This window comes from Microtus pennsylvanicus, chromosome 5, assembly GCF_037038515.1.
Source record: "Microtus pennsylvanicus isolate mMicPen1 chromosome 5, mMicPen1.hap1, whole genome shotgun sequence".
Taxonomy (NCBI): domain Eukaryota; kingdom Metazoa; phylum Chordata; class Mammalia; order Rodentia; family Cricetidae; genus Microtus; species Microtus pennsylvanicus.
In genome coordinates this window covers 73,807,759-73,951,937 of record NC_134583.1, presented here as the reverse complement: position 1 = coordinate 73,951,937, position 144,179 = coordinate 73,807,759, and positions in this window count along the sequence as shown.

The following is a 144,179-nucleotide window of genomic DNA, read 5'->3' as shown; positions in this document are numbered from 1 at the left end:
GAAGTCTCATAGCATAGACTAGAGGTGGGTCACATGAAAGAGAGGTCAGTTCAGGGGCTAAACTGAAATTCAGAAAGAGAAACCATCCTGGGGTCTGTCAGTTTACTGTGTAGGATGACTGCCAGTTCAAGCAGGGGCTAGTATGGGGATATTCACACCAGAAGTGCAAAACACAGAGCTGTTAACACCATATCAGAGAGTGACATCTTCATATCCGAGATGAGTTTGGAGGGCTTCAAGCCAGATGGGGAAAATGTGGTTTAGATACCCATAGATGTGGGTGTAGACATTTTCATGCCAGCTGAGGAAGTATAAAAGTCTTTACCCTAGCAGAGGAGAGCATGTTTTTCACACGCAAAGGTAAGTGTCTTAGTCACTGTTTTTTGTTTTGTTTTGTTTTGTTTTTTTGAGACAGGGTTTTTCTGTAGCTTTGGAGCCTGTCCTGGAACTAGCTCTTGTAGATCAGGCTGGCCTCAAACTCACAGAGATCCACCTGCCTCTGCCTCTCGAGTGCTGGGATTAAAGGCGTGTGCTTCCAGCACCCGGCTAATTAGTCACTGTTCTTTTGCTGTGAAGAAACACCAGGGCCAAGGCAACTCTTATAAAGGGAAAGATTTAAATGCGGCTGGCTTATAGTTTCAGAGATACAGTTCATCGTTAAGGCAGGGAGCATGGTAGCACACAGGCAGACATGGTGCTGGAGAAGGAACTGAGAGTTCTACATCTGGATCCACAGGCAGCAAGAGGAGAGAGAGAGACACTGGGCCTGACTTGGGCTTTTGAAACCTCAAAGCCCAGCTTCAGTGACACACTTCCTCCAACAAGGTCACACTTACTCCAACAAGGCCACACCTACCTCAACCAGGCCATACCTACTCCAACAAGGCCACACCTACTCCAACAAGACCACACCTACTCCAACAAGGCCACACCTCCTAACTCCTCCCAAGTGATGCCACTCCCTGATGACTAAGCACTTGAGCCTATGGGGGCTGTTCTTATTTAAACCACCACAGTAAGATAGAGCAGTCTTCACAGTAGATGGGCAGACTACAGAAGTCTTTTTACTATGTGGGGAGTACATGATGTGGGGTGTCCTTCTGTATATGTGTTACTTTTATTGGTTGATGAATAAAGCTATTTTGGCTAATGGCTTATCAGAGTAGAGTCAGGCAGGAAATCTGAACAGAGACAGAGGCAGAGAGTAGGAGGAGTCAGGCAGATGCCATGTGGTTGTCAAAGGAGACAGATGATAGAACCTTACCGGCAGGCCACAACCTCATGGTGATACACAGAATATTAGAAATAGGTTAATTTAAGATGTAAGAGCTAGTTAGGAATACACTTATGCTATTGGCCAAACAGTATTTAACTAATATAGTTTCTTTCTGATTATCTGGGTCCGGGCAGCCAGGAAATGAAATTGCAGTATCTGTTTACAAGAACAGGTCCTCAGAAGAGACCCTTGAATCCGGATCTGAGAGTAGAACCCTGATTTGAGTCTACTAGTTCTTGACACCTTGAAACGGGTGAGTAGGGCATGAGGCCTTAGCTGGGCCCGGGAAGTGGCAGCAGCTCAGTCACTGGGGGCAGTCTAGACCGTAATGCCTGGAGGCTCAGAATTCAGCCCAGGTGGGTCTCACTTACCAGTAATGCAGATCCTTGGGAAGAGTCAATAAAGCCAACCTTCTTTCTTTCTTCCTCTCTCCTTCCCTCCTTTTCTCCCTCCCTCTCTCTCTCCCTCCCTCTTTTCCCCCTTCCTTCCTACCTCCTTTCTTCCCTCCCTCTCTCCCTTAATCCATCCATTTGTATCTTTGAGTCTTCTGTGAAATGGGATGTCAGAGGCTATTGAGGGCAGATGAAGTTTCTGCTTGTTGCTGTGAAACTCTCAGCCTGGAGAGGGGAGCAGATAAGCTCTGCCTTTAAAGAGAAATTGGGAAGCATGGAGCACACTGGGCTCTGAGAGGTGGGGGCATCCCTCCCTGACTAGAATGGCCAGAGAGGGCTGCCTGGAGGAGGTAACACCTAGGCAGGGATCTGACATGATAGGCCAATTGGAAGGGCCATGGTGAAGGGGTTGGGGAGGGATGTCTGCAGTATGGGGGAACAGCCACACCAGGCCCTATTGATGGGAGAGAAGTTCAAGGTCAGACTGTCCTCTGGGTCCCCAAGGCCACTGCATGTTTATCCTTTTGCTGGTGCTGAAGGCTTAGGGACTGAGGGTGATATCTGGGAGGACTCCCAAAGGAGCCCCAATTCTGGTATTGATGTCTCAGGGTGTTCTGGAGATCACTCTGGCTAGAGCATCTGCCTGGGCCTAAGGAGTCTTGGAAAAACACAAGTCTAGAATAGGAGCACAGCCGCGAGTTCCATTAGGGCCAGGCTGCTGTGGTTTACTTTCGAGAACCTGAAGATGATAAATGTTCTGGTGGGATCTAGGAAGACCCCAGCCAGGTGGGCATGGAGGCCCCTCCCCCTTGGCTGGGCAGCATCTGCCAGGGCTGTAGTAAAAATGAAGAGAAAGGAGGGTTCTGTCTGAGTCCACCCCCATCCCACCAACGCTTAGCAGTGGAGGCTCTGGTGATTGAACCTGCCTCAATCCCACTGGACACATCTGTATGACTGACAGTTGACCATATATCAAACATTAGATGCAGGGCCAGGAGGTAAGAGGTAAGCAATAGGTCCTGGGTCCAGCCTGTCCTCTTCCCATGGCTCACAGTTTCTGTGTAGGTTCATGCCTCCCTGGCTGATGATCAAACACAGTTACAGACATAACCTGGGAAGCAAGACTGTGTGAGAGGATCTTCTCCACAGCTCCTCTCCCCAGGCGTGGGGTGCTGGAAAATGTCTGCAAATCAATACATCAATGTGATAAGCTGTCACGTGCTGGTGACGTAAGGATGTTCCGGTGAGCCTAGCTCGTCTCCAAGCAGGAAGGAATGCCTTTTACATCTTCACACTTTCCTTTATCCTTAGGGTGAAAACCTGTAATAGGCCTGGTACAGAGGAGGGGGCATAAATGTCTCTTGTGATATGCATGAGGCAGCTGCCAGCTGGAAGGGAGGGTGGCGCTTGACTGCCCTTAGACCTTCTCTGGCAGGCTTTCTCCTGGGTCAGGTCTGAATGTCTGTACCCCATCAAGAGAGCAGTCAAGCCTGTCCTTCTAGGAGACAGGTAGAAGCCTCCAGGGCCAGGTGTGTGACTAGCTGTTGGTAATCTAGAGTCTGATTCCCTTTCTTTTGCTCTTGTAAGTCTGAGTGCTTCTTTAGGAGTTGGTGTGTGTGTGTGGGGGGGCTCATCTGCTGTGTGAGCCCAGAGAGGGAGGATTTGAAAGGGGAGATGGGCATTGGTCTGCAGTCTTGGCTCTGGGAGGACCGGGCATGTGGAGGGCGACCAGTGGTGAATACATTTGGACAGGTCAATGATGGGAGGTGGTGGGGGACACAGACAGGGAGGGTGGGGTGTAAACAGGAAGGCTGGCATGGGAGCTTGAGGGAGGGGAGACAGCAGGTCTTGCCCAGCTTTGCAGCAGTGTTAGTAATTCAATCGCGGTTTAAGCTGCAAGGTTGTCTGGTTATGTTTGGGAAGACCTGAGGAGCAAGCTTGGTGACAGTGGAGTTCCCAGGTAGGTTCTGGCCTGGCCACTCAGTAAGTGGGCAGTGGCCCAAGTGGCTTGAGTTTCAGGCTCCCTAGGGTAGCGTTATGGAGGATAAATACCAGTACTTCCTTGCTCTTGAATATCTCTCTGTGCTGGGCCCTTTGTACCTCACTTTATATCCTAGAGGTGGAGAGGCCATCTCATTTATGGAAGCGTTAGACCAGGTTTTGGGCTAGCCATGAACTTTTCAGGCTTTTGTACTGGAACAGAGGCTTGGTCTGTCTGCCTTCAGGTCAGGGATCCCTATTCACTGTGTAGGTCCAAAGTCCATGTCTTTCTGTAGCCATAGTAGGGACTTAGTGCGATCCTTCCATGTTGCAGTTCTTTAAGCTTCCAGATTCCACACACATCTCCTGAGGCCTTGTCTGCACGTGCATGAACCTGGAGAAGACCTGTGTCTCCCTTTCATAGGCCCACCCGTTATCAACAGGCAGCAATTCCCACCGCATGGTCATATCCTCACTGCCTGGTCTGAGGCCACATGGGGAGTCCTTGCCAACTGATACAGGTGAAAGATACATGTCACAGGCCACAGAATTAAAAACTTGGTGTGCCCATTTCTTAGCGATCGCCTCAAGAGTCACAGGGGAGGGGTTGGGTGCCTGAATGAGTCTGCAGAAGGCTGCTTGGCCAGAAACATGGACAGAACACATGGTATGAGATACTAGTGATCATTGTGCAGGGGTCCTGAGATTCTGAGTTGTTCTATTGGAGCAGTTCGCATGGGCCTTAACTGGCTCTGGGGACCTTGAAGATGGAGATTGATGACTGCTCCCTCCTTTGGGGGTTTCACAAGGGTGGGAAGAAAGATAAACAGAAGAGAACTGGAATCCAAAGTGGGCCCTCAGAGCAGCAGGAAAGGGCATGGGGGGCAATTTCATGGAGGGTCAAAGAAGAATCTAGAGTTGTGGCCAGGAGGAGGCATTTCCGATACATTAAAGGAGAGGAGAGGAAGGAAGGGAAGCCCCATCAGAAGAAACAACTAGAGCTGAGACATGTGTGTATGCATGCGTGTGTGTGTGTGTGTGTGTGTGTGTGTGTGTGTGTGTGTGCGCACCCAGGGATGTAATGAAGCCAGGCCCTGTGTCACTAAAGAGGTTGATCTTGATGTTGTAATCAGTAGGAGCCATAGAAGGTTCATAAGACAGCATGGCAGACCCTGTGCTGTATGGACATTTCCAGTGGTCCTGGAGCAGGAAACGCTGGATATGGGAGCCCAGAGAGTGGTGAGGGATGGAGAGGAGAATCCATCAAAGGGAAGAAGCCAAGGCAAGGGTCTTCTTTCCCTCTCTTAGGCTACACAAAGAGGGAGCCCAGGGAAGGGGCGGCAGGATGTAGAAGCCAACGAGATGGGGTCTGTTGATACCCAGGAGACAGTGACTCTCCCTTTGGTCTCTGTAGATCCCGAGAGCCAGTCTCAGGGTTCTGCCTGTCTCTGGGATGGCCTGGAGCCTGTCACTGTCAGGGCAGATTCTCGGGGTACACCGGAGCCTGATGCTGTGCAGTGTGAACACACTGTCCAGCAGAGTACTGAGCACAGCCTGTGCTTTCTTGCAAACATCTGCAGAATGTATTGTGTCTATGAGAAACATGCCTTGTACACAGGCTTCAGAAATCAGCCCTCTCACAGATCTGGTCCTGCTCACCATCTGCCAGGGCAGGGTGTGGATGGGCTTGTGGGTCTACCCTGGAATAGAATAGGAGAGGGCAGGCTTTGGTCATTGAGGGAGAGACCAGACGGTCAGGCATGAGGGCAGTGACTCACAACCGATGGTCATACCAAGGGGCTGAGTTCTGGAGGGCAGAAGCCTAGGCCATTGGGAGTTGGGCATACCATGCCTGACTCATGAGGCTCTAGAGGCTTCCACCCCCCCGCCAACAGGGCCCACATGGGTTGGGGGTATTAAAGTCTATACTTCTAGGCCGCAGTCTATCTTTGGGAGAAGTCAGGCAGGGTTCCAAGGCAGGAACTATGGAGGAACGCTGCTTACTTCCTGTTCCCAGGCTCCCATTCAGCTACCTACCCTTCTCACACAACCCCTCATCACCTACTGTAGATGAACTTTCTACAGTCACCAGCTCCCAAATAAAAGACATGGAGACTTATTTTTAATTATTAAAACTAGGCCTATAGGTTAAGTTTGTTTCTAACTACTTCTTACAACTTAAATTAACCCGGATCTTTTAATCTACGCTCTTTTATGTGGCTCGGTTATCTTTACTCTGTACTCCCAATCTTGCTTCCTATCCGTCTGGCTGGTGACTCCTGGTGTCTCCACCCTTCTCTGCAGCATCGTTGTTGCCTGGAAATCCTGTCTAGCTATTGACCATTCAGCTTTTTATTAAACCAGTCACAGCGACACATCTTCATACAGTGTAAAGTAATATTCCACAACAACCTGCCTGAAAGGTGGTGCTCCCCACAGTGGGCCAGGTCCTCCTACATCAATCAGCAATCAAGAAAATGTCCCATAGACACACCTCCATGCCCATCTGATAGAGGCAAGTCTCAGCTGAGCTTCTCTTTTCTCGATGTGCCACACTGACAAGCAAGCCTCGCTATTGGTGTCCCACAGGTGACTTGAACTTAGGTCCTAAGACGTGGCAACAGGGATCTTTTCTGGACCTTTGAGGTTTTGATTCTCCAAGTCACAAAACCATGACTATGTATTTGCAGTCTCCCTGACTTCCCCCCACAGCCCACTGAAAACCCTGGCTTCACCCCTGACCTTCCTTCCTTCATAGGCAGGAGAACCTGCCAGGGAGTGCTGTGTGAGGAGTTTTTATAACTCTCTGTGGACAAGTGAAAAGCACTGTGACGTGTGTTGAGAAGTTTGTTTGTTCGTTAATCCTTTTAGACAGTCTATGTAGCTTAAATGTCCCGTGAACTCACTAGTCTTGACCTTGTGATCATCCTGCCTCTGTTGCCCAAGTGCTGGGATCCCTCTGGTTTTGTTAGGTGTTGATGAGTAAAACGCCCATTCACAGGAGAATGGACAAAGTGTTGTCAAGACAGCTCGGGGAGGCCCAATTATGTTCAAACTTCAGGTATACAAAGTTGCATTTTAGGATAAGTGCTTTCAGTGACTAGAAAGTGCATGTTGCAAGTATTCAGCCTGATGGTTCCCAGAAGGTGAGGATGTCTTGTAAAGAGACCCAGATCTAGAGACAGACTTGACCCGTTCAGGAACTTCCTATCCACCTTCTTCTTGACCCCTAACAGCACGGTTGAGTTTTGTCTGATTGTGACTGTGACTCTCATATATGGTAACTGGAGTCGCTCAGCCTTGTTCTTTTCTGTCTGGTATCTCTCATGATTATATCTGTGATATTCGTTTTAGTGTGTTTGTGTGTGTGTGGGGGGTGTGGGTGTGTGTTTGGGGGGGCAGGGGTCAGCATCAAACATCTTCCTCTTTCATTCTTCATCTTAGTTTTTGAGAACAATCTCTCACTGAACCTAGAACTTCCTGATTTTGCTAGATTGGCTGGCCAGTAAGTCCCAGGGACCCCCGTGTTGTCTCTCCGTCTGTCTTCCCGTGTTGTCTCTCCGTCTGTCTTCCTGTGTTGGGATTACAGGTATGTACATGCTGCCACACACAGCCTTTGTCTCATGGATAAGGAATCAGGTGTCCTCCGAAGTCCTTTGAGAAGGGTGGAGGAGGCTGCTTCTTTGGATGCTGTCGTCATTATTAGATTGGGCTGCTTTGGACCCTGGGACAAGCTCAGGTCTTGTCATAAGGCCACAGCCAGGTCACCTTTGTACCAAGCTTTTCGTGTATCCTGGGACGTTTAAGCTGGGAAGCGTGTCTAAGGATCACAATATCATGCTAAGGATCACAAAATCAAGCTTCATGTTGTTGAGATGAACGACTAGGAGCAACTAGCTTACAGAAAAAAAAAAGGGATCAAATATAAGATCAGGTGGTCTCACGGGTCCGTCATCTCGTAAGGGCAGCAGATTGTGACCATGAGAATATGTACTGGAGCATGTGGCTTACATAGACAGAGGGAGACTGGACCACGGTCTCCCATGAGGGCAGCTCTTCCGGTGCTCTTACATGATTTCCCTGAGGACCAAGCCGTTACCTGAGGACCACGTTGAAACCTTAACAACACCCCTGCTCATATCCTGGGGCAGAGGGCAGCCCCAAGAGGCGGAGGGACTTATTTTTCATACAGGGAGAAGTACCTCCAGCATGTACTTAATCAGAATTAAATGTTCAACATTTAAATATTAGTGACACCTGGAAGTTAGGCTTAATCCATAAATCAAGACTTTATGGCAGGTGATATTTATGGCAATTCTTGCTGGGAGAAATATTAAAATTTGTAAGAATTGCAAATGGCGTAGCACAAAATGCTACAGTCCCCGCTCATAATTGATGACTTCCTCTCAGATGTATGGAATAAATTAATTTCATTGCTGTATGGATGACATTAATATGATTTTATAATTAATTTAGTTCCGAGATCTGCTTGGGGCGCCAGATTTCACTGGAGGGAGGAAATGGCTCAAGGAAAAAGGTGATGTATGAAGAATAATTGGGAAAACAAATAAAGAGTAATGTTGTAATAAGAGATGGCAGGCATGACGTGACCTTGTTGTGAAAGAAACACGCCAGCATCTTGCACAGAGGTGGCTTTGGAGGGTATGGCTGTGTGTGTTTCCAGCTCTCCTGAATTTGCGTTGGGTTTTCTTATGCCCCAACCTGCTGCTTAAGGCTGAGGTACGGTAAGTATCACTCCTCGGCTGCTTCATGGAGGAGTCCTGGAAGGTGAGCCTTGTCACTGATTCTGACAAATGGAACTCAGGGAGTGCGGGCATGCTAGGATGCCAGCCTTTAGAAAACACACAGAAGCCAACCCAGTCTGCCATGGAGCCCCTTCTGCTCCAGCAGGCCTAGTATTCAGTTCTCCATTCCCGTTGTGTCAATGGAGACTTCTTTTCCCTTTCAATGCAGTTCATTGGCTATCCCTTCCATACTTGGTTCAGCAAATCCACCTAGCGTTTCCTCCCCAGAGATCACCGTTCTCCACCAGCTGTTCAATGGGGGTGGAAACTGCTGGCCATTGACTGAGAGGTGCGCAGTATTTTCCCTGAAGCTTGTCTTTTTCTCAAGAGGACTCGCCAAAAATGAGCAGGTGGTTTGCTCTGGGGTGCTCCCTTGGCATCGTTGGAAGCTGTCATTCACCCTCACCTCCCAGCTGGGGCAATTCAGGAACAGCCACGGAAGAGAATGTCTCTCCAGTCCCGAGAAGCCTCACTGGGAGCATTGCACCAGGAGCCGGTGGTGAGCAACTGGAGGGACTAGTTAGAAAGAAGGATTCCCAGACATGCCAGCCCTCAGATTAATGTTTCGTCCCTGGAGTCATCCCTGACTGAGCACCCACTGTATACACGTCAGGCACAGGGAGGATGCTAGAGGAGACTGTGCGGTGTGAATGGATGTGTGGTATGTGATGGGATGAGAGTGTATAGAAGCATGCGTATACATGAGATGGTGTGAACGTGTGTGCCTGTTCGCTAACACGAGTCAAGGAAAAGTGTGGGAGGGTGTAACTATGTGTGCATGCATAGTGGTGTGTTTGATTGCTTGTTGACGTGTGTACACAGGTGGGCGAGAAGAGGGATGTAGGGGTGAATGGGTGCTGCTATCCTGTCCCCAGGGAGCCCATGGACTTTCAGGGAGAGGAGCGAGATCAGCATCCGACACTCTCTTCCTTTATTTCCCCAATCCCACCTTTGACCTTCTTCCTCTCATCTCCCCACTGCTTTGCCTTGAGAAAGGCAATGGGAAGGCTTGGGATTGCCCACACAAACTCTCACAGTTCTGCTTGTCCAGTGGAGGACACAATGCTTTCCAGGCCAGTGCCTTCCCTCAGTCTAGGTGCAGGGTGTGCTGGGTAGTCTCTGACAGTTCCTGTGAGCCTGGCTCTGTGCACCTCCTCCCTCAGTCTAGGTGCAGGGTGTGCCGGGTAGTCTCTGACTGCCCCTGTGAGCCTGGCTCTGTGTGCCTCCTCCCTCAGTCTAGGTGCAGGGTGTGCCGGGTAGTCTCTGACAGTTCCTGTGAGCCTGGCTCTGTGTGCCTCCTCCCTCAGTCTAGGTGCAGGGTGTGCTGGGTAGCCTCTGACAGTCCCTGTGAGCCTGGCTGTGTGCCTCCTCCCTCAGTCTAGGTGCAGGGTGTGCTGGGTAGTCTCTGACAGTCCCTTTGAGCCTGGCTCTGTGTGCCTCCCCCCTCAGTCTAGGTGCAGGGTGTTCCAGGTAGTCTCCGACAGTCCCTGTGGGCCTGGCTCTGTGTGCCTTCTCCCTCAGTCTAGGTGCAGGGTGTGCCGGGTAGTCTCTGACAGTCCCTGTGGGCCTGGCTCTGTGTGCCTCCTCCCTCAGTCTAGGTGCAGGGTGTGCCGGGTAGCTTCTGACAGTTCCTGTGAGCCTGGCTCTGTGTGCCTCCTCCCTCAGTCTAGGTGCAGGGTGTGCTGGGTAGTCTCTGACAGTTCCTGTGGGCCTGGCTCTGTGTGCCTCCTCCCTCAGTCTAGGTGCAGGGTGTTCCAGGTAGTCTCTGACAGTCCCTGTGAGCCTGGCTCTGTGTGCCTCCTCCCTCAGTCTAGGTGCAGGGTGTGCCGGGTAGCCTCTGACAGTCCCTGTGAGCCTGGCTCTGTGTGCCTCCTCCCTCAGTCTAGGTGCAGGGTGTGCTGGGTAGCCTCTGACAGTCCCTGTGAGCCTGGCTCTGTGTGCCTCCTCCCTCAGTCTAGGTGCAGGGTGTGCCGGGTAGTCTCTGACAGTTCCTGTGAGCCTGGCTCTGTGTGCCTCCTCCCTCAGTCTAGGTGCAGGGTGTGCTGGGTAGCCTCTGACAGTCCCTGTGGGCCTGGCTCTGTGTGGCCCCTTCCTAAAAGTCTCTAGGAGCACCATCTCTCACCCCAGAATCTTGGGGGAAAAAAAAGACTTGTGACATTGCCCATGATGTAAAACAATAAAATGTTTCTGTCTTAGTTCATTGTCTGTCTGTGTCTTAAAAATATTTATTTTAACTATCTGTATATGTGTGTTTCTGTGTAAGTATATGCATGTGTGTGCAGATACCCACAGAGTCCAGAAGAGGGCACAAGATCCCTTGGAACTGGAGTTACAGGTGCTGGGGACTAAATAGTCCTCTGTAAGAGTAGCAAGTAGGCTTAAAAGATGAGCCATTCTCCAGCCCCAGCCTGTGTCTCTCTACTCCAATGCTGAGTCATGCTCTAGCCTGTTCCTAGGTCTCTCAGGTAGAGACTCTGAGGTGAGCTATTTGTTTGGGGTATCAGTCTCCAGGATCTCAGAGTGTGAGTATATTTGGAATAAGGTATTTTTTTCTTTTCTTCTCTTCTCTCTCTCTTTCTTTCTTTCCTCTCTCTCTTTCTTTGTTTTTTGAGTCAGAGACTCATTATATAGTCCTGACCGCCCCTGAACTTGCTTTTTAGACCAGGCTGTGTCCTTAAACTCACAGAGATCCACCTCCCTCTACCCTAAGAATGCTAGGATCAAAGGTGTGTGCCACCTTGCTCAGCTGGAACCAAATTTTAACAGAGATAATTAAACTATTATGAGATCATTAGGGTGAACCTGGCAAGGACAGAGGCAGCACAGAAGGAAGACTGTGAGAGGCCATAAGGACACGTGAGGCAGCCATCTGCGAAAACAAAAACAACAGTCCTTAAACACCCTGGTCTCCACCCCTATCCTCTAGCATGGCGAGACCACGCATGTCCGTTGCTTCAGATGCCAGCCTGTGATACTTGTTACGGGGCTCCAACAGATATATATAGGATGGGAAGTATGTGTGTTAGTGTGAAGCCTGACAGTAGCCTCACGAGAGAGTTTAGCAGTGATTTCCAGCCCAGTGGAGCCTTGAGATACCGCAGCTCTGGTTGACAGCTTTCCCACTGTCTCGGGTGTGTGTGGGGGGGGAGTCAAAGGCATCCAGCTAAGCCACATCTGGAATCTTGATCCACATGGCATCTCATCGGTATGTTAGGATAACAAATATTGGTTGTTTTAAGCTGCTGTTGGGGTAATTTGTTACACAACAATGGGAAACTAATCTGTCTCCTTTGCTCTAGGGTAACTTGTATTCTATTGACAACGATGACACATTGGAGGCTAAAAAGAGATTCTAAAGTAGTTAATGCATATATATTGGAAATAATTACTTTTAAAAGCTTACTTTCAATTTTCTTTCTACCATGTAGAATCAAACACAGGACATCTGGCTTGGGAGGAAGTACCTGTAGCTACTGAGGCATCTTGCTGTGTCTTCCTTTCTGTTTTCATCATGCTATATTAATTGTACATATTAGAGGATTCGTCGTGATGGTTCCACAGTGCAAACTGTAGCATGGATCATATCTAAGCATCCTTTTTATGCCCCTCACCTTCTCCTCTGATTTTTTTTTCTAGATTGGCAAGTTGGTTTTATAATGGTTCTGTTAAGATACATTTTCAGCTGATCATGGTAGAATCTGCAGTCCCAGCATTTGGGAGGCCGAGGCAGGAGGATTGTATTTGAAGCCAGACTGGGTTATATGGCCAGTACTGTTTTTTAGGGGACAGCCAGGGGTGGGGGTGGGGGTGAGACACAGTTTCTCTACATAGCCCTGGGTGTCTTGAAACTCACTCTGTGGACCAGGCTGGCCTCAGATTTAGAGATCTGCTTGCCTCTGCTTCTCAAATTCTGGGATTAAAGACATGTCACCACAGCCAGTTCAGTTCTGCTAATTCTAAAATAAAAACTTCCATAATCTTCTTCTAAGAAATACTTTGCAGTTAATGAATTAGAAATTGGTACTTTCAGTTCATTCTTCATTATAAGCCATTATATTTATTAATTTTTAGTTGGCATAAAAGGTAAAGGGTTTTATTTATTTATTTATTTTTAAAAAATGTATTTATTTATTTTTTACATACCAATCCCAGTTACCCCCCCTCCTCTCCTCTTGCTCTCCCCTTCTCCCCACCCCACCCCCATTGACTCTTCAGAGAGGTTAAGGCCTCCCTTGGGAAGTCAACTAAGTCTGTCCTATCACTTCATTGAGGCAGAACCAAGGCCCTCCCTCTATGCCTAGGCTGAGCAAAGTGTTCCTTCATAGAGAATGGGCTCCACAAAGTCAGTTCATGCATTAGAGTTAGCTCCTGGTCCTACTGCCAGTGGCCCCATATACTGCCCAAGCCACACCATTGTCACCTGTATTTAGGGGGCCTAGTTCAGTCTTATGCAGGTTCCCTAGTTGTCAGTGCTGAGCCAGTGATCTTTCACTAGCTCAGGTCAGCTGCTTTTGTGGGTGTCCCCATCATGGCCTTGACCCCTTTGTTCATATTATCACTCCTCCCTCTCTTTGCTTGGAGCTTGGCCCTGTGCTTAGTTGTGGATCTCTGTATCTGCTTACATCTGTTTCTGGAAAAGGGTTCTAGCTTCTCTCGGTTGTGGACTGTAGGCTGGTTATCCTTTGCTTTATGTCTGGTATCCAATAATGAGTGAGTACATATTATATTTGTCTTTCTGGGTCTGGGGTGCCTCACTCAGGATGGTTTTTTTTTCTAGTTTCGTCCTGCAAATTTAAAGATTTATTTATTTATTTTACCACCAAATTGTTCTGCTGTTATTCGGTTGAGTGGCATCTGGCTATTACGAATAATGCTACTATGAACATAGTTGAGCAAATATTCTTGTGGTGTGATTGTGCCTCTTTTGGGTATATGCCCAAAAGTGATATTGCTGGATCTTGAGGTAGACTGATTCTTAATTTTCTGAGAATTCATCATACTGCTTTCCACAGCAGTTGTACCGGCTTGCACTCCCACCAGCAATGCAGGAGTGTTCCCCTTACCCCACATTCTCTCCAGGATAAACTGTCATCAGTGTTTTTGATCTTAGCCATTCTGATCAGTATAAGATGGTATCTCAGAGTTGTTTTGATTTGCATTTCCCTGATGACTAAGGATATTGAGAATTTCCTGAAGTATCTTTTGGCCATTTGAGGTTTTTCTGTTGAGAATTCTCTGTTTAGATCTGTACCCCATTTTTAAAGTGGATTATTTGACAGTTTGATGTCTAATTTCTTGAGTTCTTTGTATATTTTGGAGATCAACCCTCTGTCAGATGTGGGGTTGGTGAAGATCTTTTCCCATTCTGTAGGCTGTAGTTTTGTCTTGTTGACCATGTCCTTTGCTTTACAGAAGCTTTTCAGTTTTCAGGAGGTCCCATGTTGCTCTCAGTATCTGTGCTACTGGGGTTCTATTTAGGAAGTGGTCTCCTGTGCCAGTGCATTGAAGGCTACTTCCCACTTTCTCTTCTCTGAGGTTCAGTGTGACTGGATTTATGTTGAGGTCTTTGATCCACTTGGACTTGAGTTTTGTGCACGGGGATAGATATGGATGTATTTGCATTCTTCTACATGTCGACATCCAGTTATGCCAGCACCATTTGTTAAGATGCTTTCTTTTTTTCCATGTTGTATTTTTAGTTTCTTTGTCAAAAGTCAGGTGTTGATATGTGTGTGGGTTAATATCAGGGTCTTTGATTCTGTGCCATTGGTCAACCTGTCTGTTTTTATGTCAATACCAAGCTGTTTTCATTACTGTAGCTCTATAATAGGGCTTGAAGTCAGGAATGGTTATACCTCCAGATGTTCCTTTATTTTTCAGGGCTGTTTTGGTTATGCTGCGTTTTTTATTTTTCCATATGAAATTTAGTATTGTTATTTAGAGATCTGTGAAGAATTGTGCTGGTATTTTAATGGGTATTACATTGAATCTGTTAACGGCTTTTGGAAAGATTGCTATTTTTGCTATGTTGATCTTATCTATCCACGAGCATGGGAGATCTTTCCATTTTCCAATGCCTTCTGTGGTGAGCCCGCAAGACTATACAGTGGATGCACAGCTGATAGACCAATAGGCAGATCCACAGGAGGTATGTATGTACACATCCACATGGAGAAATCCAGTTAGCAGAGCTTAGGGAACACTTGTCTTCTGGAAAAGTCGCTGTCAAATCTGTAAAAGCCATGATTCTTCCCTTCAAAATGGGATTTATTCCCCAAATACCTCAGTGGTGTAACTTCTCCTGTAACGGAATGACCTTCCATGAGGCCTTAGAGCAATAACATTCACTCTTTGTTGTAAAATATTCTTTCTCTGCCTTTTGGTTAGTTTGGATAAAGTTTTGTCAATCTTGTTGATTTTCCCAAAGAATTAACTCTTCATCTCATTGATTTTTTTGTATTGTTTTCTTTGTTTCTATTTTATTGATTTCAGCCCTTAATTTGGTTATTTCCTGCCATCTACTCCTTCTTTTCATTCTAGATCTTTCACGTGTCTGTTAAATTGCTAGTGTCACTTTAGTGCTATGAACTTTCCTCTTAGGACTGCTTTCCTTGTGTCCCGCAAGTCTGGGTATGTCGTGCGATCATTTTCATTAAATTTTAGAAATTCTTTAATTTTCTTTATTTCTTCCTTGATCCATTGGTGATTCAGTTGAGCATTGTTTAATTTCCATGTATTTGTGCATTTTCTGAAATTAGTGTTGCTGTTAAATTCTAAATTTAAGCTGTGGCGATCTGATATGATACATGGGGTTATTCCAATTTTTTTTGTGTCTGTTGAGGTTTGCTTTGTTACTGAGTATGTGTCAATTTTTGAGAAGGTTCCATGAGGTGCTGAGAAGGTATATTCTTTTGTGTTTGAGCGAAATATTTTATAGATGTCTGTTAAGTCCATTTGAGTCATGACATATGTTAATTCCCTTATTTCTCTGTTAAGTTTCTGTCTGGCAGACTTGTCCAGTGGTGAGAGTGGGATATTGAAGTCTCACAATATTAGTGTGTGTGACATAGGGAGTCATTTAAGCTTTAGCAATGTTTCTTTTACAAATGTAGATGTCCTTGTATTTGGGGCATAGATGTTCAGAATTGAGACTTCCTCCTGATGGATCTTTTTCCTATGATGAATATGAAATGTCCTTCTTTTGACTGATTTTAGTTTGAAGTTTACTTTGTTAGATATTAGGATAGTTATACCAGCTTGTTTCTTAGGTCTATTTGATTAGAAAATTTTTTTCCAACCCTTTACTCTGAGGTGATGTCTGTCTTTGAGGTTGAGGTGTGTTTCTTGTATGCAGCAAAAGACAGATACTGTTTTCATATCCAATCTGTTACAACATCCTGTAGCACGTGTGAGCTCATCCGTGTCCATCACTTGTGTCCAGGTTGGAAAGTAGACTTGGGCATTACCCAGACTTGGGTGTGATCCTTGCCTCTGTTGGGTGAGCGGGAACACTTCGGTTTGACCCCTAAGCCTCAATTTCATCATGTGTACAGTTGAGGCAACAGCTGCTTTTGTCATTTAACTTACTCAGCCTCAGAGGAGTGATGCTCAGCAGGATTCTGACAGCGAGTATCACAGTGACTATGAGGATCAAAGGCACTAATAGAGTGAAGGCCTTTGTGAGGCCCTGGCAGTGGTTGCTGCTTGCTCAGTACTGGAGGAAGCTCACCCCAAGTAGGACATCTTCTTGTATATCACTAAGCAGCCCAACTTTCCTAGAAGTAAGTGGAGACTTAGTCCTCCCCCTCCCCTGCCTTCCCTTCTCCCCTTCTTCTTCTTTTGGATAGGGTCTCAGATATCCAAGGCTGGCCCTGCATTGCTAATCCTCCTGCCTGTGCCAAAATGCCCAGATTATGTAGCACTGGAGATCAAACCACAGGATATCCCACATGCTCGGCCAGTACTTTATTGACTTAGCTGCATCCCTAGTCCCTGCACTGAAGAGAGCCTTGGAATAACCCAGACTCTTTGTGACCTGTAGCCTAAACCCATGTTCCGTGCCCACGAGGCTACCTGCTTCCAGGCTAAGAAAAGATAAGGGCAGAAAATTACTTCCAAAAGTGGGAATACGTAATGGTTTGGCCCCTAACACTTAGCAGACACAGACTTTCTGAGTGACTCGTTCCCAACCCAGATGGTGACACCGTTTCTGTGGGTGGAAGTTCTGAGTAGGGAGAGGGGCAGTTGGAGCGTATGCAGGTGGTGTGGACTGCAAACAGGCATCTTGCACCATTGATTTGTAGCCCAGTGTCTGCTCAGGGCAGAGTTCTGGTTTGAGCTTGCTGGTTACCAAGCACAGTTCCGATTTTTGCAAGTAAAATGTATTTCATGTCATTCAAGTTCATCGGGAATCACAATCAGCTTGCCTTTGCCCAGCTTCCTGCCGATGAAGCCCGCTCCTCTGGTTTGCTGCGCTGGGGGCAGCCCAGCTTACTTTTCAGGCTTGGAAGAGCATGAAGGCCTCATGGGTTCCAGAGGTTGGGATTTCAAAGCATTTCCAGCACCTGCCTTGCATGTTGGACAACCATTGCCCAGGGAGACAGGCCACGCATAAATATGTCATGTCCGTTTCCTGGCAGAGGCAGGGCTGGTATCCTGGGTATTCCATGCATGCAATCAATCACAAAGGACTCTCTGCCCAGGATGGCCTCCTCCTCCTGCCATCAGCTTGCAATTTTAATAATCTTATCTTTGAACCTGTGCTTTGTAAATGGCCTGATGGGACCATGGAGTAGGCACATGAGTGCAGCCGATTCGTGCAACTTAGCTGTACTGCTTCTTCCTGATTTATCTGCATAAAAACCTTCTCATTTGTATATCCTCTCTTCATTGCCAGTACCACGAGCATAGAGTTCTGGTGGACTCATGATGTTTGGAAGCTCAGCCACACTCAGCAAATACAAGGATGCTTGTTGCATATAATTGAATGGACACTGGGAGCTCCAGGAGGCCACCTTGCCGCCTAGATCTGAATTCGCTTCTATTGCAGAAGGAAGGCAGAAAATAACCTTCAAAGCAACTCCGAGGAGCAGAGAGCTCCTCATGTCCTTCTGAATCTGTTTCTCTGAGTGCACAGGGATCATGGCACAGAAGAGAAGGGCAAGATGAGTCAACCACACTTTCCTTTAAAAAACTGGCAGCCCTTCCACCTGCCTCAGTAATCAAAGGCAGCATGTTGGTAGAATATGATTTTATCAAGGAGAGACAGCAGTAAGCAAATGAGCTGCTCGTTCCAATGTTCTGGTAAATACATTTGCGTGTACGAACCATAAAATACAAGCTGTGGTTTTGATGATTCCATATACGAGGTAAATGTTCTCATATTTGCATGTAAAGCTGCATGGCATAGTATAACAATGATGAATGGCAATATTTGTTCTACTAATGCAAGTTTTTCATTTTTCTTTACTTAAAATGATATCAGATGCAAAAAAGTATAATAAGGGGAGAGAGTGGGGAGGGAGAGGAAGAAAGGAGAAAGCTTTATATTATAGTGACTCTGATGATAAAATCCCCCTGCTCTTTGAACAGAGTCTTCAAAATGTTTAATTTTTGAAGAAAAAACCTCACAGGTGAGAAGGTGGCTCGGGAGAAGGGCTGAAGGCTGAGAGGAGAGGTGGTCCACCCACTCAGGTGCCAGAACTGTTCTGAGATAGACCAAGGTAGAGTGGACTCTGATAGAGCCCAGGAGCAGGGTTGATGATGATAATGGTAGTGGTGATGATGGTGCTCCTGCCGCTGGTGACAGTGATAATGGTGATGATGATGATGATGGTTGTGTTGATTATGATGGTGGTAATAATAGTGGTAATGGTAGTGATGGTGGTGGTGGTGGTGATGATGGAAGAAACACTTGGAGAAAGAAGCCATGACTTTGAAAGGCTGAGCCTGCTATGACAATCATCCAAAAGGCAAGCAGTGTAGGTAGAAGATCTGGACCCTCCAACATCAGTAGCCAACATCTACTTTTCTGTCTGTGTTTCCATCTCTGTATTACTGGGAGCTCAAATTCCTCCTGGAAAGAAATGTGACTATTCATTTTATTAGTTTTTCTTTTTAAAAGATGAGTAATATTCCAGACATGGTGGCACATGCATGCGATTCCAGCACTGGGAATGCTGAGCTAGGAGGATTATAAATTGGAGGCTAGTCTGGGTTATATAGTGTCTTAGGGGTTACTCTTGCTGTGATAAACCACAATAACAAACATAACTTGGGGAAGAAGGAGTTTATTTTGCTCACGGTTCCATATAATAGTTCATTGTCAAAAGCAGTGAGGGCAGGAACTCAGGCAAGGACAGGAACCTGGAGGCAGAATCTAATGCAGAGGCCCTTGAGGAGCACTGCTTACAATCTTGCTCAGCCTGCCTTCTTATAGAACCCAGGACCACCAGCCCAGGGGTGACCTCATCCACAATGGGCTGGCCATCCCCCATCAATAAATTAAGAAAGTGCCCAACAGCCTTGCCTGCAGCCTGATCTTATGGTGTCATTTTTCTCAATTGAGAAAAATAGAGTCATCTCTTAGATGACTCTAGCTTGTGTCAAGCTGGCATAAAACTATCTAGTACATATGCCTCAAAAGAACAAATAACAATAATAAAGTAAAAATGTAAAAATTTGCCTGCCTGCTCGCCCCATTTATACTTCCTGCCTGGCTACTGGCCAATCAGCGTTTTATTAAAAATAATACAAGTGACAGGATAAAAAACCATTGTCCCATAGCACTCCCAGGACCCCTCACCTGGATGGGTACCATAGCACCCTCTCACCGATAGCGGCCCTTCTCTTGCCTTGTCCACAGCCAGAAGCCAATGTGACCTATGAAAAACACACCTATGGCGCTGCTGCTTTCTATGATCAACACACTTAAAATGAGCCACACTCACAGGACGCAGCCAGCTCCTGGATGATGGCCACAGGGCTTTTCCACTCCTTTCTCATCACTTCTATCTGTCACTCTGTCTTGGCTGTACCATGTTCACTCCTTTAGCCTGTTACCCTTCCTCATCTCAGAACGATCTGGGCATCTGGGGCATTCATTCACTCTCACTAACTCTCCTCTTCCCCTCACGTGTCCTTTCTGTCCTTATGAGGAAGTCATGACAGACAGAGATGTGGGGTGTTAGACTCTGTCAGTCACATGCAGCTGAAGCACATCCCCACGTGACCTCCAAGTGTAAGCTGTGCGGTTGAAAACTCTGCCCTCCAGAAGGGTCCATGCTCTTAACTATGAAGGGTATAGCAGGTGGTGGGAGCCAACATGTGTCTCCCTGGGGTTGGGTCTACCATGGCAGCGGAATGGAAATTCATCTGTAGTGCTGACCAGTGGGCAGCATCCCACCTCATGTATATAAGTGCAAGTGGCTGTCTGTAAAGACTTTGTCGCTTGGAGTTTTCCTGCTGCCCCAGATGGCTGCCGCTTGGCTGGCACAAGCTGGAAGGTTCATGCTTTCCTGAATCCTCGGTCACAGATGAGGGGCCCGGAGGGCCCATGATCAATCTCAGGCTGGAGGGAGGCACCTGTGCTCTTTCTGTTTTACCTGGACCCCACCACCAACACCAGGAAGGCCTGCTATGTTATTTATATTGTTTTTCATTTCCATACCCTTCCCTTCTTCCTCCTGCTTCCTGACTTCACCCCTCCATCTGTCAATTGATCCCTGGCACCACATCTATGTCTCAGGCTCTACTTCTAGATAACCCATTTTTTTTGTTTTGTTTTTCAAGACAGGATTTTCTCTGTGTAGCTTTGGAGCCTGTCCTGGAACTCCTGGAGCTTGCTCTATAGACCAGGCTGGCCTTGAATTCACAAAGATCCACTTGCCTCTGTGTCTTGAGTGCTGGGATTAAAGACATGCACCACCACTGCCCAGCCCAAATCGATTTCTTAACCCCACGGAGATGAGTTGAGATCCCTGATTATGACACAGGCAGCCTTTCATCCTCACGATAGAAAGCTGTTAGAAGCTCCACGTCACCCCGCAATAAGGAATCATGTTGGGGTTGGAGGGGGGGTAGAGATAGGGGCACAGAGCCATAGGGTCAGGTCCGCTCTTTGGAGCATCCAGATGCATTGATAAGCCAGCTAATTAGAAATGTCATTTTACTGAAGCAAGCCAATGTTGTGAATTAAGCATCAAGTCTGCATAGACTTGGGAGATGAAACAGAAGGTCCCGCAGAGACTGGGCATGCTCAAAGAGCCTAGTAAGTTCAATTTCATTCCTTCCCCATGGCCCAAAGGAAGAGCTGTTAGTGATGGTTCATTCCTGCCTAGAACACTGGGGTTTGCGAAGAATACTGACATTTTGTTTCATGGCACCTTTGTACCCAGGATACCCAGTGAGGTGGGGAAATGGCTCCAGATCCTTTTATCCTACACATCAGGCACAGAGAGCTTGGACAATGGTCCTGGCTCAACCAAGTGGAACCCTCATCTCCAGTCCCCAGACATCTTGAACTACCAACTTTCTTCCCTGAATGCCTATAAACTTGGTTAAGACTGAGTTGACTCCCCACCGACCCGTGTGTGTCTAGGTCAAAAGTTGTCTTAATTAGTGTTTCTATTGATGTGAGGAGACACTAAGACCATGACAACTCTTTTTTTTTTAAAGATTTATTTATTTATTATGTATGCTTGAACACCAGAAGAAGGCACCAGATCTCATTATAGATGGTTGTGAGCCATGTGGTTGCTGGAAATTGAACTCAGGACCTCTGGAAGAGCAGCCAGTGCTCTTAGCCTCTGAGCCATCTCTCCAGCCCCCAAAACTCTTATAAAGGAAAACGTTTAATTGAGTGGCTTACAGTTCAGAGGTTTAGTCCATTATCATCATGGCAGGACATGCGGAGTGCAGGCAGACATGGTGCTGGAGAAGGAGCTGAGAGGTCTACATCATGATCTGTAGGCAACAGGAAGTGAACTGTGACACTGGGCATAGCTTGAAGGAGACCTCAAAGCCCACCTCCTTAGTGACATACTTCCTCCAACAAGGCTCCTAATAGTGTCACCTCCCTTTGGGGGCCATTTGCTTCCAAACCACCACAGAAGTTGACTTTAGCTGTCTTCCTTTATTGATATCTACCTTTTTGTTGTTGTGAGACAGGGTCTCTTAGTGAACCCTGAAGCTCAAGGATTCAGTGAGATGAGTTGGCTCGCTGGCCCTAGGGATTCTCCCATCTCTCTATTCGCTAGCTCTGGTATTACAAACCTGTGTGGCTGTACCTGGCCTTTACGTGGGTTCTGGGGATCATGCTTTCACAGGAAACACTTTACCCATTGAACCCTCTCACCAGTCTCTCAGTTGGCTGCCTAGTAAGTTCCCGAGTCACCGGATGTCTGCTTTGCTCAAGGTCCTAATTGAGGATGAAGGCTCCCACTGACTACCTTGGCTGGCTGGCACAAGGGTGCCCGTCCTCTGGCCCGTGTTTAAATACCTGTCTCCAAGAGCATAGGAGCAGGTGGCGAAGCACAGGAGTTCTCTCTGTTGAAGGACTGTCCCCTCTTCTGGCTTATCTGCACCAGGACCTCTGTGTGACGGTGGGGAAGGGTCTTATCTCCAGTTTGAACCGGAACTGTCCTACTCCGACTCACCTTGGACCCACAGGTGGCTTTGTGGACTGGGAGGGGAAACAGGGAGGAAAATGGTGGTTGTGATGCTTCTGGAAAACAAATTTGTGTTGGACAGAGTCCCTTGTTGGGGAGCAAAGTGTTTGAGTGTTGAGATGGGTTCAGGTTGTTAGTGGAGAAAGGTCACCTCACATGCTAAATGGGAATTTGTTTTTTTTTTAATTTATTTATTTATTAAAGATTTCTGTCTCTTCCCCCCTACCGCCTCCCATTTCCGTCCCCCTCCCCCAATTATGTTCCCCCCCCCCATCAGCCCGAAGAGCAATCAGGGTTCCCTGCCCTGTGGGAAGTCCAAGGACCGCCCACCTCCATCCAGGTCTAGTAAGTTGAGCATCCAAACTGCCTAGGCTCCCACAAAGCCAGTGTGTGCAGTAGGATCAGAAACCCATTGCCATTGTTCTTGAGTTCTCAGTAGTCCTCATTGTCCGCTATATTCAGATATGAATCTGTCTTTCCTTCCAGCCCCAGTGAAGGCAAAACCCAAGATGGGCTGTGCAGCTCCGCCTTGGCGGATACAGGGCTGCCACACACTTGTTCCCACACCTGGCTTCCTCCGGACCACATGTTTTTCCATTGCCTAGGAAAACAGTTGGTACAGAGCTCTGTGGGGCCTGTGTGGAGAGAGCTGTTTCTAAATCTCTGTAAGCACCCAAGCATGGTCACACCCTTGCCAGAGGGAACATTGCTCCTGGCTGCTGTAATAAGGACTTGTTACCAGCTGGAATCCTGGTGGGGGGGCAGGACGGTGGAGACAGCCATACTGACTGCATAGTGTAAGCCAGTCACCATGCTTGATCCCGCTAGGGACAGTCACGTGACCATGATCTTAGGATGAGGTCTTTAGCTGCTGTTACTTTCCAGATGCAAAAACCTGGGGCCTGGCATGACAAGCAACTCCCTCTGCTGTTTCATCTTGATTGTCAGTTTGATGGGATTTAACGTCACCATGGAAACAAATTTCTTGATTGGTTTGTGAGCGAGTTTCTAGATTGAGTTAATTGAGGTATGAAGATTCGCCCTGAATGTGAGCATCACCGGTCTGTGAACTGGAGTCCGGGACTGAATTAAAGAAGGATAAAGCCAGCTGAGCACCAGTTCCCGTCGCTGTTGTCTGACTACAGATGCGCAGTGACCAGCTGCTGCCTGCTCCTGCTCCCATATTCTCACCACGGTGGGCTGTATCCTTGAGATACACGTGGGAAACAAGCCCTTCCCTCCTCATGCTGCTTCTGTCATTCATTTTGTCACAGCAATGAGAAAAGTAGCTAAGACGTTTATTCTGAGCGGCACAGACAGCAAGACAGACCTGGGCCCACGGGCTTGGCCTGAGTTATCGCCTGTCAAATTCTAAACCTTTTCTCTAAGCGAGGTCTGGCATTAGACTCCATAGCCGTCATTTCATTCTCACAGAGTAATGGCCTTTGGGGGCAGCCACTGCTGTTCCTGTCATCTGAGCTGGGGCTCACAGCTTGATTGGTTCTTGTTACATAGCTAATAAGAGGTACGCTGGGTCCAAAGTTCTGCCCTTTCTGACTTCAGTACCCTCAGTCTCGCAATGTGGGGTTACTTCCCCTGGGCTTCAGCTGCAGGAAAAGGGGTGGGGATGAGGCAGGATGAATCTTGCAATCAGAGCTCCAGATCAGTTGCAATCACAGTGGGAGCAAAACAAGGTTCCAGTGGCCATGTCAGAGGAACGAGAACTATGGTTCTTTCTTTCTGGTCTCAGAGCAGAGGCCACATCCTTCTAGGAATCCTTGGGGAAACTGAGTCTGGGTATTACAGTGTCACTGGACAGGGCCTGAAATTCCAGTAAATATGCAGCTAGGGACCTCTGAATCCCTGTGAATGAAAAAGCCCCCAAAAATGCATAACTACGTAGGGGAGCTGATTAATGAATTACATAATAAAATTGTAACATCATCTTCCTTCTAGCAGAAGTGATGTGTGAGATTTTTTTTCTCTTTTCTTGGAAACCCATTGCATATCTAGAGGCTGAAGAGAGAGCCAGGAGGGACTTTGCAGGTTGTTCATAGATCCATTGATTTGTCTTTGCTTCGGGCTGGGTCCCCAATCTGCCTTCAAGGAAGCATTCTCCCGAGGGAAGGGAGTATTTTGTGTCATGTGGAATTAGAGGTCTATGGATCAATTAGTTAATTCATTCAGTGAGTACTTACTGAGCAACTATTATGTGCATGGAACCAATCTTTAAATTACTCATCTTTTGCATTTAATAGCTTTAGAAGCAAGAGACTCTCTTGCGACATTCTCAGGAAACGCAAAGGCTTGTGACCTGGTTCACCCTGGGATAAAGGTCATTTACAGTGTGAAGATTAGATGGAGGTCTGAGTTATGTCCACATGGCACGCTTTTTTTTCTTTTAAACACTGCCTGGCCCATTAGTTCCAGCCTCTTATTGGCTAGCTCTTACATATCGATCTAACCCATTTCTAATATCCCTGTAACACCACGAGGTGTCTTACCAGGGAAGATCTTAACTTGCGTCTGTCTGGAGTGGGAGAATCATGACGACTGTCTGACTCAGCTTCTTTCTCCCAGCATTCTGTTCTGTTTACTCCGCCTACCTAACTTTATGTCCTATTAAAGGGCCAAGGCAGTCTCTTTATTTAACCAATGAAATTAACACAAGCCAGAAGACTCTCCCCCATCATTTCCCCTTCAACGGTACAGAGAAACTTTGGGTGACTGTACAGGCAGCGAGATGTCTCTGTCATTTCTAGAGCTTTGGATTTCTTGTTTGCTTAGGTAATATTACATCCTTCTGGAGTCTTTGATGGAGTTGAAGAATGGTTAGTTATAGTTATAGTTTTCCTTAGTTATGATAAAAGATAAAATAGATATAAATATTGTAACTGTAATCCTTGCTTGATAACTGTTTTGTTATATGTAATCTTACTATGTTAAAATGAAAGCCTTTCTTTTTTGTTTAAATGGCACGCTTTTGTGTGGGAGCTGGGATTCCATCCAGTTTTCCCTGCCCTGGCAGCATGCTGGGACACCTGGGCAGGTTTAGAAGGCATCCATGCTGTGAGCTGGGCCTCCCCCCTATAAGTTCCGATCTGACAGACTTGAGTTGGGGATCCTGGGGAAAGGTGTGTATACCTTGGGAATTCCGTAGGTGGTTGCTTTGTGTGACACTGTGAGCCACTGGCCTATGTCAGTGCCTCTCAGCCTCAGCTACATAGGCTCTTCCAAGGGAGCTCTGAGGGTCGCCAAGTCTGAGGCAGTCCCTATGTCACAAATCAGAGTGTCACAGATTGGCACTTTGTCACCAGCATGTGTTACATCTTGCTGAGACTGGAGAGATGGCTCACTAAGAGAGCTTATTGCTTTTGTAGGGGACCTGGGTTTGGTTCCCAGCATCTACATGGCAGCTCACAACCACCTATAACTCCAGTTCCAGGAGGAGGTCCAATGCCATCTTATGGCCTCTGTGGGCACTTAAGGTACACACACACACACACACACACAGACACACACATATACACATACATATACATATATATATATACATATATATGCAGGCAAACAATCATACATATGTATAAAAATTTAAAAAAAATAAAAAACCTTTCTTACCAAATTTTTAGAGCAAAACTCCTGCCCCCTGCAGCCCTAACAGAATGGATTCTGCTGCCTATCACAGTATGCCAACTACAGAGCTCATGACGGTGACAAGCAGAGAGATTTAATCAACGTGGCCACGTGGGGAATAATATTAAAGGAACCAACTGACCCCCCGATGTGCCCTGCCCTGCAGGCTCACCATTGCTTGAGGTCACATCAGATCTACATTGTGGATGTGTTTATCGATGAGTCCTTCTGTCCCTGGAAACCAAGGTGACTCAAGAGGAAAGGTGAAAGAAGCAAACACAGAGCCAGCCAGAGTCAAGATGGAGTTATTTAGGACAGTGACCAGTGCCTTCCTTGAGCTTTATATGCAGCCAAGATTAAGAACCCTTAGCCTACACCTGTATTATGCTCATACACGCACTGAGGCTGGCATCACAGAGGCTGTGATATTGCAGTGCAGTGGGGTTTTGAAGGGTGAATATGACTTGAGTTTTCTAAGGTTTCTTCAGGAAGGGGAGAGAAAAGAAGGAGGAGGAGGAACTTCAGGTTGGAAAACTAGCAGACACAAAGATAGCAGAATGGGAGAGAGTGGAGGATTTGGAGCGCAATGTGGCTGGGGCAGAGGCAGAGGGCGCTGCAGGCACAGTAACCAATGCTGCCCCTCGGGTAGTTAAACCCTGCTTTCTGCTTTATGGTAGGTTATTGTGAGTCCCAGAGCAACTGGATTTGCTGCTGTTGTGAACCACTCTATTGGTGATGGATGCTTGGAAGGGCAGGGCTGGAGGCACAAAGCCGGACATGGGTTTGCTTTCCCAGCCTTTGGGCTAGGACCAAGTCTTGTAGAAGGCAAGCAGCTGAGCTGAGGAGTTAGGTGGACCAGGACTGCATAGATCACTCAGAATATGACTGCATATTCTTTGACACTTCCTACCTATTTGGTGTTGATGTCTGCTCCCCTTGGATTGGGCAAACTCTCTCAAGACAGACCATAGCAGAAGCAATAACCCTCAGAGGCTAGGCCCTGGCTTGCGGAGGACATGCCCTTTGGAAGCCCCGAGTGTCCATTCTAAAGAAAGCTGGCTGTGCCCACGTGACTGCGTGCTAGAGGAAGCAGGCTGCAGGGAGGTCTCATATCCACGTCAGTGGTCCACTGAGGTCCTCACCGACAGAAGTCGATTAGATGACGCTTGATGCCGGTTTTAGGGTCCCACCAGCAGGGGCCCCTACACTGTGGGGTAGCGACAAGCTGCCCAGCTTTGTCTCGCCTGCATTCCTGGCCAGCAAGATAGGATCAATAACTCACAGAGCGTCTGGTTCAGCCCAGGAGCTTCTGGTGAGAAGTGAATGTATATGAGGAAAGCACCTGGCTCCAGTGGTCCAGGGCACTTGATGGCCGCTTAGACACAAGGATGGGGAGCAACGGGAGATGTCCCCATGTGATGAGGTTCTCAGTGGATGCTGACTGGATGGCAGGGATAGAGGAGGTAGATGGTGGCAGCTAAGTCAGGTAGGTACCCTGCTGGCTGCTCCTTGGAGATCCCTGACTGGAGCTGCCATTTTTAGTCTGTGGCAGTTCCTGCTGAGTGGGGTCCTCACCCTGGTTCTGCTTAGCCCCACTGGATCCTGGGTCTCAGGCCTGCCTGCCTTGCCACAAACACCTAGACCTTCGGAGACTAACACAGGCCATGAAACCCTGTGTTCCTTCTCATCTTACGGTGCTTCTGAATGATTAGACCTCCCCCGCCCCACTTCCTACACTAGCCTCCATATGCCAGGGTTCAGTTCCTCTGGCTGGGAGCCCTAGGGGCTACAGGTCTGATTTTAGGGAACAGTGAAGGTTCAGACTACAGAGGTTGTTTGGAGCTGCCTGCTGTGCTGTGGCCCAGGACCACCTTATAGGGTGAAGTCTAGGGAGGGCATGTCTGGGCAGGGAGGAACCGCTGAGGAGCCAAGGGCAGCCTCTGCTTCTGTCATTGATCCCCGCCCTTCTGGTTCCTAGGGCTTGAGGCCCACAGCTATAGGGCTGATGGGCTTCTGACAGCTGACATTTAAATGCTAGCTTCAAAGTTTTTCCAGATGGAGAGTGGCTCAGGGCAATGAGCGAGGCCTGGGATGTGTTCTGTTTCACAACACAGGGTGGTTCCTTCACAGCCCTTTGACACTGGGACATTTTGAGAAGGTCGTGAGCCCAAGCCATGGTGTCCCCAGTGTTGCTAGTGTTATAAGTGTGTAAGGCTACGTACTTCTCAGATCCTGCGCTCAGCTTGGGATGCTGACTAGATGGAGTGGGTTCAGGGATGTGGTAAGTGTCCACGCGTGTAAACTCTGAACATCCAATCACTCATGGCAAAGTCCCCTCTTAGGCCATAGGGTATGGAAGTCTCTATGTGTGGAAGTGAGGTGTCTGAACCTCAGTGGTGCGTGCGTGTGTGTGTGTGTGTGTGTGTGTGTGTGTACATCTCTGTGTTCCTGAGTCTGTGGGTATCAATGTATCTGTGTTAGAAGTGACATGTACATTCAGTGTGTCTGAATATCAGTGAGTCTTCTGTGTCTATATATTTTACTGTGCATGTGGCATGTGTTTGTGAATCCATGGGAATCTGAGTTTGTATGTCAGCAAGGCTAAATATCTGTGTATGTCAGCGAGACCATGAGTGTTATTACACATGTATGGGAGTGTATATATGAGTCGCTGGGTACTCGTATGCTTGTATGTGAGTCTGTGGTTGTATGTGTATATGTCAGTATACCTATAGATGTGGTGTGTGTGTGTGCGTGTGTGTGCGCGTGTGTGCTGTGTGTGTGTGTGTTAACTTTCTAAGAATGCCTGCACCTGGGAAGGAAATATTTCTTGCTGTACTGATCAGCCTGGGATCCTAGAAGGGAGATGACATAAGATCATCCTGCTGACAAGTTCCAGCTCTATCATTTCATTGAGGTTTGGCTGCCTTCATCCTTACTATTCAAATGAGGCACAGGGCCCCCTAAGGGCTCAGAAACTTGCTGAGGACTCCTTGTTTGGAAAGTGGCCAATCTGGGCTCTAAATCTGATGGCTTAGTCTCAGAGCTTTGGGCGTAGCCATATTTCAAACCCCAGCAACTCCAGGATCTGGGAAGCATCCTGAGCAGACTCTCCAAGTCAGAGGCAGGCTTGCTCTAGATTTGAGCCTCACCATGCTTCCCTTTCCCTTATCATGACCCAATAAGATGCTCCGTTTCGAGTCAGAAATGCAGCGTTGAGGGCTATTCTAGGGATCTGCACCCCCATAGATGCTCAGACTGATATAGGACTGCCACCCAACTGACAAAGAGCCTGACCGAGGCTGGCTCATGAGCTGGTGGCAGGTCTTCTATGAGCCTGAGGAGCAGTTGTTGTTACCTGTGTGGGTCTGGACCTCTGGGCACCTCCACTGTGCATATACTTGTGCTAACCTAGCAGGATAGAGGTGACTGGTCATCCAATGATGTCACAGTCACTGAAATGGACTTCAGGGAGAAGTTCATTGTCAAGTAATTTTAAATGGGATTAGGTGTCTAAACCAAATTTGCTACTGCTTTTCTCTCTCCTCTCTCCTCTCCCCCCCCTGTCTCTCTCTGTCTGTCTGTCTCTCCCACCACCAGAGCACCAGACCTAGAAAGAATATTGACCAGCCTTGGGTCACAAAGACAATTCAACCTCTCTCTTATTACTACTCAGTTGGTATTGGTAGGTACTGCATGGCAACACTGGCAATGCTTCTGTCTGTCCTGTAGAGCTGATCATCCCAAGAATCCGAGAGAAGCTGTGGTGGGTGTAGAAGAGGTATTCTGCCAGGGTCACATGCCAGAGACAGGGCAGAGTCATCCACCAGGGCTCCAATCTGTACCCCCATTCTCTTATCTGGTGGTACCAGGAGTCGCCCCTTTGAAATGTTTCTGCATTCCCACTTGGCTCTTGGGTGAGAAGAAGAATACATTTGAGTACCAAGCTCACCCTAAGCTTGTAACAGCATGATGGGAGGGAGGCTGTGAGGTAAAGCAGAAGCCAGCTGGTGAGATCTGCATTTTTGTAGACTACAATGCTTGTGGTCTACACATACCCCCAAATGTTTGAGACAGAGTCTATGTAGCTCTTCCCTGTGTGTCTGGTGTGCAGGTACACCTGGGTACCCTGAGTTCCTTCCTGGTGGCTTTGGCACCCTGAGGTGGGTGCTCTTCCCTTATTAGTGCTTTCTCCTCTTAGTCCTGGACCCTCTCACTGCCAGGATTGTAGGTACCATTTTTCCAGGCCAACCCATCTTTGATTCCAGCTCCTGAGGGAGGCTCAGACAGACAAACTCTGTCCCATTAGGTGCTCCACAGGTAGATATGTACTTGGCCTTGCAGGTCCCAGTTTGGCCTATCTCCTCTTTATCATCTACCAGCCACTTGTTTGAGGGAAACACGACCAAGCAAAGTCTGTATGGGGGAGCCATTTCACGTCTCAATTCCTTAATTTCCTTGTCTGAAAAAAAGAGGGTGTCCCGCTTCCCTCACTTCCCTCTAGTAGAAGCAAATGCTAAATACTAGAAAATTCCTTACTCACGGCAGGCACCCAGCCACCAGAGGGCACCAATGAAGAATGAATCCCGCAGCTAGGAGACCTCCCATAGGGTCAAGGAGAGAGTGGTCCAGCTGGCCCTGTGGGATGTCTGGGGATGGGGCTGTCTCTCTTAGGGAACATTATTAATTCTTGAGGAAAGATGGTGTCTATCTGTACCTTAGGTTCTGTCTTAGAGGAGAATTACCACTTTTAGAAACAAATCTCTGAGACGTAGAAGGCCACTTAATGTCCTTCCTCACTACAGCCACTGGGCCCTTGCTTATCTTCAGTGCATCCGTTGTTACTATATGTGACTTATTGTAGACTCTCAGGCAAAGTGTCCCTGGAGAAGATGGGGTGGAGGAATGTGTCCTAAGTTATTCCCATGCTGTATAATCCTCTCCTCCCAAGCATTTTGGGACACGGAACCAGATGGTATTGAAGTTTCTATGACAGGAATGTTGGCAGGTATGGCAGAAGGTAAGAGGGCATAGTGGCTCTTATACCAACAACTGCACCACGCATAAACAGCAGTGCCTTCTGGCCACTATGACCATTTGCTCAATCTCACTATGCTTTGCAGAACTGAACACAGCTGTAAGTCACCTTAAGAGCCAAGAAAGCTGAGACTCTCAGAGGCCAAGTCCTGCCCCAAGCTCCTACAGCTGGCAGTGTAGTCAGAATGCGGGCCAAGCCCATTTTGCTCTTGGGTGTATGCCCCTATAGAGACCATCTCGAAGCCAACGAAGACATGGGTCTTCTAGCTTTGCTTTCAAGGTTTCCTCCCAGACCAATGCTAAGCCTACTTACAGCTTTCTCTTCCTACTCTCTCCATGCCACGCCTGGGATGGACAGAGGGTACTGTCCCTAGTGAAGATATATAGCCTAGGGATCAATTTGCAACCAAGTCAAATTGATGGTCACCCCAGAGAGGTGGCAACTAGACATCTAGCTATGTATCTGCTTCTGGCCTAATGTTCACACCCCACACTACCTAAGCTTCTCTCAGACCCAAAATCCTGGGGAGTCTACTCACTTGAGGACCTATATTTCACAATCATCTTCCTGTCCCCAACTCCTATCATCCCTGCAGCTGGACTCAATGCTGTCTAGAGGGGCTGGCTATAGGGCCCTGTTGACACATGTCCTTTTGATTTCGGATGCAAAACTCACCCATGAGCCCATCTCCAGGGACAGGAACAGTACTGTGGTGGTAGGCTTTCTGTCTGTCTCCGTCCCCCTCCCCACTTCGTGTGTGTGTGTGTGTGTGTGTGTGTGTGTGTGTGTGTGTGTATGAAGGGTCATGTATGCGTCTATGCATCTGGAGGCCAGAAATCAACCTAAGGTGCTTTCTATTTTGCTTTTGAGACAAGGTCTCTCACTGTCCTGAGTTGTCTGATTATGTTAGGCTGGCTAGATGTTAATACCTGTCTCTGCCTGTCCCTCAGAGATTACAAGTTTATGCCACCTTGCCCCTTCTTTTTAAGCTTGGTTCCAGGGATTGAACTCAGATCCTCTTGCTTGCATGGCAAGCACTTTACCTACTAAGCCATCTCTCCAGCCCATGATTTGGGCTTGAGTAAGTAGACTCATACCCTGGGTATCAGAACATCAATAGTCATGAGATTTATTAAGTCCATTCCCAGGTTAATGAACAGAATGACAGGCCCAGTGGCTGGCACCGCGCAGGAGCTCTCCCAGCACGCAGGAGGGGCATGGCTCTAACTGAGGCCTCATTCTAGGGAGGGTAAGCTGTCTGGCTCAGCGACTATCTTTTCAAGCACCCAGGGATACCTTTCATTTTCACTGTCAGCATCTGACATGTTCTGTCTTGAAGCTAAAGACTTTAAAAATGTGACACCTTTGAAACCAGACACAGTAGGTAATTTGGGGAAACACATCTCAGTTTCAAGATGGATTACAATCATGCAAATATTTAGAGAGTCTCATTTTGTCTTTCAATGTGGCTGGAAGGGAAAAGCTGGACGCTGTGGAGCTGTATGTTAGAAAAAACCACGTGACCATGTGTTCACCCACAACCAATCGCTGAACACCTACTATGTGCCAGAGAGGCTGTTGGGGGTGGGATAGGGACTGACTGATTTCTGGATACCTCTGCAGTCCTAGATTGGCCAAGACTCCCTCAGCCAGGCGCAGCTGGACCCTTTCTGTAAAGCTAATGTTGCCTGCATTGGGGCTGGTGGGAGGGGATGATTCAGCAACTGTCTTCCAGCCAGCTCACATCCCTTCTGTCGGAATCCTCTTGTTTCTCTAGGAAGGCTCTAAAAGAGAATGGTTAAGAATCTGGATTCACTGGCCCAGAGAGATGGCTCAAGGGCTTAGAGTGTTTGCTGCCCTTGTGGAGGGCTTGAGTTAAATTCCTAGCAGTCACATTGGTCAACGCACAACCACCTGTAACTCCTGCTTCAGGGGATCAAAGGCCCATGGACTCAGTGGGCAGCTGCACTCGCATATGCCCATACCCCTCACAGACATGCACATATACTTAGAAATAAAAAGATAATAAATCTTACAAAAAAATGGAATCTAGATTCAAGCCACAGCCCCTGCCATATCCTGGCTGTTTGGTCTGGGACAAGTTCCTCAATCTCGCTGAACTTCAGTTTAGAAGAGGTTATAGTCACCTCATAAAGGAGCATGTATCAGGCACACAGGATGCACACGGTGTACACACAATAAAGGAGCAGGGTCATTCATCCCGCTGCACTGAATGCTAGGCTCCCTAGAGTCCCCAGTTCTGATCCTGCTGGGGCCTGTCATGGAGGGCCCACTGGTACTTACTGTGTGCAGGCTACTCTCCCCATCGAGGGCCTTTTGTTGCTCCATGACCCCGACAAGGCTGCCCATCCAGGCTATCCCTACAGACCAACATCCAATGAAGCCTTCACTGTGCTCTGGTTTCTTCTTCGCAAGGCTGGGGGTGGGAATAAGCTGTCTCTCTTCACAATGCATCACTGCTGAGTCAGGTGCCTTGGAACAGACTCCAGAAAGCCCTGGCATTGGCTTCAATTTCCTTTCTTTTTGTTGATCTTCCCATTGCTAAAGCAAGCAGGCATTGTTTTCCTAAAGGGCCTCTGGTCCTCAGTTCTGATGCCCAAAGAGCTATCTAGGAGGGGGGGTACCTGCTGGAAGGTGTCCTCTTGAAAACTTTGGTGGGAAATGCCAGCTCCCCACTAGTCTCTTCTGTTACTGTGTTGCAAAGATACTGGTGAGGCCTTTTCCTTCCATTTTCCAGAAGAGCAGACCGGAGCTGAACATAGCAGTTCCATTTCCTAGTCTGGCGAGGGAGTGCAGACCCTAGGGTCACAAACCTATGCTCCTGGCTTCTTTTGAGAGCAGGAAGAATGTATGGTGTAGAACTAAGATGGCTTCTTGTGAACTGGGAGGCACTGTCCCAGGGTTGTCACCTGCCATTGTCCCATTCATTGTGCAAGAAGTCCCAGGCCCCAGAAGTACCTCCTGCTCACTAGGTCTCCTCATAGTCCCTCCACCACCTCCTCTCAAGCCCCCCATAATAACAGGGGAACCCCCTCCCTTCCTTCAGACCCAAATCAGGGGCATGCTGTCCACAGCCAGTGTGAACTGTTAGGGCTGGTGGTGGTTCGCTGCCCCAGGGGTTACAGTTTGGCATTTTTGAAAAGTCCCCCTTTTTTTGACTATCAAATTCATGAATAAGCACAGCTTTATTCTGCTGTAAACAGCCTAAAACACATAAAAATAGAAAACACAGGTTTCCCAAATCTCAACTATGCCAGTTTGTCCCATTTCTCCTCTGCCCCTGCTCAGTTCCCAGAGAATTTCTTTCTGTGCAGCCCTGTGGTTGGCAGTGCCTGTACTTACACATGTAATTTCACATTCTAGAAGTGGAGGCAGGCGGTATCAGAAGTTCAAGGACAACCTTGTTCAATACCAGGAGCAGAAGAGAGCCTCCAGCCACCCCTTCACAGTGGGTTTAAATACAAATGATAAGAATCTGCCCACGGGAAGAGGCTGGAATTCTATTTGAAGTTCAAATCCATTTTGTTCCATGGGCTGGTGCCATTTCCTCCTGTCTTGATCTGCTGCTGGCTCCTTGGTAATTCTGTAAGTGGTTGTTGTGGAGGGTGACAGGCGGATGGGAACCCGGTCTGGAGGAGTGGTGCCAGAGGGGCACGGCCATTGTCTGTAATTGATTTCTCCTAACTAATTGGGTTCAGAGCCAACATCCTTTCAGACTGAAAAGAGGATCATAGCTGCTGAGACCTAGCTCCCCTCCACCAGCATGCAGATGGAGAAATAAAGACAGAGAGCATGGGAGGTACCTGAGAAGAGGAGTCACGACCTGTTGGGGGAGGGGCAAAGAGGGACAGGCTGAGCAGGGCCCCCAGGAAGCTGGTCTGGCCAGTGGGCTGTATCTTAATCCTCCACATGTTGGATGTGCTGAAATAGATTCAGCTTCTTCGTGTCTGTGCAAGGAAGGGGTGGAGAAAGAGGGCTCCAGGTGGCTTTCAGCACCTTTTGTCCCCTGAAGTTAAGCTGGTTGCCCCTTCTTCCTGGAAGCTGTCACTGTATGTATGTCCTAAGCCAAGGTTTGCTGGCTTAGCTTCCCTCAGAGAGAGGGCAATGAACACAAACAATGGGATCCCACGGCATTGCCCAAGTTTGAGTGACTGGTGCCTTTATACACTTTGATCTCTCTTTATATCTCTTAGACCTTTATCCTGAGGAGAACAAGGATCCAAGCTGCCTGAGGAATACTGGCAGCAGGATCTTCCTGAACCTCTCTGGGCAGTTCTCTGGGCAGCAGAAAAAACAACACTCCTCAACTACCCGATCATTAAGAGGTTAACCGTATATAAACCCATCCAGCCACCTTAGGGAATCTTGCTTCTCCAAGAGTGTGGAACAGGGGGTGTTGGGCTCTGGAAGCCACAGAAGCATCCTTCCTGGCTCACTAAGGGTAGATGTGTAAGCGTAGATCTCACAGAAGGACCTTGCCTCCCTGGAGCAGGTCAGGTACAGGAGATACGACGTTCAGGTTCACCTCCATGTAGACACTGTTTGCAGGGTCCTTAGAGACACAGTTGTTGTGGATGGTGAACAGCCTCCCTCCTAAAACACAGACTAAGTTGTCTTTCAGCTTTCAGAGGCACGAGATGAGAGCAGTTACAGGGGCAGCCCAGGGTTTGTGCAGAAGTACGGGCCCCGAAGGGGTTCAGAAGCCAAGACATTGCTGCCAGGGCGAGGACCTGGACAGACTCTGGGACTAATGTTTCCTGTTTTGGTTCCTTTAAGCTGTGTTTGGCTACCCAGTGGGCCTCAGTCTGTAGGGTACCAGATGGGCCATGGACTACTGGGTAGTGAACTTCATAGCAGATCTGTGTATTTGAGGTCATTTCTGAAGGCATTAGGAAGCTTCCCTTTTGATGGGGTGACATGGCCCTTGTCTTAGAGATATAATCTCCTCTTTGAGAAATAGGGAGACCCTGCTTGCATACTTCCCAGGGCCGTAGGAAGGTAAAGAGGGTAACATTAACCAGCACACCGAACAAAGTATGTGCCTTAAACATCTCTCCCCTTCATCATCTCTCAATGAGCTTAGGCTGGGCTGATTTCCTGACCCAGGGCATTCTGGGAAGTCAAGATGGCTGCTCTGGGTGGTCTGTTGTCTCTAAGGGCGGTATGAAGCAGCAGCTTTTCCTTCTCTTGCCACATCGGATCATCAAGCATTTCTCATAATGTTTCTTTCAAGCCCTTACCAGCTCCCACCTGCCCACTGACTGTCCACAAGGAAGGATGGCGCGTCTGCTCAATCCAAGCCATGAACCCTGAGTCTGTGCCCTGAAGGTTTGGAACACGGACACAGGTCTGGAACGGCTGGGTGAGTGCTCCGGCAATACAAGGCTGCTGTGTGTTGCAGGAGCCACAGCCTTCACTGCGGTGATCCTTCGTCTCTCTGAGGAATCAGGTAAGTGGACTTGCAGTCAACAGGGGATTTTTGCCAGGGGATTTTGCTGGTGGATGCTGGATCAACCTCAGGTGTCCCTCTGCTTTCTGTTGGTTGGATCATTTCCCAGTTTCTCCCTAGAGACACACCCAGCTGGGATTTTCCATCTACTCTGTTAGCCATACACACACACACACACACACACACACACACACACACACACACACACAAAGTTGTGTGGGTGCTCTAATGTTTATCCGTGTTTCTGTTTTCCCTCTTCTATCTGGGGAATGTGAAGAGGTACCATGGACTAATCAGACACGGTTTGAATCTCATGGGCAAATCTGATGCGTTTGGAATCCCAGTCTGCTGCGCTTTTCTTTTGGCCGTGAGGCCTAAGACAATTCACTCCTGCTATGTGACTCGTGCCTTTTATTGGAAAATCAAGGCTAGATGAGTTGCTACATCGGGCATAAGGTAAACATCCAGGGCACGACACCCCACAGGATAGCTAGCAGTCCCTGCCCCCAAGTCCTATTTACGACTTGTCCTCTGGTTGGAGGAGGTAAAAGAAGCAGAGGCTCAGGCCAGACGCAGAGTCCAGGAAGCCCTGCAGAGGAAGGTGAGGCTGTGTGGAATAAGCCTAGTCCAGTATGAGGGACAGGACATGGGATGTGGGGATTGCCATCCTAAGCCAGGCTTGCACAGCAAGGCAGGCACCCTGGAGAAGACTTGGGAACCTTATCCTCAAACCCTTGGTCTTAGACTGGGAACACATGTAACAGGTGTGTCATTTTCTATGAAGATGGTATTTCTAATGGTTTTCTCCTTGGGTAGGGACGGGCACAGCGTGATAATGCCGGAGCCCAGTGCAAAGAAATTATATCTTTGCCAACTTGCCTCTCATAGTGGGAATCAGATGCTTTTCTGCCTGGGGTGGCTTTTGGAGGCAAGTGAAAACATACAGGACACGACAAGGACAAGGGCCCATGTCCTTGGGGCTGACATCCAGCACGTACGCTGGCCACGCTGTGCATCCTGAGTTGGCGCCGTGCCTGTCTAGAGAGAGGCTCAGCCTTTTCTAAGTTTCTCTAACCCAAGAATGTCTGCCTGCTAAGCTGCATATTCACGGAACTGCATCGTCGGTGTGCACATTGTCAGTGTGCCCAGTGGCACTGTGCTATGGCCAGAGGTGTGTTTCTCTTTTATTCCTTAGCGGCAGAGCACCACGGCTTAGCTGCTCTTCACTTGAGGTGCTGGCTCGTGTTCCAGCTTTCCAGTTAGGCTTGTAGAAGAAAGCACAGTACTTTCTTCTGTAAATCCCCTTAAGGAAATGGGAACCTTTAAAAAAAAAGTATTTTTCTTTTCTTACAGTAAAAGGAGTACATGATTATTGTACAAATTTTGAAGACAGGAAATAAAAAAAGAAATGAAAATCATATGGAGTCCTGTTCCTCAACCTTACCTCCCAAATGTTTAAAAGTAAATGCTTCTTTTATATTTTTCTATATTTGAATATTAGATTCATATTGCAATGATTTGATATGTGTGTGTGTGTATTTTCGGCTGTGCTTTATTAGGGTCTGCTGTCCAGGGAAGTTCACTGTGCACTGGGAGACATGGTGGATGAAGCTTAGGGTTCTACATTCCTCACGTTGCAGACATTATGGTTGAACTGAACATCTGACCCTAGCCTCATCCATAGGAGCCAGAATTTGGTCATGGGAAACAAATTAGTATTGTTTGGCTTCTTCATTAATCACTGCATTTGAAAAGCCTCAAGGAAGTAATACTTAATTTTTTTTTCTGGGTGATGAACTCCATGGAGAACTGATTAATTGCACATCCCCATATCCCAGCACATTCCCATAGAACTTGCTTAGTACTTAGGATGAGTATTGTGTCTCTTTGAGATTGTTCATGGCTGCTTGGCAAGCTCAGATTCCTTCCTTCCCTAGCACGACACCAATCTTTTGTTTGTGTGTGTGCATGTGTGCATATTTGTGTGTATACACAGGTATGGGTACATGTTTGTACATGTGTGGATATGCATCATGTATAACACACACATATATAAACACACACAGATACCCCCGCCCCCCCAGGTTCTCTTACCAGTTTGGAGTTTGCCAAGAAGGCTTGGCTATCTGGCCAGTGATTCTCAGGAAGTCTCCTGTCTATACCTGTCTGGTGCTGGGATCACAAACATACAACACCACACTGGCTGTTTAAAGTGGGTTCTGAGAACAGAAGAAACTCTGTTCCTCAGGCTTATGTGACAAGCATTTTACTGACTGTGTCGTCTTCCCGGCCCCACCACAGGACATCTTTAATGTAGTATCTTTTGTTCATATAGTCATTTATTTACTCTCAAACTTATTTAAGGAACATTTATTGGGCACCTATTGTGCCTGGGAGATATGTGTGTGTGTGTGTTTGTGTCATTTCTTTTTCTTGAGATGGAGTCTTGGTAAGTAGTCCTGGCTAACCTGAAACTCACTATGTAGACCAGGTGGCAATGAACTCACAGTGATCTGCCTGCCTCTGCCTCCTCTATGCTGGGAGCTGTGCACCATCATGCTCATGATTAGCTAATTTTTTTACATGTATTTATTTGTGTGTATGATTCTCTTTGTGTACACACACATATGCACATCATGGCATGCACAGAGAGGTCAGAGGACCACTTTTGGGGTAGGTTCTCTCCTTCTATCATGTGGGCTCCAGGGCAGGAGGGTGATGGAAGGAGGGCACATGCAAGGAGGTAGGTCTGGGGCCAGGAGGATAAGGCTCCAAAGATGGGCAGGCCCTGCTACTCCATGTTCATCTGCTTGGGCACGTGATTTGGTTAACAGTCTTTCAGAGCTTGGTAGCCTCTGGATTCCTTCCTTGGATACCCAGCTTCATCGCTGGTTAATCCGTGGCCTGGAGAGAGAAGCAAAGCTCTGACTGAGGCCTGCTGGGCCAGTGCCACTTCCTTCTGAGCACCTGCAGGGAAGCCACAGATGGAAACCAACAGCTGGCGAAGGCTTTCGTGCTTCCTTCCTTTGCCCCTGGGATATCGTCCTGGACCAGTGTCTGAACACACCCGTTGCTCTGTGTGGGATTTTGGTTTTATAAGACTGATTCTTCCTGTCCTGTATCCTAGGGAAATTTAGAAATAACAGGTATCCTTGGAAACAAGACTCTGGGGATCACATAGTTAGGGAAACTGGGTTTCACGTATTAAACGTATCTCTCTGCTACAGGAAGTTTAGTGGAGCCAAGTCATTCTCTAAGAGGGCCCTCTGTGTACATGGCCTACCTCAGGTACCAGAACAATGAATATCCTTTCTGTGGAATGTCTTCTGTCTTCTAAACAATTGTTAGAGTAGGGTTGTCCCCTGGATGTCTTGCTGAACGTCTTCCTTTCATTTTGGGGTAAACTGAGGCCTGGGGAATGGAGAGGGATGGCTTGACTAAGCTGAAAGGAGATCTCAGGGACTAGAGCCCCTGCTGAGATCCTTATGGCCTCTGCCTCCTACTCACGTACTCCTTTGGTCCAAACTCTGAGGCTGGAGATGTCACTTCTCCGTTATAGGGACTTTTCTGAAAAGAGTTGGGGAAAGGGATGCCAGGGGTTGCCTGCACACCTGTGTGAGTCTAGTGTTTTGGGGATGCAAGAACAACTTTTCCCCTTTTTCCAATCTCAAAAGAGCTGCACTGAGGATCCTATTGGATTCTGACTGAAAGTTGGCCCTGCTTCTGACGTTCCCAGGGAAGGCATTTGTGGGCTGGCAGGAACATGTCTGTCTGGTAGTAGTCAGTGTGATAGGAGTTTCACGGGTCCAGAGGCAGGTACCAACCCTGGCCTTCTGACCCTGTGTGGTTGACTTAGTTGCCTGTGCTCCACTGAGAGGCAGGTTGTGTAGGGACGCCTCAGGCAGGCAAACTGAGTTACAAAACCAATTTGTAACTGTTTCCTATGGCTCCCTACAGGGACCTCCACTCGCCATACAAAGCCCTCTCTTTCTCAACATTCCTGCAACAATTTATGGAGAACCTTATGGGACCAGGGCTCCTTTAAGGCCCTTGGGTGGGCAGAAGACCAAAGTTTCAGTTGAGATTCTTCGGGAGGCAAGGCTTGAGACTTAAATATGTAGGGCCTGGCCATAACAATCTCAATAGAGGCCTGAGTCTCAGTAGTTTACCCCAAGGCAATACCTGGTTCCAAGAAAGACCACAAACTGAGACCACCCATGCACCACCCAGGAAAAGATCATCCAAAGGAAATTCCTGATGTTCCAACCATTGTAGATAGGATCACCTGCCAGCACACACCCATTGCTTTTCACCAGGACACCCCTAGACAAATGTCAGCCAATCAGAGGTTCTGAACCTTAGAAATCCCATACCCCAGCCTTTGCTATTATAAAAAAATGTTAGCAAAGACTGTTTTATAGTGACCCAAACAATCACGCAGAGACAGTATTAATTCCAACACTGTTTGGTCTATTAGCTCAGGCTTCTTAGTAACTAACTCTTACATCTTAAATTAACCCATTTCTATTAATCTGTGTATCACCACGAGGCTGTGGCCTACCGGTAAGTTTCCCGCATCCTTCTCCTTCAGTAGCTAATGGCATCTCTTAGACTCCACCTACTCCATCTCAATATCTCTGTTCAGATTTTCTTCCTGGCTTTACTCTGCTAAGTCATTGGCCGAAACAAATTTATTCATAGACAAATAAAAGCAACACACATACAGAAGGACCTCCTACGTCAAAAAACCCTACCCCCAATGAGCTCTGGGCTTTCCAGTCACACCAAGCATTGACACACTGGAGAGTCCAAGTTCAAACTTGAATAAAGGTTCTTTGTTTTTACATACAGGACTTGGTCTCCTAGTTGGTTTTGGGGGGACACTGTGATCTGGGCATAAGAGTGTATAGGGAGATGAACTGGAGATGATTGCAGGAAGCAAGTAAGAAGTAGGGAGAGTAGACATTAGCGAAGGAAGGAAAACCAAGACAAGGGTAGCCAAAGGTGCTGTGGTGGTCATCACACTTGATGTCACTGGCCTCTGGGACAAGAACAGAATTGCCAGCACACTTTTGGCTTCTATCCTGCCACCTGCACGTTTGCCTCTGGGCTTAACTTCTGTACTATGGCTATGGTGTTTGGTCAGAGGGGGCTCCATATTTTGGGGAGCACAGATGCAGGTGTAAGGCTAACAATGCCTGGTCAGGTGAGAGTGAAGTCATCTGTCATTGGCCACTGAGCTTGCTCCTGAGTTAGAGGCAGGCCTAGGGTACAATGAGGAGAACTTAGGGCTATCTGCCATAGGCTGTGTCTCCAAAGTAGAAGGCTGGAGAAACTGGACAGCTTCAGGCCAGGGCAAATGGGACATATAGTAGGTTCCACCCTCAGCCTGGCATATGGCCTTCACATGTCTTCCTTGGTTCACTGACTGTTGTCTAACAGTGGTAGCATTATAGCTTCCTGGAACAGATAGTTGGAAATCTGACACTCCCATTCCCTGTCCTGGGCAGGGAGTTTTGGTCCTAGAACATTCCTAAGAAGGGCCTTTGGATTCCGGAAGCCATATTGCTTCTTGAGAAACTGTCTAAAAAGCAAGCTGGACTTTCTCCCACAGAGGCGGAATTATGAATGGTTTTCATAACCGTGGCCCTGAAAGTGTTATTTTATGCCTTGGCAGTGAGCCTGCTCAGCCTCTGAAGTGATTCTTGTCACCTGGGGCTTCCCCATGGGTGGGTAGCTGACTGATATGGAGTTTAGGAGATACCTCCAGTTCTGAGAAGCTGTGCTATGGGGGATGAGCAGCCTCACTATCCAGCAAATTTTTTGTTTCTTTCCAGGGTCAGCAGAACACGGTCAGCCAGAGTCCCTGCAGGGGTGATGCTGATTCTCTTTGTATCATACAAGACTATTTCTTGACTGAGGGACCCAGCTCCCTGCTCAGCAGGATTGGGTGTCTTAATAGCCTAAGTGGAAATGCATGTCCTTATCTCTGTCTAGGGTGGTTCCTCAGGTGTCTGGGGGCAGTGACAGGTCTGGTTTTGTTGGAAGTTAGAGCATGTTCACTTTCTTTGACTTGGAGCTGAGAGAAGGTGCACAAGAGATTCCAGATGTCCTAGCGCCTGTGTTAGGGCTGGGGGTTCTGGTAGGGGCCTATGGCTATTAAAAGGGACAGTTACAGACTGGAAGGGTTTGGCAGGGTTGAAGGCAACAGTACATTGCAAGTGTAGGGTCAGGTATTTGTTACTTTTCTTGTGATTATGACAAAATATCCGAAAAATAATCTTAAATTATTTTGGCTCAGTTTAAAAAGGGTTGCAATGCATGCCGGCAGGAACGTGAGGCAGTTGGTTACAGCATCCCCATCAGGAAGCAGAGTGTGAGGATGTGATGAACGCTGGTGCTCAGCTGGTTTCTCATTTCATTAGTCCCTAGTTCTAGCCGTGGGATGGTACCACCCACATTCAGGGTGGGTTTCCCTCTTCAGTTAAACCTTTCTAGAAATACCCCTGAGGACACATCCAGAGGTGTGTTTCCATGGTGATTCTAAACACTGTCAAGTTGGCTGTTAATATCAATCATAACAGGTTGCAGTGCAGTTGGTGAAATTCCAGGCACCAGATTGCTGGGCAGGAGCTCAAGGTTGGCTCTGACACTTCACCCCATCTGGATCAGGCCCGTCGTTAGAGGCTCAGGTTCGACCCAGCAGATATGAGTATCAGTCTCATCGCAAGGATGGGGAAGAACATTTGTATAGAAAGTCAGATTGAGATGAGAATATGATGTCATTGGTTGAGGGGACCACTACTGGGAAAGAAGAAAAGGATTGAGGAAGAAGGGTCAAGGCCAGGATTAGGTCCATTGTGAAAGTACTAGGTGGCCTGAAGAGATGGGAGAGTCTGGTCAGCATTAGGGGGAGCTCCTACCTTGGAGGGGGATTGCTCACCCACAAATACCCTGTGGGAGGGTCCAAAGTCAGGTGAAGTCTTGGACCCACCATTGTTGGGCCACAGATATTAAATGAGAGAGAAAAGAAGGCTTGATCCAGGGGCATCAATCAGATCTCTCTCCAAGGAATCTGGGATTGGTTCCTTGGAGGAAGGTACTGGAATGGAGGCAGCCAGGTTTGCATGTCTGAACAAAGAGATTGGCAGGTGAAGAGGGATGGAGGGGACTGAAGGCAAAAGGAAGCAGCAGTGAGAGAGGCCTTGGGCTGGAGCAGGGGAGGGGAAGGCAGCTCATCCTGCCAGTGTCAGGTCCCTGTTCCCATACCTGCCTTTCTTCCATACTTCTTTGTTTTCTTGAAATACTCCCATGCTGCCAGGATGAAGCCTTGGCTTCCCAGAGAGAAAGTTCAACAGTACGACAACTACAGCAGTGGCCTCTGGAGATTGTCTGACCACCAGAGCCTCAGCCTCAACCCCGACTGCAACTAGAGGAGTGATCATCAGAGCAATAGGCACACCAGCACCAGGCGGAGCCACCACCTGAGCCCTGACTGTGGGCACCTGCAAGAACGATTACAGAAGGCTCTGCCCTGCTTACACCTGACGGAATGTTCAAGGAAGCCATAGCTCCCAACCACACCAATTGAAGGAAAAGAGACACCCCTGAAACACAGGCCCCACCTGTTCCAATTAGAGGAAGAGTTGGGTAGACAACAGGGTAAGAATACACTCAATAACATCAAGAGCAATACACCAGCATCAGAAGCTAATGGTTCTATGACAGCAAGACCAGAGCATCCTAACACAGAAGCAGAAGAAAATGACCTTAAAAATAACTATGAAGATGATTGAGGCCCTTTAAGAGGAAATGAAAAATTCCCTTAAAGAAGTAGAAGAAAAGAAAAACAAAAAAATTGGAAGAAATAAAAAAAAATTCCTTATAGAAAACCAAGAAAAAAACAATCAACAGGTAAAAGAAATGTTTAAAGACTTGAAAAGGGGAAATAGAAGCAATAAAGAAAACACAAACTGAGGGAAATCTGGAAATGGAAAATCTGGGTCAATGATCAGGAACTACAGAAGCCAGTATAAACAACAGAATACAAGAGATGTAAGAGAGAATGTCCTACTTCTTGTTGAAGATATGATAGAGGAAATAGATATATCAGTCAAAGAAAATGTTAAATCTAACAAAAGCTTAACACAGAATATCTACAAAATATGGGATACCATGAAAGAAACTGAACCGGAGAATAACAGGAGTTAAAGAAGAAGAAGTCCAGCTCAAAGACACAGAGAATATAGTCAACAAAATCAGAGAATACTTTCTCAACATAAAGAAGGACATGCCTATGAAAATACGAGAAGTTTACAGAACACCAAATAGACCGGATCAAAAAAAATCCCCTCACCACATAATAATCAAAACACTGAACATACAGAATAAAGGAAGATTATTAAAAACTACAAAGAAAAAAGGTCAAGCAACATATAAAGGCAGACATATCAGAATTACACCCAATTTCTCAGTAGAAACAATGTAAGTCAGACAGTCCTGGTCAGGTGTCACACAAAGAGACCACAGATGCCAACTCAGACTACTATCTCCAGCAAAGTTTTCAATCAATATTGATGGAGAAAAGAAGATATTCCATGACAACACCAGGTTAAATCAATACCTATCCACAAATCCAGCACTACAGAAAGTACTAGAAGGAAAACTCCAACCCAAGGAAATTAGCCACTTGCACAAAACCACAGGAAATAGATAATCCCACATCAGCAAAACCCAAAGAAGAGAAACACACACAACATACCACCATCACCACCACCAACAAAAAAAAAATCCCAAAATAACAGAAACTAGCAATCACTGGTCATTAATATCCATTAATATAAATGGACTCAAATCACCTATAAAAAAACACAGGATAGTAGATTGGATACAAAAACAGAATCTGTCCTTTTGCTACATATGAGAAATATAAGTCAACCTCAAAGACAGACATAACCTCAGAGTAAAGGATTGGGAAAATTTTTTCAATCAAATGGGCCTAAGAAACAAGTTAGTACAGTTATCCTAATATCAAAAAAAAAAAAAAAAGAAACAAAACACCACACATACACAGAAACCAAAAAAAAAAAAAAACCAAAAAAGCAAAACAGACTTCAAATTAAGATTAATCAAAAGAAATGAAGAAAGTAATTTCATATTCATCACAGGAAAAATCCATCAAGAGGAAATCTCAATTCTGAACATCTATGTCCTGAATACAAGGGCACCTTCATTCAAAAAAAATTACTAAAACTTAAACCACACATCAAACCCCATAAATTAATAGTGGGAGGCTTCATTGCCTCACTTTCACCATGGGACAGGTCTGCTAGACAGAAGCTTAACAGAGAGATAAAGGAACTAATAGATGTTATGACTCAAATGGACTTAACAGACATCTATAGAACATTTCACCCAAACTCAAAAAATATACCTTCTTTTTAGCACCTCATGGATCTTTCTACAAAATTGATCACATATTCAGTAACAAAAGAAAATCTCAATATAAACAAAAACAAATGTACTAACACCTGCGTCTTATCAGATCATCAAGACTTAAAGTTAGAATTCAACAACAATACTAATTGTAGAAAGTCCACAAATACATGGAAACTGAACAATGCTCAACTGAATCACCACTGGGTCAGGAAGAAATAAGAAAGAAATTAAAGACTTCCTAAAGTTCAATGAAAATGACTGCATAACATACCCAAACCTATGGGACACAATAAAAGTAGTGCTGAGAGAAAAGTTCATAGCATTAAATGCCTACATAAAGAAATTGGAACCCCCCCATACTAGCAAATTAACAGAACACCTGAAAACTCTAGAACAAAAAGAACTAGACTCACCCAGGAGGACTAGAAGACAGGAAATAATCAAATTTTGAGCTGAAATAAAAAAAAATAGAAACAAAGAAAACAATACAAAGAATCAATGAGACAAAGAGTTGGTTCTTTGAGAAAATTAACAAAATAAACAAACCTTTATCCAAACTAACCAAAGGCAGAGAGAGAATATTCAAATTAACAAAATCAGAAATGAAAAGGGGGACATAATAACAGACACAAAGGAAATCCAGATAACCATCAGGTCATACTTCAAAAATCTATATTTTACAAAATTGGAAAACTTAAAGGAAACAGACAAATTTCTGAATAAAATATCAAAATTGCATATCAAAATTAAATCAAAATAAAATAAGCCACTTAAATATACCTATAACTACTAAGGAAATAGAGATGGTTATCAAAAGTCTCCCAAACAAACAAACAAAGTCCAAGGCTTGGATGGTTTCAGCGCAGAATTCTACAAAAACTTCAAAGAAGAACTAATACCAATACTCCTCAAATAGTTCCAGACAAGGGAAACAGAAGGAACATTGCCAAACACTTTTTTTTTTTGTTTTTTGAGACAGGGTTTCTCTGTAGCTTTGGTGTCTGTCCCGGAACTAGCTCTTGTAGACCAGGCTGGTCTTGAACTCCCAGAGATCCGCCTGCCTCTGCCTCCCGAGTGCTGGGATTAAAGGTGTGTGCCACCACCGCCCGGCTGCCAAACACTTTTTATGAGACTATAGTTACCTCGATACCCAAACCACACAAAGATGCAACAAATAAAGAGAATTACAGACCAATCTCCTTCATGAACATTACTCAATAAAATATCGGCAAAGTGAATCTAAGAATACATCATCCACCATGACCAAGTAGTCTTTATCCCAGAGATGCAGGGATGGAAAAAAGAAAATATCTTCAGCAAATAAATGGTGCTGGCATAGCTGGATGTCAACATGTAACAGAAAGTAAATAGATCCATACCTATTTCCATGCACAAAACTCAAGTCCAAATGGATCAAAGACATCAACATAAATTCACACTAAACTTCATAGAAGAGAAAGTGAGAAGTACCCTTAAACACATTGGTGCAGGAGATCACTTCTTAAATATAATGCCAGTAGCACAGACACTGAGAGCAACGATTAATAAATGGGACCTCCTAAAACTGCTTCTATAAAGCAAAGGACACGGTCAACAAGACAAAACAGCAGCCAACTGAATAGGAAAATATCTTCACCAACGCCACATCTGACAGAGAATTGCTCTCCAAAATATTCAAAGAACTGAAGAAACTGGACACCAAAATAGCAAATAATCCAATGAAAAATGGGTTGCATATCTAAACAGAGAACTCTCAACAGATGAGTCTCTGTTCAACTTCCTTAGCCATCAGAGAAATGCAAATGAAAACAATTCTGAGATACCATCTCACATGTGTCAGAATGGCCAAGATCAAAAACACTAATGACAATTTATCCTGGAGAGGATGTGGAGCAAGGGGAACACTCCTCCATTGCTAGTGGGAGTGCAAACTTGTATAGCTGCTTTGGAAATCAGTATGGTGGTATCTTAGAAAATTAGGAATCAATCTACTTCAAGACCCAGCAATACCACTTTTGGTCATATACCCAAATGCTACTCAATCAAATCAAGTACATTTGCTCAATTATGTTCATAGCAGCATTATTTGTAATAGCCAGAACCTGTAGACAACCTGGATTCCTCTTAATGGAAGAATGGAGAAAGTAAATGTGGTACATTTACATAATGGAGTATTACTCAGCAGTAAAAATAATGACATCTTGAAATTTTCAGGGAAATGGACAGAACTAGAAAAAGCCACACCGAGTGGGGTAACCCAGACCCAGAAAGACAAATATAGCATGTGGTCACTCATAAGTAGATATTAGACTTAAAGCAAAGGGCAATCAGCCTACAGTTCACAATCCCAGAGAACCTAGACAACAATGAGGACTCTAAGAGAGACATACATGGATCTTATCTGCATGGGAAGTAGAAAAAGATAAGATCTTCTGGGTAAATTGGGAGCACAGAGACCATGGGAGAGGGTTGAAGGGGAGGAAAGAGAAGAGAGGGGAGCAGAGAAAAAATGTATAGCTCAATAAAATCAATAAAAAAAGAGGAGGGAACCTCAACTGAGAAAATGCCTCCATAAGATCTAGCTGTAGATAAGCCAGTAGGGCATTTTCTCAATTAGTGATTGATAGAGGAGGGCCCAGCTCATTGTGGGTGATATCTTCCATGGCTGGTGGTCCTGGATGCTATAAGAAAGCACGTTGTACCTGAGGATGGGGGCACATGCCTTTAATCCCAGCACTCGGGAGGCAGAGGCAGGCAGATCTCTTGTCTTGAAAAACCAAACAAAACGAAACGAAAACAAAACAAGAAAGCAGGCTGAGCAACCCATGATAAGCCAGTAAGCAGCATCCCTCCACGGTGTCTGCATCTGCTCGTGCCTCCAGGTTCCAGTCCTGTTTGAATTCCTGACCCGAATTCGCTCAGTGATGAGTTCTTCCCTGGAAGACTAAGAGACTCTTTCCTCCCCAAGTTCCTTTTGGTCACTGTGTTTCATTATAGTAAACAATCTCCTAGGACAGCCGCTAACGCTTCGCAGTGGCACGGGCCTGCTTTGCAAGCTCTGGCTCTTGGTTGGCATTCTAAAGTTAATTCATCCTGTTTAAAGTTATTACTCCTCAGTTGGCAATCAAGTCCCTGCTGTCTGTACTCGTCACAGTCTGCTCACTCCGTTATTAGGGTATCATGGGACAGGAACCTGTGTGAGGACAGGAGATGGTCTCCATCAGCCACCCCATCTGGTGTGAGCAGAGTCAGTCCCTTGCATCTGAACACTCCTGGGAGAGCAGTGTCTTCAGTGCCATGACAGAGCAGAAGCCTGTGAAAGGAGGAGGGGTCTTGCTGCGTTTTGAGTGGTTAGAATGTGTCCATCAGCCCTCCGTTACCATCTTCCTGGAGAAAAGTAGACCGAGGGGCTGCCTGCACAGTCCAGAGCAACAGCGTTGAGGGTGTCTGGACTCCTGGCCTGTGAAAGAAGGACCAAAGATTCCATTCTCAGCCTAGAGAGAATCAGTTATCCAAGAACCCTGGTCGGTTCGGTCACTGTGAAGAGGAGACAGCCTTCTGTGGTGTTAGCGTCTCTCTCAAAGTTAAGGGTCCATTTTGGACTCAGTGTAGGAGATACCTCCTGGGACTGCCTGTCCCATTGGCGGCCTTAGGAATAGGAAACTCCGTATTTCTGCAGTGGAAGAACCCCTTGAACGGGCATACAAGTATGAAGTCAATGTCAAGCACTGTGGGCATCAAAAAGAACATCTTTCTGTACGGATGGATCCCAGCCTTAGGACACAACGAGGAGTAATGAATCTCCCTGGCTGGAGGACAGGCAGGTGAAGCCCCAGAGCCCTAGAAACCAATGGGCAACACAAGTCGAGGAGGAGGGAGAGAGACATGTCTCAGGGATGGAGAGGCTATGGTGGCAGAGAAACATGGGGAATCAAAAGAGTCATTGACAAGGGACATAAAAGGCTGGGGCTATAGCTCAGATGATAGAGCGCTTGCCTAGCATGCACGAAGCCCTGGGTTCCACCCCCAGCATCACACATACGGAACATAGTGGCACTGATTGCGATGTAGTTGGATCTTGAGAGGTAGAACAAGAGGACCAGGACTTCAAGATGGTTCTCAGCCACATAGAGAGGCCAGCCTGGCGTACGTCAGATCCCCACTCCAAAACAAAACCAGAGGAAAGAAATGTGACTAGACGAAGGTTTGCATGGAGATGCGCAGTGCAACCTCCTCCCTCTGCTTCCTTCAGTTCTGGGGAGATGGGCAAGGACTGGGGGGACCTTGGAGTTGGGCTTCTCCCTAAGGGTGGGGTGCGTTTGGAGCAGAGGGACCATCCGTTAGAGATACAGAAGAGGCCTAAACACTATGAATTCCATGCCTTAATCCTTTCTTGTCTTAGGCTCTGGGACTAACTTCCTGGTCAGGTACCCAGTGTTCTGGAAGGCCTGTCTCCCTGCCTGTCTCCCTGCCAGGCTCAGGATGCTTGGTATTTACTCTCCCACCCCCGAGCCTTTCCATCAAAACCTGACCCAGAACATGCTTCTGTAATAGACACTCGAGTGCCCCAGCTCTGCTAATTTTAGAGCCGCGGGGGCAATAGGCTCTTGGAGGAACTAGGTTAAAGTGACTGAGGTACTTTTCTGGAAGGCAGGTGACACACTGGAGGCCGCCCAGCTGCTCGGGAAACAGCCTCTGCGAGGGAAAGGAACAAGAACACACAGTACAGGTTTCTGCCTGCTGGCTTTCCCTGAAAATGGCTCAAGTGGAACTTCTTGGTGGGAACCAACTCATTTACTTAGCTTGGCAAAGCGGATGTGGGGCCCCGGCCATTTCTGGGGCGGCTGCGTTCTGGCAGCTTTTCCTAATTATCTGTTGGTGATTATCTGCTAAGGCGTTGGTAAACAGCAGCCTGTTTAGCCGTCTTTGGAGAATTAAATCATTACTTTTATTGCCCCATCTACTCACTATTGACCTCCGGAGAGGCGTTTCCACCTCAGAACGGGAGCTTCCATTTGATAAACTCTAAGGAAAGTGTAAAGCCCAGCGGCCTGGCGGCTTGGCATGGCAGGGGAAAGCAGCTGTCCTGGGGTGGTTGGCAGGAGGTAAATCTTGTTGATTAAGGCATTCCATCAGCCAGTCTGTGTCGGGCATCCTCTTGTGGCTGGATCCCTGACAACGGCAAAAGCTTTTCAGGAAAGCAGAAACTTTGCTCGGGGAACAGACCGCTAAGTAGCACAGGGTTCAGCTGGGAAGCGCCTAGATCAGTGGCTCTCAACCTTCCCAATGCTGCAGCCCTTTAATACAGTTCCTCATGTGTGGTGACCCCAACTGTAAAATTATCTTCATTGTTACTTCATAACTGTAATTTTGCTACTATTATGAACTGTAACATAAATATCTATGCTTTCTCACGGTCTTAGGCAACTCCTGTGAAAGGATCATTTGACCTTACAGGGGGCATAACCCATAGGCTGAGGACTACTGGCCTACAGGGTTCTGTGGTGGGTCAGTGGCAAGTGGACAGGCTGGTATTCAGTGTTCATTTGCTGGGATGGATGGATAGATGGATGGATGGATGGATGGATGGATGGATGGACGGACGGACGGATGGGAGTATTTGGTGCTGTATTGGGCTGTGAGCTCAAGGATGGAGGGGAATGAGGAAATCCTTGGCTTCTTTGGAGTTTAGCTACTTTGATGAAGGTCAGATAGAGATCAAGTTGTGAGTTCGATTGGTGTTTGCCCTGCCATTCACTTTGCCATTGAACTTTCTTTTTTTCTGGATGACCACAAGCTTTAACTTATGAAGAAGAGCCCATTGTAGGATCTAATGACCCCAGACTCATACATCTCTGATCTAGAGACTGCTGTCTCCTCCCTGGGACAAGCTCATGTATGTAAATATAACATTGACTGATAATCTTAGTCATCATCCTGTTGGGCGGCATCTTCTAGCTGAGGGGATTTGCAAGTGATGCTGGGGTACAAGTGATCTTTGCTCCAAGCTGTGTCCAGGAGAACAGGGGTAGAGAACGCCAACCTAGGCCAGCTCCAAGAGACTTCCAGTCTCTTGCATTGCATTGGTGGGAGTGAAGCAGTGCCCTGCAACATGGGGTGATGGTCAGCTTTGACAGCATCTGGAATCAGTGAAGAGACTAGTCTCTGCGCATGTCTGTGCGGACAACTCCTAGAGTACATTTGGCTGTGGGTGGCTCTGTCCTGTGAGCTGAGATCTGTATGAAAAGGAGAAAGTGAGCTGAGCCCCAGCATCCGTCACTCTCGGCTTCCTGACTGCAGGTCAGTGTGACCGGCTGCCTTGTGCTTATGTCACCGTGCCTTCCCCACCCTGATGGGCTGCATCCCCAAACTGCCACAATAATCCCTTTAAACCTCAATTTCCTTTACCAGATATCTTCTTACAGCAACTGGAAAGGTCCCAAATGGCATAGGCAGGGGATCGTGAGTGTCCATGGGGCTTCCAGTAGAGCTTCAGTTCTGAGTGCCTACCACGTGCCAGGGCCTAAGCCAGCCAGGGGATGGACACTTGAGGCTTAGGAACCTAGAGAGAGTCTGTGTTCTCAAGTGGAGGTGGGCCTTGAAGGGAGGATCATCACTGAACACCAATGACCAGAACTATCAAGAACGGACTGTCAGGCCTTTGAGCTCAGTGTCCTGCTTTGACTGTTGACAGAGACCAAGGCCCGATTCCTTGACTTCTGCCTTAGGTGCTGTGGACTATTAGCTGAAGATGTGTTACATTTGTTTAAGCTGTGGAACATTTGTTTAATGATGCAAAGGCGTGTTGCACTCTTTTACACTGTATTTGTTCAACTCTGTGAAACTGTGTTACTTTGACTGTTGAAAACACCTGATTGGTCTAATAAAGAGCCGAATGGCCAATAGCCAGGCAGGAGAAAGGATAGGAGGGGCTGGCAGGAAGAGGGAATAAAGAGGAGGAGAAATCTGGGAAGAAAAGATCAAGATGAAAATAAGAGGAGAAAAGGAAGACTCCAGGGACTAGACACCCAGCTACACAACAAGCCACAGAGTAAGAAGTAAAGGCTCATAGAAATAGAGGGAGGTAAAAAACTCAGAGGCAAAAGGTAGATGGGATAATTTAAGAAAAGCTGGCTAGAAACAAGTCAAGCTAAGGCCGGGCATTCATAAGGAAGAAGTAAGTCTCTGTGTGTGCTTATTTGGGAGCTGGGTAGCACCCCCCTCGAAGAGTGAAAGCAACAGACTGCACTTGGGCTCTGAAGCCATCACTTGTGAGGTGAAACCAGAGGCAATGAACAGATAGGAGTGATGTAATTTCATTTGGGAAGAGGTCATTGTCACGGTTTGTTCTAGAAATCATTTCTGCATTGCCCCTCTCCATCCCCCTTTCTGACGATCAGGAAACCTAAGGTACAGGAGTGGAACTTCAAAAAGTCTTTAATGCACAAATGATTTTTACATGCAAGGAGGCATCAGAAAAGCAGAACAAGCGCCGCTTTAACATCAGTTACTGTCGCTGCTCAGTCTGCGACATGTGCTGGGCTTGATATGCCAGGGCCCTTTCCAGAATGGCTGGAGGGAGATTAGGATAAAAATTTAATCACCTAAATCTCCAGAGCTTGAGAGCTCTAATTATCTACTGGCATGTTGTCCCTCGGCGAACTGAAGGGTGTGCAGAAAGACCAAGGCCAAGAAGTAGTCACTGAAGGAGGGCCTCAGGGCCCCGGCACTTCCGGTCTACCCTGATGGCTACCTTAGGAGTCCTTTTACTGCAGTGGAGCCTTTTGTTTTATGGCACTCAGGTTCCCTCTCCCTCTTCTTTGTGGCTCTTTTTGTTCCAAAACCTTGAGCTCCTTTGTGGCCCAGCTCTGGTACATTTTATTATTTGTAAGGGATCACCTTTGGGACAAGCTACTGTCTATCCCCTTTCTAACATGGAGGGGCCTCTGCTGCTAGGATTCACTATGTTACTGAGATGAAAGGCTTTTCCATCCAGATATAGAAGAGAAGGCAGGTCTGGATAGAGTCTCCTTCACTGTTCTGGTACCCAGGCTCCATGCTAGGTGTCTTCATGCCCTTCCCGGCACCAGTGTGTTCAGAGGCTGCACCTCCCTGAAGCAGCAAGGCAAGTCTACTCATTCAGCATTGCAAATTCCTTCAGTTTGAAATATTCACCAGCCAGTCAGTCCTCCTGGCCCAGATTGGAAGACTACCCTTGCTGTCAGAGCCTTGCTGGGCTTTGGTAGAGCACCCAAGGGCATTATTTACAATGGACTCAGTAGAAGAAAGGGATCCAGGTGGGAATCAGGCCAGGTCCATCAGATCTGTAGATGAAGGATGGGGGTATCAGTTCCTGGACCTGGACTGGCAGGCTTCTTCTCATCCTTGGCCATCCAGAGGCTCAGAACAAGTTAAGGAACCAATGAGAAGTGAGGAGTCATGCCCTATAGTGATATGAATAAGAATGACCTCCATAGGCTCCTATATTTGAATGCTTGGTCCTCAGAGAGTGGCACTATTCGAGAAGGATCAGAAAGTGCGGTCTTATTGGAGTAGGTGTGATCTTGTTGTCGGAAGTATGTCACTGGAGGTGGGCTTTGAGGTTTCAAAAGCCCAAGCCAGGCCCCGTGTCACTCTTCCTGCTGCTTGGAGACCCAGTTGCAGAACTCTCAGCTCCTCCTCCAACACCGTGCCGGCCTGCACACTGCCATGTTTCCCACCTTGTCGATAATGGACTAAAGCTCTGAGACTGTAACCAGGGCCCAGATAAATGTGTTCTTTTATAAGACTTGCCATGCCCATGGTGTCTCTTCACAGTACCAGAACAGTGACTAAGATACCCTAATACCTGCTGCCACTTGGCAAATGACGTCCTGGCACCATGGCTTAGCATAACATTGGGGCAGGTTCAAGGCCAGCTTCTTCCATCTCTTTCTTGGGTTTCCTCTAGACATGCCTGAACTCCACTTTTCAAATGGTCTTCCTTAAGCAGAGTGGGAAGTTGTGGTGTGGGCAATGTGATTAGTACCAGAATGAGAGCCTGCAGGAGGAAGGTTATATCTCTGATCTCTGGTGTATACAGTCCATCATAGTGCGAAAGACAAGGTGGCAGGGGGCAAGGCCTAGAGACAGGGCTGGGACAGCAGGTCGCACTGCACCACAGTTAGAAAGCAGGGAGTGAACAGGAAGTGGGGCCAGGATATAGTCTCAAGTGACCTACTTCCAACTTCTTCAAGGCTCCGCCTCCCAAAGTTTCCACAACCTTCCCAAATAGCACCACCAGCAGGGACCCAACTGTTCAGACACATGAACCTTTGGGGACATTTCATATGAGGGAGCCCACAGCAGACCAAAGTATGGGTACCAAAGTCCAACTTGGTGAACTCGTGAGTAAGTATTATTGGGGTTACTTGCAGGAGCAAAAATGACCCGAAGGCAGCTGTAGCACCAAAGCCTACGCAAGCATAAGTGTCAGCTCACAAAAACTGGGAACCTGGAGCACACTGCACAGCCTGTAGGCAGCCCAGCTGCTTGGAGAGTGTCCTTTCCAGGTAGCTCAGTTGGCCTAAGCCTCTTCTAGGCAGCTCAACTGGGCTCTAATGCTTCTTTTGGCACTTGGCTCCTCTGAGAATGACTCTCTGCAGTCCTTACTGCTTACTCTTGGGGAGGAAGGGACCTAATGAATTCAGTCAGTTTCAGGGACTTCCTGAGTCATTCAGGAGCTTCCCTGTGGGATGAAATGTTTCCATCTCAGAACAAACTGCCGTATGCCAACATTTGAAACACAATAATGCGCTGAAAAATAAATTTCCACAGCAGCTCAGCCCTGGAGCGCAGCAGGTGCTCCCTCCAAGCTTGTCATTTCAAGTCCTCGTCCAGTTCCTCGCTGTATTTGAAAAAAAATCACTCCCTGAAGCTAAGGGGGGCTTAGCTGGAGTCACCCAGACTTTCCCTTGGCTTCCTGAATTATCGTCCACTGAGAATGAGCTACCTGCTGCTCTGGTGAATCTAAGCAGAGCCCCAAGTCCTTCCTGGAGTACCAAGAACTGCTCCCTCTAGCACAGTGGCCCAGGATCCTTTCCCGCCTGGGTGTTTATTTCTTGTAACATGAAGTGATGATTGAATTCTCACTTGTGAGATCACTCAGGAAACATATTTCAGCACCTACCAATTTCCATATAGATAAAAAAAAAAGGAAGAGAGAACGAAAACAACCACAGCCCGATCTTCACAAACCATGCATTTGAAACCTGTTCGGAGAGATGGATTGCTCTGTTAGGCCGCTAAGAGCTTTTCTTGACTTGTCAACATTTTATCCCCCCACAAACATTCTTGCCTATAAATTATTCATTACCCAGTTAGTAGTTAAAAAAAAAGATGCCTGGGGCTGAGGCACTTTCTTAATCTTCCCTCTGCTTTTCAGACAGAGCTGTTTTATTTTGTTTTCCTGCTCATGTAGGGACAGCTGGAAGTCTCAGGAATTTGGGGCTATAGTGGCCTGAGGAGGTGGCGTCAAGCTATGCAAGAAGTATCCGTTGTAGTTTGGAGGATTCTGTTGTTATCAAGTATGTAGATACTAGAAATGGATGTGTCTGGGGCCTTTGCCCTTCTTCTGGCTGCAATACCAAGGTTTTCCTGGGAAACTGAAAGAATCCTTTATGGAGGTCTGGACCAAGTCTAGAAGAAGCATAGTTGGTTACATCTCAGCCTCCCCCAGCCCACCCATTTCCAGCCTGCCCCGTACTTCCCAAGCTAGAACTCTGCCTTGGGAGAGGGACCCACTTTTCTTTCTCTTTTTTTTGTCCTGAACACCCAGGGCCTTGCTATGCTAAGACCTTTGTACTTTTTCTTGGGTACCTGAAAACCAACCTTCTCCTATAGTTTGGGTTCATGGGCTCTGCTATATCTCTGTCCTGTGGGTGGTGACAGAGGCGGGTAGGGATATATAGGTTCAGAGTTTAGGAACTGTATTTATTAGCTTCTTGTGACAGCTAGAACAGGGTACCACAAACTAGGTAGCTTTATATCACAAGAGTTCAGGAGGCCAGAAGTCTGAGGCCAAGCTGTAGAGTGACATACTGCATCCCAGACACCGGCAAGGATGCTTCTTTTGCCTTTTAGAGGTCCAGGCTGGCTGACAGCCCCTAGTTTGCTGCTGTGACATAAACTCCACAGCCATGCGTGTTTCTATGTTCAAGTACCTCTTTTTTTTGTACATATGTATATGAAGGTCTGAGTGCATATGTACATGTATGTTGTATATGTGTATGTATATGTGTTTGTTTGTATATGTATATGTAGATCTGGGTGCACATCATGTGTGTGTGTGTATCAGATGTTAACTTCATGTGTCGTCTTCAGATGCCATCAGCCTTGTTTGTTTGTTCATTAGTGAGGCAGGGAGCTTGGCCTGGAGCTTGCTGGTTCAGCTAGGCTGGCTGTCCAGCAAGCCCCAGGCATCTGCCTGTGTCTGCTTCCCCAGTGCTGAAGTTACAAGTGCTTGCTGCTGCTTCTGGTTTCTTCACATGGCCCCCGTGCTTGTGTGGCAAGAATTTTATGGACTGAGCTATCTCCCTAGCCCTGAGTCCCTCCTCTTACAGGGTCACAGCTTTCGTGGGCTTTGCAGCCTCAACTTTACTACTTGCATATGCAATGGCCCCTTGTAAGCTCCCAGTGGGCTTCAACATATTTTGGGAGGACATGTTCCAATCCACCTAGGGGTCCGAGGAAGAAGTGATGGTCCAGAGGCTGTCAGAAGTGAGGTACTAAGAACCCATCCTTCTAGCCCAAGGAAGGAAGGAAGAAAAGGGAGTAAGCTGTGGAGATTACCCCTCCATGGACTTGGGGCCTTCTGGACAGAGTGAGAACCTTGTTCCTGTGCCCTGCTCTGATTTACCTGCCTCTGTAGTAAAGGTGGCTCCTTGCTGGGCCCTTAGGGCCTCTGAATGTCACAGGTTGACCTACTGCTGGCTAAGTGGCCTGCTGTTCTGGTCTCATGAGAGTTAGGCGTGGCATGGAGAGGAATGAACGGAACTGTTTGCTTGTTTTAGCAGGAACATGGGGGCTATTCTACTAACTCTACCCCCAACTAGAGAAGCAGGATTAATGAGTCTATCTCAAAATATTCGTATTAGAAATTAAAACCGACAGAGGGAAATGTCCCAGAGTTTGGCTTTCAAAGAACATTCCTGGCTGTTGGATTATAAACACTAGCGGTCAGACGCATGTCATCAAGGCCAGCCTGGGATCCATCACTGTCTCCTAGCTCAGCTTCTGCTGCAGTGGACTGGGTCCTACTTCCCAGAGAACAGATTGAAGAGGCAGGGTCCTGATGGTCCTTGTCCACTCTGGTTGGCGGTAGCTATCACTTTCTGGGTCATTCACCTTGTGTTCAACTTAAGTTTATTTTGTCAGTAGTCTGGACATCCTGGGTTCCTCCTGACCAAGTCTCCCCCACTCCCACCATGGAAGCCTACGTGTCTGGAATAATAGGAGTGGAGGGAGAGAAGGACAGAGGACAGCTGAGAAAGGAAGTTTGTGCCACGCACGCTCATGTATGACAGTATCGTGTTTATGAGTCAGGGTTCCCAAGAGGGACAGAACAAGTAGGATTAACGTGGATGCAAAAGGGATTAGCTTACATGATATGGTGTATGCAGTCTAACAATGGTTGCTTTACACCATAGAGATTGAAGACCTGGTAGTAACTCAGTTCATTCACTGGATCCCTCAGTAGTTCCATTCTGGCATGGAAGACCTAGAGATCCTGGAGAACCACTGGCCTTCTGTCCATGGTGAAAGCCCAAAGCTGAATTCTAATATCAGTGAAGGAATATGGCAGCATCAGTGTAGATGAACTCACCAGCAAGAGGGAATGTGAGCAGGCAAAAAACAAAATGCTTTCTTCTTCCGTCTCCTTTATACGGGCATCACACTTAGGCTAAGTCTCCCCAGTTTAAAAAATCCAACCAAGGAAAAATCATTTTCTGGAGTGCCTCTTGGTGGATTGCAGACTCAGTCTGTCTACTGCACAGAAGAAACTGGGAGTTAGAGAGACCAAGTACCCTGTGTACAGGAAGGTAATAAATAACATTGCTAAACAGGTTCAAGCGTTCCTCTTCAACATCACAGTTGGGTGAGTGGTGGCCAGTTAGAAGGGTCTGGGGGAACTAGGGTGTCTTCCCAGTTGAGCACTGCAGGAAGCTGAGTGAGGACCCCAGTTGGGGGTGGACCACAGAAACCAGAGCCACCATTGTATCTTGTGATGTCAGACAGGAGTGACTCAGGGGAGAGACTCAGCGAGGCCTTTAACGGGGGAGAATTGTTCTTCTGGGATCACTCAGGGGGAATTTTATTTTCTTCCCCATTGAAAGGCGTGGGGGTAAAGTCAGAGGAAGTTTCTAGAATACAAACTTTGTTTGTTTTTCGACATGGGGTTTCTCTGTGTTGCTTTGGAGCCAGTCCTGGAACTAGCTCTTGTAAACCAGGCTGGCCTTGAACTCATAGAGCTCTGCCTACTCTGTCTCTGGAGTGCTGGAATTAAAGGTATGCACCACCAGGCTCTGCCCAGAATACAAACTTTAAACAATTCCTGATAAATGTTTTCTAGAAATCTGAACCGCTCCAAAGAGACGCAAGGTTGGTGTCATTTAGTTTTGTTTTTATTGTCTCAAGACAGAGCTCCCTGAAATACTGTTGCAAAAAAAAAATACATAGGCCATTTATTTCAGTATTATTATTTTTATCACCAGCCTTGTTGAGATACTTGGCCTGAATCTCATTTTGTAGCCCCTGGCCTCGGGTATATGCTCATTCCAGGGTACATTAATTCAGAGTTTTTAGTGTGTGCAGAGCTGCGCACACATCAGGGACCATCTTTTAACTATCTTCATCATTCCTGAGGATGCAGCCTTGGGCATGAGCACCGCCACTCAGGACAATGACTTCCGCACGCTCTTTGCCTGTGTCTTCTGGAACTCTCTCTTCAGCTACTCTCCTCCAGGTAGCCTTTGGCCGGTCTGGCACTTGCTACATAGAGTAGTCTCTGCCCTTACCATTGCAGTATGCTTCCTGCCTCTGCCTCCCAAGCTCAGGAACTGCAGGTGTGTGCCCTGATGCCTGGCTTGGCCGGCTTTCTTCACTAGACAAGTGTCATTCGGGTAGTTCCCGGAGAGTTTCAGGGATGACTTGTATTTCAGGACAGTTTGCTAGCTTTGCTTCTTTACTGGGCAGCTCTTCAAACAACTCATGCTGCTGTCCCAGAGGAGGAGGCACCGCTTTCTCTCTTACTAGCCAAAATGTCTTTTCATACGATTTTGCCTGCTAACAGCCTTGGCAGACCACAGTGTGTGTAACAAGTAATAGTGTAATGTTCTGCTGTATTTGCATAATCTATCTCTTAAACCCAGTAGAGCAATACTTTAGTTTTCAAATAAATCATCTACATATCTATATGTATGCATATATGTAGTAATATGTGTGTCTACTTGTCATCTATCAATATTTCTACTTATCTATTATTTATTATATGTTTATCTTTTCATCTGTCAATTATCTATGTATCTATCACCTATCTATGAGTTATTTATCATCAACCAATCAATATCTATCTATCTATCTATCTATCTATCTATCTATCTATCTATCTATCTATCTATCTGTGATCTATTACCATCTATCTACTTGCCTATCTTTCTTTCCTTCCTTCTTTCCAACTTAAGACTTTTTAGTATTCTAACCTGTTATTTGTTGGAACTTATGGCGTGGGGAATAGTTTATACAGTTTCTGTTCTTCGAAAGTACTTGGTGTGCATGTGTGTAACCATATATGTGCAGGAACGTGCCTGTGTTTAGTGTGTTGTATTGCTTGTACAATCCTGTGTGTAGAGGCCAGAAGTCATCCTTGTGTGTCTTTCCTTAGGAGGTGTCCACTTGGTTTGTTGAGACACAGTCTTTCATGGCCAGAGACTCATCAAGTAGGCTATGACCAGTGAGCCCAAGTGATCTGCCCATATCTGTCTTCCCAGAGCTAGATTACAAGGGTGTATCATTACATCAGCTTTAATATGGGTGATGGGGAAATCAGGTCTTCATGTTTGCCTGATGTGGTGGTTTGAGCAAGAATGGTCCCCATAGGCTCATAGATTTGAATGCTTGGTCACCAGGGAAGTGACTATTTGAAAGGGTTAGGGGGTATGGCTTGTTGGAGGAAATGTGTTACTGGGGGTGGGCTTTGAGTTTTTCTAAAGCCCACACCAGGCCCAGTGGTTTTCTCTTCCTGCTGCCTGCAGATCTGGATGTAGAACTCTCAGCTACCATGTCTGCCTGTGCGCTGCCATGCTCCCCACCTTGAGGATAATGGACTATCCTCTGAAACTGAAAGCAAGCCTCAAGTAAATGTTCTCTTTTATTAGTTGCCATGGTCATGGTGTCTCTTCACAGCAATAGAACACAGACTAAGGCGCCTGGCAGGCACTTTCCTACTGACATCGTTTCCCCAAACCCTTGCTCTTTGTAATTTATAGAAATCATTTTGGACAAGTAAGCTATAGGGAGGGAGGGAGGCCCCAAGATAGTCAAGTTCTGTGTGAACATGTGATGTTTGGCAGGAGCAGAATGTGTAAAGTTTGACACAAGTGGGCCATGTCAAGGACCAAGATCTTGGACACATGGGAAGTTGGCAAAGCCTTCCTCCTGTCCAAGAACAGTGTTTATAAATGATTGACACGTGTGTACAAAAACCAGCCTCGGCGGCTTCCTCCTCCAGATGTTTGCAGCCTGAGCCTGCTCCATATAGAGACCTCTCCTAGGAGACTAACTTTCCCGCCCTGTGCTGTACTAAATGACATGCCGGGATTCCTCGTTGGTGCCCCTTCATCAGGGTGCACACATCGCACCTGAGCCCAGCTTTTCTGTATGTGTGCCTGTCTTTCTTTATTCCTGTGCCACCCCAGTCAGCTTTCCAGGACCAAATTATTTTTAAGAACCCAGGTCTGTTCTTTGCTACCAGAACACAAAACCCAGCGGGAACCAATGAATTAAGTTTTGCCATATTGCACTGACCCTTGAGGCCCACAGTAGGTTGTACTCCAGCAGGCAGAGAGGGTCAAAGAACAGAGCAGGTTTGCAAGGTAAATCTGATTGTGATGCTAGTTCTCTCTTGGTAATGTCAGGGAAGACCCTGCTTCCTCCATCCTTAGAAACCTAGGCAAATAACACAAAATATAGGTTCGTAAAACTTTCAGGGACTTAAGAGATGGCTCGGAGAGTAAAAGTGCTTGCTGCTCGAGCATGAGACTATGAGTTCAAATCCCCCAAATCCACATAAAAAGCTGGGTGTGGTCCCAGGCCTGGGGGTTGGGGAAGACAGGATGATGGCTGCCAGCCTAGCTCCAGGTTCAGAGAGATCCAGTCCCAAGGTAATAAGGTGGAGAGCGAGAACGGGATGTTTGACTCTTTTCTGGCACATAAGTGCACATGACACAAACACCTGTGTACACACATGCACTATGCTTGCTTACACATGCGCACACACACACAATTAAAAATTTGGAAATGCAAGACAAAAGCCCCCAAATAATTGGCTTAGAAAGGATCCCTGAGATTTTCCAGTTTGACTTCCTTTTTTAACACTTGAGGTAACACGACTCACCCAAGGCACAAAGCTGGCTGCAGAGTCAATCCTGTAACTAAATTTGGTTCCACTGGGATTCTGGAAGGGTTTTGCTCTGCATTCAATATGTTATACTTTGTTTTAGCTTCAATGTTGTCATCTCCGAGACAGTTGGTGGCTTTGGAATACATCAAAGGTTGTTTTGTTGTTTTGTTTTTAATTGGAAACAACGGTCTTTCATATCTATTTTTAAGTACTTTGAAATTTGCAGCACATTTTACAGTTTGCAGGGCACATTAAAGTTTGCAGGATACTTTACCCTTGTCTCCAATTTGCTCTTCAGGCAAACGCTGGTGAAGGTAGTTGAGTGGCTTGAGAGACAGGCAACCTTCATTTATGTTGAGTTTTCTGTCCCTGAGACCATGAGCCCCTTTGCAGAGTCTGGGGGGTCTTTTCCTATGTGGACTCAGAACCAATCCATGTTTAGATCCTTTTATTTCTCTAATGGTCCCTTTGGGGTGAAGTTAGAGCCTCCTGCAGATGGTCCCTTCCTCTGCTGGGCCTGTGCGCTGGACAGCGGGCAGGGAGTCTCTACCATAGTGAGAAGGTCTGGACAGTTCCTATTTTTGATGCCACCATCCTGCACCCCTGAGAGAAGAGGACTGGGTGTGTGCTAGGGCAGACTTCTCCTGGCCTCTGGCACAGCCATAGTTCAGGCCCCTGGCTGCTGTCCCCACATGGTAATTACTTGAGGGATTTGTAAGCTTTGTGTCTCCATGACCTCAAAGCAGAGTGTCTGGAAGGGAGGACAGCTTCCTGTTATGGCTCAGGGACTGAGTGGCTTCCAGAGGGGACTCTTTCACACTATTGTCTAGGATAGGGCTGGTGGGTCAGTGTCTATCCTGGGCTAGCAGCTTCCTCATCAGGCTGATAGCCCCTATTCCTCATTTTAGAGCTATGCTGGGTTTGGGGACAGATGACTGTTAAGTGCCCGTATTATTGGAGTTTATGGACCTCTTGTTTCTGGACACTCACTACTTTAGGAACTAATTTATGAGTTAATCACAGTTGTTGGAGTTCTCGGCACCAGCATCTTCCTGTTGAAGTGGATAACACCTTTTCTGCCCACTGTCTGGCATCTCCCTCAGCAATGACACCTTTTTGTTGGTTTGTTGTGTGCATGCCTCACCCCTCTCTCTTCAGGTCTGAATTGAGCAGCTCTCACAAGAGCCTGAGGGCTCGTACCTCCTCTCAGACCTGACATCCTGCCTTCCCCCTGTCCTTCAGCTTTCCCTGTAAGTGGAGGGCAGGGAAGCATAACAGGAGCCTGCCTCAAAAAATTGTCTGTCTGTCTGTCTATCTACCTACCTATCATTTCTCTCCCCCTCTCCTCTCCTCCTCTTCCTCCTCCTCCTCTCCTCCTCCTTCCTCTCTCTCTCTCTCTCTCTCTCTCTCTCTCTCTCTCTCTCTCTCTCTCTCTCTCTGTTTACGGGTGTACACATGACTTAATATACATATGGGAGTCAGAGGACAAGTTGTGAAGCAAGTTCTCTCTTATTAGCTCAGACTGTCAGGCTCGACAGCAAGTACCTTTATCTGCTGAGCCGTCTTGTCAGCCCTACAGTAGTTTTCTAGAGCTTTAAAGAATTGACATCATCCGGGTGTGGTGGTGCACACCTTTAATCACAGCACTTGGTAGAGACAGGCGGGTTTCAGTGAGTTTGAGGCCAGCCTGGTCTACATAATGAGTTCCAGGATAGAGCTACATAGTGAGACACTATTTTGAAAAACAACAACAACAAAAATAGGAAACAAGCAAATAAAAAAGAATTGAAATTAAGTCCTGGATCTGACCCTTACCTCCAGGTCACCCAGTTGCCTCAACCTGCACACTGCCTCCCCAATCTATAAAATGGGTGTCCAGTCACCTTGAGGGAAAGTTCCAGGCTCTAGCACACTCGAGGAGGCTGCTGGGGAGCACTTGCCTGAGCCTTGGCCTCCCTGCCCACTTCCTGTGAGGTCTTTGGGCCCCGAGAATGTCAGAAGTCCTTTACCAACAGGGACTCACATGCCATTCTTACCTAAGAGACTGCCTGACAGGTTGCCCGGAGCTCAAGTGGGAACTGATGTGTGCGGGGCTGGCCCACTAGAAAGGCTCTCAGATGGCTGGCCGGGTTCTCGCTTTCCCGGCCACATGTGTGGTGAGGAATTGTGTGAGTGTCTCAAGACTCATGCATCCTTCTGAAGGCCAGGCCTTGCTGTCCCTTGATTCACAGCCTGATTCACAGGGTGACTCTTTGTCTTCCTCCTGCTGAGCTCTGAGCTACCGGGACAACACTTGCTGTCACCCCTGAGTGCTGACTGTGTATGTGTGTGTGAACGTGAGTCTATTATATACTGTTGATATGAACAGCCCTTTGGCCATTTCTTCTGTGAATGGGTTGTGACAGGCTTGCAAGGTGTCACATGGCTGGAGAGTGGTTGCCTTCCTGGCCAGTTGCGCCAGCAGTGGGGTTTGTGGGGGTGTTTGCATTGCTATGCTTTGAATAACAAGGCTACGGAAAGGCTACGGAGTGCAGGGGAGACTAGGAAGCCTGTGTGTCCGTCCCAGAAGAACTACAGTACTCTAATTGTACTCCAGTTTTGTGCTCTGACTGAAACTCAGAGTTTTCTCAGAGGGAGGCCTCAGTGCATAAGGTGTGTAGTAGCTGAGGCAGACCAAAGGAGACTTTTGGAAGTTCATGGAGAGCTGAGGACAGGGACCAAGGGGGCTTACGATAGGAGCCAGGAGCAGGCTGGGCAGTTATGAGAGAAAGTTGGGTAGTAAGGAAGCACTGACTGAATATTAACACGCCCTGTGGCCTCCCACAGCCTCTTGTTCTGAAACACCCACCAGAGGGCTGGACCCTTAAAAGCTGGCTGGTTTTTTACTGAGAAGTTGAGTCTAGAGAGCTATTAACCTGTTCTCCCTGCAGTTCTGTCCACATGGCTTTGAGGGAGATACCCTGGGCATTGATTTACGATAAGGAAGGTGCTCTTTATGACATGGGAGAAAGTTCTAGAACAGTCTGTTAGGAGTGTATTTCTTTTGGTGTTTGCATACTTGGCCTCTTGGTAGGTTCCTCAAGACAACAGACAGCAGGGTTTTTACTTACTTGTTTTTTAACAGAGGAGAAAGTGTTGACTGTTCTAAGAATATGTTCTGCATGGTCGCTTTATTTCTCCTGTCAGAAGAGTTTGTTCCTGGCAGGTTTATTTGTCTGGGAGCTGACTATTGTTTGAGGTCCAGCCACTGTTGAGTCTGGACAGTTCCTTAGAGATTTCCTGCTGTCTTGTGAGCCTAATCTTTAGCTTTGGCAAAGTGGGCTCAACCTCTAAGCACAGCCATTACCTCCACATAGGCCACATCCATCAAGTTTCAGAGCTGGTACAGAAACAGGGTTAAATACCAAGCAGCCACAGGCAGATGGATGTCAGTCCCAAGGATTTTCTCATTTCTTGCTAGATGCTCATGATCTATGTGGGCGAGGGGGAACCTGTCCCCAGGGGAAAGAGTGAAGTCAAGGTAGATAGTCTCTGCCATTTTCTCCCTTCTGCCAGTTCCAAAATTCTACTCTAAGCCACATCCTCACCCATCCATACTCTGCCTACACAGCATCGGTGGGGAGAGCCTTGGGCCTAGGGTAGAGGTTCAGAGGTTTAGTCCGTCATTGTCATGACATAGTGCTGGAGAAGGAGCTGAGAGTTCTACATCTGGATCTGTAGGCAGCGGGCAGAGAGCAAGACACTGGGTTTGGCTTGAGCATTTGAAACCTCAAAGCCCACCCCCCAGTGGCACACTTCCTCCAACAAGGCCACGCCTCCTAATAGTGCCACTCTCTGTGAGACTATGGTTTACATTCAAACCACCACAGCACCAAGACACGGTACCTAAGACACCACACTCAGTCATAGCACCTAAGACACAGCACTCTGTCACAAGGGACTCCTATCCTGCCCCTCTGTCTATTCCTATCCTGCCCCTACATCCATGCCACTCCTTTATGCCTATGATGGCAGAACTCTGTCAAACTTTAAAACAACCCAACCCAGCTGACCATGGAGGGATCCTGTAGTCAGTTCTCCTTGGATAATTAATATTTCTCGCCGGCTAATATGTGGATGACTTGGTCCCAGCTGCTGATCCTATTTTTGGAAGATATGAAAATCTGAGGAGCTAGGGTCTAACTGGTGTGAAGTGGGTCACTCAGGGCAGGCTCTGGAAGGATATGCCTAATTCTTGGGTTCATATCCACTCCCAAATCTGTTCTCCCTCAGCCCAGCCCAATGCATACAAGGTGGAAGTCTCAGCCACATGTTCTTACTAACATACTGTTTTTTCCAAGTGCATGGGACCAAGTAACCATGGCCAAATTACACTCTTCCTCTCTGAAGTAGTCATGCTGGGTCTTATTGCAGCAATAAGAAAGGCGAATACAGCCCTAAACACTCACTTAAACAAATGGAGAACATTGCCATAGATACAATGCAATAACTCATTCGTATCATAGGCCACTGAAGTCATGGGGCAGGAGGCATTGATGCTTCAAGGTGCTCACTGAGGTGCCCTGTATTACAGCTCTTCAAGTGAGGTTCATGGGGGCTCTTCCCTCCCAGTTTCTGGGAAGGTGGGATGAGGAGGTCTGGTCTTTCCCAGACCAGGAACATCAAACCACAGACAACCTTGGTTTACTCAGTATTATACAAAAGCAGTATTAAGATTGTGTATCTTCTCCTGGGACTACCAAAATGAATTACCCCCAAATTGGTTGTATAAAACAATAGAAGATTATTTTCTCCTGATCAGAAATCTGGAAGCCCAGCCAGGCAGGCAGTGGTGGCACATATCTATAATTCTAGCACTGGGGAGGCAGAGGCAGGTGGATCTCTGTGAGTTTGAGGCCAGCCTGATCGACATAGTGAGTTCCAGGACAGCCAAGGCTACACAGTGAAACCCTGTCTTGAAAACTAAATAGAAAAGAAAAAAAGAATCTAAAAACTCAAAGTCTAGGTATCAGCTGGTCCCTCTCCCTTTGGGGACCTAAGAGGTGGGGTGTCATTCCTGTCTCTCCCAGCTGCTGGTGCCTGCTACAAGTCTCTGATTTGCTTGGCTTATGGCTGCATCTGTCTTCCCATTGCTTTCTCTATTATGCATGTCTTCTGTCTTAAACTGACTGATTATTTTGTGTGTGTCATAGCTTGTGTGTGATCAGAGGGCAGCTTTGATAAGCAGGTTCTTTCCACTTGCATGTGGATTGTGGGGTTTAGTTGCAGGTTGTCAGGCTTGCACAGGACGGGTTTTTCTCATTGACCCACCAACCCTTCTTTTTTGTCTTCCAGGAAGGTCTCTGTGCCTGGATTTAGGTTCTACCCTAACCCAGGATGATCTCATCTCAAAATCCTTAAATGACAACCAGGCAGAAACACATGCTCCTTGCTCAGCAGCGGTGGTGTACGCCTTTAATCCCAGCACTCAGGAGGCAAGGGCAGGCGGATGTCTGTGAGTTCGAGGCCAGCCTGGTCTACAAGGTGTTCCAGGACAGGCTTTAAATCTACAGGAAAACCCTGTTTCGAAAAACAAAAAAACAAAACAAATCAAAACAAATCCTCAAATAACAATGACAAAGATCTCTTTTGCCTAACAAGATCCCACTCACAGGTTCTGCAATGTGGACATGCCTTGTTTAGGGGGCAGAGTCACCAGGAACCAGCTGTGTTGTGAGAGATCAAAGGTGTCCGAGGAACCTGTGAGCCATCCACAGGCCTAGTATCGGGAACCTATTCTGCTATGGAGTTTTTACCTATTTTGCCACTGAGGGATTCTAGCTCTGCCGCTCTGTGTCTTCAGACAAGCTGCCACACAGTTCCCAGCCTTACTCTGCTCATCTGGGAAGTGGCAACTTTGAGGTGGAGAGAGGTGGGGTGGGGTGCAGTGAGGCCCTGAGTGAACGGACCTGCCTGCTGGTCCCTTCTCCACCATGCTCCACTGTGAGACCAAGGCACAATAGTGGAGGGGACTTGCCAGCGCCCATGGGGAACAAGTGCTGGGAAGCATTGTCACCTCCTCTTGGGCAGATGAGGGAACTGGCTTTAAGCCCAGGCTGGCCAGCATGTGGACTCTGGATGGAGCGAGCCAAGCATCCTCCCAAGAGCCAGAGGGCAAGGCATACAAGGTAGTGCCCAGGCGGGCGACAGTTGCTGTTTAAGTCACTGACTCATTGAATAACTGTGATGGTGAGCAGCCAAGTGACAGACTCTTAACCTCAGGCTCTACCTGGGTGATGAAGGCCCTGTCTCTACTCCAGGGGCCCATGGACACATCGGTGGAGCAGGCCTGCCATTTTAACTGAAATTTGAGAGTCGAGTGGGAAGTTGGTCAAGGGAAGGAACACGGAACTACAAGAGGCTTCACAGAGGCTGGAGCGTGTCTCCTGGGTCACGATGGATGAGCAGAAGTTCACCAAGCATAGGACAGCTACATCCATCATTACCCCCGCATTTAAAGACAATTCATTCACAAGCGTTTACCATTTCACAGTTTCCATGTGACCGATCAGGAATTTGGGATCAGATAACCTAAGGGGGGCAGGTTTGCCTTATAGTTTCCACTAGATTCATCGGAGTGGCCCTGACCTTCACCGACCTCAACATGTCACCACAAAGGTTTTTTAGTCCCTCTACAAAGTATCCTGATTAAATCAATGGCCTCCAGGCTCTGAGGATGGCTCACATAGTTAAGTCTTTGCCTCACAAGCACAAAGCCTGGAGTTTATTTCATTTGTTTATCTGTTTGTTTGCTTGCTTGTTTATTGTTTTTTTGAGACAAGGTTCTTCTGTGTAACCCTGGCTGTCCTGAAACTCACTCTGTAGAACAGGCTAGGCTTGAACTCAGAGATCTACCTGTCTCTGACTCCTGGGTGCTGGGATTAAAGGCTCATGCCACCACCGCCCAATGTGAATTTAAACCCTAGAAGCCCCATAAAATGGTTGGGTTTGGTTCAGACGCTTGTTAATCCCAGATGTTAGAGGCCGGTGGATCCCGGTGGATCCACAGGGCTTGGTGATTAGCCAGCCTAGCCTCGCCTAGCTCCAGGCCAGTGAGAGGCCCCTGTCTCAAAGGAGGTGGATGGCATTAGTAAAGAAAGTTCAAGGTTGTTCTCTGGCCTCTACACACGTGAGCAACCACATACTCCACCCACATAACTAATTCACAATAGCGATCACCGGCTAACTAGTGATGGTCCAGGAGACGGCAAGATGGAAGCCACAGGCTTCTTAGAACCTAATGCACCCCTTTCCATCACACAGCCCTTCTGATGTGTTCTGCTCCCAAGAAGTGAGTCACAGGTCCTGCCCATCCTTCAGGGCCTGAATTTTGGGAGGCAAGGATCATGACTGGGGGAAGGTTCAGCATCTGTTGACCTCATAGAACACTGGGGTGTCTGTAGAAAGCAGGCACATTGAACTCGGGTACCTGGTTCTCACCAAAGGGCTAGAAGAGGGCTGTAATGAGGACTAAGAGAACTGATCGTCAGGAGAGTGACCACTGCTGGAGAAATACAGGCCTTTCCTCATGACATATGACTCTAGGGTCCTGCACTGAGGCTTTTGTTAGCAGACACAGCTCGTGTTCACACTCCCATAGTTCTCCCGGAGGAAGATTCTGCTTCGGGCTCTACTTTATGGGTAAAGAAGCTGAGGCCTGAAGGCACTGGCCAGGCGGTAGAGTGAGTTTCTAGTTTCCACAGCCATGTCCCACAATCCCTCAGTCCAAGACCACATGTGGCCCTAGAATCACAAGCAGGTGCCTCTGGAAGTCTTTGGGAGGTTTGGGGTCAGCCTCCACCCAAGTGCCTTTTGTGTCCAATGGTGCAGAAGCCAGGCAGCTCCAAGGTCATCCCCAGGTCAACAGTGCTGAGATTTGTGTGTTGTTGTGTATATGTGTGTGTGTGTGTGTCTGTATTTCTTTTCTCCATCAGGGAAAGGTTATGACACTTCTTCAGGGTCACCAGGATGAGGAGTGTACACTCTGTGTCAGCAAACACAGGAAGGTGTCCTGCTTGGCCAAGGACATCCTGTTTGGCCCAGATCCACCCTACAGTCCTAGTCCTGCAGAGGAGACAACATCCTGGGTATTAACCTTAGGCCTTCATGTACGTTTGGCTTGGTTGGGGGGTTCTGTGGCGGTCCAAGAGGCATCAGCCTTGTTGTTTATGCTTCCCCGAGTTCAGCCAGCGCTTCCCTCAGAAGCCCATGCGCTCCCAGATCCATCCATCTTGTACTCAGTGAAGCCACAGAGAGGGAGGCTGGGCAGTTTGAGCAGGAAGTGCACAGCTGGACCATGTGTGTCATTTATCTCACGAGCACTGATTTCTGCACTCCAAGTTTTTACCTGGGATGATGTGAACAGGGAAGATGGGTTCCTGGGGTCATGGGCAGGGTGCTGGGAACTTAGGTCCACCATCCTCCTGGATGAGCAGCGGTCAGTGTCCAGGTGCTGAGCAACCAGGCTTGTTACCAAGCCTGATTCCAGGTGGACAAAGGCAGGGTACCTAACATCCTCAAGCCTCAGTTTTCTTAGCTGTGAAATGGGTGTAATTAATAGTTCCTTCTTTCTCAGAGTCAGGTTGAAGGTTGGTATGGATCTGCAGGTCAAGGGCTTTAGGGCAGAAATGACACAGAAGTGTTTGTATAATGAATGGAGTGACCGCCATTAATGCCCTTTCACCAGTGTGAAGCTCTTAAGGTTTTTAGTCACACAGACAATGAGACAGATGATTCTGGTTCTCAGTGTGGCCATGAAAAGAGCCCCTCTGGGTCTCAGCACAACAGAGGAAACCGCCACTGGCTCTATCTTACTGTGCAGCCTTAGGCTAGTCCCTTCCTTCTCAGTTTTCCCTCTTGCAAAATGGTTAGATTGTCCTGCATACGGCACAAGTCCTCACCCGCTCAGCCTTTGGAGCTGTGACTGCAGGAAGTTCTGGAACCCTGAAGTGGCCTGGGCACTAGATGGTCAGAGGGCAAGGTGACATGTTGTCAGGATAATGGAGGGACAGGCTGACGGGGTACTGGAAGGACATGGCAGTGTACTCTGGGGACATTCTGGCTGGGGTTCGGAGAAGGTTATCAAGATGCCTGGTGGATAGTGGTTAATAGATTGCCTGGTGATTGGAGGACATTGGGCTGCCATTTAAGGGTATGTGATTGACAGCTGGGAACAGTGTGGCTGGCCTATTCTTCTCTGGTTTTTACCAACCCACAGTGGTTTTAGACCCAGGGAGCTTCTTCCCCTGCTTTCCCTTCTCGACTCCGGTCTCTGTAAGATGTTGCGGGGCTATCCCGTTAGCTTTCTGTTTTCCTTTTACAATCGCAGTTGTCCCCAGGCAGAAATGTTGGAGTCAGCTTCTCTCACTGAGGATAACAAGGCAGAGACACCAAAAGACCCCAAGTACTGACACCTTGTCCCCAAGTGCCCTGTCTCCTTCCACTCCTTCAAAGGGAACAGTAACAGAGCCCTTTTGAGAGAGTGATCCAGCAGGGAGCTGGCCCCGAGGCCTGCAGTCTCTAGCCTGTCAGAACCCCCAGTTGCCTGGGCAGCACATAGTGGAGGGGTGCTGACGGCATGGGGGGGTGCGGGCGCCGTCTCCACCCAACCAGTATGCTGTGGCTGCATATTTACTTTCCAAGTTCGGCCTCATGGTAAACAGGACACACCAGATTTCTTTCCATCTTCTGTCCAGCTCTCCGGCCAGATGTTTTCCACTGGCGTGTCCTTCCTGCAACAGGGCACGGTTTTGAACCGGAGAAAGGAAAGCGTAATTGTGGTGAGCGTGGAGTCCATGCCTCTGGTCATTAACGGGAACACATTGCCCATTTACTCGATAACTGCTCTCTGATTGGGCATTGGGGTGTGGTGCGGTGGGGGAACAACCCTGTGGGATGGAAATGGGAAGCAGGCTGTGGAGAGGTTCCTGTACACGTACAGGTCGGGATGAAGTGGGGCAAGGACTTGGAATGCCCTGGGGAGGCAAGCCTAGAGGTGACTAAACTCAGAGTTTCTAGAAGGAGAAAGGGACCCTTTGCTAAGGCGTGCATCTTCTGAGCTGTAGGGGAGAAGGGAAGTATGTGTGTTGGGGAAGGGTGGGCCGGGCTTTGGGTGCACAGTGAGGGATGAGACCAGAGAGAACCAGGGTCACAGGCAGGACTTGGGTACCAGGTTCAACACTATAGACTTTTACATACAGATGGGGGTATCTGTATTTTATATACAGGCTCTTGTCAGGGTACCCATGGTCAGATACCTGCAATGGATAGACCCAGGGCCCCAGGTGCGATGGTGGTGACGGACAAGGTAGAGTAAGGTCAGGATAGACACGGAACTTGAGGACTGCTACTGAGGACAAGGCTATCGACCCAATGAAAAGAGTGTGTCACTCTGGGGATGTGTGGTGGGGCAGGGCTCAGGGTCTCAGACACAGTGGGACTTAGAGCTAGGGCTCCATGTTCCTGCCAGATAGCTGAAATCATCCCAGGAAATTGGGTTCTGAGCAGGTGCCAGGAAAAGGACCTGGGAATTAGATATTTATATATATATATGCACACACATATACACATGTACACATATACATGCCTGTACAAGCGTATGCAGGCGGTACATGAATAATGGCAGCCACTTACTGCCTGATTCTCTTCTGGTGGACTTCCCTTTTGCTGAGCACAGCACTGTGTAATTTAATCCCCACCCTCCCATTTTACAGGTGAGAAGTGTAGGAGAGAGAGAGAGCGAGAACGAGAGAGAGAGAGAGAGAGAGAGAGAGAGAGAGAGAGAGAGAGAGAGAGAGAGAGAGAGAGAGAGAACAGAGCTCATGGGAGCTTTGCTCTACCAGGCTCTGGATTGCCTAAGGCCTGAGAGACAGATTCTTGGGGTAATGAGCATTCCTGGCATTTGGACTTTGGACCTCCTAGTGGCCATGATGCTCACTAGAAAACTTCCCCTTCTTAACTTGCTACTATGGGTGTCTTCTAGACCATTCCTCTCTTGCTGTAAGAGATGGTGTTAGATTGTGAGAAGTACTTGGTGAGGATGCTCGCCCAGTGTTTATCCCCAGGGACCCTTCCCTGCCCACCACTGTAACAAAGACCAGTGAGTCCCCTCTACAAGGAAGCCAGACAGGCTCCCTCCCTCTAACTCCAACCGACAGACGCCCACATTTGTCATCCTCTTCCTTTTCATTTGGCCACATCTCAGTGCTGTACCCAAATACTTAGAATCATTTTTCATTTAAAAAAGGACGCTATATTGTGTAAGCTGTTTTCTTTGTTAGGGAAACAGATTTTATTTGATAAGAATAAGCTTAGGAAAAAAACTGTAGATTCATAGAAAATATTGAGTATATATAATCTTTTGGGAATTCTTTCTCTCCAGTTACATTGCTGGGGACTTGGGTTATTGGGAGAGTGCTTGCCTAGCACGCATCAAACCCTGAGTTTCGTTCCCAACACAGCATAAAGCTGGCATGGTGGTATGTGTGTGTGTGTGTCCAGCACTGGAAAGGAAGAGGCAGGAGGATCTGAAGTTCAGGATCATCTCTGGCTGCCTGGGATAACTGAGAGCCTGTTCTTAAAAAATAGATTGCAATTTATTTTAAAATAATTTTTATAAAATTATATTTTATATTTTATTAAATACATTTCATAATTTATAATTTTTATATGCATTTAAATACAAATAATTAGAAAGGGGTTTGGCATTTGCATAGCTAGTTGACTTCCATAATGGGGCAGCTGTTCAGATCAAAATGTCAGAAGCGGACAATTACTGCATAGCTTAAGTCGGGAAGTTGCAAATCAGTGTGGCGTGTTTACACACTGCAGTGTGTGTTCACTACTGTTCTCCTTGCATGACAACACACCTATCAAGAAGCAACTTAAAAGAGGAAGCACTTGCTTTATCTCAAAGTTCAAGGGGACACAGTTAATCATGGGGGAAGATGCTGCCACTGGAGTGAGAGGCAGCTAGTCACATTGTACTGCAGTCAGGAAGCAGAGAGAGATGATGAATGCTGGCTTCTTCTCACTTTACCTTTGTGTTTGTTTGTTTGAGCCAGGACCCCAGCCCCTAGAATGGAGTTACCCACATTTAGGGTGAATCTCCTCACCTCAATTAATTGAATCTAAGCCGTCCCTCACAGACAAGCCCAGAACTTTGTTTCTTCGGTTAAGTCTAGATCTGTCAAGTTGACAGTCAACATTACCTATTCCTGTGAATTATAAAGCAGGAAGATGGAAAAAAATTAGGTCATAAAAATAAGGGTGGATGACAGCAATCTAACTTTAGATTAAAGAGGACGCCTAGATCTCTTCCTTACTCAGTATGTAGGACACTTTAGGACAGTGCCCCAGCATTTGGAGAGAATTCAAGGTCAACAGGGTAGTGGCATGGGTCTCCGTCAGCAGAGAGAATATCCTGTGTGTGTGTGTGTGGGGGGCATGTAGAGGAAGGAATGTCAAGGTCTGACCGTGACTCAAGGTGACTGTGCTGTAGAAGATCCCGGGTGTCACAACTACAGCCTGATTGCAGGAAAGGGCTTAGAAACCAGGGCTACACAGAGTCACTGACTCTGTGAGAGAGACGCTGAACTTGGCTATGAGAACTGCGGTCACCAAAGAGGACACTCAGAACAGGGCAGAGTGACTTCTCTAAGCACTAACTCAGCTGAACACATTGTCCCTCGGCCCTATCCAGTTTTCCATGCTTACCTAGTAACAGTCATGGTTTTCTAAGAAGCTCTTTTGTTTTTAAAAAACAGTGTGTGCTTGTGAAAGAAAAAATTAAATGCATAATGTAGAAAAAGGGACAAACATTATCCTCGCTTTCATTGCTTAGGGCTTCATTGTGGAGCAATGCATTCCAGCCTCTTCCGTAGACGGGAGCCTGTTGTTTAAACTCGGGTCTCTCAGCACAGCTTCCCACTTGAAACCTTTTATAATCATATCCTATGAATGCATACTGTATTTGGTGACTGAAATCCATCAGTTGATCCACTAACCCATGGACCCACCCATCCATTTAAAGCATCCATCATCTGTCCGTATGTCTGTCGGTCTTCATCATAATCATCATCTATCTCACCTCTACTTCATAGAATACATATGCACACACACGTATACGTCTGCTTCAAAGGTTGGCAGTTTTCTTAGTTTCTAAAGGCTTCGTTTTTACATCACTAGAAACCATCTTACCAGGAGTGGCCAGTGTGTAAAGCTTTGTAGGTACTCAAACTGGTTCCTTCTGAGGTCCCCTTATGGTTTGCTTGTTCACGGTCTACCTTCCAATCAAGCCCCTCCCCTACCTTCACAAACATCAAGGGGACTCATTTTTACACAGCTCAGCTGCTTCTGATGGTCTATCGAAAGCAGTCAGTTGTCTCCTCACTAACAAAGGAGTAGCGCTAAGGTCGTGGGTCCTGGAATAGCGCCATTTTTCCTTGTGCCACCTCATGCTACTGTGGGGATCACCAGCCTGTTAGCAATTCTCTCCCTGAGAACCGGGCCTCTGGGCAGGTGAGGAAATGAAGCTCTGAGGCCCGAAAGGCTCCAGCCAGGTACTGTCTAATCTTGACTGAAGACTCCTAGAAAGGGAAATCAGACATGAGCTACCAGGTGGTGCAGCGGGAGGCTGCTGTGGACCACTCGGTGGCTACATCACTCATCGCTTGCTCATGAACCTCTATAGATTTGTTGGTCTTAGGCAGGCTGGCCCTGCGAGCCCAGGAGACCAATTGTGAGTGTGTTGGGCAGGCAGAGTCACATCAATCCCACTCGTCAGTCACTGGTGTTTACTGACCGCTCAATAGAACCTTGGAGTTGGTTGACTTGAGCAGACTCAGCTGGCCTTCATCCTTTTGCCTCGTTCTTTGCTTTTTTTCCTACCTGAGTTGCAGGTAAAATGCCAACAGTTTAGTAGCCACCCTGTGATTATGTTTGGACTAGTATGAGAACAAGAGCCGATACCAGAAGGAAGGCTGAGCAGAAATGTGGATTACGTCCTTCAATCTGGGTACTGGGGCTGCTTATTCCTGGACTTCTTGTTATGTGGAAAATAAGCATATATGTGTGTATAATATACTTCTTCACTTTTCCATTATGTGTATTTGAAAGCATTCCTAGTCTATATCAGTCTCTATTATTCCTAAGCTAGCTAGCCTCTATAGCAAGCATTCTCCAAGTAGCAATAGATAAACACAATAAAGTGGGTGTCTCATTCACTCTGGCATGGGTTGAGTAGAAGAACCATCTAGGTTCTTCCATCTTACAGGGTTACTTTTTACAACATATGGTCTCTAGGGTTGCCGTGACAACCACATCCGTGATTTTGCGGGCAGTCCTGAAAGTGGTATGCATCACTTTTGTCCGACATCTCTTTGGCTAAGACCCAGGTTATGACCTCAAGCTAGATGCATGTTGTGGTTTTGCTGGTTGCCCAGGAGGAAATACATGAGTCAGTAGCCAATCTCGATTGCACAGCCATTTCAAGAGCCTCTCTTGCAATCTTCCTGGGCCGGGGAGAGATATATGAACCAAAGTATAATTTAGCTTGGCTATTCAACCAGTCATAGCTCTGGTGAGCCTTCACAGTGTCTGATAGTCTCCGTTTTGATCTATGAAAATGGCTATCCCACCTGGCCCTTCTGTGGTGCGCTGGATGGGAGAGGTCACCTTCCCTCTTGATCAAGGGTCTCAAGTTGCTATGACATTGGCTTGCTTCTATGGAACTCACAGCTTCAGCGTAAAGAACTGGGATCTTGGGATTGAAAGGATCCAGGTTCCAATTCTCGCCCTGCCACTCCAAGATTCAGAAGAGAAAGTGTTCTGTGTGCCCAGCCAGTGCAGGCTCGCATGGCTTTCCACCCTCCCTGATAGTCTTCACTCTGTAACTGGACCTGTACTGTATCTGGTGTTAGGGGCTGGGAATCATGAGGCCACACAGTGTCAGGTGGGGGCTTAGAGAAACAGAAAGGGGCAGGGCATTGGGTCTGGGATTCAGGGAGGAACCCAGGTGACTGGGAAAGTGAGTGCAGCCAAGTAGTGGGACCCTGAGCTAGTGGCCTTGGAGGAGGGTGTGGACAGCAGTCAATGTTTGCCATTTCCCCAGGTGTCCCAGCCTCAGTGCAGAAGGACTTCAATGTCCAAAAGGCCTCTGCTGGTGATGACAGTGCCTGCTGAGTATTGGGGTACGGCAATGTGTCAGATTTGATCTGGGATCCAGGGAGATGGGACAGTGGCTGGACTTCTCGAGGGATAAGGGAAGCAGGCCTTGCCCTTTAAGACCTAGACTGAGGGCCAGGACTGTCTCCACCCTGTGATTATGCTCAAATTCCATTGAGCAAGTTATGTGACCCTGACCAGAGTGAACACAGGACAGAGTGGGAGCTAATGATGAGTGATGGTCCAGCCAATCCACTGCCATCTTTAAGAGTGAATGATACTCATGGCCAGACGGAGCATCCGCACCTGAGCCCTTCTCTTTAAGGGCTGCTTCTGGCAGCTTTAACAAGGATGCCCCAGAGCCCTAGCTCCTTCTAGAAAGGGAAACTCTACCTCTTGCTTTTCTCCAGCTTGCCCTACCTACCGCACCATTACCAGCTGCTCAAATGGGTTCCGCAGCCCACTTTGACGGTCCACTCTCCGTGAGTGGGGGATTGATGGGTTGGTGGTGTGTCCTAGTCTGTAAAGGATGTCTGGGCTGAGCCGGGAGGTGAGTGATTCTGCCCGGACTCTGTGTTTACCTCACATCTAGCCTGTAGATTCGAGACATAGGTGGGGGGCAGAAGATCCCAATACCCACAAACTGCAAAGAGAGCCGAGGGGAAGAGAATGTTCCCGGGGGCCCAGTCCCTTCTTGGCTGCTTCCAGGATTGCACAATTGTTGGGAAGGTTGTTAGGCTTGGTGACATTCATCCTCCGGCATGTCACTAAAATGGCCAGCACCAACTCAGGGCGGGGGCGGTGAACCATGAGTCTTGCTGGTCAAATGGATCCTCTTTTTCCTCCCCTTCCTTCTTTAATTTTTTTAAAAAAAATGTATAGACGTCTTTATTATTTGTTCTCTTTCTCTCTGTCACGCTCTGTGATACATGTATATAGAAACCAGAAGACAACCGAGGGAGCTGATCTCTTCCTCCACCACACAAATCCTGGGAATTGAACTCAGGGCATCAGACTTAGCAGCAAGCTCTTTTCACCCCTGGCCCATCCCATCCGTCAGAAATGTGTCATTCTGAAGACGTCCCCCTGGCCCAATAAGAAGCGTAAGATAGCAAATCTATTACTGGGCTACTGGGTTTCCTTCTGAGGTAGGTTTAGCCCTGCCATGGACTGTCTCTGTCACAGTAAGATGACAGACTCTTAATTCCATAGGCTATTACTGTAAATACTGACAGGAACCTGAGATGACCCAGTCCCACCTTTTCCTCTGATAGGACCACTTGTGGTTCTTAGCATTGATCTTGTTAGAATCGATGGCCTCTGCATGGAGTTCCAGCGCGTATGGCCTGCGGATTCCTGGGTGAACTTTGGGCAGCCCACTGTGCCTGCCACCCCTTGAAACGACCTTGGAGACTGATGTCTCAGGGCCTCTAAGTAGGGCATTTATATTCACAAGGAGGCTGGCAGTCGCAGCCCTTTGGGGCTATAAAAAGGTCCTTGCACAGGGTTAATGTGACTCAGAAATCAATACTGTGAGGGCTAAGTGTTAGAGAGCAAGGTGATGTTTATTTCAGGTTTGCCTCCAAAATTAGATAAATTAGTGTAATGAATTCTCTCAGCTCATTTCCATACACCACTAATTTGCTTTTAGGGGGAAAATGCTAGAAAAGCCTGTATGGTGGATGTGCAGGAAATGGCCCATTTTCTAATGTGTGGGCCTGTAGTCAGGAGTGCTGGACTTTTCAGAACAAATTAAATGCCTTCAGCCTGCACTTAAATGAGCCAACGGCCCAAGGAAGAGTACAAGTGACTTGTGAATTCTGGGGACACATTGTGCTTCTTCTAATGGCATCTGACCCTTAGACAGGCCGTCCTCTTCCAAACAAGCAACACATGTAGGAGGCTGGAGTCCAGCCACTGTCCCCAGCTTGCAGGGACATTGGGAGGAGGCCATGCTCAGGCTACTCTGGAGGACACATTTTCTGCTCTCCCCACCCCGATCTGGGGGCATCTGTGTGAGCCAACTACAGAGTCTGGGGGATGGCGGCAGAGAGAAGTGACCTGCTGCCATCCCCCCTCATGCTGTGTTAGACCCATGGCCTGATCCCGGCCACATGGTGCTGAATCATTAAAATCCTTCACTGTTCTGACAGCTTTGCAGACACAGACGAGGACCGAGGCGTCCAGCGCAGTGTGGAAAGAGCAGAGCTGTGACAAATTCTCTGGCACGCTCTGCCAGCCAAGGTCCGGGCTCAGCAGCTCCCGCTTTGGGAAGAAGCCCAGAGAAGAGGCCGACAGCACTTAGTAGGGTCTCGCTCCGGGGTGGGGAATATGTGGTTGATTGCACCCCATCGTGGCCACATGTGACTGGTCTCTAGAATGAGGCGGGAAGTCACTCGTTCAGTTGATTGAGGGAGACAGGCCTCTTGAAGGTGAGTGTGCTTTTACATGTGTATATATACATGTGTGTATGAGTGTGTGTGTATGTGAACATGCATGCATTGGTAGAGAAAACTTTTTTTTTTTGAGATAGGGTTTCTCTGTAGCTTTGGAGCCTGTCCTGGAACTAGCTCTTGTAGACCAGGCTGGCCTCGAACTCACAGAGATCCGCCTGCCTCTGCCTCCAGAGTGCTAGGATTAAAGGCCTGCGCCACCACCGCCCGGTAGAGAACTTAAGTAAAGCATCAGAAACAAGGGTAAATTAGGAGGTAGAAGAAATAAAAAACAAACAAACAACAACAACAAAACCCACTGAATTCCCTAGTTCTCTGGCCAATCAGGGTGAAACTTGATGGACATTTGTGTCCTTGTGGAATAATGGGGAAGGCATTCTCCTCATGTTTTCCCAAACCCACAGACCAGCTAGGATGCCCAGGACTTCTTCCCATCTTAATATGCAATGTGATAACTACAACATGCACGACACCCTTCGGGGATGGTACCTGCAGGTAGTATTCAATCTGAACATCTGTACCAGATGAATCATAGATCACGTTCAGATAACGTGTTCCCTGGCTCTGAATCTTGGTTCTGCTTGTTATTCAGGAATGGTCCTTCCCACGAGGAAGTCTTCAGCATTCATTCATTAGTAGTTGCAAAGCTCAATTAACATGTAAACCTGGTTGCTGGGTCTCTGAGAAAAGTGACAAGCGTGGTTTGCCTACCAGGAGGATTGTGAGGGATCGCAACACCGAGTGCAAGATGGTAGCCAGGGTGTCCAGCAACGGAGGGAAGATAACTTCCAGGCCTTTCTAGCAGTGTCCTGAGGGAGCCCCCAGTGCATCCTGGGGTCCCTTGCCTCTAGCCTTGGACTACTCAGTGTATCTAAATGCCTGAACTCTTCCCCGTTTTCTGTCACCTCCTGGGATACTTGATGCAGCCAGCCTAACTCATACATACTTCCTGAGAGTGCCAGATCTACTAGTCTCTGCTTTTTGGGTATCCTGGACCTGGACTCAGGCTTCTCACTGGAGTTGTGAGTGGCAGTGGACAGCTGGGTCTGCTACCCCTTCTCCAAACCTCCAACATGGCACCAACACACAGGGTCTTTGAGAAGGGTAGGTTGGAAGGATAAATGGATACACTACCTCATGGACACACATACACGTATACGTGCACAATACACAAATACACACACAACACACACCACCTCTAAGACAGGGCTTCACTGTATAGCTCAGGCTGGTCTGGAACTCATTGTGTAGACCAGGCTGGCCTTGAACTTACAGCAATCCTCTTGCCTCTGTAGCCCATGTGCTAGGATTAGAAGCATGAACTACCTTGCCCAACACTGCATTATAGACACCCAGCCATGGGTTGTTCCTCAGACAGAATGCTGAAAAAGTGAGCCCTGCTTCTATGAAACATTTTTGTTTGTTTTTAGGTTTTATGAGACAGAGTCTCATAAAGCTAGACTGATCTTGGACCTTGATTCTTCTGCCTCGATCCCCTGAGAGCTTGGATTAAAGGTGTGAACTTCCACAGTAGGCTCACAGTTCTCCGACCCTTTGTGTCACCATGTCCTCTGAGAGAGGCAAGGGCTGAGTGACACTGGTGGACTCAGGGATGGAGGAGGGATTTGGTACACTGCGGGGCCTGGGTGTGCCTTCTAGGAGCAGAAACTTTGAGGGGTTGACAGACAGAAGTAACAATGCCAATTGCCCAATCGGATGTGTGTCAGCTCCGGAAACCGCACCACTAAGGGGGCTATGTGGCTAAAATTCCTGAAGGAAACCAGAGATTGTTTGACAAAAATACCCTTTCAAAAATAGCAGCTGCTTTTGTTTATCTTCCCAAAGGCTGTGGAGTACAACTTCCTGGGTTGGGAAGACAAGAGTTGGAAAGGCATTGGGGGGAGAGTGGGGGTGGGAGGGATGGGAGGGTTTGGGGGGCAAGGGCAGTAAAGGGTTGGGGGAGAACAGGGGTGTGGGGGGAGGGTTGTGGGGTGAAGGGCTGGAGATTTGGGGAGTAGGGGATGGGGGATAGGAGGGTGTGGGGAGTTGGAGGTTGGGGTGGGAGAGTGTGGGGGTAAGGGGAATGGAGGGCTAGGGGAGTAGCGGGGGGGGGGCAGGCTGGCCAGAGCTGGGGCCATTTTATCCTCAGTGGTACTCCTGAAGTCTGGGTGTGTTTGCTGGTTGTCCGGTGTCAGCTTGTAACCCGACAGGGAGTCGTGGCAGTGACACTTAAAAGAAACTCCTTTCTATCCATCCAGGGACTCTGATCTGGAAAAGAAAAGCAAAGCAAATCCTTAATGTTTTTCAGTTACATTTGTAGTGGGCTGGAGTGATGGCGCAATGGTTAGGAAGACCTGCTACTCCTGCAAAGGATCCAGGTTCGGTTCCCAGCACCCACATGACAGCCAACAGCCTTCTGTAATTCCAGTTCTAGGGACGCTGACACCCTCTTCTGGCCTCTGCAGGCACTGCATACACCTGATTCACATCACACACACAGGCAAACCACCCGAACACAGAAAACAAAAAAATAAAAATAAATTACATTTTTATTTATTTAGTGTATGCATCAGGGGTGGGGGTCAGTTGAAGGAGTTGGCTCTTTCCTTCTGCTGTGTGGGTCCCAGGGACTGAACGTGTGTTCTCAGTCTTGGCAGCAGGCGTCTTTACCTGCTTGAGCCATCCTGCTGCCCACAAGAGTTTTTTAGTGGAGAGATTTTCTTGACCAAAGATGACTCACCTTGCTTTCTACTGACTTTGAGAGAGAGTTTATAGAAGTGTAGGTGTTGCTGAATTTGAGGGCTCTGCAAAATGGAATGGTAGAGTCTCCAGCTTTGACAAGCCTGTCCTTTCTCATCTACGGCCCTTCCTTCTCTCCCCTGCCCTTTCCTCCTTTCTGCCCTGTGCCCTGTCTGCTCTTTTTGCATATGATAAATAGAGGGGGGAAAACCCAAATCTAGAGCCCCACAAGCTACGGTCTAGGAGGTGATTCCATTCCTTTCCAACTGTGAGATCTTCATTAAGGAATTTATACCCGTGACCTTAAGTTTTCAGCCATGAAATGGAGTAGCAATCTTGACCTTGTCCAGGAGACATTAAGCAAGAGCGGGGAGGGAATTTTCACCTCGGGTCTGCTCTGTGGGGCTGTAGTGGAGGCGTGTGTGACCTGTGTGTGTCTGCCACGCCCACCCTGGTGACTTAGCTGTGGATGGTATGTGGGACTCAGGATCAGAGCAGAGCGCGCGCAGGCCCACACAGGCATCAGGATGGCGGCCGCCGCGTTGGTTCTGCCTCGCTCCACCTGCTGTTGGCTTTCTTGACCTGAGCCTCCTCTGTCAGCAGGCTCCAGTCAGAGGTAGTCCTTGGTCAGCAAAGTTGGGCTGCTGCTGTCTTTTTCTGTTGTCTCTGCGGCGGGGAGGAGGGGGAGGCGGGCTTCTGAGAGTCCTGCCTTGCACCACACTGTATTTGCGGTTAGAATACAAAAATAATAAATGGCATTTAGGGGGGAGGAAAAGCTCTTGTCTAGTGTTTTGCTTGCTATTCTTATTTGGCATCATGATGGCACTGGAGGAAGCCAGGAAGGCTGGAAAAAGGCTGACAGAGGGCAAAAGAGCTCCCCCCCCTGCAAGAGCTCCTGGGGCCACCTGTGGGAATAAAGCCTCTGAGTGTGGCCTTAGCAGGGCCACAGGGGGCAGTGTGATTGGCCATCTGTCTATACCAGCTTCCCCACTCCCTGCTTGGTGTTTTGTCAGTCACCCCCTCATCTCTTAGGGCATCCCACCTCTGCCTTGCCTTTTGCTCAAGGACTGCCACATTTTGACCCACCTCTTTTGCTTCTGGGGACACTGTGACCCAAAGGACATTTTGAATGAGAGCATTTTAATCAGCGTTATCTAACAGGCTGGATTCCCCATGTAGAAAGTACCAGCGCTCCAGTGGGAGCTCTGTCAAGCTGGCTGGATCCCAGTATCAATTTTTCTGTACGGCACAGTGAAACCATCTCTGATGCTGTTTCCATTTTGTTGAAAAGCTTTCCACGGAGATCAATTCTTTTGTCTTTAGACAGTGTAAACTCGCATTTCCTCCCAATCACAGCTCCTGCCATCTTGAGTTGCCCCAGCTTCCTGCCAGGGACATTCTCCTGGGTCATGTTGTAGTGTGTGGTCTTTCCTAGAGGACCCAGAGAGGGACATGAGACCCAGAAGGGGACAGAGGGGCCTCGATGCATAAGTAGCTATAGCCTGGACATTATTAGTAAGGGAGGGCAAATATCAGAGTGCCCACTTGGCCACCGGCTCATCAAAGAGCACAGTCTGAGTCAAAAACTGTCTCCTCCTTTAGTGTCCTGTGGAAGCTCATCCTGGCACGATGGGGGCCATGAGTTTCCACCTGGGAATGAAGACTAGAAGGTGAGACTGGAGTTTTCAGTTGCCATCTTTCTGTTAAACAAACAGAGCTTGTCTCAGTAGGGACAGTAGTGGTGTATGTGTATGCATGCGCGCGCTCATGTGTGTGTGTGTGTGTGTGTGTGTGTGTGTGAAGGACCAGAGGAAAACAAGGGACCAACAGGCCCAGGGACATTCCTAATTTAGACTCTGGATCTAGCTGTATCTGAGGTAATCTCTTCAGGTGGTCCTGTCACGCCATCTAATAGAACATCCCAACCTTGGATAATGGATTTCAGGTAGATGCTGCCATTGGCACCAAACATGTCCTTTTTAGTACTTCAGTTCTCCGTCCACAGGCCTATGGCACATGGCCATCTCATGCGCTGATTTCCCAAATGTCTTGAGGGTTCTCCTTTTTTTCTTCCTTGGTACCCATTCTGCCCAGGGCCCAGCATTCCTTTCTAGTCCCTTCCACAGGCATCTGGTGAGTGCCCAGTGTACTGGAGAATGGCTGGGGAAGATGGTGTGCAGGACCAACGTCTTGAGTATCACCAGGCCTCAGTTTGCTTGTCTGGAGGACAGGTTCATCACACCGTGTCACCTCAGGTACCAACTGCAAACAGAGTGGGCTCCCTCGTAGGCTCCACTAGCGTGGCGAGCAGTTTGTGGCACTCTGGATTCCACAGACTGTTACGTGGTCTAGAGGCGCTACACCATGTCCTGGGTCACTTGCTCACCGGCAGCAAGTCAGCCTCTGTGGTGATATGCAGCTGAAGTGTGTGTTGGCATCAGGGTCTGAGGAGCTAAGGCAGAGTTCTTTGACCTAGTATATTCAAAGCTTGAAGGTCTTATTTGGGCACTAAAAGGGAGGTCCCATTGTTTTGATTACACAAAGAGAATAAATAAGATTTGTCCTGGCTGCTAGGGGCCTAAGCAATGTACTTTCTCATGGGTGGAAGAGGGTGGTAGTGACACATCTGGAGGGAGAATCTGCCACATTAAACTATCACCTATCCCCAGTTACACATCTGGAGGGAGAATCTGCCATGGTAAACTACCATCATCCCCTATCTCTAGTCTGGCCCGCCCACCTCACCTAGATCAAACTGGCCTGACAGAGGAATGTCCTGTTCCTACACAGCACAGTTAGATTGCAGTGCAGGAAATGGGCTGGCTTCCCACGAAGAACACAGGTCGTGTTGCAGGGAACATGCTCCGGGCTGGTGAGGTTGCATAACGCACATGGATTTCCCAAGTTGCTATTGAAAGCTCTGCTGTGGAGTAGGGCAGGGGTCAGTGGGGGCGGAGGAGCCCACATGTTTTCCTGGGAAAACCTGTCTTCATCCTTTGAGCTCTGAGCGAAAGAGCCCTTAGATCCGTGGAGATCTGGGCTGTGAGAGGGCTAGAACCCCTTCTCTCTATTCTAAGCCTACAATGGAAGGGCAGGAGACTTGGGTAAAGTTGATACTGCCCAAGGGACTGTTGTGTCGTTTGTTAACTGTGTGATCTTGGACAACTCACTCAACTCTTCTGGGTTCCAGTCCTCATCTTTCTGCCCCTTGTTAGTATCAAGGAAGCCTCCCCCCCCCTTTTCTTTCAATTGTGAGGTTCGTTGTGTCAATACTGCAAAATCCCACCTCTCCCAGGGCCACTAGGGCGGGATCTACCGAGGACGGTTGAACGCTATTGGAACTGTTCTGTCTTGGGCTCTGGTGAGGCTCACGTGAAAGCATTTATTTTCTGTGAATGACTAGAACCGTCAAGGGCAGGCCAATTTACAGGCCTTCTCCTTACGTCTGACAGCCTTGGGTGGTGGATCATTGCAGAAGCTCCCTCTTGCGGGCGGCTGGATACTGTTGAATCATTCCTAGGACACTTCAGCAACTACAGACACACTCGGAGCAGTCACGGCCACTGCTCTAAGCAGGACAAGCCTCAGTGAACTATGAGTGCCCTTGTCGACCCTCAGCTCTTCTCACTCAGGCCATAGGGAAGCCATGCTGGCTCAGCGGAGGGGTGGGATGGTGAATCCTTCATTTCCTCCCAACTGGTCTTTCCCTTGACAGCTTTGGATTTTTCTTGTAAGTAGAGGAGGCGGAACTGGTCACGAAGAGGAGCTCTCAGTGTTGCAGTGGCAGTGGAGGCAGCAGGGGCAATCATGGGGTTGGCAGGAGAAATAGCAAGAGGCTGGCTGAAGTGTCCTAGAGAGAGGCTAGGAACAGAGATGCCAAAGGGAAACAGAAAACAGAGAAGGCTATAAAGAATTGAAGACAGGGGATCTGTGGGTCCTGGTGCTGAACTTGGTCCAGGGAGCTACCAAGCCCTAAGAGTCGAAGGTCCTGACACCAAGGCCCAGGAGCTAAAATGTCCCAAGGCCTGAGCTGGAAAGCTGTGACAATAGCCACTTGTGAAAGTTATGGGTGTGGAGCAGTCACGCTTGCTGGTGCTGGCTGCTGCTGAGAGCTAAGGATGCAACTAGCTGTGTTCAGAGCCCAGGCCAAGTCCTCCCAATGCATCAGCAGGAGCTTTACCCATAGAGACATCTCCCCAGCTCCCAGATCGTATGTATTTTGTACATTTGCTCTGTTTGTGTTTTTGTTCTGTGTTGATGCACGTATGTGTGTTTGTGTGTGTGTTTGGGGGGAGGGGGGTATAAGTACACACTTGCCACTTTCTGGCGTCAAAATAGCTGTTGGCCTTCCAGCCTCTGGCTTGAGTTCCAGTGAGAAAGGAGAATAAAGGACTCTTGCTGTCCCGGTTCTGGTGGATGATGGCCCCTTGCTTCAGTGGAGTCTAGTCAGTGGACTGATGAGATCTCTTGGCCTCTTAGGTAGAGGAAGAAAAAGAGAGGGAATGGTTTTTCAGACGGCAAATCCTCTGGGTCCATGTGGGGCTTTGGAGAGGATGTTTGTACCCTGGGTCCTGATGTTGACAAAGTAGCCAAAGATGGACACACTGTACCTCTCTTGTGAAAATCAGGTAAGGGATTGATTTACAAAAGGCAAGGGATATTATTTCACTGTGAAAATTGGGCCTTAAAATGAATTTTCTTCTTGGCCCTTATTGTTGGGATTGCCTTTGTGTCTTCACGTCTCAAGCCTAGCTTCCCTGAAGTCACCAGCATGGGCCATTCCTCGCCACCCCATCTATGGACTCCCTCTAGCCTGGGGGCTTTGTGCGGACCAGGAATACTCAGATGTGCCCCCCAGTTACACATGACAGGAGAGTGTGTTCCCTGGAGATGGTGAGCTGGTGTGCTGGCCCTCCTTACTCCTACCTAGCCCTGCCCAGTCACTCAATGACGTCACCACGGAGGCCCTGCAAGGTCCTCCAGAGCCTCCGGTCTCTCCTGTGAGATGCAGCCAGTTCCGCCTGGCTTTACTTCCCAATGCATTTTTAAATTGCAATCCTCTTAATCAAATGTGGAGCTCATGTTACTTTATTAAGCAGAATGCCTGGGGTGTTTATGGTAAGAACGCTCCCCCCAGGCTCCTAGCCGTTGACCCATGGTGGCTGTAGATTATGCAGGCTCAGGAGGGCAAGGAAGAACTTCATTAATTTCACAGCCGCCACTGGCTCCTCTCGTAGCCAGCAGCCCTGCAGCTGGTCTCAGCCGCTAATGAGCATCAACCTCAAACTGGGACTGAGGGTGGGGGTGGGGGTGGGAGTGTGCAATCATCATTTCTCCCAGACTTTAATAGAGACCGATCTCAAGGTGCTCGGGAGGATAGAGGGGATGGGTTTCTTTGTTAGGCAGTTACCTCAAGGACTAATCACATTGGCCTCTTGATTCCTGGATATGAGTTAGGGTAGGCTAGCAGTAGGCTGGGCGGCCCGTGGTGGCTGCTAATCTGTGGGTCTACAGCTGGGAATGGTGGCCAGTGATTTATTTTGATGTGAGAAGGAAGGATACATTAAATAACAACCCTTTGGAAAGGGAGAATTAAACCCATCTTGTTGCCTAGCCTCCTCTGCTTTACAGAGTTTCCAGGATGCTGGCCAACAAATCTCCGTCTTGCTGCAGACTATCGACACAGGGTGGAATAGATGGTTCAGGCTGGCTTTTGATGGCTGCCTTGCCTGATGCTTTGACCAAGGGTGCCATCAATCTTGAAATTTTCAGAAAATTGTATGGATTTTGTAAGGGACGAGACTGGCTGTATTTGTGGGCTAGAGAGTCTTATAAATTACAAACATGGCTCCCCGTAGTATTTTTGACATTCTTCATGGAATTTTTCATCAATCCTTCCATAGTTTCTAGCATTAATTCATACACTTCCTCCGCATCAGGTACTACACTGAGCCTTGTCAGGGATGGACCTCATTCATTAAATCCTCCATGTACTTGCAGAGGGGTTGGGGTGGTAAGGGGTGTCCAGGAGGCTGTTTCAATATTATCCTAACCTGGAAGGAGAGGAGATGTGGGCCGCAGGAAGTGAAGCACTTACCCGAGAGCACACGGAAAGGGTTGGATGGAGATGGCAGCTTCAAGAAGGTGAGGGCCATTGGTGCTGGGGAGGTATTGGTCGGGACACTAAGAGTCCCTTTTTCCAGACCTCAGATTTTTCCACTTGTGAAATGGGGACCATTGTTGAGATGTTTTGTGCCTCCAGGGCTGTCACAGTTTGTTTGATGACAGTTTGATCTGGATGCCCAGATACTTGGCTGAATGTTCTTCACAGGCATGTCTGTGGGCACGTCCGGATGAGCAACAGAAGGGGTGGTCTTGTAAGCCTTCCCTCTCCAGCATGGTGGGCCTCATCCAACCAGCTCAAGTGCTCGGGGAAACAAAAGGGCAGAGGAGGATGTGACCCTTTGCTGGCTGACTTCTGCAGCTGTACCATCGTCTACCTCTTGCCCTCATACATTGACTCTTCCAACTCCAGGACTTCCAACCTCAGAGAGAGCAACAGCAAAGCTCTTTGAAGTTATCAGCCTGTCTTGGACCTCTCGGCTTCCAGAGCTGAGTTGCCGTTTTCCTATTGTCCACAAGGAGTTGAATCCAGAATGGCTCTTAGACTTCCAACCCCATGGGTGCTTGAATCCCCTATATATAATGGTACAGTATTTATTCAGAACTCAAGTATTCCCCTTCCCAATGTGATTGCTTAATCTTATGCCTTAAAGGCTTGGCCATCAGCCTAGAGTACTGCTGGGAGATGATGGAACCTGGAAGAGATGGAGCTGAGTACAGAAGGTTTGGTCATTGAAGGTACACACTGTCTCAAGCCCTGGCAAATGGCGGAGGTGCCTACTTAACATGTTACAGTGGACCTGGCCACCAGGTTCTCCCAGCATCCCTCAGTCCCTGGCTGGTACACCCTGCCCCCTACCCGAAATGTCTCCAGCCCAGATGTTGGGCTGCCTGTCCTGATAGCTGCCCTTCTCTATATAATTTTGGTTTTGTGGACTTTTAGTCTACTCTCTACTTTGCTGGCCTCTTGGTCTGGCTCTCCCCTGTCCCCACCCCCTCTTCTCATATGGCCCAGCTCAGCCCGGTCATGTTCACTCTGGACTCCCCCAGACGCCCCTGCCTCTGGCTACACTCGCCCTTTTATCCACAATAAACTTTCTCCTCCACCCGTACCTAGTCATGGAGTCATTCACTTTTTATTTCATTTTTTATTTATTTTTTTTTCATTCATCTGGTGCTGAAACCCAGAATCGGTTATGTCTTTCCTTCCTTTTTTTATTTCTTTTTAAAATTTCATTTGGGATATTTGTTTCTCTTTGCTTTCTGGCCACCGCAGGAGGAAAGCCCCCCTCTGTTACAAGCTCCTGCTGTGACACACTCCGATTCCCTGGGCAATATAAAACTGTTAGCCAAAATAAGCCTTTTATTATCCCAGATATTTTGTTATCATAATGAAATCTGACTGATATATATCATATACTTTAAATTGTCTCTAGATTACTTTTAATGTCTGATACAATGTGAATAGTTATTACATTGTGTCACCTAGAGAATAATATTCAGCAAGAGAAAAAATGTCTGTACATATTCAGTACAGACATCATTTGAAAAATAATTTTGAGCTATACCTGGCTTTATCTACCAATGTGGAGCCACCAGATATAGAGAGTCAGTTGTAGACACTTTCTGTGGGCTGTCCCTTCGGAGAACTCTCACTGACATAAAGAATATGCTTCTGGGTTTTGCCAGAACAAGAATTCGCCCAGACAGAAGAAAGTGCAAACATGCCTTTTACCCCCGTTCCACCTGCCCAGGACATTTTCAACAGGCAGAATCCAGCTACTCTTGCTCTTCCAGAATGTTCTTCAACCCCTACTGTAGGGTGGTGCTTCATTGTTCTACTGCTAACTGCTGGATGAAGGACCATGTTGGATTATCAGGTCTTCAAGCCAAGGTCAGAAACCAACGACACAGTCCTGAGGCATGTTGGGAGACTGGGAACACAGCAGATACCGTAGGAGTTGCAGAAGAGTGAATAAGGTCTTCCTACACCCATGACTTTCAGGAACTCTCTTTGACAGGGCCTTGAGAGAGCCCGCAGAGACCACCTTCCTGCCTGTTGCCAAGTGCTGGTCTCCTTGCTACTCTGTCATGTGGCTTTCATCTATGCCCCTTTCATCTTAACTGAATCTCTGAGATGACATCCCCACCACTCCTCTCAGGTTCTGTTCCTTAGAAGTGTCACCTGTGCTGGCCCCGGCCATGGGGAAGGCCACTGCAGAGGTTTTCTGTTATGCTCCTACAATGCAGGTGTGAGACGGCAGGTGTGGGACAGCAGGTGTGGAATGGCAGGTGTGAAAGGGTAGGTGTGAGATGGCAAGTGTTGGATGGCAGGTGTGAGATGGCAGGTGTGGGACGGCAGGTGTGGGGTGGCAGGTGTGGGACGGCAGGTGTGAGATGGCAGGTGTGGGACAGCAGGTATGAGAGGGCAGGTGTGGGATGGCAGGTATGAGAGGGCAGGTGTGGGATGGCAGGTGTGGGACTGCAGGTGTGAGATGGCAGGTATGGGATGGTAGGTATGGTAGAGGTCCAGAATCCAAGGCTGGACAAAGCTCAGAGATAACATGCTTGTCTAGCATGGGTGAGGCCCTAACCACCCTGGAGGACTGCGGGAGGATGCTGTGAGGATGACACACTGCCGGGTATGTGTGAGAGCCAAGCTGGCACCTGTCAACCCAGCCATGGAAAACCACTTTTCATGACTGTCTCTCCAAGTTCAAAACTCACCTTCACAATCTCTGTTTCTCCATGTTTAGGGGACTCTGCAGATAAAATGATGTTTATGTCAAGGAGCCTGGAATAGAGAGTCTCTGTTCAAAGGGAGGCAACCCAGAGTCATCAGTCTGGACTAGATGCACCGTTAATAACCACCACGTGGGCGTGAAAGTCCATAGGCTATGGGAGGCTTAGGGAAAATGAGGCTTTTTGCATTGAGTCTCAGTCATTAGCAAAATACCACATTGAAAATTAGTCAGAAAAGGCAATTAGTGTCAAAGAGCAATTGTGGTATCGTTAAGGTGACGGATGTTGGCGTGGGGTGTGTGCTAATGACTTATGGAATTTTCTTTTGGGAGACAATCGGAGCAATTTGGTGGTCAGCAGACAGTCTGCAAATCAATCACTATGATAGTCAATAATTTATCATTTCTATTTAAAGTAGGGAGTCTGCATCAGCTTAAACAGAAGGGAGCTCTGATGAGGGATGAGAGTTGGCATCCAACACAATCCTGAGCCTGTGCTATGTCTATTTAAGTGGTACCCATTTTATTCCCTGTGCAGAGCCAGAAGAAATCTGTGGAAGGATTTGCCTCTGGTTTCATCTTGGGTTTGGAGTAGCTGTGTGCTTCTGGCTGAAGACAAATCAGGATTTCAATGTTAAGGTAGACTTAGTTTCACGAGCTCTTCTCTGGAGATTAAAAAGAAGACCCCTGGCACCCAGCAGCCTCTGAACTTCATCATTGGTGACTGAGGTGAAGCAGGAAGGATTAGAGTCCATTCACCTGGAGGATGTTGGCTCAGAGGAGAGGGCCTTAGACCTCTGTGATCTTAGAGTTCCGACCTTGGCTTTGGGTGCCATTATTTCTGGCACACATACTCTGAATAGCAACAACAGCAGTAATGACAGTTACAACAATCATCAAGAGCTTCCTATGTTCCTGGTGCTTGCATGAACTATTTTGACTTGACCTTCACCAATGGATATGTACAGAGGAGCAAGATTTCCAGGACCACACAGCAAGGGATTGCTAAACGGTCTTTCTATCCCAGATACTAGTCTCCTATTGACTTGCTGAATGCAGGAAGCAATGCTAAATTCTTCCTGCCTCAGCTCTCTCATCTATAAAATATGAATAATAATGTGCTCTGCACACAGTTTCAAGACAAAGGTGCTTAGTAAGCAATGCACAGGATGTTAAAGCTGGCAGCTCTATGGTCCTGGCTGTGGCACTTGTCACGTGGCTGGCCCTTGTAGTTTTCCTTCTCCTTTCTCAAGTCCACTGAGATAGGAGTCTGGTCCCTTTGTTTTTGATAGTCATAAGCATCGAACACCCCACATCAAATTCTTGGCACGTTTTAATCTATGGATATATCCAGATTTATTTCTGACTGTGAGCTCCCTCTGCCAAAACTTCTAACAGCACCCCATTTCTTTTAGGCTTAAGCGTAGCCTTCCCAGGATAGAATTTAAAGTTTCCCCAAACCGCTTTTATAACTGGCTCTAATCTGTCTTGGAAACACAGTTTTCTGCCTGGGCCCATCTCTAACTCTGTCTTTCTCTTTCTATTGCCAACAGTTGTCATAGTCACTATCTCTCTGAGGACAATGACAACAGTCCTTCAGCCCTGCATGAGCATCCAGCCTATCAGACTCTGAAGAAGACCATTCCTGCCCCAGGCAAGAATCTTCTTGGTGTCTTCCCATTCTCAGTGTTGGCTTGTCAGGGACACAGTGAGAATACCTCCATGCCTGGGAAGTCTCAGCAAGATGCTCAAGCTAGGACATGATCTGGATAACAGAGTTTTTTGCAAGTAGATCTATCTTCCCAGCTCCATGCAGCTACCACAGTCCACATTCAAAGTGTGCCTTTCATCTCTCTGTGTCTCATATCTACAGCGGACTAGGAGCTCTTTAGTTTTCAAAAATGAAGGTCACCAAAACTCATTGTGGGCTGTCACAATTTCAGGGAATAAAGATGACCCACATGTTAAAGAGAAGACCCCTTAGTCTGGAGCAGTGGCGCACACCTTTATCTCCAGCACTCAAGAGGCAGAGGCAGGTGGATCTCTGAGTTTAAGACCATCCTGGTCTACAGAGGGATTTCAAGTACAGCCAGGGCCACAGAGAGAAACCCTATCTTGAAAAACAAGAAAAATAAAACTAACAATAACAAAGGTAGGCACGCATGCACACACACACACACTAGAAGAAAAAGAAGAAGGAGGAGGAGGAGGAGATGATGATGATGAAGAAGAAGAGAAGAAGAAGAAGAAGAAGAAGAAGAAGAAGAAGAAGAAGAAGAAGAAGAAGAAGAAGAAGAAGAAGAAGAAGAAGAAGAATCCCAGTTTTCTTAAAACAGTCAAAGAGCCCAAGACTGGAAAAGGCAGATTTAAGCCACTAATCCTGTATGGCTACCCTTCCCTAGAGAACTGAGACTTGAAGCCAGAGGAGCACTCGGTAGACAGCAAGCCTGCCTTGAGAGCACAAAACCAAAACAAAACAAAAAAAACCCTTGAGAAACCCACAGAAGAGCGCGTGTGCTTCTTTCGGTCATGGTCAACCAAGAGAAAGAAATAATAATAATAATGCAAGGAGATGTCCACATGCTAACCCAGGTTGATCATAAAACTGACAGGTGCCAGATGCGACAATTAGAGAACACTGCCACTTCAAGCCTGCAATTAATTGTAAAAATAAATTCTACTAGATCATTCATATATCCCCAAAGAAATTAGAGAGCACTGAAGCCTGACACCAGTAAGAACAATTAGGTGTGTCAGCCGGAGTAAACTAGGAAATTCTGAGAGAAGAAACAGCCCCCAAGTTTTAGTGGTATACCGACTCACCAAAGGGTTTTTGTCCCTTGTCTTCCTCCTCCTGTTCTTCCTCTTCCTCCTCTCCACCTGCTCTCCCTCCTCTTCCTCCTCCTCCACCTGCTCTCCCTCCTCTTCCTCCTCCTCCACCTGCTCTCCTTCCTCTTCCTCCTCCCCCACCTGCTCTCCCTCCTCTTTCTCCTTCCCCAACTGCTCTCCCTCCTCTTCCTCCTCCTCCACCTGCTCTCCCTCCTCTTCCTTTTCCTCCACCTGCTCTCCCTCCTCTTCCTTTTCCCCCACCTGCTCTCCCTTCTCTTCCTCCTCCCCCACCTGCTCTCCCTCCTCTTCCTCCTCCCCCACCTGCTCTCCCTCCTCTTCCTCCTCCTCCACCTGCTCTCCCTCCTCTTCCTCCTCCACCTGCTCTCCCTCCTCTTCCTCCTCCACCTGCTCTCCCTCCTCTTCCTCCCCCACCTGCTCTTGTTCTTCCTTCTTTGGATCAAGGTCTGGTCATATAGCCTGGCCTGTTCTCTAACTCACAACCCTCTATCTAAGCCTCTTGAGTGGTGCTTGGGTTACAGGTGTGTCCCACCACACTATCTGTCCTCCCCTTCTGTTGCAGATCCATCACTAACAGGAAGACATGCAGCTTCATGTCATCTTTACTTAGAGAGCAAGGCTGACCGAGCCTTGGCAATCTGGAAAGTCCCCAATCACTGCAGCTGGTAAGGAGAGCTGTGGGGAGCCTCAAATCACTGCAGAATGCCATTTATCACTTCTGCTCACATTTCCAGGCAGCCAGACTGGATGGGAATGAAGAAATGTATTGTTCCTGTGGGTAGGAGAGCGGTGGGCGTCAGTAAATGGTAGTTCTGGCTGCCATAATCCGTCAGCACGGGTGGGACGCAGCTAAAAGAAGCAGACCGGAGCGTCGTCCAGCCCTAAATGTAAAGGCTAGAAAAGAAGGAAGACAGGCAGTCTCGAGTCTAACTCAGAAGGGTAAAGCCAGGCGTAGCGACACATTTGCAATCCCAAACTGAGGCAAGGTCTTGAGTTCAAGGACAGCCTGGGGTATGCAAGTACCTTGAGGGTACTTGCGATCCCTCAGTTTTGGGATCACAAACGTGTGTGGCCATGCCTGGCTTTACCTTCATGAGTTAGACTTTAGATCACTTAGCCTCCTTCTGTTCTCAAAGGCAATCAAATCTACCAGCCAACTAAACAGAAAATACCAACACAACCCAAAAGGGCAAAATAATAACAAAGTAAAACAACTTCAAGAAAAGTAGGGGAAGTCAGGTGGTGGTGGTGCATGCCTGTAATCCCAGCACTCAAAAAGCAGAGGCAGGAGATCTCTGTGTCAAGGCCAGCCTGTTCTACAAAACAAGTTCCAGACAGCTAGGGCTGTTAACACAGAGAAACCCTATCTCAAAAAACCAAAAAAAGAAAAAAAAAGAAAAGTAGGGGAAAATGACAAGGGTAGAAGTAATTAGGAGGATAATAGACAAAATCAGATTCATTATTAAAACTAATAAAATATATATTAAGATACATTGTTTAAAGCCAGTAAGATGTCTCAGCAAGTAAAGATACTTCTTGCCAAGTCAGACAACCTGAGTTCCATCCACAGGCCTACATGGTGGAAGGAGAGAACCGACTCCAGCAAGGTGTCCTCTGACCGCCACATGAGTTCTCTAGAATGTCTGTATGCACAGGCAAGCGTGCATACACACACAGTGCACATACACACACACACACACACACACACACACACACACACACACACACACACACAATAAATACAAAAGTAAATGTAATAAGATATTTTAACCATATATTTTTATGTATGAATTTGGTAAAAGAGATTCTGTGAACTAAAAACTAACACAGGATGGAGAAATGGCTCAGTTGCTGCTTTCCTAGAGGACCTGAGCTCAGTTCCCAACAACCATGTCAGGTGATTCCCAACTGCCTGTAACTTCAGCTTCAGGGGATCCAACACCTTCTAGCTTCCATGGACAGGCATGTATACACTCGACACACACTCACATACAGACACACAGTTAGGTTTAAAAAAAGAAGAAACTAATAGATCAGATTATGGCAAGGTGGAGAAATTAGAGAGTGATGGAGGAAGGTCATTGGCTAATAAAGGAACTGCCTTGGCCCATTTTATTGGTTAGAACATAGGTAGGTGGAGTAAACAGAACAGAACGCTGGGAGGAAGAGGAAGTGAGCTCAGACTCCACAGCTCTCCTCTCGGGAGCAGACACCTCAGAGAGAGGCCATGCTCCCCGCTCCTGGGAAGATGAAGCTCCGACCCAGGATGGACGTAGGCTAGAATCTTCCCAGTAAGCGCACCTAGCTGTGCTACATAGAATATTAGAAATGGGCTAGTCCAGGTGCGAGAGTTAGCCTAGAAGAGGCTAGATAGAAATGGGCCAAGCAGTGATTAAAAGAATACAGTGTCCATGTAATTATTTCGGGGCATAAGCTAGCCGAGCAGGCGGCCGGGGTGCTGGGAACGCAGCCCCGCAGCTCTTATTACTACGAGAGAGAGAGAGAGAGAGAGAGAGAGAGAGAGAGAGAGAGAGAGAACAAAAGTAGACAACGGTAAGAACTTACTTTCAAAGTGTCATTAAGGCTCACTTTGGTGACAGTAACAACTAAGTTGGGAGTTTGTTTCTTGTCAGTCAATGGGAAGAAGGGATGAAGAATAACAGATTGGCTTCTTAACCAGCGAGTGGGTGGGCTTCCTATTTGCAGTAAAGGCTTACAAGCAGACAGTTCGCTGCCATGGCTTTGATTTTTATAGGAAGCCACCTCAAGAAGTAGGAGGAACTGAGATGTGGTGAGCTGTGCCTTTCGTCCCAGAACTCTGAAGAGGAGGCAGAAGGACCTCGAGTTACATATTGAGATCCTGTCTCTTGAAATACAAACACAAAAATTCCCCCAAGAATTGCTATTAACTAAAGCTCTAGAATCGTCTCGGCTTTGTGTATTTTAAGCATTTTAGACGAATGAACTCATTATTTTTCCTTACAACACGAGAGGTAGATATTGCCAATATTTTTCATTGTAGATAAGAACTCTGAGATAGGTAGAGTTTAAATAATTTCCCAATATGGCTGCAGAGTTGGAAACAGATTCCTACCGTGGGAAACTGGAATCCAGGACCCCACATCGAGAGACAACTACAGTGGCCTCTGTCTAGAAAAGGACAGGGCCCTGGTTAAGGATAAGCTAGGCTGTCTGTGATAGTGTCTTGGGACTGAATCCCGAAGGTCTCTGCCCACTTGTGGTTTGTCTTGGTGCTTTGCCTGGAGTGCTTTTGCCTTGCAGAAATGTTTTTGTTTTGATGCATTTGGAGGTCATAGCCTTCTCCCTTATTGCTTCTGCTTAAGAAGAATTTTTCTATACTCATGGTGTATAAGCTTTCTTCCCAGGTTTTCTTTAGTATCTATATGATTTTAGTTTTCCCAAGTAAATGTCTGAGTTATTTTGAATTTTATTCTTTGTGTGCTGTGAGTTCCGGTGTTGACTCTTGGCTATCCAGTTATCTCAACACTACTGATTTGTTTGTTTGTTTTTTAAATCTCTGCACACAGATTTGTGAAGCTACCTTTCTCATACGATTACTTTCCAGATGCAGATGGGTCTATTTCTGGATTTTCTGTTGGTTTCCCCCTGGCCTGTCTCTTTATTCCTGTGCCAATACCAAACTCCTAATTACAGGCTCTCCAGTATGTGTGACTTCTGGTGGTGCTGCCCCCCCCTGGCTCTTTGCTTTGGGGATCCCCTGACTACGTTTGCTTTTTCATTTTATTTTATTTTTTGGTTTTTCGAGACAGGGTTTCTCTGGGTAACAGTCCTAGCTGTCTTGGAACTAGCTCTTGTAGACCAGGCTAGCCTTGAACTCACAGGGATTCACCTGCCTCTGCCTCCCAAGTGCTGGGATTAAAGGCATGTGCTACCACTGCCCAGCCTTAATTTTTCTTTCAAGTAAATTTCATAGTCAGCTTTGCCTAGCTCCAGGGGAGAAAACCTGGTTGTGTTTTAAAAGTTGGAGCTGCATTCAACCTGTAAATTAAGTTAGGTGGAATCGACATCTTTATGGTGAGGAGTCTCTTTAGTTAAGATCATGGCTTGTTGTTTCTTCCAAAATATAATTCTGAGCAAAAAAAAAATTAGGTTTAGGAGACTTCATATAGAATGACTGTCATGTAAATGAGTTTTTAAAATTACAATAGCACAGTGATCTGTAGCGCTTATAGATTCATGCGTTTATAGTAAACAGGCTGAAGTCTAGGATGTGAGTGAGGCCTGTCAGAGCACGGGAGAGGGAAGACATGGGAAGGGCGGGTTCCGCCCAATTTTAAATCAGCTGAAGCAAATATGGCGAGAGATTAATTTAAGTAGACAGTCTTATTATTTTCCTCTACAGTCCTCTATGGTAGAAATGTTTCTTAATTAAAAACAAAAGAAACACCAAAGCTAGTGTTCCTACAGGTTCAGGGTTCTCTACCGGGTGGGAGGCAGGGAATATACCTGTTCCCATTTAGTCTGTGGCATCCTAGAGAAGCCATTCCCTGGCCAGGCCTGCAGGCCGGGTCGAGGGAGTCACTGTGCAGCTCTGTGTGGGGAATCCTGTTAAGGTCTCTGTGGAGCTCTCGGCACCTGGAGAGGGAAGATCCCTTCAAACAGGCTTCCTGGGTTGCTTCCAGGCCAACATCCTGCCTCATTCAGAACAGTTTTCCTATTTGAGGAAAAAATTTTCACCACCCAAAGCGGCCCAAAGCAATATACTTGTGTTTCAGGGGATCCCAGGCCTCTCTGGGACCCCTGTGTGAGGCCTGGCCATAGCAACCACCTGCCCTGACCTGTGGAACACTTGTTCCCTGATGCATGCCTAATGGAGCCTCCACTGGGCCTCCGGTCCTCATTGCTATTCTCCACAGCAGGTCTGCACACGGTACAGCTGCTTCCTCAGCCCACTCAAGACTTCCAGAGAAATGAACATCGCATTAAACCACCGTGTTTTATGTGAGGAGAAACACAGGCAATTAGGTCTGGCAGCTGCATCGCACGGCTCCTCACAGTGTCTGGGAAGAATGGAGGTCCCGTGGGGCCACCTTGGCTTCAGGAGCCCTTCCCCCATGGCGTTAGTCCTACCAGCATCCTTTAAAAAAAAAAGGCAGAACATCGTCTCTGGAAAGGAACTAGTATTGGAAAGAGCGGCTAGGGATGTTCAGGCTCAGTGACCCTGTGTAGACAATGTTGGGGAACACAGGGACTCAAGAGGGAGCTTGGTGTGAAAAAGGTCCGACGTGAGGGCAGCCATGGGAAAGGAGCGTGAGAGGCGTGCTCTGAGGGGAACTTCACCAGAAACGAAGCTCCCGAGGGAAATGTTTGACCTTGATACCGCTTATTAGTTCAAATCATGACCAGGAGGAAACAGTAGAGGTGAGGGGTGGGAAAGGACGGGAAAGTGGTCCCTCCTCTAGTCTTTGTTTTCACCACAGATTGAATTTGAGACATTCCAGTGTGAGAGAATGGAACCGAGGAGCCTAAAACCCTCAGGCTGAGAAGGTGAAATGTGGGGACCCTAAGAAGAGACATGGATGGTCACTCCCTTGTGCAAACCCTGGTTTCTTATCTCCCCTCAGGCCTTCTCCCTCTGCCGTGTCTTGGTGTCCACCCCACCTCTTTTCCCAGCCCTGAGGCTGAGAATGGTGGTAACATCTCTAGCGACTCTCAGAGCCTGTGACCAAATGATACCATGCTACCTCAGAATGCCTCTTCCTTCCAAGCCTCAGTGATGTCCGGCCATGGATGGCAGTGATCTTTCAGTGCAGTTTCTGCCTTCCAGGCTGTTCTTTGCTTCTGGTTTTTATAAAACACAAATGAATTTCCCAAGGCACAACTGTGCATCTGCTCCTTTCCCACCAAGAACCTTGAGCTGCTCCCATGGCCTCCATCATGAGGTCCAGTTGACATCCATGCTTTCCTTCCCTACTGCTGTCTCCTTTCTAGCCATCTTTGATGTCCTCTCGATTTCTATGTTGGTTATGACCTTTGCTCTGAATACTTGAAGTGGTCTGAATAGGTGTGGTCCTCATAGACTCCCGTGTTTGAATGCTTAACCTGTCGGGAGTAGCACTATTACTAGGGCTTTGTTGGATTAGGTGTGGCCTTGTTGGAGGAAGTATATTATTGTGGGGATGGGCTTTGAGGTCTCATATGCTCAAGCTACACCCAGTTTGGGACAGTCTTCTTCTGCTGCCTTCGGATCAAGATGTAGAAATTCAGTTCCTTCTCTAGCACCATGTCTGCCTGTATGCAGTCCGTTATCATCATGGCAGGGAGCATAGCGGTGTGCAGGCAGACATGGTGCTACATCTTGATCAGAAGGCAACAGGACGTGGCCCGACAGTCACATTGATTCCATGATTGATTGCATGTGCCTCTCTTCTGGGGCCATAGGTATGAAAAGATGCAAATTCTGGCTCTCACGGGAGGGTCAAAGAGCTGTAAAAAACCGTTACCTTGGCCGGGCGGTGGTGATGCACGTCTTTAATCCCAGCACTCAGGAGGCAGAGGCAGGCGGATCTCTGTGAGTTTGAGGCCAGCTCGGAACAAGAGCTAGTTCCGGGACAGGCACCAAAGCTACAGAGAAACCCTGTCTCAAAAAACCAAAAATAAACAAACAAAAAAACCAAAAAAAAGCAAAAAAACAACAACAACAACAACAACAAAAAACAAAAATGGTTGCCTCTTCTGTGTCTGTCTGGTTCTTTCTTTAGAACATCTGCCATTTTCCTGTGTGGCTGACAAGATGGCCCAATTCCTTATGAGCCTGGCTGATTGCTGTGTAGAAGCAGGTGTTAAACAGACCTTGAGTTTTTGCGCACAGCTTTGAGTAAAGGGTTTATAGATGATCTCAGTTTAGGCTTGAGGCATGCCCACATTTTAACAGAGGGTTTTCTAATCAGGAGCATGTGTGTGAACTCATTATTGACCACAGTGAAGAGCCAAAAGGCCCATACTTGGCTAGTCCTTTCACTTCCTCAGCAAATATTCAGGAGTTGTGAATTTAAAGACGGACCAGCTAGACAAAGTCTCAACTCTCAAAGACTCCCAGGGGAGAGATGAAGGAATGAAGATGAAAGCAACTAAAAAACAAAGCTAGGTTAGGGGACAATAGTAGAGTATGCTTTAGGTGAAATGTGTAGAAAGAGCTCACTGGGCACCTTGGCCAACTGCTGGGCACAGCAGAGAGACCCACTGGCTGTATCTCTGGTCTGAGCAATTGTGAAGACTCCAGTGGGCCTTGGGGATGACACTTAGTTCCACACGAATGTTTGACTCTCCCTAGATATATACTGGAACCCAAGTCTTGCCTCAGCTCAAGACTGCCGTGAATGAAATCAGGTTGATGCCAAGCTTGGTGGCTCACACCTGTAATCCTAGCTATTCTGGAGGCTAAGCAGGAGGCTGTAAGTTCAAAGTCTGTGTGGGCAATAGAATGAGTTCAAGGTCAGTTTAGGCAACTTAGGATAGTGAGACCCTATCTCTCAAAGAAACTAAAAAATGGTCTTAGGATGTAGCCCAGTGGTAGAGTTCTTTCCTAGCATGTGTGAGCCTCTAGGTTTTATTCCCATCATGTAATGAGCAAATAAACAAAATAAAATCAGGCCGAATGACTAAGTTCTAGCGAGAGTAAGTGGGGTAGAATCAGAAGGGGCATGAGCAGCCCTGAAAATGGTCATAATGGAGGAGGATGTGTCCCCATTTGTTCCTACTCATCTCCTTCCGGCTAGAACTCAAGCAGCCAACTGTGGACTAGGAAGTAGAAGTGTCACTTTAAAAGCAATTGAGCAAGAAGATAGAAGAAGTGTGTGTGTCACTGAGCTGGTGAAGTGACATAAGAGATCTCGACCGAGGTCCCAGAGGCCCCTAAAATAGCCCAGGGTTTCACGCTTGCTCTTGGTTACCCACCATAACTAGAGACTATTGTTGAAGATACCACATACTTTGGCTGGAGAACATAGAAAAATGAAGGTAGAACTGAGCTGAGAACTCCTTCCTGGATGGATAGCTTCCATATTCCAGAAGGTCCTAAGGAGACTGCCGAGAGAGACACTGTGAAGGTATTACCTAGCAGTGAACACGAAATGCTGCAATAATCACCTGCTAGGTAAGAAGCACTACTGTTGTTGCAATAGTGGCATGGAGGTTACGGGATAACCAACTGCTTTTCTGGTTGGATTTGAGGCCTGCTCCACAACAGACAATTCATGCCTAGCACTGTAGGCGTGTCTCTGGCAGTCACAGGTCCTAGAGAATCGACTGTGGTTGTTCTGGTAAATGGACATGTTGTCAAATTGCCTTCTAAGCATCAATGTTTGTACTAATAGCTCTGTGCTACTCCCAGTCTTTGCCAGAAAAGCTCTTGTAGGGGCAGCTGTTAGTGTGGAGACTCTGGGGAACAAGTGACTATTGAGGACTCCACATCTATGCCGTCCCCCTTCCAAGGGACAGGGAGCATCAGGTAAGAGGGGGCAGAAAGGAGGTTAGAGCCAGAGGATGGGGAGGAGTGCTGTGAGATCCAGATGTGCATCGCCTTCACACCCAAACTCACTGCAGTGAGAGTCATCCGCAGAAAGCGGCACAAGATCAATCCAAGAAGATCAGTCAACACTCCATCAGACACAGCAACTGGAATCAAAGAGTTGGAGAGAGAGGGGAGGGAGAGGGAGAGGGAGAGCAAGAAATGAAGGTGGGAACGGGATGTGTTGGGAGGTGTGTATCAAAATACATGTCTGAAATTGTCAAAGAATAAATAGAAGCTATTAAAAGGTAGTGAGAAATTGTTTATCTCTGGACTCAATGTATTTATTTAGACACAAAGGTCTACCTTGTTTAGGCAATTAATTTTGACAGTGCCCTAAGTAGACATTACCTTGACATCAGGGGTCAAGTCTGACTTCTTTCACCTCCACTTTCCTAGACAATCTCTGCTCAGAGTTGGTCACTGAATGGACGCTGCTGGTGGATTCTCTGCCAAGGGAGCTCACCCACATAGCTGGCAAGTCAGCGGTAGCTTTGGCAGGAAACCCCAGTTCCTCACCAGGAAGGATGAGGATGCTGAAAAGTGATCGGATTCAATTAGTGTATACTGTATACGTGTATCAAGTCCACACACTGGACATCATTAATATATGTTGATAAAACAAATATAAAACAATAAACACAGGCTTTGTTTAGCAAGCACCTTGCAAAATTCCCTAATCCATGATGACCAGTTCTCATGAGGCAGAATAGCAGCAACTCAGTGTCCATGCAATAATCTTGTTCAGTCTGGGCACATCTAGGAAACCTAGCAGCTCAACCATGAAGGACAATAGTCCAGTATAGAAGGAAGAGCTCTCTCCTTAGCCTGGGTATAGGCTTATAGACCTAGCAGCTCAACCGTGATGTACAATAGTCCAGTATAGAAGGAAGAGCTCTCTCCTTAGCCTGGGTATAGGCTTATAGACCTAGCAGCTCAACCGTGAGTGGACAATAGTCCAGTATAGAAGGAAGAGCTCTCTCCTTAGCCTGGGTATAGGCTTATAGACTTCCTCTTCCTGCAGCCAGCCTAAGCCAGTGCTCAGCTCCAGGACTCGAGTGTCTACTAAGACTCAGTCCTCAAACTCCATGCCTAGATTTTGACATTTGGCAATCTGTCACACAGTCCTTTGTCAACTGATGGTCCTAGTCCACTCTTTCCAGGGAACATGAACCCTGACTGAGACTCTTTTCTGGGGGTACCTGAAAATGTGACAAAGAGGTACTCTCCTTTAGAATGATAAGGGTCTCCCAGTATTAACTTAGTTCCCTCCCACACAGGATAGGGTAGACTAGGGATGACAAAAGTGGCAAAGGAGGATGGCTAAGACTGGACAAAGAGGACATGAGGGATTTAGGGATGTACTTGCGTTGTTTTGGTTCACTGTCTCCAGGAGATGCCACCCAGGCATGTGGGACCCTCTTGTTCTCTAACCACGATTCTACTTTCAACAAGTATTCTTTAACTTTTATGTGTGAGAGAGTACACAAAGGACTCGTCTCCCTGTGTCTGACCCAACATGATTATCTCCAGTTCCTTCCATTTTACAGCAAACGACAAAACCTCATTCTTTTGATATCCAAGTAATACTCTGTGTGTTTATAAACATGTTTCTTCATTCTCTCATCTGTTGATGGCCCCATGGGCTGATTCCATATCTTAGCTACTGTGCCAGGTGCTGCAGTGAACAGGTGTGAGGATGAGTTCCTGGCAGTCTAGGGAGCTCAGGAAGGAAATGAGCTGGGGCTGAGAAAAAGGCTGGGTCATTCCTGTACACTGACAAAATCCCAGCCACAGATGTCAGCCCCTCACTCTCTCAACAACCGTCTGCCTCCCCATTCATTTGCCCAGAAGGCTCTGTCAGGGACCAGATGAGAAGGAGTTAATTCATGGACATCATAGGAATGATTCTTCCTTCTGCCTCTGATGCGGCAGATCATTAAAATGTAATATTCCGTGTATCATGGTCCATTTCCTGGATGTGTGAGTGTGGCCGCAGAGCGGGAGCCGCGGCATTCTGTGAGCTTCACTCCCAGCTCCCAGAGGTACAGATCCTGCTGGGAGGAGCAAAGGAGGAACCTGAACTCTGGCTCAACTGCAGTTGGGAACAGTTGGCTTTTGCCTTATGCCCCTCTTGACCTTGAAACTGCTAGTGGTCCCCAGCGGGGAACAGGGATGTGGGTCCAGAAACCCTTCTGCTTTTGGGGGAGGTGAGAGTATGGGGTGTTTCACCCCAGACAGGAGCTTGAGGTCTATTTTGCAGACGAGAGAACAGGTTCAGAGAGAACAGTAGAGTCACAGAAAGGTCTGTCTCTCTCCTAACCCAGCCCTGGGTGGAATTAGGATTCAGTTTGGGGGAGCCAGTGGTCCAGGAGGAGAAAGATGGGTGTCCTGCAAGCTATGGTAAGAATCTGTTAATCAAAGGGCCTTCTTCCTGCTCCTTTCCCACAAGGCTTCTGAATGCAAAATCAACACCACCAAGAGCAGCTTGTGCATTGTAAGCCACAGGTGTGATCTTAATCCTCTTGATTAGCGCTGCCTCCTGTAACCTGGGAGGCCCAGGAGAAGGTCCTGTGTCTGGGATGGAAGAGTCTCTGTTCTGTCCCTGTCAATATCCAGACCTGCCTGTCGGGAGGGACTGTGTCTAAATAGTGAAGTGGCTCTCCCCATCCCCGTGGGGAAGCGCTGATGGTGGCAGGGGCCAAGGCTTGACTGTCTTGCAGTAATTCACTTTGCTCCTCATGGGTGTGGTCATTTCCCCTCCCTTGGGTGTGCCATTTGTCTCCCACTCTGGTCGCCACCCCTGGGTTCTTGTTCTTGCACAGCAGAGGCTCAGTGTCTATCCCGTAATGTATTTGCCCCTGATACCCAGTGTTCTTTCCAGACATCCTAGGATTCTGCCTGTTGCCTGCCAACTCTCCTCACAGACACCTGCCCGTGACTTAAAGTCTACCGGGCTTCCTAGGATGACGTGGCCTAATCAACTCAGTTTGCTTCTTAGATGGCCATTTTTTTTCTATTCCAAAATAAGTCAGGCTCCTCAGCCCTAGGATTTTTTTTTTCTCTCTCTCTGCCTCCCTCTACTGAGGGTTATTCCTCTACCTCCTAACGCGAGGAAGAAATTTCTTCTAATCTGCTAACACCAGCTGTGGGTGATATAGCCTCCCACCCTGCTGAGTCTCATTGCAGTCTGAGCATCTGCTTTGCTTGGGGCTGTCCCCCACCAATCCTGGACTGCGAACAAGACTGAAGACAGATCTGTGTCGATCCCGACTGCTGTTGGGAAAAAACACCCAGCATGAAGCTGACAAGTTGGGCTGGACCAGTTTCAACCAGGGGCAGAGTTTTAAGTGTGGGAACCTTTGATAGCTCTCCATAGGTTCCATACATTGCCCTGGAAGGTAAAGAGTTTGCTATTACTATAGTTATACCAACACTGCTTAGTCCCTGTTGAGGTTTATGCACTATTATAGTGTATTATAGTATATGCTTTGATAGCCCGGCTGGTTAAAATGTAAAGACTCTAGAAGGCTGGAGAATACGTAACAGCATGGGTAGAATAGGGTAGGGGTGTCACAGCGAGGGCAGACAAGGCCGAGGAAGGACAGCCTGGGGTTGCAGCAGCAGGTGATTTCAGAGATAAAAGTGGTTTAATTGACACTTGCCTCTGCCAATAGCCCCGTGTACTAACATGCCTGATGCTGGGCTAAGTGCTCTGCATGGATGTGCTCATTAAATTCTGGCTATGGGTAACCCTGGGACACAAGCTGTTATTACTCTCCTTTCACAGAGCAATGGTTGAGGCTTGGGTTGGAGACCCCCTAATCTAACAAGTAGGTGGTGAAGATGAGGTTTGGCCCAGGCTGTCTGTTTCTTCATCTGGCTCTAAGCCAGATACCCCCTGCCCACTACCCCGCACCTTCCTGCACAGAGATACACATCTTACTTTGTCTTCTTTAGGCTGCATCTGCTCCCGTGGGCTTCCCCCACTTCAAGCCCCTTCCCCGACTCTGTCTACACTGTTTCATGAAATTTTCCCTGCCTGTCCTCTGGCCTGGCTTGCCTGCGGAACTGCCTTGGGTCCCCATCACTAGGCTCCCATTAGTAACTGTACAGACATCGCAAGCGGCTCTATTCAAGTACCTGCTCATGCTTCTTTACGCACTAAGCTCTCTGGCGCCCACCACCTTTTCTCCATTCATAGAAAATTTAAGTCCTATGGAGTGGGTGAGAGGCAGAGGACAGGAACTGGGTGCCTAAGACATGACCTCACTGCGTGGATCTCTCCCAAGGCCGCTTTATACTGTACCACGGGAAGACTGGCATAATCCGGCGTCAAGCAGACTGCTGCTCACATTGGACTGGGCTTCACAGGCCCCTAATTTATAAACCTTACTTTACGGGTGACAAAATGTAGTTAGAAGGCATGTGAGATAGCTTAATGGGTGACAGGGATTGGCGTGAAGGCCTTGACAATCTGAGTTCAATCCCCAGGTCCCAACTTGGGAAGGAGAGAATGGAATCCTAAAAGTTTTACTCTGACTTCCATGCAAGTACTGTGGCCTGTATGTGTCTACACAGACTATACTTTATTAATGCAACAGTAATGAAATAAGATAGTAAAATACAGATGCAGTCAGAGAGAGAAGGCATCGCAGATGCCACAGCTGCAGGCCAGAGCAGGGTTCAGACCCCATGCCCTTGGGTTCCCAGCCTCATGTCCTCAGCAGCTTCAGTTAGCTCCTCCCAGAAGAAGGCTGATAACCATACCGCAGACCTCACTGTGAGTGCCTGGAAATGGACGATGATAACCCTGGGGCTCACGAGCTGTTTAGACAGCAGGGCAGATGCAGCAACTGTCTTCCTGTGTAATGTACCACGCTAGAGGCAGCCACTCGGAAAATTGAAAAATGATGGCAGCCCAAATGAGGTGACCATTTTGGTATCAGTCGATGGTTTGATGTTGTGAAGGAGCTGGACAAAACCAGAAAGGCCTTTCGTCAAAGCTGTCTGCAGGGAGACAGAAGCAAGCCTTGGGACAGAGCCAGCACCACGGGAAGGGCTAAGCCTCCCCACTGGCTTCCTAGAACATCTCTTGGGTCCTCCCAACCCCACAGCTCTTGCTGGGTGCTCTTCACCATGCCAGGAAGTGGGGAACTTGATTTCTAACCCTCAGCTCCCTTTCTCAGGGCTTGTGCTGCCTGAGTTTCACTTTTAGCAGGGGTAAAGATTATTGAGTCGACAGCATGGACCTCTGTTAAAGAGTAGTGTCGCAGTGGAAGCACATTTGGGAGGGACAGGCAGAGGGGGAAACCGGGCCGGTGGCCCAGCTGGTAAATGCTTAGGGCCTGGCTGTCTTAGAGCTGTCAAGAACCCAGAAGCACAGAAGCCCAGCTAGGAGGAGCCCATGGCTTAGCTTTGACCTGCCCTGTGCCCTGCTCCATCCATATTGTCCAAGATTGGCTATCATTCCTTGGCAGACAGTTTCACTAAAATCCCTCTAAAATATAGACTAAAATGAAAGAAGAGGCTATGGGAACAGAGAAGGAAGCTCTGTTTACTGTATCTGCTGGAGCCAGGAACTGTGAGACACTCCACAAATTCACTTAATCCTCTCTGCATGCCTCTAAGACATGTATGAAAGGAAATGAGAACTCGATGTGTTGGGTGCCTGCTGTGGTCCAAACAGTGTCCTGCATGCTCTTTCATTTATCCATGATACCAGCCTTTTGTAGTCATAAAAACAAACCCAATCTGGGGAGGCCAAGGCACTTGCCTGTGTTTCTAAAGTTAATACTTGGCAGAGTGGTGGTCTGCTTGCCACTCAATCCAAAGCCCAGGCAGGAACCTGGGCAAGGAGAAATAAGAAAAGTCACTATGGTGGGAAAAGGGGATCATATAGAGTGGCTGGCTTGTAAGGTAGGAGGAGAGGTCCCCAGATTTTAGGTGAAGGAAGATGAAACAGGTGACTTACGGTCACTTACTGTGTCACCGAAGGCATGTAGAATGGGGTCCTTGAAGCATGCACTGGAGATTGATCGCTGGAAGGTTCTTGGTCAGTCTGAATAGCATGAATGCACCAAGACGCAACACATTAAAGGTTGAGGTTGTATGTTGCACACTAAGCCCATATTGTTTATTTAGATGGCATTAGTGCCAATGAAAAGCCCTTAGGGAGGTGGGTTTCTCTTATTCTGGGAGAGATTTTGATTGGATACAGGGTGATATTGTCAGTCCCACAGAAATGACTGACTTTGCCTAGCAACCACTGTGCCAAGTCTGCAGTTCATATAGTCTGAGCCCTGAGTTTTGTGTGTTATGAGTAATGAGGACCCTGAGAGAAAGCTCACATCTAACTGCAGTGGTGAATAGCTGTGTGGCCTTGGACAACTTGGGCAGCCTCCCTGAGCCTCAGTCACTAACTTCTGTTTCTGACTGCCCCAGTGGCAGGACCAGGTGTCTTCCTAAGTTATTATGAATACCTGCAGAAGAGAGCCTGGCCTGAAGCACTTGGGGCCTATGGCCAAGGCAGGAAGTCAGAGCCTAGTAATGAACTCTAGATGAGGAAAGTCCCAGAAGGGACCAAGACAAAGTTTTCCCATCCATAAATTGAGATAGGTAGATAGGATGGACTATATAGTATGGATATTTTATACCCCTCTCAACCTTTATAGTTTCATATTCTATGGTTTATTTAGATTTGAGTCAGTAGATCATGGATGGGTCATTTCTCATTGGGTAGACCAATTGTCTGATGGCTTAGTGGTATGGAAGAATTTCAGTCTTTATCTAACTAAAGGTATGCTTCTCTAACTGTGGCAGGGCTTAAGATGCTGTGGAACAATGATCTTACATCCTGTAAAGGTTTGTCAGTTGTACTGGTTTAATAAAATGCTGATTGGCCAGTAGCCAGGCAGGAAGTATAGGCAGGGTGACCAGAACAGGAGAATTCTGGGAAGAGGAAAGGGTCAGTTTGCAGTCGTCACCCAGACCAAGAAGAAGCAAGATGAGAATGCGCCAGTGGTACCAAGTCACATGGCTAACACAGACAAGAATTATCGGTTAATGTAAGTTATAAGAGTTAATAAGAAGCCTGAGCTAATAGGCCAACCAATTTATAATTAGTGTAGATCCCTCTGTGTTTCTTTAGGACTGAACAGTTGTGGGACTGGGCAGGACAGAAATCTCTCTTAAAATTAAGACATCCTATTGTTACAAATTCCAGAGTGCTGAGGGAATCCTTTAATGGACAGTTCTGCTCAGAACACCTCTAATCCCCATTGGGAACCTTTCAATATCTTGTAATCAACAGGAGGTCACAAAAGGAAAGTGATGGTAATTCTGATGAAAGGTGTCTGATTTCATCCTGACTTCCTCTGCCCCCTCCACATGCCCTTCCTTCATCTACAAGGACTCTTAATTGCTTTCTCTGATCTTGGAAATTAATAGCTTTAGAATCAGTCCATGCTCCAACATAGACAATATTTCCTTCCTTCCTTTCTTCCTTCCTTCCCTTCCTTCCCTTTCCTTTCCTTTTCTTTGTAATTATTCAACTACAGATAAGGCTGCACTTTCGTGATGTGGGAGGGTCTTTATATATCTGTTGCTTGCATTGGTTAATTAATAAAGAAAACTGCTTGGTCAGAACATAGGTAGGTGGGGAAGACAGAACAGAATTGTGGGAGAAAGGAAGCAGAGTCAGGCAGATGCCAAGAAAAGGGTAAATATAATGGGCCAGGCAGTGTTTAAATGAATACAATTTGGTGTGGTTCTTTGGGGGTAAGCTAGCCGGGATCCAGGCAGGAACGCAGCCCATTGCTCCTTTTACTACACTTCCAGTTTCTAAAGGCAGGCACGTGTGGACAGGTCCTCAGGCACAAAGGGCCCTGTGTGACCCACGTGTGCGCATGCGTGGAAATCCTTGCACGCATGTGTGAGTCGCCTGTCACTGTGTCATCAGTGTGACACAGTCACATCAACCCCCTGTATGCATGTGCTAGGCAGCTTTAAAAAGCTGGACGCACCGTCTCTTGCGCTGCGCATGCTCTCTCTGCACGCAGTTTTCCAGGCCTGTACACAGCCCCCTCTAATAAATTACTAAGCGGGTTTGTTGGTGTTCCAGGTCTCCTTCTCACTCTCGCCAGGTAATTTCACTCTTCCCTTCCCTTTCTTTCCCTTCCCTTCCCTTCCCACCCAATTTTGGGTGATTGTTTTATGATCAGAACCCAGTCAGCATCTGCCCGGAACCCCACAGACCTAAGGGCAACCAGTCTGTTGTGTCCAGATGCTCCCTTACTGGAGCTCTGAAGCTGGATCCTACTGCCCCTTGGCAGAGTAGGAATAGGCCTCTGATAGTTGGCAGACAATCTAAGCAACCTTATAAAAACCTGACAGATCTCTTTGGGACCCTCAAAGTGGCACAATTCCCCCTGAACAATTGCGGTCCACTCCTAAATGTAGCCATGTCTGTGGGGAAAAAAAAAAAACAACTTGTGCTTTGCCTGCATGACTTCTTGTTAACTGGGCCCCATCACAATCATATGATTGTATTCTAAATAACACCCCATTAGCCAGTAGTTTACACAAAAAATTAATATATTCATTAACCTTCTAGGGTTCCTAGGAGCATTCTTATTTTTTTTTCAGATAAGAAAGCCCCAAGAAGACAGCTAATGCTGAAATAGGTGGCCTCCCCAGTCACCCGTGGCCATTAGGAGAAGCCTTTCTAATCTTCCCGGAGGGCGGAGGGCAATCTGGCAACACTCACCGAAGCCTTTAAAAGGCACTTACCCTCTAGCCCAGCACTTCTAGGAATTTACCTGAGAATGAGAGGTCGATGTGTTCAGAAATGTATCTATGAGGCCACTTGTTGAAGTGAGCTGTGTGATAGGGAGACATTTAAAAAGAGGAGGTGGAAGCTAGCAGTGGGAAGCATGCTATCAAGTTGCGGAGCATGGGCATCAGGGGCTCCAGACCCCAGAAGCGCGGCCACAGCAGAGCGACACTGCCAGAAAAGGTGATTACGGTGCGTTTCATGCTGCTGTCGATTGGTGGTGGTGGTCTCCAGACGGTGTTTCTCCCTGTAGCCCAGGCTGGCCTTAGACCTGAGATTCTCCTGCCTCATCTTCACATTTGGAAAATAATCATGTGTTGCAAATGTAGTCTTTTTACAGGAATGCAAACATGAACTTGATGACCTAGAGCCACCTTGTAGGGCAGCATGGTGAGTTAGACATTCCTGCTGTCTCTGGTGAGAATGAGAACCCTCTTTGTCAAGCCCCAGGCATGCAGCAAGGATGGGACTTCATGTTTGGTTTTCTGGAACTCTGAAGGGGAGGCAACCCTCCTAGAGGAAATGCTGTATTCACGGGTCCATGCTTCTTTTCCCTAGAGTAGAAGAACATCTGGGGATGAAGTTTGTGACTGAACTAGGTACCGTGGCAACTGGGGGCCAAGTGGTTTTCACTAGTAGGTGTATGAAATCAGGACTGGCTGTGAGAACCATGTTCCAAGGAAGACATGGGGGAGAACCTTCCTGTTCTGCAGTAGTTGCCCCTTCTGGTTCTGCCTCAATGGTGTAATTGAGTCCTCCTAGGCACCAATACCTTGGGGGAGCATTCTCCTTTTAAAGTCCTGGGCAGAGAGTCTTTCTTTCCAGAGTAGGATGGCTAATACTGAGTGTGAGCTTGGCAGAGGAGACAGGCCTGTGGGGGATCATGGAGATTAAGTTACCCAAGAAGGGAAGAGCCACCCTAAATCTGGGCCCTATCATTTCATAGTCTGGGGGCTCAGCCTGCCTAGAAAGGAGGATATGAGCCCAGGCGTTCATTGCTTCCTGCTTCCTGACGGCTGTTACAGTGTGACCAGGCCTCTCATGCTCCTGCTGCCTTCCCCCCGCCATGATAGACCCAAACCCTGAAACTGTGAGTCAGATGAACCCTTCCTTCCGTACATCGCTTTTGTGAGATAAACAGTCACAGCGAGGAGACCAGCGATAAGAGGAGCAGCCTGGACTTAGCAGCAGAAGCACCCTCCTGAGGCTCGGCACTCGAGCCTGCTCCATCCTTCCCTGCGCACACCTCTGGCAGGATCCACCTTTGCTGGAGACTCACCCATGCCTATTTTTTAAAACTGCTGTTGGTCAAGTTTTCTTAAGATTTCGTAGTTCAAGACTATTCTCCGAGCCAAACTGCTGCCTTCTTCGGGTTCTGCTGGGCCTACTCACAAAGATGATCCCAGCTGTGCCTGTTGGCTAGACGGAGGGGTGGGGAGGGTGTGGGTCCCCCAGCTGAGCATCCACCCAGTCACCCTCCTAATCAGTCTGCAATTCTGCCTTAACTTCGTGTGACCTTGTTGCCTGGGGAGAGGAGCTATAAGATACAGAGGACAAAGAATGGGGGCAGGGGGCTCCATTTACACAGCCACCAGGAAGCCAGCATCCCTGTTGGGTACAGAGCTTCCAGTGTGGCTCCTTTAATATTGAAAGACCCCTACTTAGCAGCATTAAGTTAGCAGCAGCAATAACGCTATTTTACAAGGCTTGAATTTTTGAGCAATATAACTGAAAGCTAGGACAGGGGAGTTCAATTTAGAGATAAGGACACTGGCCAGCTTAGGGGCAGGGGCGTTGAACTAGGCAAGATATCTATGGTCAACCATCTGGACTGCCAGCAGGGTACTTGGGGTCCAGAAGAAGAGTTGTACCCTAGATGGGCCGAGTCAGCATGCATATCTGATTTCTTGGAAACCACAGAACTGTACTCAGTTTGAACCCGAGCCTTATTCAAATTGCCCAATCAGAACCCTGTAACTATGCCTCTCGCTTCTGATCCCGCGCTTCTGCTTCCCTACCCTATAAAAAACCCACTGTTCCAACCTGAAGGTGCGCAAGTCCTCCGAAAGACTTGTTGCCCGCAGGTACCTGTGTTAACTCAATAAACCTCTTGCTGTTGCAGCCGTACGAGTGGCCTCGCTGTTCCTTGGGAGGGTCTCCCCAGACTGAAAGGCAGCCCACCTTGGGGGTCTTTCAATATCACAATGCTCCTGCACACAACCGCCACCCTCACAACCGCCACCCGTTGCTCTGTGAGTCCTGAGAGTAAACTTTGGTGAAGTTGGGGTTGATTGTGGGGACCTTGGGAAGAAGGGTAGGTACTGTTTGCGTCTCTCCCAGGGAAGGAATTAAAAATGGACTTGTAGCTGAATGCACTCCCAGCCCACAGCATTGCTGGGGACACCCCAGGCTTTGGGTCTTTTACTTCACCTTGGGTACTTCAGCTATGTTATCTGTAAAACACAAGCATGGTGAGGAGTCAATGACAGAGCGCAGTCAGCACTGAGCCCACGGTAGGTGCTCAGTTATCTACCTACACATCAGTTGCCATGGAGATGTTAGTACATGGAGTAGGTAGAGTCATAAGTAGATGGCATCTCCCGAGCAGGCAGGGTCACCTTGTGGGTCCGTGTGTCCAAGAGCCACCTTGACTGTCACTGCTGTGCTTTCTGGCCTCCAGTTGTGTCCTGTGGCCAAGCAGCCCTGCATGGAAGCAGTTTCCCGGATTTTGTCCAGCTCCTGCCCTCTCGCCCTGGGGTAGACTTAGAATTACAGAGGTTTGTGAGTCTCATGGGTATTACAGCTCCAATGAGATTATAGTTCATGGACCGAAGTGGAAAATGTAATACCTGAGATTTATGCTTCTTAGACCCCAAACAGCGGCCTAGTCACACATGGTCGGGAAGGCACATTCTCTGTGAGAACACGCCTGTTCTGTTTCCCCGTCAGCCACGCACCCTAAGCGATTGACAGGAAGCCTTGAGTCAACTCTCATTTGAGCAAGCGACCATGAGGTGCCTGAGGGTTAGGGTGCTGGGCTCTGATTCTGTGGCTGCAACAAGAGAGTTGCTTTGGTTCTCTGGACACTGGGTTTGGAACCATGGGCAACAGAGAACCTGACATGGTGATTGTCAAGAAGGCAGAGAGAACAGACCCATTGGCCTTGTTATGGATATAGAAGCTGTCATTTGGACACCCTTGGCGCTCTCTCTCTCTCTCTCTCTCTCTCTCTCTCTCTCTCTCTCTCTCTCTCTCTCTCTGTGTGTGTGTGTGTGTGTGTGTGTGTTTCTCTGCCTGCCTCTGGCTAGTGGCCTTAAAATGAACTGTTTCCTGTCCTATGGAGGACATAATGAGGCATAAACGAATGTTCTGGTGTCATCCATAAGAGCTCATCCTCCATTGAGACACGGGTACATCACTACCCATTCATGACACTCCCTTTTGGGGAGGCTCTCTGGGAGGTGGCAGAACATGGTGGTGATCCGTACAGCCTGATAGGCTCGCATCCCAACACCCCTGCTTAGTAGCTGATTGCTTTGTAAGTGAAGCTACCTCTCTGGGTCTCGATTTCCTTGTCTGTAGAATGGGGATAATAAGCTCATCTACCCCAGGGTTGCTGGGAGGATATAAATGAAGCAAAGAAAGGACCCCCAGCTATACTCGGTCCATAGCAGGTGATCACAGGACGGACAGCCATGGCGCTGTAGTAAGCTGACGGCACATAAGGACACGAGAGAGACCCAAGGACAAAAGAGTCAGCTAGGCCTGTGTGCACAGGAAGTGGGTTCTGGAGATGGGTCACTACTGTCCCTGAAGGCAGAGCATGGGTGACAGGAAGAGCACTCTAGGTGTGTGGGATGCCAAGGTAGAAAGGAGCTGGGACACAGGACAGGCTAAGCAGAATCGCTGGGCTGGCATGGTGAGAGGAGAGCAGAGGCCCAGGGCAGAAAATCCTGATGGGGAGGGGAGCCTAGCTGTAAGAGGCTGTGGCCTGCATGGGAGTACCTGTGGTCACAGGGGCCATGGGAAAAGGAGGCCACACCTCCTCTGACCACCCTGGAGGATGCTCTTGCTAATATCCCTCAGCATCCAAAGCCCTGTCATGGGAACGAGCCATCCAAGCCTTCTGTGGCTCTGGGACACTCTGAGATTGAGTCCAGTAGGAAGAAAGGGGACCCTTCTCTTGGAGTGGGGCTCTCAGAGTATGGAGCAATAGGGCTATCAGAGCAGAGCTACAGGCACCGTTGGCCTGGAGACTGACTCCCTGGAGGGCCGTCGGCAGGAAGAGAATAGCAGAACAGCCTGTTCAGTCAGGGTTCTATTGCTGTGAAGATACCATGATCACGGCAACTCTTATCAGGAAAACATTTAATTGGGGTGGCTCGCTTATAATTTCAGAGGTTCAGTCCATTATCATCATGATGGGGAACATGGTGGCATGCAGGCAGACATGGTGCTGAAGTAGTGGCAAGACTCCTACATCTTGCAGACAACAGGAAGTTGGCTGAGACACTGGGTGGTATCCCAAGCATAGGAAACCTCAAAGCCCACTCCCACAGTGACACACTTCCTCCAACGAGGCCATGCCCACTCCAACAAAGCCACCCCTCCTAATTAGTGCCACTCTCTTTGGGGACCATTTTCTTTCAAACCACCACACAGCCCCAGTATTGGTGTGGGGCTGGTGGAGGGACAGGGGCCTTTCTACTTGGGGGGGTTTAGACTGATTTCCAGAAGAAGAGAAACGGAGGTGACTGTAGATGGGCCCTGCGTAGGTCCTGCCCCGGGCAGCATGTCAGCACCTACGGCTGCCTACTGCAGTGGCGTCCCACCCCACTGCTTGCCTCAAGGGGTCCATAAGCGGTTCACAGGAGTGGACTTTTCCCCGACTCCTCCCTTAGCCGTGGGACAGGGTGACTGCCCTCCTCGCAGGGGCACGAGGATCTGGAGCCCCTGCCCCTCACGTTTTCCTCACACCTCAACTAATGTGCCTCCCGCGTCTATTTTTAGCCGTTGAGCCAAGGCCCCTCAGGAAATGAGGGGTGGGGTGAAATACATGCCTGCAGCCACACATTTGGGTTTGTTTTTATTTTTAAGAAAAACGATGACTCTGTTGAGTACAACACTTTCCGATTCTAAAAGGGAATAGACTCTAAGGATCTTGAGTCTGTGGTCGACAGCCAGAAGGGCCATTAAAAAGGAGCTGATGACAGAGGGGAAGGAATCCAGGTCACACGGAGGGGAAGTGAAGGAGGAGTGGGTGGTGGGCTAGAATTAACAAGCCACCCTCTCATACCTACTTCTCAGATGGGGAAATTGAGGCTGAAAGATTTCTAGTCTTGTCCTAGGAGGCCCTGGGACTTTTGGGCTCCTCCTGAATCCCTTTCCTGATGGGGTCTGGACTCCAGGCTGATGGTGGGACTGTCATGGGGAAGGGGACCAGGCTTCTGGCTCCACTGCATGGCGGGTGGTACTGTCTGAATGCCTGGGGAGGTAGATCCTACGAAAGAGCTTCTTACCCACGTCCTGCTGTTTCTGGTGGCATGATGTCCTTCTGGGCTTTCTTGTCCTTGGAGAGCCTCAGGGCTCACTGCTGCTTCTCCCAAGGTTACCGTCTTTTCTTCCTCTCCCCACCCAGAGGCTGTCAGGCACTGGGTCCTAGTTGGTAGGATATACCCACCCAGTTTACCTGGCACCTCCTGTCTTCCTCAGGCACGTCCTTCCACACTGACCCTGGGACAGGAATGCCGACTCTTTCTCCAGACCCAAGTGCCCTCCCTGCTCTCTGAGAGCAGGCTGGATGAAGATCATAAGCAAACACACAGCTGTGTGTGTGTGTGTGTGTGTGTGTGTGTGTGTGTGTGTGTGAGTGTGTGTCTGTGGCTTTAAGGATCTCAGATCCATCCAGGAGTTTAAGCCTTGATAGGAATATTTCTTGCTCGCAGGAGAGTCAATCCTCATTTGCTGTTTGTGGCCTCATCCCAACCCTGGGAGCCTCTCACCCTTGGTGATACATGTTTCTGAAAATATCACTTGACCAAAGAGAATGAACTCTTTCCAATCCTTACATCTAAATTAATAATACGCTTTGAGATAATTTAAGGCTCTGTATCCAATCTGCTGACCCACTGTGTGTTAGGCCTGTTTAAACTTACTTTTCCTTTGAGAGAATAATGCTACTAATCTTACTATGTCTTGGATTTCCCACACTATCAGCTTATATAATTTACATAAAATGCACAGCTTTAATTTTAAAGTATGTATTCTTCAGTGCTCCTGACCAGAATAGTATGCGTGTGTGGTGGTGCTGCTGCTGGTGGTGGGGTGCTGTGATAATCACTTATTGAAGGCAGCCAAAAGTTTAAAAGCTACCTTAAACAAAAGAAACACCCTATAAATGTTAGAATCAACATGAGGATGGAGGGGGATGACATCTATGCATGGGTTTGACATCTGGGGTCAGTGACATCACTGCTTCATTGGTAAAATTCTGTGAATGATCTCTGTAAGAATTTTTCATTCCTTCCTCACACCATGCTTTCTGTGCCGTCCAATAAATGCAGAGCAAGGTCAGGAACAGACACACAGACAGACACAGGCACATCAGATAGGCTACAAGGACAGGCAGATCACACACACACACACATACATGACAGACTACAGAGAGAGGGACAACACAAGGAGAGAAGTGGAGAATTCAAATTTGGGCTCATTCTTGGTCAAGCTAAATCAAGAGGAAGTTTCTGTCTTCATTCCTTGTATGACACCGGTTCATTTTGGTGTCCCCTCTGAGCTTATCATTAATGCGTCCACCCATGACTCACCATCTTTGTCCAGTACCACGGCTACTTTCCTTAAGTCCTTTCGCAGCCCCGAGCCTTCTATATGCTGCCTCTTGTCCAGCCTGGACCCCACATTGGTCCCATGTCTCAGCTGGAGCATCCATGCTCAGGATAGCCCTTTGGTCCTGCTGGAGCAGGGGCAGTGCTAATTGTGCAACTGCCTTGTGTGTTTGCTGAACCTCCACATAGAACCATACTTCTAAAGCCCCTGAAACACCTTCTGTGCTCTTTCTTCTCACAGGACAGCAGCTAGCAAGTGCCTTGGGCGCTGTTGTCTACCTCCCCTCCCACCAAATATTTCCTGAGTAAAGAAAGGGAAAAGCCACATGTGGCAAGAGTTTGAGGGTAGAGAGGGGCCCAGGCTGTGGTCCAGGTACCAGTTAGGAGCAGCTTGAGCTGACCAGTGTCTCGATAGAGGGCTTGACCAAAGGAGGGTGTGATTATTAGCTATAATTGTTGACCTGATGCAACCTAGAATCACCTGGGACGAGATGCCCGGTGAAGGATTGTTTGCACTGGGTTGGCATGAGGGCGGGTCTGTGAGATTTTGTCTTGACTGCCTGATTTGATGTGAAAGACAACACCCCCCCCCACCCCACCGCCACCTAAAGGTGGTGGTATCTTCTGGTAGGCCCTGGACACAGAAGAAGGAAAGATTTGCTTTTTTGCTTCCTTGGCCTTTAGTCTTGATGCTTGCAGGAGGTTGGAGGTTGGGAGCATCTCTGAGACCACCAAGGCTAGGAGAGTGTCAATCCACAGGAGATAAGAAGGCAGTTTGGTTCACCACGACTCAGTGGCTGGTGTTGGTTCAGACTTTGAGAGTCTGACCTCCAAGGAGTTTATTTTAGGCATCTTTAAGTACAGTACAATTTGTAAAAGAAAAGGTTTCCTGGTGATAATTAATTCAATTCCATTAGCACAACAAAGCTTAAGATGTGACTGCAGGGGAACTCTTGAAAAGTACAAGTGACCTCTTCCTTAAAGATAGGTTCTATAGATTAACGGAGGACACAGGCTCAAGGTAAACAATGCTCACGATAAGGGTTTGAGGAAGACTTAGTCTTCTAGTCTAAGCAGGGGTCACCAGGCTATTAATCACATCATTCCCAGCCTTCTAGGCAGCAAACAGGTTATACAACTCTCCCTTTGAAGAGACAGCCCTGTGTGTTTAACATTCCTGGTCCCAGGACCTCCAGGCTTCCTACATCTGGGAATTTATTGACCCTGTGGCTACTGCCCATTCCTTCCCTGGTAGTAGAGCAAGCTTCCTCAGACTTTCACCACAGACTTGAGACCAGCAGCTCCCCAGAAATCCTCCAGGCCTTTGGTACCAGACTGAGACTGTTAAGGTACCCAGTCTTGTGAGCTGAGATTTTAGTGGGATCTCAACCTCTTTGTTCTGAGACAGCCATTGTTGGAGTACCCCGACCACATGCTGTAACCCCCCCCCCCCGCCCATATGTATTCTTCTATTAGTTCTGAGAGGTTCTAAGTCAAGAGGACAAATTCACAAGGTGTGGACCTCGCAGTGCTCAGGGTGTAGCACCGATGGTGGGGAAGATGAAGGAGAAACAGACAAGAGCAAGCAGACCCAGTCAGCTGGGAAATTCAGCAACCAGCAGCCACCTGCTTACCTTCACAGATGCCAAGACAAATAAAGCAAGGCACCCAGAGCCAGGGAGAGAACCTGCGATCACCTGTTCCTTTCATGACGGAGGCTTCCTGGCCAGGTCCAGCCTTGGCTAGCCATTCCCTGGGGCCTTGCTGCTGTCCTGACTGCCTCCCCTGCAACTGGAGGGACCCAATAAGAAAACAAACCTGCTTCTGCTTCTCTCTGGCTGCAATCTTGTCATAGCTCTCTTATTGTCAGTTGCAAACATCCAGACCTCTTAGGTCTGACTCCCCTAGTTATCCTGGTACCTTCCCCCTAGCTCTTCTGGAGCCTTCTCCTAGATATCCTGGAGCCCTCCTCTAGCTATCCCAGAGCCCCTAATCCCAGCTATTCTGGTACCTTCCCCTAGTTACCCTGAAACCCCCCACCCAAGCTATTCTGATACCTTCCCCTAGCTATCCTGGAACTCTCCTCTACCTGTCCTGTTGCCTTCTCCTGGCTATCCTGGCTCAGGGCTCCCCGGAGCTCTTGGGGTCCCTAAAGACTCAACCTCTCACATTGCCCATGTGGTTTGAATGTGACGTTCCCCGTCCCCAACGTCTCTTCTTGACTTCACCTGGAAATCTGCACTCTCCCTCGGGACTCAAAGATTATCTGCCACAGACACCCACTTACACACACACATACACACACACACACACACACACACACACACACACACACACACACACTCACACGCACACACACAGACTCTCACACTTCCTGGGATGAGGACATATGCCTACCTGCCTGTGCTGTCCCTTAGACGTTGCACAGGTGACAGCCCTCATTACGCAGACAGTCATGGTCTATTTCCTCCTATGTGTCCCTTCCTAGAGAAGAACCCAAATGAAGCCACTGTGCAGACAGCATAGAATCCTTCTTAGCGGAGGATGGAGAGGGCTAGAGGGCTTTCTCAAGCCGCTGCTTCCTTCTGCGTGAGCTGTAGGGTCATAAGTTCCCGGGGCTCACTCATGGACAGCAGTTTATAGAGGCCTCTAGCTTCCTCTGAGGCTCTGAAGCAAGGGCAGGCCAGGTGTTTTGACGCACAGTTTATTTCCTTCACAGCCTACCACTTGAGGGGGCCACCTATTCTCCTCAGTTAAAAGGACAGATCGGTCTCCAGCTCTTTGCCAGAGCAGTGTGTTGACAGTCAGAAGCAGGGCCATCAGAGGGGCCGCTAACAGCAAGGATGCGAAAGATTCGCATCCCGAGAATCCGTTTGCATACATCCCAGCTGTAATTTCTCCCCTCGGGAGAACGGGATGTAACGTGTCTGACAGGCGTTCAATAACTGGGGTAGAAAGAGGAAAAAATAACAAGCTGCTGGGACTTCAAAAGCAGCACTTTCTTGGCAAAAAGGATGCAGTAACAACTTGATGAGATAAAAGGTATGAAGCCCCGAGCTGCACTATGATTCGGAATGAAGACAGACAATGTCCAGAATGTGGCTCTAACAACATCTCAAGACACATGAACACAGGCTGGTGTGGGGCAACTGTGACTTCCAATGTGAGATGAGCTAACGACACAGGTGTATGTGTGTGTACTGGTGGGGGGGAGGGTAAGGATACGGATGGGGGTGGAGAGAAACAAGTTGGTGGTCCACCCATGAGTTTCTCTGATGGAGTGGATTGTTTGTGTTTATGAGTGTTTTAACAATGTCCTATGAGGGCTGTATGTGATCTGAGTGTGTGCATGCATGGGCTTTGTATGACTGTGGAGGTTGTATCAGCTAGCTAGAGCCATAGTAATGCTGTATAACAAAACACTTCAAATCTCTGTAACTTAGAACACTCTTTAGAGACAGACTTTCCAGCAGAGCTAGCTTAGGTGTTCCTGGTTCTTTGATTCAGGGACCAGGCTGCCAGTTGTGATCAGGTTTACCCATATGTCATGCTCCGTGGCCTGCTGCCGCAGGAACTGGTGCCAACGCTGGGTGTCTCAGTCTGTCTCTTCTGAGAGCTAGGAAGCAGGCACTATTTATTGTAGCACAGCTCAGGCTCTGTGCTCTCCTGGTCTGAGAATACCAGGCTCAAGGGTCAGTCGGTGCGGTGGTAAACTTGGGTTGTCAGCTTGATTAGAATAAGATGCACCTATAGCTTTAATGGGGGCATAACTCTAGAGTGTCTTTATCTGGAACTCCTTTGTTTGGTGGGAACAATTTCAAGACAGCACAACATTCAGGTTGCGGAATGGCTGGTGCTCACTGCATTCACTCAGGTTTATAGTGAGAAATCAAAGCAGAAAAATATTAAAAGTAACAGCTTTATTGCCAGGCAGTGATCATGCACGCCTTTAATCCCAGCACTCGGGGAGTCAGAGGCAGGAGGATCTCTGAGTTAGAGGCCAGCCTGGTCTACAGAGCTAGTTCCAGGACAGCCAGGGCTGCACAGAGAAACCCTGTCTCAAATTAACAAAACAAAACAAAAAGCAGAAATGAAAATCCAAACAAACAACAGCAGCAACAACAAAAAGCTATGTGTAGTGGCACACATCCCTCATTCCAGGCAACAGCAGCGGAATCTCCGGGAGTTCAAGGCCAGTCTGATCTATATAATGAGTTTAAGACAGCCAGGTCTACACAGAGATACTGTCTCAAAAAAAGGCAGTTTTATGAGGAAAGCAGCGTAAATGATATGACAGCTAGAGCTAGAATTGTAAACAGATCAGGTTTTGACAAAGGGACTGTCCTTAAAGAGTCTGAAACCACTAATGGCAAAGAATTTCTACAAGAACAACAGGACAGGTGCCTTGAGGGCAAGACCCCACCCACAGATGGCTCCAGCTTGTAAAATGAAGAATCTATTTCAAAGGACAGAGCCTAACCTGAGACTATCCCTGGCCATAAGAATTTCCTATACTAAAACGATTGCTTAGGGAAGTGTTTTCTCTTGTTCCTCCAAGAAGGCAGATAGACCTTGCTCTAGGTGTGGTACAAGCGGGCCAGGCGACATATTGAACTGGCAGCTGAACTTGGTGTCAACTACGTTGGTTTGGTTTTGTGGACATGCAATGTGTAAGAGTAAGGTCGTGGAAGTTTGCACTAAGGTTTCAGAGAGGCTCCAAGGCCAACCACATCAATCAGGGTCTGATTCTGCCCACGGAAGCGGCCGTTGTGTGAGGCTCTGAAGGTAACATCTCAGCTGTAATGGAGACCTGAGAACACTGGAAATGCTGGAAATATGGGCTGAACAGGTACCCGGAGTAAAACTCGCCCAATGGAGAGACCACAGGTTCCACAGGACACAGAGCTGGAGGGATGAGGCTGACCAAAGCCACTGGAGCCCAGAGGGTATCACCAAGAGCGTCAGATGGCAGCCATGGAGCTGTAGGACTTGTGATTTTTCTGCTGGGCTCTGGTTTCATCTTTCCATTCTGTGCCCCCATTCCTTCCTTTTGGAATGAAAATGTTTACTAGGTGCCAGTGGAAATATGTACCTTCAAATTTTTTTTATAGGGGTCATAGTTAAGAGATTGCTTTGACCCACAAGAGGAGACTGGACTTTGGGGCTTTTGAGCAATTTCAGAACTGTTACAACTCTGGGGACTCTTAGAGATATGAAAAGGGCTTTGTATTGTAAGATAAACACAAGACTTTGGGGACCAGGGGTAGAAGCTTATGGTTTAGACTGAAGATTTTTGGTTGTCAATTTCACCAGAGCTTGGCCTGTGAGAATTAATTTTGACTGTCAACCTGATCAAATTAGCACATGTAGGCAGAGACTGCTCTTTTGTTTCCTGGATTCCCAGACCTGAAATAATCACACAGAAACTATATTAATTACAATACTGCTTGGCCAATGACTTAGATACATTTCTGGTTAGCTCTTACATCTTAAATTAACTCATTTCTATTAATTTATATATTACCACAAGGATGTGGCCTACTGGTAGGCATCTTTCTCCTTCAGCAGCTACATGGCATCTCCCTGACTTCGCCTTCTTTTTCTCCTCTATCTGCTTGGAATATCCCGCCCCACTGTATTCTGCACTGCTGTAGGCCAAAGCAGTTTTATTCATTAACCAATGGTAACAAAACACATTCACAGCATACAAAGGGGAATCCCACATCAAGTACATACATGCATTACGCATTAGTAAGACACATTCTCGGTGTGTCTACGAGGGAATTCCCAGAGAAGATTATCTAACGGGTTATGACCAGCTCTGAATGTGGGTGGCATCATCCCGTAGGCTGGAGTCCCAGACTGAATAGAAAGGAGAAAAGAGAAAGTCACCTCAGTGTTGGCATTTCCCTTTATCTGCTTCCTGATCTGCACAGGGGTGAGCAAGCAGTCTCCTGTTCCTGCCACCACAGCCACAGATGCTCCTGCCACTTCGACCTTCTCCATGACAATGGACAGAGTCCTTGAATTGTGATACAATATCAACAGATGGCTTCCTGGTGGTTTGAATCACAAATATCCCCCACGGGTTTGTGTATTTGAACACTTGATCTTCAGCTGGTGGTACTATCTGCGGAGGTTATGAGACATTTAGGAGGTGAAGTCTTGCTGGAGGAAGGGTAACACTGCAGGCAGACGTGGCTGATTTATATAGCCTTGGCCTGCTTCCTGTTCACTTTCTCTGCTTCCTGTGTATGGGCAGAAATGTGAGAAGCCGGCTTCCTGTTCCTGTTGCCATGCCATGCTCTCTCTGCCGTAATAGACTCTCCCTCTGGACCCACAAGCCAGAACAAACTTTTATTTAAGTTGCTTTTGGCCATGGCATTTTATCGCAGCAACAGAAAGAGGTCCTTCCTCCCTTATGTAGCTTCCTTCAGCAAAGCAACTGGAAAAAATAACAATACAGTCAAAGGAGAACACTATTCTTAGCATGACACCGTTCTAGTGGAACCATGGCCAGTGTTGTTCTATTGCCATGAGCAAGGCTTCAAATGATATGGGAATTCTGGGTTTGCATGTAGACTCTCACGGGTCACTGTATGTACATTCAGAACTTTGTTCAATGATGAAAGCATAGAAACATAAAACTGCTTGAGTAAGATGATGGATAAGAACTAAAAGAGAAAAATACCCAGGCTACAGGGCCATTGCTACTGTGTGAAGTTAGTGTACCCTTCTGATAGCCACTATGACATGGAAATTTAAAGCTACACGAAGCTACTTCGCATACTCGCTCCCCTCACGGTCTGTAATGCTTTCTCCTTTACTAGCTAAAGAAGCAAATAGGAATAGCTCAGCCAAGGAGGTATCACTGTCTAAATGGCTCTGGCCATGGAGGCCATGTCGCATTTGGGGACAGAGACAAAGCTAAGGTGAAAAGGAGAGTTGCGGGTCTGTTCCTCAGGCAAACTGCACCGAGAGCATCTCCTTCAGTTAGAAGAAAAGCTGAGACCCAGGAGAAGACCAGAAACAAGCCCAATGAGTTTCAGGCATGAGACTCCAGTAGGCAAGTTCTCTTTCTCCCATACTGGTGCTGTGGGAGCACCCTACGGGACACCCTGTGGGAGCACTCCTAGGGAACACGGCATGGGAGCATATTACAGCAGCCCCTTAGGCTGTTCCTCATCGCCGTACTAGAATGGATCCAAACTTCCTCTGTTAGTTACACTTGCCTTTTATTTTTTTTTCCCCCATTGGATAAATTTTTAATTTTTTATGACAGGATTGGGAAATTTTCAAAGGCAGGCTCCAAATGTGCCGTGTATTTGATTAAAAACTCAAGGCTTCCAGATGGGTCACTACAAGGCTCAAAAAGGAAGTAAGACTCCAAAACCACAGAGAAACCCTGTCTCGAAAAACCAAAAACAAAACAAAACAAAAAAAAAAACCAAACCAAACCAAAACAAAACAAAAAAAAGGAAGTAAGAAGCAGGGTTCTCTGGCCTGAGGGAGGAGCCATCATACAGAGCGCTATGACTCGGGCTGTCAGGGAGCTCATGTGTTTTTGAGCCACATGCTGGGGGAGCGCCACCTTATTGCCAGGCATGATGCAAGGTTCTGGGCTCTAGAAAAGATTGAAACAGGCAATGTGAGGCTGTAGCCCATTTGGCTGCGGTAATAAGGGGTCATAAGTACAAGTGTCTCAGCTCTGATGGGAAAGGTATCCTGGCCATTGGGAGCCAAGGAATACCACAAAGTCACCCCGCACAACAAACCTCACACATTTATTGGGAAACAAACCTCAGTGATTTACTGGGAAAGACACAAGACAGTGGCTGCCCCTGCTCAAGAGAAAAGTAGTCAAGAACTGAGCAGGAGGCAGGTTTTATATAGGGTTTCTTGGGAGGTGGGGAAGTGGAGCTTCCCAGGGTGGCCTGGGATTTGGTGGGATGTTATAGCTTGATCATAGAGCAAGCTCAGGGATTGGTGGAATTCTGTGGGCTGATCTTGAACTTTTTTTTCCCTCTCTGTAAGGTAGAGCTGAGCCAGCCATCAGCATCTCTAGGGACTGGAAACTGTAGTCTGGGGGCAGGGCTTCCCCCCTGGTGCTCTGAGGGTGCTTACAATAAACTATTAACCTTTATAAATGCTACAAAGTACTTCTCATAGTTCCTGAGACCAAAGTCAGGAGCTAGCAAGGTAAAGTCAGACTGCTGAGTCATCCTACAGGGCTCATGGTCTGGGAAAGGTGGGTGAGCGCTGTGGTGTTCCTTTGATAAAGATGCTCATCCTATTTCGGAGAGCCCCACCCTCAGATCTGATCATCCCTTAGTGTTGTCACGTGAAAAGTAAGGAAGGCATACTGGGCAGTCCTCAAATATCCTTACTCTCAAGGCGATAGCCAGTCCTCAACATAGAGGCTTTGCCCTTGTGGATCTCAGCTCTCGAAGAAACTGAGAGGCAATGAAGGAACCCACAGGAGCAGCCAGCGGGTGGCAGGAGAGGCCACCTGGGACCTCACTGGGGCTGAGGGAGAGGGGTGGGGAGGAGGTACTGGCCACTATAGGTGGGCACTTCCAACTGCCATGGGAAGCTCAGCACAGCCTTGCCAAAGATGAATACGAATCCCAGGTTGGTCCTTTGACTGTCTCTGAAGTTGGGCTTGGCCTCAGGTTGTAAAGTCTTCCTTCCATCCCCTTCTTCCAGAGTCAAACATCTTGGCTTGGATTTGAGGCCGTATGACCTACAGGCCTATTTTAGCATGCCCCGCCCCCACCCCGTTCAAGGACAAGCTCACTGTTAGACCTTACATCTTGCATCCTTGTCACCCCTCTTCAGGAAGAATTGGGTATCACCCCAGGGATTGAAGGCAAATCACACAGGGATGTTAAGAGCTAGGGACCACTTCCTTATCATCTTCTTCCTGCTATCCATAGATCCCAAGGCTTCCAAGTAGTCTTAGTTTAAGGCCCACAGTGAGACCCTTATTAGGAAGCTCAGGGAAAAGGCCAATTCCTGAAACGAAGTCCATTAAGATCACAGGGCCAAGCCGGGAGGTGGTGGAACACACCTTTAATCCTAGCACTTGGGAGGTAGAGTAGGTGGATCTCTGTGAGTTTGAGGCCAGCCTGGTCTACAAGAGCTAGTTCCAGGACAGCTAGGACTGTCACACGGAGAAACCCTGTCTCAATAAACAAACAAAACAAACAAAAAAGGACCAGAGGGCCGCGTACATCGTGAGCCTGCAGGAGTTCCCCTTACTCGTCTGCTGGCTGGTCTGGAGATACTCCCACAACATGTGCGATGTGCACTCTTGAGCTTGCCATCTGGATGCTGGCACCATGGGCAGCTGGGCTGTGAATGCTGCATAGGGAGCATGTGCTGTGCTGTCAAGGACCAGAAGGAAGAGCAGAGGCAGTGCAGTGGGCGTTACATGTAGAGGAGAGGTAGAGGAGGTACCAGTGAGGATGGGGTGGCATCTAGGTGGGGCAGAATGCTGTCTGTAACCCCGTCTCTCCAAGATAAACCCTCGTAGGTAGGATCAGTGTCCCTTATCTAAGGGATGTTAGAGTACTCTCCTCCTCCTCTCCCCATGGGAGGAGTCGCTGTCTACAGCCTGGAAAGGACCCCTCACTAGAACCCAACCCTGCTGCATCTCTGAACCCCATGAGGGATCAATTTTGTTGCCTTTTAGCGACGTAACCTATGGTACTTTGCTATGGATGTGTGGCTGCATTGAGACAGTCTCCCCCATCCCATCTCCCCCCTGCTTGCAGAGACAGTGGTGATCCGCTGGAGAGAATAAATGCTACAGTCACGGCCTAACGAGAGATTCTGATGATTGCTTGCCCAGTTGGTTTTTTAATTAGGAAGGAGTTGATAATTCTTCAAGCTGGAGAAGAATGGGTGGGATTGGAGCTAGACAATGGCACAGGTGTGAGGGGCACCCTCCCCTGAACCAGACGACCCAGATCTCAGGGAGCAGGCAAGGGATTTGAAACAAGAGAGGAGGTCTGTGCTTGGCCGAATCCCCAGTGCACGATCCGCTACTTCCAGTCCCACTTTACTTTTCAGGGGAAAGATGATTAAAATACTTGTGAAGTGACACGGCTCAGGTTTTAACCATTTTCCAATCTATTACAGATGGCAACCCACGCTGATTTGATGAATAGCATTTGCAACAATTTGTCTTTCCCGGGGATGTTAACTTGGTTTTCCTAGAAGCAGCGGCTCCCCCTGCACACAACTCGTTCCTTGGTTTGAATTGTATATAATGAAGTCGCACAATTACAATTACACATAAAGCTGGCATAAACAGGTTTGGGCTATCGCATGGGGTTTTGAATACATGTGACATTGAATAAATGGGAGTAGACGTGGACAGGCACAGAGCGCAACCCTTGCAGACGGCATGTGCATACTGGCTCCATCAGAGAATCCAGTCTGCGAAGAGGGAGAGAGGTGGCTTTTTAGCCACTCCAGCCACCTCTGTGAGGTGGAAGCTAGCAAAGAGAACCTCTACAGAGGCTTTCAGGGAAGTATTAGACTTTGTCTGCATTTAACAAGAAGCAGAGATACCAGGCGGTGATGGCGCACACCTTTAATCCCAGCACTCTAGAGGCAGAGACAGGCGGATCTCTGTGAGTCTGAGGCCAGCCTGGTGTACAAAGTGAGTTCCAGGACAACCTTGGCTACACACAAAGAAGCCCTGTCTCAAAAAAACCAAACCAAACAAACAAATGAAAGAAAAGAAAACAAGTAGAGATAAAGACAAGGATTTGAATATAGGCAGTTTATTGATCAAGAAACTTGGGTAGGGGCAGAAGCCAGTCTAAAGTATGCTCACAGTAGCTGCCAATCTTGGCATCTGGAGTTTAGGCAGGCTGGGACTTTAGGAAGCTAATCCCGCATATGTGTGACAGTCGTCCTATTTACAGGACGGGGAAGCTGGAGCAATCATTCAGTGGTTCCCATGCACCGTTGGTTGAGTATTACCATGGGAGCAAAGGATGCAAATGCAGGATTCCTGTAGCAACCTGAGCAAGTTCTCAAGCTGAGCATTGGCAGCAGCAAGCATTTCTCTATCAGACTTGATAGGTACACTGCCCAGGGACAAGACATGTCTTTTAGGGTCAATGAACACAATTTTATCTATTTTTTGGAAAAGTAATGACTTTCAAGTTGAAGAAAAAGCTTTAATATGTAAAGTTAATACACTTATGTTTACAATAATGTCATCATAAAATATCTCCTAAATAGGTTTTCACTGTGGTGTGCCTTCCATCAGGTTGGGCTTCCATAACAACATTCCACCGACCAGAAAGTTTAAACAACAGAAATTTATTTGATGTAATTCTGGGATTGGAAGACTAGTATCAAGGTACTGGGTAACTCGCTTCCTGGTGGGGACTCTCTGACGTGCAGAAAACCACCATTGAACTTCTGCATCCTCATGTTGTCTTTCAGGAGCATTCCCTTGGCACAGGGGCATTCTTCTCACTGTTTCTTTTCTTTCTCCAAAATTCACCAATCCTATCAAATTAGGACTCCACTCTCACAATCTTATGAAACCTGGATTATCTCTTAAAGTCATAGCTCCAGTTATAACCATACTACGGGCTACAGCTGCAGCCCAGGACGTCTGAGGAAAGACACTTTCATCTACACGAAGCAAAGGGTCCAATATTATCTGACTGTAGCCCCGGTTGGGGGTCCTGACCACAGGAATCAATAGGTATTGACATGTAAGGGACAAGAGGTTCCCACTGTAGCAGAGGCAACATTTGATAGAAAGAAATGATGCTGGAAAATACAATGTGGGTAGAGAGGACAGTGAACACGAGGGGAGCCCTCAGATAGTGAGGCGGTGATGGGGTCCAAACTTTTAGGGGTTCCACACAGGCATAGAGGAGCTGCGGACAGGTCAGGTAAAAGAGTGGGCTGAAAAGATCTGAGGACATGTGAACTTGTGTTGGAGGTGATGTGGTTTCAGGCTGGAGATGAGAGTTGGTGCCTGAGGCTAATTGGAGAGTAAAGGCCAGAGATAATAGGGGTAAGGAAGTTCATGCCAGGCCATCCATGTGGGTTGCCCACGTGAGTAGCAATTGTTTAAAGCGGTGTGGTATTTGCTCTGCTGAGGATATCGCGGTAGATGACATCACGATGCCGAGAGTACAAGGATTCACGCTGAAAAACAGGAAGTCAGAGAGCTTAGGGTTCCACAATCCTTTCTGAGAAGTGCCTCATTGCCCAAGGACCTCCCAGCAGCCCTTCCAGCAGCCCTTCCTCCCAAAGGCTTCCCCACAGCCATCCTGCCACGGTGAGCGATCTGTGCCACCTCCAGATCATAACAGGGTGCAGGTAGATGGTAGCAGATGGAATGTGACCAACGTGACGGGTGAGCAGAGTTCATACTAAGATAGCCATGGGTGTGTGGTAGACAGGGACAGCGATATCAAAACTGTCCCTGTAGGATGGGAAAGAAGCCACGCTACAGGCACTGCTGAGGGGCGTGGTCTGAGAAAGACCAGCGCCTTCTTATTTCCCCAACATCCATCCTCTCCTGGTCAGCAGGATTGCCTAAAATTCTCCCACCAGACAGCGGAGGAGTTGGTATGAGAACGCAGCCCTTCACACTGAGTCCTGCGGCTGGTTTACAGAGGGGGGCAGGTATCAGACTGCTGACAGATAAGCTCCTTTCTTAGTCGGTGAGATAAAATATTAAATAGCTGTCTATCCTCCCCCAAGTTAATGCATAGATTAAATACAATTCCAATCAAAAGATGTTTTAAAATCAATACGCTTTGAAGTCTCCTGCGAAAAAAGGACTTGGCAAGAATTTCAAAGAATGTTCTGAGAACGAAGAGCTACAAGGCGAGGAATAATAGGGAGAGAGGATGGTGGGGAACGAAATCAACCCAAAGGCACACTGTAGAACAAAGCTGTTGAAACCTGGGCACCGGCTTCTCACTGAGAGGGGCAGAAAGGGGATAGCTCCGAGCTGGCCTGCAATGACTGGGTCTACTTCCCAATTAGTATGAAGGAAGATGTGTTCTAAAGCTGTGTTGGGAGGTAGAAGAACCATTCAGAATAAAAGATCAGGTTAGGAAGCTGGAGAGGTGCTTCAGTAGTTAAGAAAGTCTACTGCTCTTTCGGAGGACCTGGGTTTGGTTCCGAGCACCCACATCATGTGACTCATTACCACCTGTAAGTCCAGTTCCAGGGTACCCAAACCCCGTCTTCTGGCCTCTGTGAGCAACTGCACTCACATGGTGCACACAGACCAACATGGACGCACGCACATAAATAAAAATAAACCAACCTTTCAAAAGATAGAATTGGATCTGCACAACATCACATGCCCAATAAATTCCAAGACGAATTAAAGCATGAAATATGAAAAAAGTAAGTTTTAGATAAACTAGTGGAATGGAAACCAGAACAATCCATCAGATTCGCGTGGGAATTATTCAACTTCCAAGTGGTGGGAGTGACAGGAAGAGTGGCTGGGTTGAGTGTGGAAGGTCTTCAGATTCCCAGATAGCCACAGCAACACCAGGGCATGCTGGGGGAATGTTTACACCCAAACGGGAGGGAACAGAAATTTTAAAACGCGGCTGACAATAACGAGTATCTATGATAGGCAAACAGTTTCAGGGCTTTTAAGCCCTAAAACCACAATGATAGCAAAGTAAAGATCTGGTAAAAGTCAATCATGAGAGCAGAACTAATGGCTAGTAGTTAGAGCAGTTAAGCTTGGATCATCATTCTGTACTATCAAAGAAACTATTACTTTGTACCATTGTGCCACTTGACCTTGGAGCACTGAGGTTAGAGTGGGAAGGATACACTCACCAAAGCCAGCGGCATTATCACCAGGGATGCTGTGTGATAAGGATACAGAGCAAGACGCACAAAGATACATCTGGTCTAAGTGATTCCTTCTTACCCCACATGAAACTGTGTACCAAGGAGACTCATCAAATGGGGGCAAAATCCACATCGGCAACATTGTTCATTAACATTAGAATAGCATGTTAGATAGTAGAACAGAATCGCAGAGAAAAAGACCTGAATTAAATGTTCAAAGAGAAGAAGATACTGTAGTTACAGGGTAGCTTCTCTGTGCAGTGGACTATATAACTACACAGAGAAGATTAGTATTAGTTGCTGTGTTAGGGCTAAGGTTTAAGTAACTTGGAGAGGGGAATCCGTGTGATAGGTTAGGTGTGTGTGTGCATATACATGTGTGTGAGGGGTACTCACCTTTGTGTGTCTATGTGGAGGCCAGAGGTCAGGTCAATCTTGTGTGTTTTCTTCAATCATGCCCTTTTTTGAGACAGGGTTTCTCTGTGTAACAGCACTGGCTTTCCTGTAATTCGTTCTGTGGATCAGGCTAGCCTCAAACTCACAGAGATTCTCCTGCCTTTGCCTCCCAAGTGCTGGGATTAAAGGTGTGTGCTGCCACTGCCTGGCTACTCCACCTTATTTTTGAGGCAGATGAGAGCTTACCATTTCCACTAGACCGACTGGCCCCAGGTATTCATATGTGCCTCTGCTCCCCATGCTGGGGTTACAGATACACATCTCCATACCAACTTTTCCATACCCACTGAGCCATCTCCCCAGACCAGGGAAAACCTTGGCTGGAATTTCAGACTGCTTCCCTCCCTCCTTCCCTCCCTCCCTCCCTCCCTCCCTCCCTCCCTCCCTCCCTCCCTCCCTCCCTCTTCCCTTTCTTCTTCCTCTCTTTCTCCTCCTTTCTTTTTTACCTGTCCCTCTTCCTCCCTTCCTCTGCCCTGCTCTCTTTCTTCTCTCTTTCTTTTTTACTTCTCCCTCTCCCTTCCCTCCTTCCATCCCAACAACAATACAACATACACCCAGAGCCCATAGACTCCGGATTTCCCACAATACCCCCCATTCAGCAAGACTAGAGTTGGGCAGGAGCTTGGGGGGACTGGAGGAGTTGGGGATCTGCTTTCATTTTCCAAACATACTCCTCCATTAGGTAGGAATCCAAAGAATGAAACATTAGAAGTACAACCTGCATATTTAGGAAACTTGCACACACTAGCTACAGCCACACTGCCAGTGAACCCGAGTACTATTTTAGGTATATCTGGAGGGGAAAAAAATTCCCCTCCTGGTGAAAATGCATCACATTTTCAGCAAAACCGCAAATCTCAACACTCTGGGCATCTGCATCCTGGTCTAACAGGAGAGCTTGTGTTCCCTGGATCTTTCTCGCCATTCATTCCTTCTAGGGGCTGCCGCAGTGGGGGTGGAGTTTCCATGGGTAACCACGGCTGGGGGTTCCCTGCTCCCTGTGCTGTGCTTCCCGCCTCGCTGCTGACCACTGCCAGTGGGGTGTGTTCCCAGGCCACAGTCAGGCCCTTCCGAGAGCGGACTTCTGCCCAGGCCCAGACTCCGGAGTCCAGCCTGGCTGCTGCAAGGCTCAATTCTTCACTCTACCCTTGGCGGTTTGGTGGGAGGGAGAGTTTCCTGGGTAGTGGCGGGGTGTTGTCTCTTAGTCAAGCAATCTCTTCTTTCCATGTTTCAGAGCTGAGGCTGAGGCTACTGGGGGTGGGGCGGTGAGAAGAGAGGGCCAGGCTGTTTTTAAATGGGCTTTGCTCTATTCTGGTCTACCTGGGTCACCATGTCAGTGTAGCTGTCTGTCAGGTTTTTTTTTTTTCTATTCTGATGCTTTTCTCTCAGGGCTCCAAAGTCTTTCCTCCTTGTCAGACCCTCTCCAGGGGCTTGGCTCCTCAGAGTCTCCCACAGAGGCCCGCAGAAGTGTCAGTCCACACATAGTGACTTGCGGTTCTTGCTTCCTGAATTCTGGCCTCCAAAGGGTTCAGCTGAGGTCACTTAGAGTTTGTGTCTGTTCTCCAGAGCATTCTGTGAAAGATGAGGGTCCCTTCTGTTCAGGGAACACAGGACACCAGGGCAGAGTGGCCTTTGGTCTCCTTCTAGCCTGATAGGTGTCTTGTTGGTAAGCCAGTCGGGAGAACGTATGTAGTTCTCAATGGGAAGCAATGGAGCCATGGGGCGGATGATCTGAAACGAATCAGAAATCACCCAGCTGGAAGCCAGCTCACCCCGGTCTTAGCAAAGACAGATTTCATAAAGCTTTTCCAAGCCGGGTTTGTTTCCCACACACAGCGTGATGAGTCAGGAGAGGAGCTGCTTTTGACTGTGTGTTCAGAAGGTTGATGGTTTGGCTGTCACGGCCCGGGGTTCAGGGGGGGAAGACGAGGTGGTGTGGTGTGTGGTTCCTGCCACTCCCTGCCCTATGGCATGTGTTGCTGTTGCATTTTTGACAGTGCAGACCAGCCTGATAAATTCATCTCAGATCCTGAGGATGCCCCAGCATGTCTCTTCCGGAGAAATGAACTTTAATTTATTTAAATTTAATGGAAAAGCATATGGAGGGGAACGGAAAGCTAATTTAAAATAGTGCTCAAAGCAATCAATATGTTAGCAGATTCCTTCAACTTTTTATGCTTGGTTGCAGGAAAAAAGAAACCACACCAAAAAAAAAAAAGTCCTTTAAAATGTAAGCTGATCCCTCTACGCCCCTCCCCTCTTCCTATGTTATGAAAATGTTGTTTCTGATGTTTGGAACTGGCTCCCAGAGAGTTTAAATCAACCAGTCTTGTAAACATTAAAATACATTCTGGAAACTATAGATCATCTTATGCCATCAGAAATGGGACTGGAGGTGACTTTAGTCCAAAGGCTTGCTTGGCATGCCATAGCATGCAAAACATCCCATGTTGGAAGTAGCTAGTGTGTTCCTTAAACACCGGAGTTTCCTCATTCCCAAAGTGGATATTAATACCCCTTCATACTCTAGTGAGAAGCCAAGGGGTGTGGGGCAGAGCTTGCTGTACAAATTGCAAAGATGTATAATTGCTCACCCAGAATGTCCTCTGGGAACGCCTGGCTCCCAAGTAACCATTGTTTCTTTGAGAGTTAAGGGCATAGTCTTCTTACTGCATCCTTTGGAGGAGACATCCTGGCGAGCATGGTCCCCAAGGACTTATTGGGTTTGGCTAAGTGGATCTTTGGAGACCAAGGTTGATAGATCCTTGTCCCTAGCAGTCTGTGCATAAGCCACAATGTTGGACGTTCTGCCACTTCTCTAATCTCTTGGTGGCTTCAGTCTCTTCTTTCTGCATCTTCTTATGAGGCTGTATGGTGTGGCACAAAGGAGAGAGCCTTGCAAACGAGGACTTGACATCTGCTCCTGGCAGGCTTCCTGGCTGTGGGAATTCCCTGTCACTCCTTTCTGGAGTCCTCTGCAATGTGTTCTCTAGGTGGCCAGAGGGAAGGAGTCAGCCTAGCAATGCAATGTAAGAGTAGCTACCATCACTCCTGAAGCCTAGGTCCAGAGCAACTGTATCCTGAGCAAGCGCACACTCCAGCATTTGGTACTAAGCTGGGGACAGGCTGGAAGAGTGGCTGGTAGTTATTTAATTTCTTTGATTCTTTGTGGAAGTAGAAGCTGAATGGGGAAAAAAATCAGGCATATTCTCAAGTCTTTCTGTGTAAAGTACCTTTTGGTTCTCAAACTGGGTCAAAAGTAGCCTTTTTTGGTTTGTATTGTTTTTGTTTTGGTCTGAGAGACCAGTTTTTATGTAGATCAGGCTGGCTTTGAACTCCCTAAATGGCTAAGAATAACCTTGAACTTCTGATTCTCCTGCCTTCACTTCCTGAATGCTGGGATTATAGATGCTATCACATCTCAGTGTATGGCATTTTCTTACTAACTGTTCTATTGCTGTGAAGAGAAACCATGACCACAGCAACTACTGTGGGGGGGGGGGGGATTTTACTGGGGGTCTTGCTTATAGTTTCAAAGGCTCAGTTCGTGATCATAGCAGAAAAGATGGCAGCATGCAGGGAGGTGTGGAGCAATAGCTGAGAGCTGCATCCTGATCCATAGATACACAGAGACTCCTCCGGACAGGGCTTTTAAAAAATCTCAAATACCCCCCCCCCCCAGTGACACACTTCCTCCAACAGGGCCACACCTTCTAATCTTTTCAAACAGTGCCACTCCCTGGTGACCAAGCATTCAAATATGTGAGCTTATGGTGACCATTCTCATTCAAAATACCAGTTATGTTGTGGATAGAGTCCAGAGTGATATTTATGATAGGTAGGCAAAGATGCATCTCTTATCCACAAGACAGCCTTTTATTTATTTATTATTATCCTTCCTTCCTTCCTTCCTTCCTTCCTTCCTTCCTTCCTTCCTTCCTTCCTTCCTTCCTTCCTTCCTTCCTTTGGGTTTTCAAGACAGGGCTTCTCTTTGTAACAGCCCTGGCTGTCCTGGAACTTGCTCTACGTACCAGGCTGGCCTCAAACTCACAGAGATCAGCTTGCCTCTGCCTCCTCAGTGCTGAGATTAAAGACGCGTGCCACCACTACCTGGTTGCAGCCTTTTAAAGTGGAAATCTGCCCAGTGAGTGGCACCCTCTCTGCAACTTCCTTGAGTCTAAGACAAGGTCGACTGTTTCCTTCAGAAATTTGGAAAGCAGCTGGTCGACACCATCAGAATCCCAATCTTCAGTCTGTCTCAGCATTGACCTTCAAGGGCTGGATTAAGATTCTGGAGAATCTCCCTGCTCTATGCCAGGTGCATGGGGACCTCATTTGCCTATATATTAAAAAGGGAGAGAAACACTTCTGGAGCATTTTAGACTCTTGTATGTCATCAAAATCTGCTCAATTGTATTTCCTCCTTAAAAAAAAGCATCCAAGGGCTATCGAGTTACCTCCCAGGCTTGTGTAATGGTGGGCTTCATTTCCATAACGTGTCCCTGACAGGGCTTCCTGGGCCTTAGAGGAGAAAATTAGACATACTGTCAGCAGCATTCAGATCCAGGATGGGTGTCTGAAAAGAATCTATAGTTCACTCTTGTGATATATCAGCTTTGGAAGTGTCCAGTGGGATCAGAAATCCAGAAGGGGCAACAATATCGGAGTCCCAGGAGAGATGGAGAGGATCCTAGGAATTGCTCCCTCCGAAGCCCCGTCTTCCCAAGGGTGCAGCCTCCCACAGAGTCACACAGTAGTCTAGGCAGGACCAAGATTTGGCTTTGGAGAAATCCCAGCCCTGGCTAACTCTAGACACACACAACTCTGCCACTCATCTTAAAGCCCTTGATGCCAAGGAGGTTTGAGCATAAGGAAGCAATGGGTACAGAAATGTGGAATGGGGCTGGGTGCCCATGGCTGAGGCTCCCTGGGGGCTGATGTGTGCTGGAATGGGGAAAAGAAGGAGGTATGGAGTTTTGTGTCTTTCGCCCTGGAGACCAGGTGCCTTTGGAGCCCCTCAGCCTTTGAGAGCTCCACAGCAGAGGTGACTAGTCTCTTTCCCTGCAGCCTCGCCCCTCCTCACCCGCAGGACAGGGATTGCGAGCACACCGCACTGGATCATTCTCAGCACCGCTGGACCTGTGTCTTGCCTCTGCTGCCCACTGAGCAACGTTCTCTTTTTCTTTTGATTCCTGCTATTAGTGTTGTTTCGGCTAAATATTTTGCCAGCTCTGTTCGGATCTGACTGAAGAACTCCCACCAGCCATTATCAGGAAGAGATGTCCCACCTTGTCCCCGTGGACCGTGCAGGTGGTTCTGTCTCATCAGAACCCAGTCAGCCTGGGCTGCTGCAGTGGGGGGGGGGATGTGCACAGCATTTTCTTCAACTTGCAGACATGCCCTGTGGGCCAGGGGTGGCCTCTACAGAGGCTCTGCTTCTCCTGTGGGGAGGGCAACACCCAGGCGAGCCCTCTCTCATGCCTTGCATATAAAACGGTGCAGGGCACCACTGAGACGTATAATGTGGGAGCTATAAATGGGAGCCCAGCTCTATTTTTAGAAACAGCATTCCCAACAGCAATGTCGTGAAAGGTCTATAATTTTTCTTGGGCTGAGAAGAAAATGCAGCTCCGTCAGTATTTGAGAACGTGTCTCAAGTGCGGGTTTGAGGGGACATGATTGTCTAGGCCCTCCCTTCTGTGGCCCAGGTCCCTGGGTGGGAGAATGGGACACTGTCTCTGGAGGGTTAGCCTGGGTGGTCTGTGTGTTGGCTTTGAATTAGCATCTCGGTCAGGAGTACCGGGTCTGTGGCTGTGGTTGTGGCTGTAGCCAGGGTATCGGGAGGAGGCCCACACCCCTTGGGCTGGTAGGAAAAGTTTAATGAACCCCCAAGTGCTAAGGGAAGTCTTGTCATCTGGGTGGGGGAAGGGCACTCAATAAATGGCAACCCTGAACACTGACTACAGGATCTGAGCCAGTCGTCATTCTGTCCCCAAGTGTCCTGGTTCTCACTGCTTTTCAAATGGGTACACCCGTCTTCAACTGAGCCCAGACAGAACGTAGCTAACCACACACAGGTAGCAAGAATGAACGCTTTAGTTCAACAAGAACGGAGAACAGGGCTGGCCAAGGCAGGAAACCGAGTTAACAGGTCAGCATTTTGGCCTAGAAGAGACTCTATCTGAGGGCCCGAGTGAATGAGCGGGGCAGGCAGGATGGCTTTTAACTGTATAGGTTTTCTCTAGCTGCTATAAAGTGGGTCCCTCTCACTTCCGATGGAACAGGTACGAGTGGCCTCCTGGGAGCTGTGGGGAAGACGGGGTGTGTTTGTCACATTGCCATGACAAAAATACAGGCCAAGAAGCAAATCAAGAGAGATAGGGTTTATTTTGGGTTACCATTCAAGATCATTCCATCATCACGGGGACTACATGACAGCAGGCAAGGAAAGCATGGCGGCAGGAGCAGGAGGCAGCTGGTCACATCGCATCTGTGGTTGGGAAGCCAAGAGAGGTATACACTTAGGGTCAACCAGCTTCCTCTTCTTTACGCAGTTCAGGACCCAAGCCCAGGGAAAAGTGCTTCTCTCCTCTAGGATGGGTTTCTTCCCTCAATTAACCAACAAGTCTTTCCTCAAAGGCATGCCCAGAGGCTAACGTCATCTAAATAACCTTTCCTAGGGGAGCTAGAGGCTGGCCTCCTAGGTAATACCAGATCCTATCAAACTGACAGTCAACACTAGCCGCCACCCAGGGTTAGAACGCCATTCCACATCTACCCAGTGGGCGTCTGGGATTCAGCTCCTTGTCCAGGGATAGTATCAAGTCCTGGCCTTGGCTTTCTTCTTCCCCATCAGAAACAAAACTCCCACCCAACAGTTCCCACCGTCAAGACTGTAGACAACTCGGTGAGACACTGGAGGCTTAACCCATCTTTAAAAAATACCACAGGAAACAAACGAGGTCTGTTCCAATGGAGAAGGTCGTGCAGGGACTACCCTGCCCAGATAGGCTCGAGTTTGAGAAGAAGAGACCAGGGCAGAGGTGACAGTGCCAGAGTGGAAGACCTGGCACAGCATCTCAGCTTCTGGGGTTTGTGTCCACGTAGGAGGCCCTGAGAAGCTCAAGGACTGTGTGCTGCAGGGACCGGGTAGTTGTGCTCGCCCTCCCCACTGCCCTGTCCCCACCTGACCCTGGAGGCAGGAGATAGTAACAGGCTCCTTTGAACAGAAAACCTAAGGGGAGATGGTAGGAGGGAAGAGCCACACGCTGGTTACAGCCAAGTGACGGGGTGTCCAGAGGGAGTGTGTGTATTCCACATGCACTGTGGGTCTGTGGCTCATCTGGGTAGGACCTGGACTGGCTGCTGCTAGGGTTGGCTTTGGGGATGTTTCTGCCTACAATAGTAGCCTGACTTGACAGAGGTTTCCTGCTGTCTCTCTGGGAAAAGGTGCCTGGCCTGTGATTTTTGTGTATGGTAAGCATGTGTATGTTTGCACACGTGGATAGGTGTGCCTGTATATGTGCACACGAAAGCATGCATGTGAGAATGAATGTGTATGTCTCTATGTACACACGTGCAATCATGTCAGCATGTGTGAACACTTCACACACACAGCCTATTCTTCATCGTTCCCCAAAGTGAATTCCCTGCTCCATCGCCCAGCCTGGGCGGTGCCCTGCCCCTCCTTTCTTCCTAGTTCTTGTAATTCAGTGGTTCTCAACCTTCCTAATGTTGCAGCCCTTTAATACAGTTCCCATGTTGTGTGACTCCCAACCGTAAATTATTTCATTGCTACTTCATGACTGTAATTTTGCTACTGTTGTGAAACATGTAAATATCTGATTTGTGACCCCTAAGGGGTTGCAATGCATAGGTTGAGAACCGCTGTTGTAGTCGGACGTCCTATCTCTGGTTGCCACATATGCAGGGCTGGCCATACCCAGCCTCTCTTCTGTGTTGGAACACCCAGAGACGGCCTGTGTGCAGCTGTTGAATCTCTCCCGACTCTCTCAGTGCCTTCTCTGAAATGGCCCTTCCTCTGTATCCACAATGCTAGCACTGGCTGACAGGAGCCTGCGTTCTCTGATTCACACTGGAGGAGAGCTGGCAATGAGAAGACACGTTGGAGGTGAGTCCTGGCGCTGCCACCTCTCTGCTGGGTGGCTGTGAACAGATCACTCTACACTCTGCTGACAATGGAGACAGGAATTCTGCTCTTTTAAGCTGTTTAGAGAATCCCCGTAGTGCTAAAGCAATAAAAGTAGTACTCTCCTCGGGGTTGGAGACTTAAGAGCATTGGCTGCTCTTCCAGAGGTCCTGAGCTCAATTCCCAGCAACCACATGGTGGCTCACAGCTGTCTACAGTGGGATCAGATGCCCTCTTCTGACATAAAGTCACACAAGCCAACAGAGCACAAAATAAATAAATCTTTCTTTAAAAAGAGAAGAAGTTGTCTCTCTGTTTCTTCTAGCCACGGGGCTGAGCTCATCTCTGCGAGCTTGAGAGCGTGTGTAGATCGGAACCACTCTGAACTAACTGAGGTCACAGGCAGGGGCCCTTCTGTGGGGGCTGGAGGTTTGGGAGAGTGGGGAGCATAGGGGATGATCAGGCTAAAATGTGGCTCCACCTTGGACCAAGCGGCAACTTCAATGTTTCTCTCTGGGGACAATGATGTTGAACTTAAGGTGACCAGAAATGGGTGGTCCTGACTAGAGGGTGGCATAGAATGGGATTCTCATTTCCACCCTCATCACCAGCTCTTCCATTACCCTCTCCCACCCTTGCCTCCTGTGGTTTGGTTGATAAGCCTGCAAGGGGTTTTGCACTCTCAATGACAAGGGATGAGAGCGGCAGGTGGGTAAAGGTACCACGGTGTGTGGGTCATTGCCAGGCTTCTAGGTGCCCCCATGTGGCCTGTCAGCTTTCCTCGGCTACAACAGAACCTCTAACTGGTGTGAGTAGATGAAGAGCATGCTGGGAAAACTTAGTCAGTCCGCATCACAAGGAAAAGCTCAGTGGTGTCTAGTGGGATCTAGACTCACAGATACGTGAAGAGAGCTTTCCCGTGACCTGGCTTACCACCCCTAACATGGAGGACTCTTTCCCCAAATTAAAGTCTATAGTGAAATAAAAAGGCTTCTGGGTAGGAAAACATCACAGTGGCCTGGGACTTTCCTGACAAATTGGTAGGAAGCAAGTTTAAGCCTGTTCCTCAAAGATGGCTACTGCCTCTCAAAATGGCTGTGTGCCATCTCCTCAGCCATTGACCACAGGTGGAAAGCCCAGAACCTTTGTTTTTTCAGGAAGCACAAGGCCAAGGGGTTGGTATACTTTCTAGCAGCTTTTGATGTCCCTAAGGTTGACTATAAGAGGGTAGGAGAAAGTCTTTAGCCCTGAAAGACAGGTGCCACTTTTCAAGATGGCTACCGCATTGTTCCCTCGGGCATTGGCTACAGGTGGAAGCTGCTGGGACAATTGAGAGCCCAGGACTCTGAAGAGTTGTCTTCCTGAGAGGGTCTCCTGTGGCTGGGAGGCCTCCTCAGGGCTCTAACTCAGTCTTCCAAAGTTCATAGGCATTTTCCAACCCCTCTGAGCCTCTGTCCCGACTGTGAGGTTTGACAATATCCAGGTTTATTATGAGGACTAAATGAGCTATGTGGCTAGGCCTCCTTGCTCTGAGGTACATCTGCCCACTGACCTGTGGGCAGAACACCCAAGAACTCCAGTCAGACTGGTGTTGAGGGGATGCTTGCAAGGTTTTTCAGGGGCAGGGGAAGCAATGAGGGGGACCATATTTAGTAAGACACAGAGGGGTTTCCCCACTTGCAGTCTGGGAGACCAGGTGGAAGTCAGGGCTCATCACGCTTGAATTAGAGGTGTCTGTTCAAGTTCATTTAGCTCCTCAAGAAAAAGCCTCCACCCTCAGATCCCTCCTTCTCAATTTCTGCCAGCTCCCTGAGTCTCCTCACTGTCCCCTTTCCCAGCTCCTGCTCATTGAGTGTACCCATCTTGCTTCCTCGTAGTCTTCCTCCCTGGCATTTCCTCCTCTTTGTCCCTCACTGTCCAGTGTGGTCATCCTCTACTGGCGAGCACGAGTCCCTCCCTGAGGCTCCCCCAGACCTTCCCACCCCTTCCCATTCTTCTGGCTCCGATCCATCCGCTTTCCTGACCCTGTGTTTGCTGAGGTCAGGGACGGTGCCCACCCTGTTACCATTATGTCCCCAGTCCCTGCTGTGTGCTGCTTCTTCACGAAAGACTCACACCAATTGACAGACTGAACAGTCTTGCTTTGTCCCGTGAGACTGGCAAATAAAGTTTGACTTCCAATTCAAGAGAAGAACCCACACCTCCACCTTTTAGCTACTGCTGCCTCTGGCTTCGAACACAAGTTTAAAAATAATGAACGCTGTAGTTTGGGTTCATGCTTCATCATAGAGGGTGGTTTGTTGAGTTTCTGGAACCCTGGTTGGGTCTAGTTTTCATGAAAAGTGAAACTTCTCAAATTAGGTCGATACTGGAAATTTCCAGGTCAAAATCTGGGCTCTGGTAGCACCAAAAAAAGTAGGCTCAGCTACTTATATCTAAAATGCCATTTACAGAGAAAATGATAGTGAAAAGCAAAGAAAGGAGATTTATCCAACACAGCCACATCAGGAGAAAACAGCAACAACAAATGAAGAGGCTCAGAGCGTCCCACAAGTCCATCTTAAGTACTGGTCCTCAACCTTCCTGATGCTGTGACCCTTTAATATAGTCCCTTATACTGTGCTGAATCCCCAACCGGAAAATGATTTCATTGCTACTTCGTAAGTGCAATTTTGCTACTTTTATGGATCATAATGTGAATATCTGATATGCAAGATATCTGACCCCAGGAAAGGTCTTGACCCACATTGAGAATCAATGATTGGAAGGGTCCTGACAAGAGGCTGTGCTGAAGTAGAGGGCAAGGAGTATGCATAGCTAAGCAGATCTGGTCCAGCTGTTCTCATCCATCACTAACCCCTCATTGTCTCAAGAGTGCCAGCCTCTCCGTCAAAGTGGTCCAGAAATTGTCAGAACTGTTTGAAATCTCGCTCCAGAAACCAATTTTCTACTCTGGATCATCCAAGGACCCCAGCCTTTCCTTTCATCCAGTATGGGAGTCTGGCTAAATTTTAAT